General features: G+C 36.0%; 5 protein-coding genes across 5 annotated transcripts; 1 reads left to right on the top strand and 4 right to left on the bottom strand.

The window, feature by feature from the left end:
• Positions 1 to 14,456: 14,456 nt before the first annotated feature.
• On the bottom strand, positions 14,457 to 86,637 carry LOC101896881 (BAI1-associated protein 3). The gene is made up of 10 exons (XM_059127464.1): positions 85,554 to 86,637; positions 80,682 to 80,949; positions 75,561 to 75,804; positions 72,608 to 72,776; positions 63,001 to 63,298; positions 36,524 to 37,045; positions 35,980 to 36,453; positions 25,242 to 26,631; positions 24,900 to 25,146; positions 14,457 to 14,921 (listed from the first exon to the last, which is right to left on the bottom strand). The coding sequence occupies exons 1-10, from the start codon at positions 85,858 to 85,860 to the stop codon at positions 14,830 to 14,832; spliced, it is 4,011 nt and encodes a 1,336-aa protein (XP_058983447.1). The 5' UTR covers positions 85,861 to 86,637; the 3' UTR covers positions 14,457 to 14,829.
• On the bottom strand, positions 18,505 to 19,734 carry LOC101896705 (stress-activated protein kinase JNK-like). Its single transcript, XM_005183349.4, has one exon. The coding sequence runs from the start codon at positions 19,656 to 19,658 to the stop codon at positions 18,543 to 18,545; it is 1,116 nt and encodes a 371-aa protein (XP_005183406.2). The 5' UTR covers positions 19,659 to 19,734; the 3' UTR covers positions 18,505 to 18,542.
• LOC101895163 (uncharacterized) lies at positions 45,858 to 46,703 on the top strand. Its single transcript, XM_005190101.4, has 2 exons — positions 45,858 to 46,171; positions 46,241 to 46,703. The coding sequence occupies exons 1-2, from the start codon at positions 45,946 to 45,948 to the stop codon at positions 46,495 to 46,497; spliced, it is 483 nt and encodes a 160-aa protein (XP_005190158.2). The 5' UTR covers positions 45,858 to 45,945; the 3' UTR covers positions 46,498 to 46,703.
• On the bottom strand, positions 52,970 to 53,609 carry LOC105262347 (uncharacterized). Its single transcript, XM_020039283.2, has 2 exons — positions 53,331 to 53,609; positions 52,970 to 53,265 (listed from the first exon to the last, which is right to left on the bottom strand). The coding sequence occupies exons 1-2, from the start codon at positions 53,569 to 53,571 to the stop codon at positions 53,015 to 53,017; spliced, it is 492 nt and encodes a 163-aa protein (XP_019894842.2). The 5' UTR covers positions 53,572 to 53,609; the 3' UTR covers positions 52,970 to 53,014.
• Positions 77,990 to 78,738, bottom strand: LOC109613927 (uncharacterized). The gene is made up of 2 exons (XM_020039115.2): positions 78,474 to 78,738; positions 77,990 to 78,411 (listed from the first exon to the last, which is right to left on the bottom strand). Exons 1-2 carry the CDS (start codon positions 78,718 to 78,720, stop codon positions 78,134 to 78,136), a joined length of 525 nt encoding a protein of 174 aa, XP_019894674.2. The 5' UTR covers positions 78,721 to 78,738; the 3' UTR covers positions 77,990 to 78,133.
• Positions 86,638 to 129,085: the final 42,448 nt, after the last annotated feature.

Here is a 129,085-nt window from a genome sequence, read left to right as displayed (position 1 = left end):
GTGGTTCCTCGCTTCATTTCCAGGGCACAATGGCGACCAAAACCTCCGGATAACAATCCATTGGACTATTGTGTGGAGTATCACGGAAAGCAAGGTTGGCACTAAAATATACCTTAATGTCGATCACCTTAAGGAAGCGCTTCGCCGGGAATGGGCTAAAATACCGCAGAGCAATATTCGGGCAGCGTGTGACGGTTTCATTGGCCATTTGAAGGCCATAATTCGTGCCAAAGGTGACCAATTCGAACAAATCTAAACTTATTCTAAAATTTGAGGCTATTTCCGACATTTTTTTGCTTTCATTCAATAAAATTAACAAAGGCCGTGTATTTGGGTCTATACGACCACGTGGAGCTGCATACGCAACTTTTGTCATAAGCCTGCAGAGACAATTTTCTGGCATAGGCTGAAGTATCCATTACGAACTTCAAATACCGAATTTGAAACAATTTCGTTAAATAATGACGCTACAAACATCAAAATACCGAATTTTGCGGGGTACCGTTATATGGGGTCATAGGCTGTAGTATTCATTACGAACTTCAAATACTAAATTTGAAATAATTCCGGTAAATAATATCGCTAAAATCATCAAAATACCGTATATCGGGAGGTACCGTTATATGGGGGCTATACGAAGATGTGGACCTACATGGCCCATTTTCAAAACCAAAAGTCCTGCAGACATAATGCACATTTGAGTAAATTTTTATCAACTTACTTCATTTCGTTCGGAAACTAGAGTGATTTCCACAGACGGACTGACGGACGGACAATGTTAAATCGACATAGAATTTTATGCTGATCAAGAATATATATACTTTGTGGCGTCTAAAATGTATATTTCGAGGTATTTCAACGGAATGACAAACTTAATATACCCTCCATATTATGGTGGAGGGTATAAAAGGGTATACCTATTGTATATCAAGAAATGGAATTACAAAACGTCATATCGAGTTTGACACTAGTATTACTATAGAGTCAAATCAGCAGGGACTTGCTGTTAGCTGTAATAATTATACCATGTTCGTACCCTCGGCACAACTCATTCGATCCCAGTATTTAAGTTCCTTTCTTAAACATAGTTTGGGTGCAATATTGGTAGGGACTTATCCACAAAAAGTCCTCAGTACAGTACTTACCATCCATCAGTTTGACTCTCATTTACCATTTTTTTATTTCAAATAAAACTTCGTTGAATTGCATTTTTTTCCATTGAAATTCCTTGTTGTACATTTATTTATTTTAATTTTTATTTTTAATTATAATTTATTATTGTTAATTTAATTATAATAGTTTTGTTTAGTTTAGTATTTTTGTTTCATATATATATAGTTAATTGTGTTGTTAGGTAAATTTGATTTAGTTTCTCTGTTCGTATTGTTTGTTGTATGTAACTCTAGTTGGTATCCTTTGCAATTGTCTCCCAAAGAGAGGCATTTAACTATGTCTCACGGGGGAGGAACGACCACACACACACATACACGTTCGTATGTTAATATTTGTTTGGTTTGTGTTGCAATAAAAATACCATAGTTACATGGTTTTGTCGTTAAGTTTTGTGTTTTGTTTTGTTTTATTTCAATTCATTTTTTTTGTTTTATTTTTTTTTTCAGTTACGGAATGAAATTTTCTGATTGTGGTTTACATTTAAAAGTATGAAACAAATAGGTGAGTTGTAATAATAATAATAACAATATTGTTATAATAAATATTATTGTAGATTTCATAATAATAATAATAATAATCATAATAATTATTCTTAGAATTGTTTTTGTTTTTCTTCTTCTTTGGTTTCGTGTTTTTTGTTTTATTGTTACAATAGTATTTGATAAACACAGACACACATACGTACATATAAACATACATACATGTACGGTAATAATAATAATAATCATAATAACATAATACTATATAATTTATTCTATTTGTTGCAAAGTTTTTCTTTTCTTTCTTATTTTTGTTGTTCCACTTACAGTTGTTGTTGTTGCTTACAATTTTTTATAATAAAACCTGTCACATTTTGTTATTGGTGGTTTAATATGTCAAAAGTTTCTTTTTTAAGCTTGGTTCCGTTACTTTGTAATTAAATTATTTTGATATTTTAGCGGTTTGTGTTTTTTCTTCGGGGCGGGAGGATTTGATTTTCATAGTTTAACGGTGTTTTGTTGTTGTTTTTAGCAAAAAATAAATGCATTATTTTTGTGTTTGCTATTTGTATTTTTTTTTTAAATATTTTTCAAAAAATAAATTTGCATAAAAAATAGACTTATATAAAGAAGTTTTTTTCTGTATATATTGTGTAGTTTTTGTAGTAGGAAAGCATGTATATTATTTAGGTATCTTGTTGTTGTTGTTGTTTGGTAGGATCCGTTTCTGTGTTTTTAAAATCATTTGAGAAAATATTAGGAAAACTTTTTTTGGTTTACTTTACATTTATTTTATATTCATAGTTTTAATAAGATGTAGGAAAAGAAGTAAAATAGTATCCGTCGGTTTTGCCGACAGATATATACCCCCAGCCTTGACTTATAATTATTCAAACTGTCGGCTCTTTATGGGGAAGGTTTCGACGCAGTTAGCCAATATTGACCAATTCGTATCTTACCTAAGAAGCATATACATATTACAACGGGCCAGATTTGGACTATATCGACCATTTCTTGTACTTTATATCAGATATGTGCAAATTTCTGGAAAATGTGGAAATATGCGTGAGGTAACAGATATAACAGACCATTTCCATTTTCCATTTTCATATTTCATCTTATACAGATAAAATCAGGAAAGAAAGTCTTAAAGTCGGGCGGGGCCGACTTTATGATACCCTACACCACTCTGCAAATGTGGTAGGGCTCCACATAACAATAAAAAAAAAATATTTCTGAGCTGTATGTCATATATTTCCTTGATTATCGTTGTTACGGAGTCCATATTACGGCTGTGGGTAACAAATATAACAAATCGGATGAATAATATATATGGGAGCTATAGCTATATCTAAACCGATCTTCACCAAATCTGACATACTAGTTACTAGACTCAATTCGGTCGTAAGTTCCGTAAATTTCATCCCATTTGGGCAAATATTAGACGTTTGGTGCACAATAAAATGTAAATCGGACGAAGTTATGTATGGGAGCTATATCCAAATCTGAACCGATCTCGATAAAATTTAGAAAATGTATTTCTGAGCTATATTTGATATATTTCTCCAAATATTGTTGTTACAGAGTGCATATTACAGCTGCGGAGGGCAAAAATAACAAATCGGATAAGCAATATATATTGGAGCTATAGCTATATCTAAACCGATTTCGAACAAATTTGGCATACTTATTTTCAGGCCTAATTTGGTTGCATGTGCAAAATTCCATACTATTCGCGCTGATTTTACACGTTTGGTGCACAATAAAAGCAAATCGGACGAAGATATATATGGGAGCTATTGTTACTGATTATCTCCAATTTCAATAGGGTTCGTCCTTGGACCAAACAAATGATTTGTGCAAAATTTCATCTGGATCGGGTAATAAATGCGACCTGCACTTTGTTTACAAAAATACATGGACAGACTGATGGACGGACATGCATAAGTCGACTCAGAATGTGATTCTATGCAGATCATCAAAAGGAACTATGGATCTATCTCGTTTCCTTTTGCCTGTTACAAACAAATGCACAAAGACATAATACCCTGACCGCCTTGTGGTATAGGGTATAAATATTGGTATCTGCAAAATTTGAACAAAATCGAACATTTTTATCCAATTTTAGGCGAAAGCATAAATTTCGATAAATTACCTATTCATGTGAGATTTCTGGTAAAGAGAAATATTTAGATATAGCAGGCTGTAAAGAATCGCCGACTTGTTTCGCAAGTTATGACAGAAACGGTATTGAAAGTAATGACTCTTTGTGGGTGAGGTAGCAGAAGGCGTTCGCAGACACATATCATCTTCACAACAGATCTTGTTACAGCAAAAGTGTTTATGTGTATGAAATTTAAAAAGAATTGGATGATTATTCGCTGTCTTTGAGCGTTTTGTGTTTCTTGAACCCTATGTGGGGGAGGTACCAGAAGGAATGGCTTAATCTCCACCATTTTTATAACAGATCTTGTATTGATGGAAATATTGAGATATGCCAAGTCAGAGTGGAATCGGATGTTAATTTCGTGTTTTATGAGCTTCATGAATATTCAAATTGTTGAGCCTTTGTGGGGGAGGTACTAGAAGGAATGGACCGATTTTGCCCATCTTCACACCAGACTTCTTGTGCTAATACAAATATTGTGATGTGTGAAATTTGAAAAGAACCTGATGCTTATTTCGGATCCTCTGATCGTTTTGGGTATTCAAAATGTTAACCCTTTGTGGGGGAGGTACCAGAAGGAATGGTCCGATCTCTACTATCTTTATAACAAATCTTGTATTGATGGAAATATTGAGATTGCCAAGCCAAAGTGGATGCTAATTTCATGTTTTATGAGCTACATGAATATATATATATATATATAATATTTTTGAGCCTTTCTGGGCGAGGTACCACAAAGAGTGGACCGATACATCCCATTGTCACACCAGACCTTGGACTAGTAAAAATTTTGAGATGTGTGTGTAATTTGAAGAAAATCGGGCTTTTAAATCTCATTTTATACGAGTTATAATTATTCCAAATTTTGACCGTTTGTGGAGGAGGTACTTGATGAAGTGGAGCGATATTGTCCATTTTCGCACCTGACCTAGCTCTAATGAAAATATTAGGATGTGCAAAGTTGGAGCAAAATCGGATTATCCTTTCTCTTTCTGTGCAGTGAAATATATTTTTTTTTGAAAATGCCCCCTTTTGTAGGGAAGGTACGAGAAGAAGTGGATCGATAATGTTCATCTCCGAACTCGACGGAGATGGACGTACGGACATCGCTAGATCGGCTCCAAATGTCCTGAAACGAATTTGGTCCAAAGACGTTGGGTCTAAAACCGTTATTTCTATGAGGCACATTTTGGCCGTATCAAATGATTTATACCCTCTGTAGCCATATTGCTGTGGGTATAAAAAGTACGTCACACTGTTCTACAAGGTATTATTTCATTGTGCAACAGAAACGGAATAGATCCATAAGTTCTTTTGATGATCCCAATTAAATCACATTCTGAGTCGATTTATGCATGTCAGTACGTCTGCTCATTCATCAGTCCCTGCATTTTTGTAAACAAAGTACAGACATTTTATTGTCAGCGTTTATTACTTGATGTAGATGAAATCTTTCACGAATCATTTATTCGGCCCAAGTGCAAACCCTGTTCAAACTGTTGATAATCGGTCAAAATTTAGATATAGGCCAACTATATATACCTTCATCCGATTTAATTTTTATTGTGCTCCATATGTGTAATATTCACCCAAATGGGATGGGTTTTTCAAGATCCGACCGAATTCCACCTATACAGGGATGAGATGAAAAAACTGCAACCAACTTCAGACTGCTGTCATTTCTAAGCCACTTGTCGACAGCTGTTTTGATGCTATTTCCGACATTTTTCTATTTGCGACATTTTCAAGTAAATCGTAATATGAAAATTAAAAAAAAAAAAACGGCGACTTTTTCGCTAACCTAAATAGATTAGATTACTTTGCGATTTAAACTTTCAAAACGCCAATACAGATTTCTTCTATTTTTCACTCAACTTTCATAATCTACTGGGATTTTTTCTGGAATTATTAAAATACTTGGATTTTATCGGTCGCCTTACTGTATTTTACTAGGAGTTGAAAGCAGGGTCTCAATTCTTGTTCTATGAAAATGTTACACAAATAACTAAATAAATCTCCAATTGTTCACCATTTTTTTCTTCCATTACATTTTTTACTTCCAATTAAAAGAACCAAAAAAAAAAAAAGTTTTCCATGCGTATTATTTCTCATAATATTTTCCCAAATGATTGATTCTCTCTGACCATAAAATGTAAATAAGAAATTCATCAAAAAATAACTTCTATAAAAATATGTTTGCATTAAAAAGTAGTCTTGTTGTTGTTGTGGTTTTTGTTTCGTGTGTAAATTTGTAACAATCCATATGTCAAGTAGTAAGTTCAGTTGTTGCCTTCATTTGCATTTCCATTTGGAATATGGTTTGAAGTTCAAGTATTGTGTTGAGTTGAGTTCTTTGTTTGAGTTGGAAAAGAATAAAAAAATATGCAAACATTCGCATGTTTAGTTTTCTTTTCTTTTTTTTATATATACAACTATGTATTCACTTTGTAAAACATTAAAAAAACATAACTCAGAAATAATCTCAACAGAATTGCAATATTTTGATTATTTTTTCTGTTAACACAAGGTATGTGTTTGTTGCTGTTATTGTTTTGTAAATTTTTTTTAGGATTTTTTGATTTTGAAATGCCACATACATGCATTCATATGTAACTCTTTTCTATTGATGGTCAGTTATTTTTGAATTTCTGTGGGTTTCAGTTTTTCCTTATATTATAGTGTTGCTTGAAAGGAAAAAAATAAATATTTATTTTATATTTTGCTTTATATTTAAATGTGCCAAAAATTTAAGGAAAATCTTGTTGGACAACAGCAATATTGCAGTGTTGTATAGAAAGGTAATTTTTAAACTCGGTGAATTTCTTTTTGATTACAATGGTTGCACTTGGTAGGTAAGTTATTTAATTGGTAAGAAAAAATAATATAAACAACGATTGTTTGAATATATTTCTATAGTTTGGTTTAAGACGGTATCATCCAAGAAAAATGTTAGAAAATTTGCAGAGGTCATAGTGGTGGTTTAAATATATGAATTTAAATTTTGTAACAAAACAAAAAAAAAAAAAAAAAAAAATCCGCTCATCTTGACTTTTCCTTAACCTCTTCTGAATTTCTTGTCGTTTGGGCTAATTATGTGGAATGCAAAAAAATGTGTGCTATAATATAAAGTCAATTAAAACAAGTAAAAAAGTATCGGTCGGTTTTGACGACAGATGTATACCCTAAGCCAATGTTCTGTTATGAATTTTCAAACTCTTGAGCTTCTATGGAGTGGGTTCTTAAATACCATATTCATCTCAAGATTCCGGTTGAGAGACATTTATTTAGATATAGCAAGTTGTTAAGAATCGCTGAGTTGTTTCGCAATTTATGACAGATAAAACTATTGAAAATTGTGTCCCTTTGTGAGTGAGGTACCAGAAGGGGTTCGCAGATATATAGCATCTTCACAACAGATCTTGTAATGTTTGTATGTGTGAAATTTGAAGAGAGTTGGATTCTTATTTCGCTTTATTTGTGGAGCAGGTAGCAAAAGAAATGGTCCGATCTCTACCATCTTTATAACAGGTGTTGTGTTGATGGAAATATTTTAGATATACCTATCTGGATTGGAATGGGATGTTGATTTCGCTTCGTGGTTACTTAAAGTTTTGAGCGGACCGATAATGTAAATTTTCGCACCAGACATAGCACTGATGCAAACATTAGGATATTCAAAGTTAGAGCAAAATCGGATTACCGTGTTTCTTTCTGTGCAAAAAGTATGTATTTTTTGAAAATTTCGACCATTTGTGGGGAGATACCAGAAGGAGTGAACCGATATATTCCATCTTAACACCAGACTTTGGGTTAATATAAATATTGGGATGTATGCATTTTGAAGACAATCGGACTCTTACATCACATTTTATGAGAGATTCAAAATTTTGACCATTTGTGGGGAGATACTTGATGCAGTGAACCGATATTGTCCATTTTCACACCTGACCTTGCACTAACAAAAATATTAGGATATGAAAAGTTGGAACAAAATCGGATTATCCTTTCTCTTTCTGTGCAAAAAATATATTTTTTGAAAATTTCGACTTTTTGTGGGGGAGGTATCAGAAGGAGTGGACCGATTTTGACCATCTCTGAACTCGATCTAAGTATTATAAAAAAATATTACGATGTACCCAGTTTGGACCAAATTGGATACACCCTTCGAGAGTTATCGTGCGCACCAGCCAGACAGACAGACAGACAGACGGACGGACGGTCATCGCTAGATCGACTCCAAATGTTCTGAAAGTGATTTGGTCCAAAGAGACCTAGGGTCTAAAACCGTTATTTCGACTAGGCACGTTTTGACCGCATCAAATTGTATATACCCTCTGTAGCCATATGGCTGAGGGTATAATAATTTGCAAAGTTTGGTGATTTGCCAAGAGTACTTCCTTCTTAAATCACCGTTTCCATGAAGGTCATATCGGCAATGAAGAAGCTGTCATGTCATCATGACAGCTTCCATGTTAGAGCTGAATCCTTTTCGAACGAACTGCAGAATACGTCTATCGCAATATTTCCAGGCGGCGATAAAAGTTGCAAATACTATCATAAACAAGGTGAGTTCAAATTGAAACATGGCGTACCTAGACTATCGAAAAACTTACTCGAATTCGAATGAAGAGTGAAACTTGCTATAAGTCGAGGGGCAGCACTTCTGAAAGTTGTGACAGCGAAAATTCTTCGTCACAGAGGAGCAGAGGAGATGAAGACATGTAATATTGTTGAGATAACCAAATTTTTGTAAACAAGTTGCCGTTACTCCACCGCGAACACATGGTGGAGTCGGCTATAAAAGGACGAACGACAGCAGAATCGGGTCAGTCAACACTAAACCGATGGAGCAGCAACATCGATCTCGGTAAGTGATGCAACCCTTAATTGAATTATTGGGTATCCGAGAACATCCTTTACCATATTCTGTAGATATCCTTGCATATAATGTAAGGTTTTTTGAAGAATCCTGTGGACGTCCTTCGACATTCTTTATAAATCCTATATTTCTTTTCATTATTCTTGAACAGTCTAGTCTGCTTGAGTACTTATTAAGGTCTCTTGCAACCGTATCCTTGAATATTTCTGTATTTTGCTTGAGTACTTACTAAGATATCTTACAACCGTATCCTTAAATATCCTTGTTCTCTGCTTAAGTACTTATTAAGGTCTTTTGCAACCAGAGCTTTGAATATCCTTGTATTCTGTTGCAGTACTTATTAAGGTCTCTTGCAACCATATTCTTGAATGTCCCTGTAGTTTGCATGAGTACTCACACAGGTCTCTTGCAAACGTATCCTTGAATATTCTTGTAGTCTGCTTGAGTACTTATTAAGGTTTCTTGCAATCGTAGATTTGAATATCCTAGTGCACTGCTGGAGAAGTTATTAAGGTCTCTTGCAACCATATCTTTGAATATCCTTGTATGCTTGAGTACTTATTTAGGCCCCTCGCAACCGTATCCTTGAATATACTTGTTGTCTGCTTAAGTAATTACTAAGGTCTTTTGCAACCAGAGCTTTGAACATCCATGTATTCTTCTACAGTACTTATTAAGGTCTCTTGCAACCATATTCTGGAGTGACGGTAATTTTCGACGATTTTTTTTAAGTTTTTCATGTTCCTTCCAAAAGCTGAAGGGTATTAATAGCTCGGCCCGGCAAACCCTATTTTTTATGTTTTGAGTTGCCGAATGTTCCGGAAAAAGCTAGCTATATGTTCCATCCTGTCATTCTATTTAAATTGGGTCCCATATGTAAAAATATCGATTAAAAATGATTAAAAAAATCAAAAAAAAAAAAGCAGTTGTAAAGGTTCCTTCGCTGAGACACATTTTTGGCCGCAAGGATGAAGGACAGGTTATGAATTAAATCTGTGTCGATTTGAAGTTACCAAAGAAATTGAACCAGTAAAATATTCATATTTTCTCCGTTCCAGAATCTGAAATAATCTATTATTTTTGCTATTTCTTTTTCGATATTATAGAGGAAAAATCGGCTATCGATAAACATTTTTAGATTTTTTGCAGTTCTGGAAAATACCATTTTATTTTTATTATTCTACAAACCTAAATGCAACCATTTTCAATTTCAGTTTTATAGACAAATATGCATTGAATAAAGAATTTCAAATTTGTTCATGTACTTAACCTATAACAATTATATATTTAATATACATAAATATTTTCACATTTTAATAATTAATGAAACATTTTTAGTTTTTTTTCTACATTTATATATGAATAATGTTGTTTTGTTTTTTTTTTTTTTGTTATGTAATAATTTATTATTACAATCAATTATTTAAGTATATAATTTAGCTACAGAATTTATTTTTAATTTCTTATTTTCTTTTATTTATAGATAATTATTATCATTATCGTTCTATAAGTTTCGATAAGTTGTTGTTTTAAAAAAGAATTTCCAGTTAGTTTTTTGCTTTTTTTTGTTTCAGGTATAAAAAAGTCGAATGTCTTAAAAAATAAGTTTTATAGTCTAAATAGAGTTATGGTGAGGGTGGTTGGTGAAGGTGGAGATGGAGATGACAATGATGAGGATTACTGTCAGTAATCATGATCTTCTTGAATATTAATGAATATATTCCATAGTATAGAAGTTATTACACGTTTCATTTAATAGATATTAGGTATAGTACAAAATTTACAACACGAATGTGATTTCTTTTAGTGTTTTAGTTTCCATTTTTTTTTGCAGAAATTGAAGAGATAAGAAAAAAAAAAATATTGATTTGAAAATAAAATAAAAAATTGTTAAAAATTTATCAAGACCTTTAAGGATAGATTTTAGAAATCTATTAATTTCAAAACTTGTTTTATATAAATTCTTTTTTTTTCATATTTTTATGGTTTTAAAATTATAGTAATTTTCCATTTAAACGTCATATAAAATAAGTGCAGTTTTTTTACAAGTATTTAATTTCATTTCTTTTGTTTATTTTTTGTTTTTGTATATAATAAATTGGTGCGGGTTTAGAGTTTTTAATTTTTTTGTTTTCGTCATTTTCCTTTTTTTTGTGGTTGTATAAAAAGTTTGGATTTGAAGTGAAAACTTGAGTTCAGTTAAGAGGATAGTGGGTTAGGGAGCGGGTGCATTCGATAGGATCTTCTATGTATAAAATACTTCTAAAAGGCTAAGCTCTGTCTGGTTTTTTTTTTTTGGTTTTTGTTCACTAAGATTGTTGTAGTTGTTGTAGGTATAGAGTGTATATCACTTTTAATAGAAATACAGTGGGTGTTGTTGTTTACATGTAAACAAATTATTATTATTATGATAATGATTTTTTTTTTTTCATTTAAAGAATTGACAATATATTTTCAAAAAATTTTTTTTTTCTGTATCTTTTTTCAATATTTCATATTTAATTGCGCTTTTTGAAATGAAACCGAAATATTTTTTTAATTGTTGATTAAATACAATGTTATGGACACATAAAGTGAAATTTCATCATTTTTGGAGAGAAAATATATATATGGTTGTTGAGCTTTATTTTTAATAATATGCCACACCCTGTTTTCGGTAATCAAGGCCAGTGTACCAGTAGTAAGGAAAATACCTTTCAAAACTTCCGTTTGCTGTCAGAAAACTTATAAGAGGGTCCATTACACTCAAAAATGGGCAAAAACCAATTTAGAGAATGATGGCCAGATTTGCAAAAACAAAAACAAAAAATCCTAACAAAATAATAATTGTAAAGAGGCTGGAGATATCGATTTTTTCTTAATAAACACTCCCCAATCTGGATTCTTCCCTTATCAACAAACGTTCTTCTATTTCCCAATTCGGCTCCAGGGAAATAAATCATAGTTTCAGATAATTCAAGTGGTTCAGTGAGTTCTTAAATTAATTTCTGATGCTTGAGGTCTTGAGACCAGATATTACCTATCTGGCCTGCGATGATCTTAACATAATAAATTGTAAAACGGAGCAATCATTGTTCCTCCGACTTTACTCATTTAAGTGAAATTCAAATCTGGTTCTTGTTAGGCGCAAAAATATAAAAATAGTTGGGAAATACTTTCTCATTTTGTGTGAGTTACAATTATTCAAGAAATTGACCCTTTGTGGGGAAAGAACTAAAGGGGTGGGCCGATCATCCCATATTCACAATACATGAAAAAACTGCAACCAACTTCATACTGCTGTCATTTGAAAGCCACTCGTCCGACAGCTGTTAAAATTATTCCAGTGACAGCTCATTATATTGTTTACAAGCGTACAAAAGCATTTTGGTGAGAATTTACCAGAAAAAAGTCATTCCTGATGAAATCAAGCGTAATAGTGTGATTTCTTTATATTTGGCTTGAAAACCACAAGTGGCTATCATTAGAGCACTGCAGCATTTAAATGTGAATATAGCGTAGCCCGACGTCAAGGAAGTGGACGGAAGAGAACAGCATCATCAGTAGAAATGGTTCGAAAAGTAGAGAAGCGACTTGATCGAATCCCGCGTCGCAGTGGCCGAAAAATGGCTCGTGAGCTGAGCATATCGCAATATTCCATTCGGAAAATATTGAAAAATGAGCTAGGGGTAAAGCCATTGAAATTCCAAAAAGTGCAAGAAATTACACCGCAACAGAAAGAAAAGAGACTCAAAAGAGTTAAGAGTTACTTCCCTAGGCCGAAAGTGATGAACTGTCGAATTCAGTTTTCTCCGATGAGAAAACATTCATTGTCCAGCACTTTTTAAACAAACAAAGTGATCGTGTTTACTTGCCAAAGAGGTCAGCGGAAAATATGCACCTTCGATTGGCCACCAGAACTCAAATGCCGGCCCTGGAGATGGTGTGGGCTGCCATAATAGCCGATGGTTGCTCATCGCTCGTATTAATCGACCGTGGCATCAGAATAAATGCCGCATATTATCCCGAAAATATTCTGGAGAGTGTATTAAAGCCTTGGGCACGCAGACATTTTGATAGCAGACCTTTTTTACAAGCGGACATTCCAACAGCACTCAGCACGCGCCACCGAAGAATGGTTAGAAAATGAGGTTCCTCGCTTCATTTCTAGCGCACAATGGTCACCATAATCTCCGGATACCAATCCGTTGGTCTGTTGTGTCTGGAGTATTTTGGAAAGCAAGTTTGGCACTAAAAGATACCAAAGTGTCGATAACCTCAAGAAAGCGCTTAGCCGAGAATGGACCAAAATACCAAAGAGCAACATTCGAGCAGCGTGTGACGGTTTCATTGGCCGTTTGAAGGCCATAATTCATGACCAATTCGAACAAATCTAAACTTATTGTAAAATTTGATGCCATTTCCGACATTTTTTGCTTTCATTCAATAAAATTTAAAAAACAAAAATGTAAAAATTATGGCGTTGGATTTGTTTCAGTTTTTTTATCTCACCGTGTACATATCCACATCTTCGGTACCTCCCCATTTTCGACATTTTCCTGATTTTAAGAACACTTTTCACTAGAATTATTTCAGATTAGGTATTTCGAGTTCATAATAGGGATCGTTTTCTTTGACAAATAAAAGGCTATACGTTTTCGTATAGGTCCCATGCAATGGTACCTCCCCATATTCAGTATTTTCATGATTTTACCCACTCTTTCCATCGGAATTGTTTCAAAATTTGGTAATTGGAGTCCGTAATTGTTACTATCTCCTGTGATAGAAAATTTCCTGTACAGACTCACCTCTTTGTATGGCCTCTATATAATTGTACCTCCTGATATTCGGTATTTTCACGATTTTAACCAAAATTTTCCACCGAAAGTGTTTCTAATTTAGAATTTCTAGTTTGTAATAAAGACAAATTATTATGACAGGAAATTATCAATGAAGGTTGATTTTGCCGTACATCTCTCATATAACTGTACCGCCCGAAATTCGGTATTATGATAATTTTAGATTAATTTTTCAACGGATTTTTTTTACATTTTGCAACTATCTTCCAAATTGTGATCGCCAGACCCAATTTTTATATAGGCGTTAAAATCGCATTACTCTTGGCCATAAAACTCAAAATTTATATTTGGTAGTGGGATGCCATGACTGGCCGCCAGGTATTTCTTTCCACTTTTCTAAATTTAATTTTTTTTCAAATTAAATTAATATTGAGGAAACAGGGTGTGGCGTAATATATCGTTTCTTTGAAAATATTAGAAAATTTAATTCTTTTCTCGTATAATAGGAATCAAAGTCAGCATAAGGATGTTTGTTATATATTTTTCAAATGTATATTTTAATAACAAATATTTCTTGCACAAGTGCTCTAATTTACATTTAGTAAAATATATTTTTTTATTTCATATTTTGCTTTTTGTTTTTTTTTATTATTTAAGTATTTAAGGATCGGTTTCGTAAGCATTTGATGACAAAAAAAATTCTTATACAAAAAAGATTCCCTAAGAGTTTGCATTTAATTGGGTTGGTTTTTTGTTCCAAAGTTGTTTTTGTTTTTTTCTTTTTGTTAGTGTATTTTAAGTTTACAAGATTTTTCCTATACCTCCTTTAATCTTGTATCAGTATTTGTTGAAAAAAGGATAATAAATGAGAAAAACAGGATATTTTGTCAATATTTGCCACATTCAGTAGTGTTTTCTATAGTTTTCATAATTTGCTTTCCCTTGAATAGTAGACATTTTTTTTTGTATTTTTTCGCTTAAAAATCTAAACTATAGTGTCTTTTTTTAATGCACCATTCGAATTTGTTGTTTGCCGTCTTAAAGAGTCTTTCTCTGTTCGTTATCCTTTGTTTTTTTCTATGTCCAATTTATTTTATATTTTTTTGTACACCAAGTTATGATGTTATAGTTGTAGAAGTCTTTAAGCTGTTGCATTTGACTCCTCATAGCTCAGTATCTATTTGCTATTGTTCTCATCCTAGGGGTTTCTTGTTTTTCTCTACTTACTCATACAATTTGATTGTAGTTTTTGTTTCATAAAGTGACAACAATTTTGTAGTTCTGCTTCCATTGAAGGACTCAAAGCTAGCTGCTTTCGCTGTCACAATTTTCTTCCGTCGTTTTACACTAAATTTATTGTATTATTCTATCTCGCTGCTTTCGTACAAAATCTTGTGCTTGCTTATCGTTGACACGTAATTCCAAAATTTGAAGTATGGGATGATCTGCAAAGAGAAGGAAATAAATGAGGATGATGTTGGTTATTAGATTAAAGTATCAAATGTCCCGGTTGGGAGAGCAAAACTAACAAAATAAATATTCTAGATTAAAAAAATATATATATTTCTTACAACCGAGCTTAGAAAGTGAGAACACGTGGAACATAACTAAATCAGTTGGAATATGCTCCGTTGCAGAACATGCAAAAATCTACTAGTTTAGCACTTTTTCTCTATCATAAAAGTTCTGAAACATTTTATGATTTCCAACAGACCTAAAATCTGGGTCTACCTTCGTAATGCTGTGCAAAAAAAAAAAAAAAAAAAAAAAAAAAACTGGAAAAAACAACAGATAATGAAAGAAGGGTTAAAAAAGAAGACACGTGTATCGGTGTTTCAATGGTTTACATCACAAAGTGATCTAAATAGCGAGCGGGCAAGTTACCTCCCCCCCTCTTCCATACTTTAGGAAATTTTCGGATTTACGAAATTATTTGAATATTCTACGAATTTATTAAGGTCTAAATGTAAACACATTTTGCAGTTTACGCAAATGTCCTAAAAAGCATAATTTTGGAAGCATGATTTCAGAGACAAAAATATTCTTCATCGAAATCCACTATAAATCACCCAAGAAAAAAAATTCGAGTTTCATTTAATATCAGAACGCCATAATTTTTATATATTTTCCAAATTTTATTGAATGAAAGCAAAAAATGTCGGAAATATCATCAAATTTTAGAATAAGTTTAGATTTAGATTGGTCACCTTTGGCTCGAGTTATGGTCTTCAAACGGCCAATGAAACCATCACACGCTGTCCGAATGTTGATCTGCGGTATTTTGGGCCATTCTCGGCGCAGCACTTGCTTGGGGAGATCGACACTTTGGTATTTTTAAGTGCAAAACCTGCTTTCCAAAATACTCCAGACACAATAATCCAACGGATTCGTATCCGGAGATTTTGGTGGCCATTGTGCGCTGAAAATGAAGCGAAGAACCCCATTTTGTAACCATTCTTGGGTGGCACGTACTAAGTGCGATGGTGCACTCGATAATATTCTGCATTTATTTTGATGCCACGGTCGATTAATACGAGCGGAGAGAGACTATCGGCTGTTATGGCGGCTCACACCATCACTTTGGCCGGCGATTGAGTTCTGGTGGCCAACCGAAGGTGCACATTTTCAGCTGACCTCTTTGGCAAGTAAACAGGATCATTTTGTTTTTTTTTTACAAACTGCTGCACAAGAATGTTTTCTCATCGGAGAAAACCAAATTCGGCAGTTCACCACTTTCGACCAAGCGAAGCAACTCTTTAGCTCTTTTGAGTCTATTTTCTTTCTGTTGGGGGGGGGGGGGGGGGGTTAGGTTCTTGCAATTTTTGGAATTTCAATGGCCTTACCCCTAGCTCATCTTTCACTATTTGCCGAATGGAATATTGCGATATGTTCAGATCACGATTCATTTTTTCGCCACTGTGACGCGGGTTTCGATCAAGTCGTTTCGTTACTTTTTGAACCATTTCTGCTGGTGTTGCTGTTCTCTTCCGTCCACTTCCCTGACGTCAGGCTACGCTACCAGTATCACTGTTACAAACGGTAGATTAAAAAAAGAAAAATTTATTCACATTTCAATGCAGGAGTGCTCTAACGATAGCCACTTGTGGCTTTCCAGCCAAATATAATGAAATCACACCATCACGCTTCAATTTCATCACGAATAATTTTTTTTCTGGAAAATTCTCACCATAATGCTTTTGTACGCTTGTAAACAATATAATGATCTGTCACTGGATTAATTTTAGCAGCTGTCGGACGAGTGGCTTAGAAGTGATAGCAGTCTGAAGTTGGTTGCAGTTTTTTTCATCTCACCTAGTATTACGATGTACCATGTTTGAGCCAAATCGGATAATCCCTTGGAGAGTTACCGTGAGCACCAGCCAGACGGACATCGCTAGATCTACCCCAAATGTCCTGAAATGGATTTTGTCCAAAGAGACCTAGAGTCCAAAACCGTTATTTCGAAGAGACACGTTTGCCCGTATCAAACGATATACACCCTCTCTAGCCATATGGCTGAGTGTATAATAATTCGTAATTTGGCATAGTTTCGATAATATAGACTTTTTCGAAAATGTTAAGGGATATCGAAAAAAATGTTTAAAACTTCCATTTGAAACAAATGCCATTTTTAACAAAAATATAACGATTCTCCAAAAAATACGGTTGGAGATCTTGAGACAAAATTAAAAGACACAAATCCAGTACAGCTTATGTTCTGCTGAGATCCGTATTTTTATACCCTACACCACAAGGTCGTCAGGGTATTATGTCTTTGTGCATTTGTTTGTAACAGGCAAAAGGAAACGAGATAGACCCATAGTTCCTTTTGATGATCTGCATAGAATCACATTCTGAGTCGATTTATGCGTGTCGTCCGCCCGTCTGTCCATGTATTTTTGTAAACAAAGTACAGGTCGCATTAATTGCCCGATCCATATGAAACTTTGCGGAGATCATTTGTTTGGCCCAAGGACCAACCCTATCGAAATTGGAGATAATCGGTCAAAATTTAGATATAGCTCCCATATATATCTTCGTCCGATTTGCTTTTATTGTGCACCAAACGTGTAATATCAGCCCGAATTGTATGGAATTTTGCATATACACCCAAATTAGGCCTGAAATATGTATGCCAAATTTGATCGAAATTGGTTCAGATATAGCTATAGCTCCCATATATATTGTTCATCCGATTTTTTATTTTTGTCCACCGCCGCCGTAATATGCACTCTGTAACAAGAATATTTGGGGAAATATATCAAATGCAGCTCAGAAATACATTTGCTAAATTTTATCGAGATCGGTTCAGATTTGGATATAGCTCCCATGTATAACTTCGTCCGATTTACCTTTTATTGTGCACCAAACGTCTAATATTTGTCCAAATGGGATGAAATTTACGGAACTTACGACCGAATTTAGTCTAGAAGCTAGTATGTCAAATTTGGTGAAGATCGGTTCAGATATACCTATAGCTTCCATATATATTATTCATCCGATTTGTTATATTTGTTACCCACAACCGTAATATGCACTCCGTAACAACGATATTCAGGGAAATATATCAAATACAGCTCAGAAATATCTTTGCCACATTTTATCGTGATCGGTTCAGATTTGGATATAGCTCCCATATATATCTTTATCCGATTTCAAATTAATTGTGCACCAAATGGGCAATACAATTCCGAATTTAAAAGATACAAATGCTTCGGCATATTTAGTCCTTTGAACTTTAAATTATAATTATAATTATAATTATAATCATAGCGTTTATGATTGAATTCTCCCATAAATACTTTTAAATGTTATGTGGAGCTCTACTAAATTAGCAGTCCCGACAATATTTTCAAATTTCGAATAAAAATTCATGACACTCTGGCACAATTAAGTACAACATTCCCTATTTTCACTTTGGGCGTCACAGTTTGTGTAATGTTTCAAAAACATTGCACAAGGTTTTCTGATTTAGCCCAATCTAAGGATCCGACAATACTGTGTAACAACATATACAGAAATTACAACGTCATTCTTTTTTTCAATTTGATGTTTATTTTATGATCTCAGGCATTTTTTATTTCCTCATAAATGATTTTCTTCCACTCCGCAATGCTGTGACCCCTTTCATCGACATCCAGGCTAAAAACTTGTGGTATGGGTGCATCGACCTCCTCCTGTTCGTACCAAACATTAATATATCTATGGTTCAAGGCCTCATCTATTGAAATTCGATGCTTTGGATCAATGGTTAGCATACGAGCCAATAAATCTCGGGCATTATCTGTGTTTCTTTGATATTCATCTTCATCCTCTTCGTCGTCATTTTCCTCATCCACATGGAACAATGCATCGGGAAATAAACGTTCAATGGAATATCCTTCATATTGGTTCAAATTTTCAATATATTGTCGAACATTCGGTACTAAGTCGGCGAAAAAACTTTTATCTGGACTGCCGATTTGTTGGATGATTTTCATCCATTGATCCAAGTGATCGGAGCCTTTGAACAGAACCCCGCCACGTATTAGCTCACCCATGATACAGCCCACCGACCAAATGTCCACATTTTCCTTGTACGGCATACCGAGAATAATTTCCGGAGCTCGATAGTAACGTGTCACCACATATGGAGTCATAAGGAAAGTCGGTTCCGCCGCCGTGCGTGCCAAACCGAAATCGAGAATTTTCAACGAACAATTGGCATTCACACAAATGTTGGAGGGTTTCAAATCCCGATGTATTATCCCAGCCGAGTGGAGATGGCGAATGCCGCATAGTATTTGATATATCAGATACGAGAGACGATTGTGATCCAAACCAATCCCCACAACGGCACTGAGATTTGCATCCATTAGTTCCATTACCAAATACATATCCTGAAATTCTTCCAAACTGTCGCTGGGCGTGAACACATCCAGTAGGCCAATGATATTCTTGTGATTGACCAGTTTCATGAGCTTCAATTCGCGATACGCCCGCTTGGCCTGTACAACATTTTGAAAGGGTTTCGATAGTTTTTTAATGGCCACATTGGTTTTCGTGGTGGCGTCCAAAGCTGAGCACACAATTCCCTGAGCTCCCATGCCAATGGGCGAAATATTTTGATAACGAATTGGCACTGTAAAATTGGTGTCGCCCACTTCCACCGTATAGAAATCCTTGTGGGGTAAGTCGGACATTTTTTTTAATTTTTTCTTATTCTTTACTACTCTTTGATAGGTTATGAGAACTAGAACTGTCGTTGTCAGATAACGAGACAAGTGAACAACAAATGATTTGATTTTATCTGATGGAAATAATTGCATTTGTGGTGTTTTTTTTTCATTCTTTCTTTCAAAACCGCAAAAAATCTGCGGTTAGTTATTTCCAAATAAAAATAAAGGTTGTATTTGTTTTTTTGTTTTTGATATAAAATTGAAACCCTAATTGATAAAAGAACACAATAAAATTGACTTTGGTTAAATTAGCAATTAAATTTTGTAAATGCCAATTACGAACAAATCAGTTGGCATATGCTGAAACTTCTTAAAGCTTCAGTAACTTTTTATTTTACAAAAAATAAATAAATAAATAAAAATCATTTGAACACAACAGATCTTGAATTTGAACAGATTTTTAAAATATAAAAGTTACAGAATAGGCTTGCAGTAGATGGATTTTCAACAATTAATTTTCTTGAAATAAAAAAAAAAAAAAAACAGTAAAGAAAGTCCTAAAGTCGGGCGGGGCCGATTTTATGATACCCTACACCACTTTGCAAATTTAGTTGAGCTCCACTTAATAATTAAAAGTTTTTATGGGAGAATTCAATCATACACGCTATGATTATAATTATAATTTAAAATTCAAAGGACTAAATATGTCGAAGCATTTGTATCTTTTAAATTCGGACTTGTATTGCCCATTTGGTGCGAAATTAATTTGAAATCGGATAAAAATATATACGGGAACTATATCCAAATCTGAACCGATCTCAATAAAATTTGGCAAAGAAATTTCTGAGCTGTATTTGATATATTTCCCTGAATATATATATGGGAGCTATAACTATATCTGAACCGATCTTCACCAAATTTGGCATACTACCTTCTAGACTAAATTCGGTCGTATGTGCCAAATTCCATCCCATTTGGACAAATATTAGACGTTTGGTGCACAATAAATGGTAAATCGGACGAAGTTAAATATGGGAGCTATATCCAAATCTAAACCGATCTCGATAAAATTTAGCAAAGGTATTTCTGAGCTGCATTTGATATATTTCCCCAAATATTGTTGTTACAGAGTGCATACTACGGCTGCGGAGGACAAAAATAACAAACCGGATGAACAATATATATGGGAGCTATAGCTATATCTGAACCGATTTCGATCAAATTTGGCATACTTATTTTCAGGCCTAATTTGGTTGTATGTGCAAAATTCCATACTATTCGCGCTGATATTACACGTTTGGTGCAGAATAAAAGGCAAATCGGACGAAGATATATATGGGAGCTATATCTAAATTTTTACCGATTATCTCCAATTTCAACAGGATTCGTCCTTGGGCCAAACAAATGTTGTTTGCAAAATTTCATCTCAATCGGATAATAAATGCGACCTGCATTTTGTTCACAAGAATACATGGACAGACGGACGGACGGACGGACAGACGGACTGACATGGATAAGTCAACTCAGAAAGTGATTCTATGCAGATCATCAAAAGGAACTATGGGTCTATCTCATTTCTTTTGCCTGTTACAAACAAATGCACAAAGACATAATACCCTGACCACCTTGTGGTGTAGGGTATAAAAATGGCCTGTTCTATTGAAAAGAAGTTAAAAAGCAGTAAGTTCGGCCGGGCCGAACTTTGAATACCCTCCACCATTTAGAACGATTTTATTTCAAAAAGTCATATCCGTTAAAAATTTTGTTAGAATCTTAAAAATACCGAATATAGCCGTTATATTGGGGTCTATACGACGTGGACCTACATAGGCATTGTTTGTCATAAGCCATTACCATATTCTAATTCGAAACTTGAAATTAGAGGTGAATAATGCAGCTAAAATCATCAAAATATCGTATATAGGGAGGTACCGTTATATTGGAGCTATACGAAAACCTGGACCTGCATAGGCAATTTTCTGTCACAGGCTGTAGAATCCTTTACGAACTTCAAATACGACATCTCAAACAATTTCAGTGAGTATTGTATTTAAAATAATCAAAATACCGAATATTGGGATGTACCGTTATATGGGGGCTATAAGAAGACGTGGACCTGCATAAACAATTTTCTGTCTTAGGCTGTAGTATCCATTACGAACTTCAAATACGTAATTTGAAACTACTCCAGTGAATAACGACGCTAAAATCATCAAAATACCGAAAATCGGGAGGTACCGTTATATGGGGTCTATACGAAAACGTGGACTTACATGATCCATTTACGAAATTGACCTGCCTACTGACAAAATAAACATGTGTGAAAAATTTTAGCCTTCTATCTCAATTCGTTCGAAATACAGCGTGATTGCAACGGACATCTCTAAATCGACTCAGAATTTTACGCTGATCAAGAATATCTATAGAGGGTGAGATGAAAATAACTGCAACCAACATCAGACTGCTGTCATTTCTAAGCCACTTGTCCGACAGCTGTTAAAAGTAATTCAGTGACAGTTCATTATATTATCTACAAGCGTACAAAAGCAATTCGGTGAGAATTTTCCAGAAAAAAAGTTATTCGTGATGGAATTCAAGCGTGATAGTGTGATTTCCTTATATTTGGCTCAAAAACCACAAGTGACTATCGTCAGAGCACTCCAGCATTTAAATGTGAATAAGTCTCGTACTATCGCTCGTTACCGTGATATTCGTAGCGTAGCCCGACGTCAGGGAAGTGGACGAAAGAAAACAGCAACATCATCAGAAATGATTCGAAAAGCAAAGAAGCGACTTGATCAAAACCTGCGTCGCAGTGGCCAAAAAATGGCTCGTGGGCTAAACATTTCGCAATATTCCATTCGGCAAATATTAAAAAATGAGCTCGGCGTAAAGCCATTGAAATTCCAAAAAGTGCAAGAACTTATAGAGAAACAGAAGGAAAATAGACTCAAAAGATCTAAAGAGTTGCTTCGCTTGGCCGAAAGTGGTGAACTGCCCAATTTGGTTTTCTCCGTCACCGATGAGAAAACATTTGTTGTCCAGAAGTTTGTAAACAAAACAAATGATCGTGTTTAGAACTCATGCGCCGACCATGGTGATGGTGTGGGCCGCCATGACAGATGGTCGCTCTCCGCTCGTATTAATCGAGCGTGGCATCAGAATAAATGCCGAATATTATCGCGAAAATATTCTGGAGGGTGTATTAAAGCCTTGGGCACGCAAACATTTTGGCCGCACACCTTGGACGTTCCAACAGTACTCAGCACCATCACACTCAGCACGCGCCACCCAAGAATAGTTACAAAATGAGGTTCCTCGCTTCGTTTCCAGCCCACAATGGCCACCAAAATCTCCGGATACCAATCCGTTGGACTATTGTGTTTGCAGTATTTTGGAAAGCAAGGTTGGCACTAAAAAATACCTAGGTGTCGATCACCTCAAGCAAGCGCTTCGCCGGGAATCGAAAAAAATACCGCAGAGCAACATTCGCGTGTGACGGTTTCATTGGTCGTTTGCAGGCCATAATTCGTGCCAAATGTGAGCAATTCGAACAAATCTAAACTTATTCTAAAATTTGATGCTATTTCCGACATTTATTGCTTTCATTCGATGAAATTAAAATTGACTTTGTTGCAGTTTTTTTATCTCACCATGTATTTGCTGAAACTTGTTCGCGAGCGGGATTGCTCGAAGGGTGCCACGTTTATACGGTATCTACTCTTCACTCTTCATTTGGGTGTGGAAGTGCTCCCGATCGCCTTGGTAGATATCTATCAACTTCACAACAGATCTTGTCTTAGCAAAAATGTTTGGATGTGTGAAATTTGAGAAGAATTAAATGCTAACACAGCGTTTTTGTGCGTTTCTTTTGTCACAATTTTGAACCCTTTATGGGGGATCGTTTTTGTTGTTCAAAATTTTGACCCTTTGTGGAGGAAGTACCAGAATGAATGGCCCGATCTCTACTATCTTTATAACAGATCTTATATTGATAGAAATATGGAGATGTGCTAAATTTCGGATCCATTTTATTAGAGTGGGAGTGTTACTTGATGGAGTGGACGATCCCAAATAGACTCCTTCCCTGACTCGCTTGAAGGTTAAATTTTTCAACCAAAATTTTCTTCGTATTTTTATTTGCAATATATCAGCAGACACTATATACCTAAAATGCACAGATTCCGAGGAATCTAAATGTAAAAATGTCCAAAAGTGTGGAAAAGGGATTAACTAGGCCCCTCTACTTTAAGAAGAGGATCTATGGTTTCATTATAAACCAAATAGATATACGGACAATATTAAATCGATTCGGTCTCTGGCGGATATTTCGAGGTGTTCCTAAAAATTACAAAAACAAGTTAAAAATTTTAAGTCGGTTTTGCTGACAGATGTATACCCTCAGCCTACGTTCGGTTTTTTAAAATGTATATTGACTTCTGTTATGATTATTCAGATTATGGAGTAGGTTCCGATGGAATGAACTAATATTATCCATTTCGTATCGGACCGGAATATATATGATATACTATTGCAACGTGCTAGCCTTGGACTACTTTTGTTCCTTCACTTTGAGATGTGATACTTTTTAGAAAATCTTAAAAATATCGACCCTTTGTGGGGGAGCTACCAGAAGGAGTGGACCAATATATTCCATTTTCGCATCAGACCTTTGGTTAATAAAAATATTCGGATGTATGAAATTTGAAGACAATCGTTATTTCAAAATTTTATTCAAAATTTTGACCCGTTGTGCAAAGTTGGAGCAAAATCGGATAATGGCTTCTATTTCTGTGAAGAAAATAGATTTTTTGAAAATTTCGAACTTTTTTGGGTGTGGTACCAGAAGGAGAGGACCAATATATTCCATCTTCACACCAGACATTGGGTTAATAAAAATATTCAGATGTGTGAAATTTAAAAGCAGTCGGACTCTTACTTCACATTTTATGATAGTTGTAATTAATCAAAATTTTGACTCTTTGTGGTGGAGGTACTTGATGGAGTGGACTGATATTGTCCAGTTGGAGCAAAACCAGAAAATATATTTTTTGAAAATGGATGGACGGAAGGGCATCGCTAGATCGACTCCAAATGTCCTGAAACGAATTTAGTCCAAAGAGACCTAGAGTGAAAAACGGGGTTTTGACAGTAGCAAATGATATATACCCTCTCTAGCCATATGGCTGAGGGTATAATTATATACCCTGCACCCTTTTTAGAAAAGATATCCGAAAAAATATTTAATCCACATCAGATACTTACTTTTATCGGTTTGTTGTATTAGTGGCAATTCAATTTGTTTCAATCCATGGAAATTCTCCACACTCGTACTGTAATCGGCCACACCGGGAATGTTACCCAATGCCAAGAAGGCTTCACCTCCAAAATCATTGGCGGTTATGACGTCATGATCCATGACTGTGAAACAGATCATGGCACCTTCAACCAAACACTGGTCCAATGTTACTGAGAACTCAAAGCATTCATCGAAAATGGGATTCAGGGTTTTCTGGAATTGAAAAGAAAAGGATTTCCAATTATTTTCAGTACAAACCAAGTGATTTGATTTAATTTCAATTAAATTAAAAATTGACCTCAACCTACCTTATGCACATTTGTCTGCTGTTCCATGCAATGACTGAAAATACGACGCGGCAACAGCTCAATAATAACAAACGGATCACTGAATCCATTCGGATCCAACGGCACTATATCGCGTCCATGCAGTACCTCAACACACAACGAATCATGATTCAAATAGGCACGCACTGTCAACGAACCATAGGGTCCGGGTAACTGGGTCATATATTGTTCCCGCAAACGACTCAGGTGATACATATCGATGAGACGCCACGTTTCGGTTTTGTGGAACTGCAAACGTTGCTCAATGTGCCAAAAGTCCTCCGAGTGCAAATACTCCAATGCCAATCCCTGGCCCTCGGCATGGAAAAAGTCCACCAAGAGCTGGAGAGCTTCGTACAGACGTTTGTGAAAATTCGAAGGTTTCTCGGAATCATCGCCCGTCTCCATTTGTCGTGACATTTCACCCAACACCGTTTTCCATACAAAACGCAATGCTCGATTGAAATTTTTCGGCAGCAATGCACTGTTCAGTGCCCCCAAATGGGAATCCATGTATTCCAATAGCGGTACTATGGCCTGATTGGCGGGCAAGGAGTCCGGGGACCAAGCCAAATGGAATACAGCCTTTTGCAGAGACATTTGCATCAGGGGTGCCAATTTTGAGAGTATCCGCTCACAACGACTTTCCATGTGGGCCAAACTAGTCTCCAGCAGATTATCGGCTCCCTCTTCCAGGGGATTGTCGTCGGAACGGAAATCGGACAGGGTGAAACGTACATATTCCAAATTGTTGACTGTCACACACATATCATCCGAACAACGAAAAGGCCCCTGGATTTCGTAATAACCGCTGTCTGCCAGAGCGGTGTGTATCAGGTCACAATAATGCATGGCCGTCGAACACACCAGATCGATGAGTTGCGACTCCAACATAATGCCCGTCTCGTCATCCGGCCAACTGATGATCTTCCAAAATTCCTTAATGTTCACCAACGTTGAGGCCGTATCCACCGATGATGAGCTATAGCGTACCACTCGCTCACCCTCACATATGGCATCCAGACGTATAGCTTGACGTATCCTTTGCAATGCCTTGGCCTTACTCACGACCATCCAGTGTTCGAAGGTTGGTATAAACCATTCATGGCATTGTGCCAATGCCAGGGGCTTTTCCGGCGGCTGTGGCTGCACCGAGAGAAAACGTTTTAATTGACAAAATTCCTGCAGGGCCAAGAACAACTCAAACGGTTTGATATCAATCGATTCGTTCTCAGCATCCACAATGGGATAATGGGCATTGTTGAGTATGATTCCGGGTATTTGACCCGCCTCCATGCGATGATAGATCTCTTCGCCGACTAAGGCATCGAATTGTTTGTAAACTATGCTAAAGTATTGAATACCATTGGTGCTGTAAAAAGAGAGAGAGAGAGAGAGTAAGAGAGAGAGAATAACACAATTATGAGAAATGTCTTGAAATAATACAAATTACGAAAAAGTAGGTTCTGAAAATATTTTTATTCTCTTAAATAATAAACCAGCCCGAGATCAAGCGAATATAAATTTCGAACTTTTTAATTACACTGTGCAACACAAAAAATAATTACAAGAAAAATCCAACAGATTATGAAAGCAGAACAGAAAACAGAAGACACCTATAGCGGTGCTTTAAAGGTTTACATCGCTAAGTAACCTCAAATAGAGAGGGCAAGTTCCCCCTTCTTCAACATTTTTAGAAATGTTCGAACTAAGATTCGGTGGAATCCATGGATTTTAGGTATATAGTGTCTTCGGCAATATTGCAGATATTTTCATTGAAAATTGTAACCCTCGAGAAAATAGGACATCTCGGTCCAAATTTTGGAATAGCCCTACGATTTCAACTATTTGTTTTTAGCATTTTGATCTCTGATACGTTTTTTCAAAAAATTATCATCATAGGTCACCCCTTTGGTACAGTCCTTAAATCTGATACAGATATATCTGGGCTGTGCCACTTTCAAGAAGATCAGTTTTGTTGCGTAGTTTAGGAAATGTGTACCAAAGGGTACGAAATATATTAATCTGTACTATAAATTTAATAACTTGTTGGGCAAACGGAATAAGTTCGAAATTTCGAATGTGAGTCACTGATGTAATACAAAATAGATATACCAAAAAATTTTTGCAAATTCGCACCATGAGATTACGGAAAGTACTAAAATGTACTACATTTGCTACCATTTCATATCATGTGAACGGTTAAAGCTACAAACCTGAAATTTGGAATGGGAATCAAGGTTGAGGAGTAGGTAGAGTTGTAAAAAGGTAGTTTTTTAAATGTGTACTCATGTATACAAAAGTACTAAAAGGTACTAAATATAGTACAATTTTAATGTGGAGAATGGATGGAGCTTGAATTTTGAAATTAGCATTACTGTTGGAGCGTAGGATTGGGATATGGAGGAAGTTTTCGAAATTTCTACTTATGTACACGAAAAGTACTAAATGGTACTGAATTGGGAACAATTTAATTTTGGGAGGACAAATTGGAATCCTGAAATTTGGAACAACGATTCCTATTCAACTATATGATGTAGGTAGTTATGAAAATTTGTACTTAAGTGTACAAAATGGTACTAAATTTGGTACAGTTTTGACCGAACACATCGGATATTCTGAAATTTAGAAATAAAATGACTACAACATTGTAGGATTGGGAAATTCGTACTTATGTGTACTAAATGGTACTAAATTTAGTACAATTTAAGTTTTGTTAGAACCGATATATTTAAAATCCTAAAATTTGGAAATGGGATTTCTATTGGACTGTGTAATGTAGGTAGTTATGAAAATTTGTACTTATGTGTACTAAATTTGGTACAATTTCGATTTGGGTGAACCGATAGATCTGGAATTCTTTAATTTAGAAATAAGATAACTTTTGCATTCAACGACTGAGGAATGTAGGCAGTTTTGGAAATTCGTATTTTTATATACTAAATTGTACTAAATTTGGTACAATTTAAATTTTGGGAGAACCAGTAGAGTTGGAATCCTGAAATTTGAAAATAAGATTTCTATAGGACTGTATGATGTAAATTTGTGCTCAATTCTACTAAATGGTATTGAATTTGGTACGATTTGGATTTGGGTGAACCAATAGAGCTGGTATCCTTAAAATTATAAATAAGACTGCTGTCGGAGTGTAGGATTGGTATATGAAGGTAGTTTTTGAAATTCGTACTAAAATGTACTAAATAAAGTATAATTTGTATTTTGTCGAACCAACAGGGGTGGAATCCTAAGATTTGCGATTGAGATTCCTGTCGGAGTGTAGGAGTGGGATATATAGGTAGTTTTGGAAATTCGTATTTACGTGTACTAAATGGTTCTAAACTTTTATACAAATTGGAGTTGTGATGAACCGTTGGAGCTGGAGTTCTACAATTTGGAATGAGAGTCACTGATGGAGTGCAGGATATATGCACAAAAGAATTATTGGAAATTCGACCATTAAATTTGGGAATTGTTCTAAAATGTTACTGAATTTTTGAAATAATACCATTTGGTGTTATGTGAACGGATAGAGCTAAAAATCAAGGTTTGAAAGTAAGTTTGATGCGTGGTGGTTTTGGATAGGTGTACTAATTGTTCAAACTGTACTAAATGGTACTAAATCTGGAGTAGTTTGGTTTAGGGTGAGTTCATAAGCTGAAATTTTGTATTGAGCTTCCTGTTCGTGGTAGGATTGTGATAAAGAGGTGGTTTGGGAAATATGTACTACATAAAGTACTAATGTTACTATATTTAGTACAATTTGTTTATGAGTTGATCAGATAGTGCTTGAAATATGAAAGTTGGTATTAGGGTCGCTGTTCTTGTTTAGCCTCGATATATGGAGGTGGTTACCGAAATGTGTACTGCAATTGTACCAAAAGTTCTGAATGGTACTAAAAATTTGGATTGGGTGAAGGGATAGAAATAAAATTCAGAAATTTGGTGTTTAGATTACTGATGGTATCTGTTTTTTGAGATTTTGTATTTGATATTGAGATGTCTGTTGGTATCTGGAATTGAAATATGGAGCTTGTTTCTGAAATGTGCACTATTATTGTACGAAAAGTACTGAATGGTACTCAATTTGGTATTGGGTGATGAGCTGGAACCCTCAAATTTGATATTGAGGTCTCTGTTGGTACCTAGAATTGAGATATGGTGGTGGTTTTGAAAATGTGTACTGCAAGTGCACGAAAAGTACTAAATAGTACTAGAGTTGCTACAATTTACTATTGGGTGAACAGATAGTGCTTGAAATCTGAGATTTGGTATTAGGGTCGCTGTTCATGTGAGCTATTGATATAGAAAGGTGGTTTTAAAAATACGTACTATAGTTATCGAAAAGTACGAAATGGTACTCATTTTTGATAACTCGAATAATGTGCGAATAATGTATTTCTTAAATCATCAAAATACCGCATATTAGGAGGAACTGTTATATGGGAGTTAAAGAAAGACGTGGACCTGCATACATAACTTTTGTCATTGGATGTAGTATCCATTAACATCTTCCAATACGAAATTTGAAACAATTCCAGTCCATAATGTCGCTAAAATCATCAAAATACTGAATATTGAGAGGTACCGTTATAAGATGCTATACGAAAACGTGGACCGACAAGACCCATATACGAACCTAGCCTGCCTACTAGCAGAGTACAATTGTGTTCAACAATTTAGCCTTCTGCCTGAATTCGTTCGAAAGATAGGGTGATTAGAACAGACAGACGGACGTCGCTAAATCGACTTATAATTTTACACTGATAAAGAATATATACAGTTTGTTGGATCTGAATTGAGTATTTCGAGCAGTTAGAAATGGAATGGCGAATTTAATGTACCCTCCATAATATGGTGGAGGGTATAAAAAAGAACAAAAAATCTCGCTTCGTTGGCACACATTTATATCCTACACCACAAGGAGATCAGGGTATTATGTCTTTGTGCATTTGTTTGTAACAGGCTAAAGGTAACGAGATAGACCTATAGCTCCTTCTGATGATCTACATACAATCACATTCTGAGTCGATTTATGCATGTCCGTCTGTCTATGTATTTTTGGAAACAAAGTACAGTTCGCATTTATTGCCCTATCCAGATGAAATTTGGCACAAATCATTTGTTTGGCCCAAGAACGAACCCTATTGAAATTGGAGATAATCGGTAAAAATTTAGATATAGCTCCAATATATATATTCGTCCGATTTGCCTTTTATTGTGCACCAAACGTTTAATATCAGCCCGAATAGTGTGGAATTTTGCAATTTTACAACCAAATTAGGCCTGAAAATAAGTATGCCAAATTTGTTCGAAATCGGTTTAGATATAGCTATAGCTCCAATATATATTGCTTATCCGATTTGTTATTTTTGCCCTCCGCAGCTGTAATATGCACTCTGTAACAACAATATTTGGAGAAATATATCAAATATAGCTCAGAAATACATTTTCTAAATTTTATCGAGATCGGTTCAGATTTGGATATAGCTCCCATACATAACTTCGTCCGATTTACCTTTTATTGTGCATCAAACGTCTAATATTTGTCCAAATGGGATGGAATTTGGCACTTCCGACTGAATTGAGTCTAGAAGCTAGTATGTCAAATTTGGTGAAGATCGGTTCAGATATAGCTATAGCTCCCATATATACTGTTCATCCGATTTGTTATATTTGTTACCCACAGCCGTAATATGCACTCCGTAACAACGATATTCAGGGAAATATATCAAATACAGCTCAGAAATGTCTTTGCCAAATTTTATCGAGATCGGTTCCGATTTGGTTATAGCTCCCATATATATCTTTATCTGATTTCAAATTAATTGTGCGCCAAATGGGCAATACAAGTCCGGAATTAAAAGATACAAATGCTTCGGCATATTTAGTCCTTTGAACTTTAAATTATAATTATAATTATAATTATAATCATAGCATGTATGATTGAATTCTCCCATAAAAAGTTTTAATTGTTATGCGGAGCTCTGCTAAATTAAAAAGTGGTGTAGGGTATCATAAAATCGGCCCCGCCCGACTTTAAGACTTTCTTTACTGTTTTTATCTGCAATATTGCTGAAGATATTATATACCTAAAATGCACGGATTCCGAGGAATCTTAATCCAAAATCTTCCAAAAGTGGGGAAGAAGTGGCAATTTTGTCCCTCTATTTAGGTTAATTTGCAATGTAAATTTTCAAAACGCATGACTTCTTTTTTGGATCTATTTTTATAATCTGCTGGATTTTTTCTGTTATTATTGTTTGTGTTGCACATTAATGCAGGTACTACTCTAATTTAGTTACGTTTTTGGATTATTGAAACGCTTTTGTAGCTCACAGAAAATCTTCCACATTGGTTGCGATTTTTCGCACGCTACTGTTGTTGGCAATTATACATTTTTTAAGTTGTCCGCCACGGGAATAAACGACTTCCTTTACAATTGTAACAGTAAGATCCTCTACCAGGAAAAATGCCAACAAAATTATGCATAACTTTCCTATTATCCTTTAATAAAAAAAAAATATTTCCTTATTGGGGGTTTCATTGAAATGCGGAAACAAATACCGTTCGTTTGAGAATATCTCGCATTTTCCAATACTATCGCACTATAAATGTCCAAAAAACGTCCGAACTACTACAATTCCATGGAATCTAATGTAAATAGCACTATTTTGAGTGGTAGTAAAATTGCAATAAGGAAATTACTTTACATCCTTATTTAAAACACAAAGACATGCACACACACACACACATAGCTCTTCAGAACAACAAACGAAATTCGTTAGAATCTCTTTCATTCTCGCTCTCACGTTTTGTGTGGTTTGCAGTGTTCTTTGTGTGTGTGTGTTTTTTCTTTGCTAAAATAACCTCGGTTATCCTGTAACATCCCACGCAACAAGGACTCTTGTAAAACATTTGAAAAGTAATCCACAAAACTTTTATTTCACCACCCCCCCCACGAAATGATGACGAAGACAAACAAACAAAACCACGTTCGGGTGATGGCGATAGTTGGTGGATAGTTTAGTTTGTAAAGGCCTTTAAGCCATTTACAAAATATCTCAGGGTTGAAGAGGAAAACCAATGAAAACTTTATTGATTCAAGTCTAAATACCTTTGGGGCAAAACAATATGATAACTTTTAAACAGGACTTATTTATTGTTGTTGTGGAACGAGAGAGAGAGAGAGAGAAGGTGGTGGGGAGGTTTTTGGTTGTTGAATAGTGTGTCTTTGCTCCACTGCAAAACGTTTAAGAAGATTTCTGGGAATTTCTGTTTTGGAGATTACTTGACAATGGAAATAAGTAGGAAATACCATTTTGTCACACAAAAGCATTTCCTCGAAAATAGTTTTGTAAAGCAGTCGATATTTTTCTTAAAGATATCTTTGGTGAAATCTGTAAGACAACATTTGCATTTGTTTCGTCGCAATAGGAACTAAAGGACTTTTTCACATTTTATAAGAGCAATTTTTTTGTACCCTTAGCCATGTGGCTATAGAGGGTAAATATCATTTGATATGGCCAAAACGTGCCTCATCGAAATAACGGTTTTAGACTCTAGGTCTCTTTGGACCAAATCCGTTGCAGGTCATTTGGAGTCGATCTTGCGATGTCTGGCTGGCTGGCAGGTGCGCAGAATAACTCTCGAAGGGAGTATCCGATTTGATCCAAACTTAGTACATCGTAATATTATTGTCATACTTAGAGACAGTTCGGAAATGGGAACGGATAATCTGATTTTGTTCAAACTTTGAAAATAGTGATACTGGCATTACCGCTAGAAGGGGTGCGAGAATGGACAAGATCGGACCACTCCTTCTAGTACCACCCTCACAAAGGGCCAAACATTTGAGTAACCAAAACACGCATAAAATGCGATATAAGCATTCGATTCTTTTCAAACTTCGCACAGCCCAAGATTTCTACTAAAATAAGATCTGATGTGGAGATGGAATATATCAGATCACTCCTTTGAATACCTTCCCCACAAGGGGTCAATATTACGAATATCAAAAACGATCATAAAATACGAAATATCCATCAGATTTTCTTTAAATTTCGCACATCCCAATATTTTATCCATTACAAGATAGGGAGTGAAAATGGGATATGCCCCGCTCACACCTTCTAGTACCTCTTCCACAAAGATCAAAATCAATGGGTATTCCCGACGTATGTAATTTTATATTCGATTATTGAAATATATTTTGACTTCTGTTTTGATTACTCAAATTGTTGACCTCTATGGAGTAGGTTCCGAAGGAATATGTTTATATTGTCCGTTTCGTATCGGTCCTAAATAGATATTGCGACGTGCCAGGTTTGGACTATATTGACTACTTTCTTCACTTTATATGAAATATGTGATAATTTAAAAAAAATGAAATATGTGCGAATTACATGTTTATAGAATTTTTGGGATGCGCCAAGTCTGAATGGAATCGGATGTTAATTTCGCATATTATGAGCTTCATGGACATTCACAATTTTGACCCACTGTGAGAGGTACCAGAAGGAGTGGACCGATATTATTTCCCATCTTCACACCAGACCTTGGATTATTAACAAAAAATTTGGTTTTTATGGTCATTTTTGTTATTCAAAACAAGTAAAAAAACATTAAGTTCGGCCGGGCCAAACTTTTAATACCCTCCACCTTAGGGTAAAGGAAACATTAGAAGAAATTTGGCAAAAACCATTAAAATGCCGAATATCGGGAGGTACCGTTATATGGGGGCTATATCAAATCGTGGACCAACATATGCAATGTTTCGCCAACAGAGCTAGAACCCATTATGACCTACAAATACCAATTTTCAGACAAATGCGTGAAAAAATGTTGCAAAAATCATCAAATTACCGAATATCGGGGGGTACCGCTATATGGGGGCTATACCAAAACGTGGACCTATAATTACAATGACTCGCCACACAAACTGGGACCCATTATGATCTACAACTACCAATTTTTAGAGAAATTCGAGAACGAAATGTGTCAAAAATCATCAAAATACCGAATATTGGGAGGCACCGCTATATGGGGACTATACCAAAACGTGGACCTATACATACAATGTTTCGCTTATCGACTTAGAATTTTATGCTGATTATGAATATATATACTTTATGGGATCTACGACGAATATTTAAGGATGTTACAAACGAAATGACAAAGTTAATATACCCTCCTTTCCAAGGTGGAGGGTATAACTAGTATAATAATTAGGGGAGGTACCAGAAGGAATGGTTCGATCTCTACCATATTTATATCAGATCTTGTGTTGATAGAAACATTGAGATGTGCCAAGTCTGAATGGAGTGGAATGTAAATTTCGTGTTTTATGAACATCATGAATATTCAAATTTTTGTGGGGAAGGTACCAGAAGGAGTGGACCGATACATCCCATCGTCACACCAGACCTTGGACTAGTAAAAATATTATGACGTGTGTAATTTGAAGATAATTGGACTCTTACATCACATTTTATAAGAGTTGTAATTATTCCAAATTTTACCTGCACCACGGTACTTAATGGAGTGAACCGATATTGTCCGTTTTTGCACCTGATGTAGTACTGATGGAAATACTAGAGTTTGCATAGCTAAAGCAAAATCGGATTATCATTTTTATTTCTGTGCAGTGAAATATTTTTTTTTGAAAATTTTAACATTTTGTGGGTGGAGGAGTGGAAGGAGTGGAGAGATATCGCCTATCTCCGAACTCGGTATAAGTTTGATAATAACATTACGAGAACAAATGTGTGTGTGGGTCTAAAACCTTTTTTTCGATGGGGCAAGTTTTTGCCGTATCAAATGATATATATTCTCTCTAGCCATATGGCTGAGGGTACAATTATATTCTGTGAACATTTTAAACTTTTGTGGGTGAGGTACCGGAAGGAGTGGACCGATATTGTCAATTTCCGAACTCGATCTAAGTTTAAGAATAATATTACGATGTTCCAAGTTTGTTCCAAATCGTATACGCCCTTCGGGACTTATCGAGCGCTCCAGCCAGACAGACGGACGGACAAACGAACAACGCTAGATCGACTCCAAATATCATGAAACGGATTTAGTCCAATGAGACCTAGGATCTAAAATTGATGAGACACTAGACTGAATTCGGTTGAATGTTCCAAATGTCCGATCATTTGGACTGAAAACTTTAAAGTCATGTCATTACATTCTCTACCGGAACAAGCTGTTTCTGAGCTTTTTGCCGATATAAAATGCAGGTGCAATCGTAAAACATGGGAGTTGAATTGCATTAAGATTTCATGCCAACGACACTTGGGTCAACTAAGAAGTTCCTCGGCGACCATAAAACATCCTCGAAAAGCAATTTTAAGCCCCATTATCATTCTTTTTGTATTCCCTGGCACAAAAAATTCTTAAATAGAACATAAAAATGAAACATCCTGTATTGCACTCCCAAGGATTGAATGTAACTTATATGAATGTTTTACAATTTTTCTTAGCATTACTTCCCCCCTTCCCCTACTCCCCTTCATCAGTAGTTTCTCTTTGGTTCACTTTTCGTGTCACATAAAACCCATTTTGTGTAATGCACGTGCCAACATTAAAGAATATTTGTCACCCGTTTTTGTTTTTTTTTTTTTTTTTGGTTTCAGTTTTATTGATTTTCATTCGGTATCCATGTGGAGGAGAACCTACCATCCCCCTAACCACGAATGCGAAAAGTTTCTCTACTTACTTGTCAAACAACGAATGATAATAGGATTGTCCAATTTGTATGTCCGCCGTTATGGTTGTCACAAAATGTGCCAAAGGATTTGGCAGGCTTTGTGCATCCTTAAGGACATTTTGGCCCCATGTCACGGAACCCTTACGCAGGGCATTCACAACTTCGCCGCGAACACCTTTATTGAAGGGACACACCGCCCGGAATGCCCGCATGGAGCCCAGCAGGCCTAAACAGCGTAGCAAAAATTCAAGTCTTATCAGAGATGGTGGATTGAGAGCGGGGAAAACTTTGCGATGCTGGCGTATTTGTTGCAAGGATCGTTCCACAAATCCGTTCATGGCCTCAGCCAGCCATTGTTCAAAATCTCGGGTCAAATGGTCTTGGCTGGCGGTGCTCCATTGTTTTTCGACTTCGGTTAGCAGGCGGTGCATGAATTTCGGATCCAGGGGTGTGCCGCGATTTAGTTTGGCCGCAGCCACAAATCTGAAAAAAGGAAAAAACAAATAATTAAAAAATTGGTAAAAATTAGGAATTTGAGAATATCCTTTCTCACCTTGCTGCAGCACAGTGCAGTTCCGCCAAATCGGCCTGCACCGCCAACTGATGCAGTATGGTCAACGCCGGCCCCGGCAATTCACCATTCCACGTCCAGGAGGGCTCATGTGTGGCCACCTCGTGCTGCATGAACACCCTCTGCAACTCCTCCAGATTGTGGACGTCCATGGAGTGATCCCTGTCCATTTGTGAGCCATCACCGGATTGGCCATCACGTGTTGATAGCCATAATTTTAAACGTATGCGACCTTGTACGGTGCTGCGGTGACTACGTGCTTCCAATTTGAACCAACCCTCCATGCCGGTGCTGGGTATATCGGCAATGGGTATATTAACGCAGCCGAGGAAATCATCTTGTGAACCCTGACGTGCCGATTGGCAAACCTGTTTAAAGAAACGTCCCAAGCCCCGGACACCGCGTACCTCATTCAAACGTGACACAGCATCCAGAACACAGCTCTCGTCGTCGTGGTCCCAGATGTCCAAGTGGAATGTGTCTGTGTTCATGTCATCGATGTCGCTGTGTTGTCCATTGTAACGTGGGGGCAAATGGCATTGTTGTCGAATTTGTTATTGTTGTTGTTGTAAGTTTTTGGGGGTTTTATTTTGAGAACATGGAATGATAGAAGAAAATACCCAAGACGTGAATAAAAACGAGGCGAAAATGCTCATAAAATATAATAACCTAAATGTGTTTAAGACTTGGCCAAAATGGTAATGGGCTCAGTTGAGTAGGTGGTTATGAATGTGTGGGCCGATTTTTTCTTCCTGTGATCGAATTTAAATTACTTCGTGACAGTTTGCACATAACAGAGAGGTGAGAGAAAGGGAGCATTCAAGTTTTGCTACAAAGACGCTGTAATGCGATTTACCTGCAAAGGAATGAAAAAAAAGTAGCTGATCCCCCAATCTACGTCAGAAATGAAGTGGCAATGTAATGCAAAAAGGTATCGAAGTCACCACAGACACTGCGGTTATACAGTAGTATCAATCTTTAATCATTTAATTCAATCAATTTATTCTTCCTTTCAAATTGTTGACCCTCTATGTAGTAGGATCAGAAGGAATGGGTCAATATTATCCATTTCCTATCGAACCTAAATAAATATGATATATATACTGCGATATGTGTGTGTACAGGGTGAGATGAAAAAACTGCAACAAACTTAAGACTGATGTCAATTCTAAGCCACTCGTCCGACAGCTGTTAAAATTATTCCAGTGACAGGCCATTATATTGTTTACAAGTGTACAAAAGCATTTTGGTGAGAATTTTCCAGAAAAAAAGTTATTCGTGATGGAATTCAAGCGTGATAGTGTGATTTCTTTATATTTGGCTGGAAAACCACAGGTGGCTATCGTTAGAGCATTCCAGCATTTAAATGTGAAGGTTTGTGTCTCGTACCATTGCTCGTTGCCGTGATACTGGTAGCGTAGCCCGACGTCAAGGAAGTGAATGGAAGAAAACAGCAACATCAGCAGGAATGGTTCGAAAAGTAAAGATGCGACTTAATGGAAACCCGCGTCGCAGTGGCCAAAAAATGGCTCTTGAGCTGAACATATCGCAATATGTCATTCGGCAAATATTGAAAAATGAGCTCGAGGTAAAGCCATTGAAAATCCAAAAAGTGCAAAAACTCATACCGCAACAGATAGAAAATATACACAAAAGAGCTAAAGAGTTGCTTCGCTAGGCCGAAAGTGGTAAACTGCCGAATTTAGTTTTCTCCGTATCCGATGAGAAAACATTTGTTGTCCAGCAGTTTGTAAACAAACAAACTGATCGTGTTTACTTGCCAAAGAGGTCAGCTGAAAATGTGCACTTTTGGTTGGCCACCAGAACTTGATGGCCGGACATGGTGATGGTGTGGGCCATAACAGCCGATGGTCGCTCTCCGCTCGTATTAATCGACATTGGCATCAGAATAAATGCCGAATATTATCGCGAAAATATTTTGGAGGGTGTATTAAAGCCTTTTGCACACAAAGATTTTGGGCGCAGACCTTGGACATTCCAACAAGACTCAGCACCATCGCACTCGCATCATTTCCAGCGCACAATTGCCAACAAAATCTCCAGATACCAATCCGTTGGACTATTGTGTCTGGAGTATTTTGGAAAGCAAGGTTGGCACTAAAAAATACTAAACTGTAGATCATCTCAAGCAAGCGCTTCGCCGGGAATGGGTCAAAATACGGCAGAGCAACATTCGAGCAGCTTGTGGCGGTTTCATTAGCGGTTCGAAGACCATTATTCGTGTCAAATTTGACCAATTCAAACAAAACTAAACTTATTCTAAAATTTGATGCTGTTTCCGACATTTGTTGCTTCCATTCAATAAAATTTTAATAAAAATATGAAAATGATGGCGTTTGACTTTGTTACAGTTTCTTTATCGCACCCTGCATATATAGTGCTGCTAAGGTTTTGTTGGAAAATGTCCTTCGAATTACACCACCTCTATCTTTATCCGTTAGGATAACATGGATTTATATAAAAACAAGAAAAAAAAAACTGTAAGTTCGGCCGGGTCGAACTTTGAATACCCTCCACCATTTGGAAAAGATTTGGCACTTCTCAAAAACAATAAAATCCGTCAAAAATTCTGTTTACATTTACAAATACAGAATGTAGCTGTTATATTTGGGTCTATACGACGACATGGACCTACATAGGTAAATTTTGTCATAAGCATTATAATATTCAAATGCAAAACTAAAAAAATCGGTGAATAATTTAGCTATAACATCAAAATTCCGAATATCGGGAGGTACCGTTATATGGGGGCTATACGAAAACGTGGACTTGCAGAGACAATCGTCTGTCATAGTCTGTAATATCCATTCCGAACTTCAAATACCAATTCCGGTGAATAGTGTCGCTAAAATCCTCAAAATACCGAATATCTGGAGGTACCGTTAAAAAGGGGCCTATACGAAAACGTGGACCTGCACAGACAATTTTCTGTCTTAGGCTGTAATATCCATTTCGAACATTAAATACCAAATTTATAAGAATTCCGGTGAATATTGTCGCTAAAATCATCAAAATACCGAATATCGGGAGGTACCGTTGTATGGGGGCTATACCAAAACGTGGACCTACATGACCACCATTTTCAATAACAAAAGTCCTGCAGATATAATATACATTTGAGTAAATTTTTTTCAATCTATTTCAATTCGTTTGGAAGCTAGAGTGATTTCCACAGACGAATAGACGGACGGACATCACTAAATCGATATAGAATTTTATGTTGATCAAGAATATATATTATTTGTGGGGTCTAAAATGTATATTTCGAGGTGTTACAAACGGAATGACAAACTTAATATACCCTCCATACTATGGTGGAGGGTATAAAAAACCCTTTTGGCTACACTGTGCTGCATATTGATAGCTTAGCAGTATTCTATGGACCTTCAGAGATAAGGACGTTACAACACTGCTAAAAATGAGTTATAGATCAAGATTCGACTCAACGTTAATCGGAATCTTAGCGTGAATCGGAAAAGAACGAATATATGTTCAGTCACCGGTAAAACAAAAGTGTGACCCTTGGAAGAAAAAGATTCCTGAAAAAGACGTTGAGTATATCGAATTATGTTAAATACCAGTCAGTTTTACGTTAGAGAACCTTTTTAAATTTTTTCCCATTATTTTTCGGATCAAAGTGTTTTAAATTCCCCCTCAAGAATTCTAGAAATGCATGAATTGGCTTTTAAAAAAACCGCACCAGAAAATTACATATAATAGCCCATTCAAAGAAGATTTTAAAAATCATAAAATTATTATGGTTTTTGATTTCTTAAACATTATTTTGAAATTCGTATTTTTTTCCAACAGTCACTTGTGGATTCTCATACAATAAACAACAACAAAAAATATAACAAAAAAATGTATACACTGAGTGTCTTAAAATTCTTCGCATTTATTATCGGCTTCATTTCTCAAATACAGTTCAGCCACCCATATGAAGGTCAGTGGTTAGTGGCAAAAAACGAGACCATCATCCCCCACTTGGTATTTGTACTCGGCGAACAGCAGTCGTATTCGAATGTCACAGAGCAATGTTCGGAACTCAATAATGGCAGCGAAAATGCGGTAGAATTTAAAATAATGCTTTTAACATCGGATCATGGTAAATATCAGTTTTGATAAATGATCGAATTTTTTTGTAAGAAGGCGATTTTTCTTCTCTCTCTCCCAGCTCGTCCCAGTCCCAATTATTATGTGCAGCTAATAAATGAGAAATTCGAAAACGGTTTGTATAAATCGGGTCGGGCTTTTGTGTGCTCGGCACCACTCCAGGGTGCCATACTCCTCTATGGCAATGGTACATCTGTCTATTATAATGTAATGGAAACAACATTGCCGCGATGCTGTCACCCCCAGGAGAAATTCAAAGTGGAGTACTTTCGGGAATATAATTATGCGGCATGCATTTTAGTTCGTATGAATAAAGCTGGCTGAATTGATGTATTTAAAAATATACGTAAAAATGACGCGTTTTCGCGTGATGTTAGTAATTAATGGGTTGCTTCAGTGTGGGGTATTTCCTTCTTAGATTAACTTCACAAAACCTTCTATAAGAGAGAGCAATATTTGTTTTGGTCATGGTTACAATGAGTGTGATTCTCATTCACTTGTGAATAAGGAAAACTTATAGAGTTTCTTTTTTCCAAAAGTTGTCATATCAAAACCAGTAAAGAAAGTCCTAATGTCGGGCGGGACCGACTTTATGATACCCTACACCACTTTGCTAATTTAGTTGAGTTCACATCAACAATTAAAAGTTTTTATGGGAGAATTCAATCATACACGCTATGATTATAAGTATCATTTAAAGTTCAAGGGACTAAATATGCCGAATCATTTGTATCTTCGGACTTGTATTGCTCATTATGGCAAAATTAATTTGAAACCAGATAAAGATATATATGGGAGGTACATCCAAATCTGAACCAATCTCGATAAAATTTGGCATAGATATTTCTGAGCTGTATTTGATATATATCCCTGAATATCGTTGTTACGGAGTTCATATTACGGCTGTGGATAACAAATATAACAAATCGGATGAACAATATATATGGGAGCTATAGCTATATCTGAACCGATCTTCGCCAAATTTGGCATACTAGCTTCTAGACTCAATTCGGTCGTATGTGCCAAATTCCATCCCATTTGGGCAAATATTAGACGTTTGGGGCACAATAAAAGGTAAATCGGACAAAGTAATATATGGGAGCTATATCCAAATTTGAACCAATCTCGATAAAATTTAGCAACGGTATTTCTAAGCTGCATTTGATATATTTCCCCAAAAATTTTTGTTAAAGAGTGTATATTACGGCTGCGGAGGACAAAAATAACAGATCTGATGAACAATATATGGGAGCTATAGCTATATCTGAACCGATTTCGATCAAATTTGGCATACATATTTTCAGGCCTAATTTGGTTGTATGTGCAAAATTTTATACTATTCGGGCTGATATTACACGTTTGGTGCACAATAAAAGGCAAATCGGACGAAGATATACAGGGGAGCTATATCTAAATTTTGACCGATTATCTCCAATTTCAAAAGGGTTCGTCCTTGGGCCATACAAATGTTGTTTGGAAAATTTCATCTCAATCGGATAATAAATGCGACCTGCATTTTGTTCACAAGAATACATGGACAGACGGACGGACGGACTGACATGCATAAATCGACTCAGAAAGTGGTTCTATGGAGATCCTCAAAAGTAACTATGGGTCAATCTCGCTTCCTTCTCCATGTTACAAACAAATGCACAAATACATAATACCCTTACCACTATGTGGTGTAGGGTATAAAGATGAAAAAGCCAAATGACCGTACCCCTCGGCGGGATAAAATCATTATATTGCTAGCGATCAGCAAATATTGCAAGTCTGTCATTTTCATTTTGAAAAAATTGCTCACATTAATAGAGAGTAATATGAAGTCAAGCCAATGGGAGAATACTCAAGACTTACGTAATCAACTGATTGAATCATCAAGAATAACAAACTAAATTTAAAGTATTGCGAATTTAGTTGGGTTGGAATATTTTTTTAAAAAAAGTGCATTAATTTTTGGCGTGGTCTACATTGAATTTAAAAAAGTTGTTAGGACCTTCAAAATACCAATAATACTGTGGTACACAAAAAATAATTTCAAGCGAGTGGATCATTGAAGCAAAAATTATTGGACATCTATATGGGCATTATGAAACCTTACATCGGGAGGAAACGAAAATAGAAGAGAGAAAGTTCTGTCCACTTTTACAATTTTGAAAATATTTCAGTTAGGATACATTGGAATCCATTTATTTTAGGTATGTTGTATCATCGGAAAAATTAGTGGCAAAAATCCGGGTAATATTTTTATACCCTCAGGGGCCTACAAAGGGTACATATCATTTAAAAACTCCATAACGTGCCTCATCAAAATAACGTTTTTATACCCTCCACCATACTATGGAGGGTATATTAACTTTGTCATTCCCTTTGTAACTCCTCGAAATACTCATGTCAGACCCAACAAAGTATATATATTCTTGATCAGCGTAAAAATCTAAGTCGATTTAGCCATGTCGGTCTGTCTGTTTGTCCGTCTGTCTGTCTATCTGTTGTAATCACGCTATCTTTCGAACGAATTGAGATAGAAGTAGGGTTTTCCAGTAGGCAGGTTAAGTTCGTAAATGGGCCATGTAGGTCCACGTTTTCATATAGCCCCCATATAACAGTACCTCCCGATATTCGGTATTTTGATGATTTTAGCGACATTATTCACCGGAATTGTTTCAAATTTTGTATTTGAGATTCGTAATGGATACTACAGCCTATGACAGAAAATTGTCTGTGTAGGTCCACGTCTTCGTATAGCCCCCATATAACGATACCTCCCAAAATTCGGTATTTTGATTATTTTAGCGTTATCATTTAACGGAATTGCTTCAAATTACGTATTTAGAGTTCGTAATGGAAACTACAGTCAGTGACAGAAAATTGTCTATGCAGGTACAGGTCTTCGTATAGGCCCCATATATCAGTACATCCCTATATTCGGTAGGTACAATACCCACCGAAATTTTTTGAGATGTCGTATTTCACGTTCGTAATGGATGCTTCAGCCTGTGACAGAAAATTTTCTATGCAGGTCCAGGTCTTCGTATAGGCCCCATATATCAGTACCTCTCAATATTCGGTATTTTGACGACTTTAGGTACAAAACCTATCGAAATTGCTTAAGTTGTCGTATTTAAAGTTCGTAATGGATCCTACAGCCTGTGACTAAAAATTGTCTAAGCTGGTCCAGGTCTTCGCACAGCTCCGATATAACGGTACCTCCCTATATACGATATTTTGATGATTTTAGCTACATTATTCACCGTTTATTTCAAGTTTCGAATTTGAATATGGTAATGGCTTATAACAAACAAGGCCTATGTAGGTCCACGTCGTATAGACCCCAAAATAACGGCTATATTCGGTATTTCTAAAATTTTAACAGATTTTTTTAAGGACTTAATTTTTTGAAAATTTCCAAATTCGTTCCAAATGGTAGAGGGTATTTAAAATTCGGCCCGGTCGAACTTACTGCTTTTTAACTTGTTTAACTCTAGGTATCTTTGGACTAAATCCATTTCAAGACATATGGAGTCGATCTAGGGATATCTGTCGGCCTCTCTGTCTGTCTGGCTGGTGCGATAACCCTCGAAAGGAGTATCTGATTTGGTCCCAGCTTTGTACATCGCAAAATAATTATCAAACGTAGATCGAGTTCGGTCCATTCCTTCTGATACATTAACATTTTCACAGCAAATAATTTACATCGTAATATTATTATCAAACCTAGAACGAGTTCAGAGATGGGTAATATCGGTCAACTCCTTCTGGTACGTCCCCAAAAAAGGTCGACATTTTCAAATAAAATATTATAATAAAAGAGGAAGGATAATCCGATTTGGCCCCAACTTTGCAAATCGTAATATTTTCATCAGTGCTAGGTCAGCTGTGAAAATCGACAATATCGGCCCACTCCATCAAGTACCTTCTCCACAAAGGTTAAATAATTTGAATAATTATATCTCTCATAAAGAGCAAAATTAACATCCTATTCCAATTAATCTTGGTACTTCTCAGTATTTCCATCAACACGAGATTTGTTATACAGGTGGATCGGACTATTTTTTCAGGTACCTCCCTCATAAAGGGTCAAAGTTTCTGAATTTCCAAAACGATTATAGAATCCAAAATGGGCTTTCGGTTGTCTTCATATTTCACGCATCCCATTCTTTCTATTAACACTAGATCTGATGTGAAGATGGGATATAATGGTCCACTCCTTCTGGCACCACCCCCACAACATTTTGAATGTCCGCGAAGCTCATAAAACGCCATTCAGATTTGGTATATCGCAATATTTCTTCCCCCTTCCCCACATAGGGTTCAAGATTTTGTGGTACAAATCGATCTGTTGTGAAGATGATATATATCGGCGAACCTCTTTTGGTACCTCACTCACAAAGAGTCACAATTTTCAATACTTTTTCTGTCATTACAGCTAAAGGAGTTAGCGATTCTTTACAACTTGTTATATCTAAATATTACTCTGAACCAGAAATCTGATATGAATATATGATTTCTCGAAATTTATGATTTCGCATTGGATATAAATGTTCTATCTCCCTTCAAATTTTGCACATTCCAATATTTTTATCTCTTTTAGCTGAAGTATGAAAATGGAATATTTTGATCCGTTATATCTCCTACCTTACGCATATTTCCACATTTGCCAAAAATTTCCATATATCACACATAAAGTGGAGGAAGTAGTCGATATAATCCAAATCTGTTACGTTGTAATGTTTATTTCAGTCTTAGGTCCGATACAAATTGCTCAATATTGGTCTACTGCTTCGGAACCTATTCCATGGAGGGCCAACAATTTGAATAATCATAACACAAGGTTGGGGGTATACATCTTTCGGCAAAACTAACTGATACTATTTTACTTGCTCGATGTATATGCTCGATTTAAGCACCCTGAATCCATCAGATAACATTCGATGGAAATGTTGGTTATAGAAATGTTGGTTGCATATTGAAAAAAATTGCATATGCAACACCTTGCAGCATCATGGTGAAAAATGATTCCGGATTCCGAATTTGAATCGGATCCGTGTTTTTGCTAGGGCTTGGTTTGGCTGTAACCCCAAATATTTGTGGTGAACATTATAAATAACTAGTGAGACCCATAGCTGACTAATGGCTATGAACAATGGTGGTTTCATTCTCGTTAAAACTGTATCGCTAACGCTTCTCTATAGTCGCTGGCAAACTTTCTAACGCCAAACATTCAAAAGAAAACATTTTCAAGCGTTCTTCTTCATCTTCCGATTAAAATGAATATTTTATTAGTTTTTCTTGGTATTTGCTTTTTACACACGACACTGAGTCGTGATTACTCTGGTCCATGGTTGGTGGCAACCGATAAGTTTGGCTTCCACTATGTCGTACAAAACCAGGAGTATTTTCATGAAGTTGCCAAGAATAAATGTTTGGAGCTGAACGGAATGAATCAAAATAACAATCAATTTCTAATAATGGTGCTGAGAACAACATACGATAGTAGATATCTAATTTAAACAAATCTACGTATATCAGAATTAAATTGATTGAATTTATTTTTCCACTTAGGAACCCAAAAAGCCAGGTATAAGGTGGAGGAAATTAGTGATTACATTGATTATGGATTGGCGAAAACATTTGTGTGCTCGACTCGACTTAATAGTGCCATACTTTGGAATAAAAACGGCACAACAACACATACATATGATATTCCAAAGTGCTGCTATCCACAAGAGGACAAAGGGAAATGCTCCGAAATAAATATGGCTGGATGTATTTTGGTATACATGTACAGCGGTGAACCTGAAACCCATCAATTGCTATAACATTATTCATTATCCAACCAAAGTCAAATTTTGGCCAAGATCCTAGCAACATCTAAAATCAGGACATATCCTTATAAATGGGCTATATCGAAAGTTGGACCTATAATAATATTTTTTCGTAAATAACATTACTATTTAAGAACCAGTAAAGAAAGTCTTAAAGTCGGGCGGGGCCGACTTTATGATACCCTACACCACTTTGCTAATTTAGTTGAGCTGCGCATAACAATTAAAAGTTTTTATGGGAGAATTCAATCATACACGCTATGATTATAATTATAATTTAAAGTTCAAGGACTAAATATGACGAAGCATTTGTATCTTTTAAATTCGGACTTGTATTGCCCATTTGGTGCACAATTAATCTGAAATCGGATAAAAAATATATATGGGAGCTATATCCAAATCGGAACCAATCTCGATAAAATTTGGCAAAGATATTTCTGAGCTCTATTAGATATATTTCCCTGAATATCGTTGTTACGGAGTGCATATTACGGCTGTGGGTAACAAATATGACAAATCGGATGAACAGTATATATGGGAGCTATAGCTATATCTGAACCGATCTTCACTAAATTTGACATACTAGCTTCTAGACTCAATTCGGTTGTAAGTGCCAAATTTCATCCAATTTGGGCAAATATTAGACATTTGGTGCACAATCCAATGTAAATCGGACGAAGTTATATGTGGGAGCTATATCCAAATCTGAAGCGATCTCGATGAAATTTAGCAAATGTATTTCTGAGCTGTATTTGATAAATTTCACCAAATATTGTTGTTACAGAGTGCATATTACGGCTGCGGAGGACAAAAATAACAAATCGGATGAACAATATATATGGGAGCTATAGCTATATCTGAACCGATTTCGATGAAATTTGGCATACTTATTTTGAGGTTCAATCTGATCGTACGTGCGAAATTCCATACTGTTCGGACTGATATTACACGTTTGGTGCACAACAAAAGACAAATCGGACGAAGATATATATGGGAGCTATATCTAAATTTTGACCGATTATCTCCAATTTCAATAGGGTTCGTCCTTGGGCCGAACAAATGATTTGTGCAAAATTTCATCTGGATCGGGCAATAAATGCGACCTGTACTTTGTTTACAAAAATACATGGACAGACGGACGGACGGACAGACGGACGGACGGACAGACGGACGGACGGACATGCATAAATCGACTCAGAATGTGATTCTATGCAGATCATCAAAAGGAACTATGGGTCTATCTCGTTTCCTTTCGCCTGTTACAAACAAATGCACAAAGACATAATACCCTGACCACCTTGTGGTGTAGGGTATAAAAATGCTAAAATTTTGCTAAATTGAAGAGAAAACATTGCGAAATTTTTAAAAAACAAGTTTAAAATGAGTAAATTCGGCTGGGCCGAACTTTGAATGCCCTCCACCATTTTGAATGAATTTGGAAAATTTTAAAACATAAAAAAAATAAAATTGTTTGTCGTAAGCCATTACCATATGCAACTTGAAGTAAACGGTGATTAATGTAGCTGTAGCATCCATTACGAACTTCAAATACGATATTTGAGTATTGTACCTAAAATCGTCAAAATACGGAATATGGGGAGGTGCTGATATATGGGGCCTATACGAAGACCTGGACCTGCATAGATAATTTTCTGTCACAGACTGTAGTTCCCATTACAAACTCTAAATACGTAATTTAAAACTACTCCGGTTAAGAATGACGCTAAAATCATCAAAATACCGAGTATTGGGAGGTACCGTTATATGGGGTGCTATACGAAGGCGTGAAACTGCATAGACAATTTTCTGTCATAGGCTGTAGTATCTATTATACATTTTAAATACCAAATTTGAAACTATTCTGGTGAACAATGTCGCTAAAATCATCAAAATACCGAATACAGGGAGGTATATAACGGTACCGGGGCTATACGAAGACGTGGATCTGCACAGACAATTTTCTGTCTTAGGTTGTGGTATATATTTCGAACTTAAAATACCAAATTTGAAACAATTCCGGTGAATAATGTCGCTAAAATCATCAAAATACCGAATATCGGGAGGTACCGGTATATGGGGGCTATATGAAGACGTGGACCTGCACAAACAATTTTCTGACTTAGGCTGTAGTATATATTTCGAACTTCAAATACCAAATAGATACCCGAAGTAATGGTTCGATCTTTACCATCTGTATAACATATCTTGTGTTGATGGCAATATTGAGATGTGCCAAGTCTGGACGGAATCGGATATTGATTTCGCGTTTTATGGGCTTCATGGATATTCACAACTTTGATGCTTTGGGGGAGGTACCAGAATAAGTGGATCGATATATCCCATCTTCACAGTAGACCTTGCATTAGTAGAAATAATGGGATATGTGAAATATCAAGATAGGCGGATGCGTATTTCAGGTTTTTTAATCGTTTTGGTTATTCAAAACTTTGACTCTTTTTGGGGGGTGTGCCAGGAGGAATGTTCCGATCTCTACCATCTTTATGACAGATCTTAGAAATTTTAAGATTTGCCAAGTCTGAATGGAGTTGGATAATAATTTCTCGTTTTATGGGCTTCATGGATATTCGCAACTTTGATCCTTTGTGGGGGAGGTACCAGAAGAAGTGGGCCGATATATCCCATCTTCACAGTAGATCTTGTGTTAGTGGAAATAATGGGATATGTGAAATATCAAGACAGGCGGATGCATATTTCAGGTTTTCTAATCGTTTTGGTTATTCAAAACTTTGACTCTTTTTGGGGGGTGTACCAGAAGAAATAGTCCGATCTCTACCATCTTTATAACAGATCTTGTGTTGAGGGAAATACTGAGATGCACCAAGTCTGGAAGATATCGAATATTAGTTTCGCGTTTTATAACTTCATGGATATTCAAAATTATGATCCTTTGTGGGGGAGGTATCAGGAGGAGTGGACCGGTATATTCTATCTTAACACCAGACCTTAGGTTAATAAAATATTGTGATGTGTGTAACTTGAAGACAATGTGACTCATACATTACATGTTATAAGAGCTATAACTATTTAAAATGTTGACCCTTTGTGGAGGTACTTGATGGAGTGGACCGCTATTGTCCAAAATTTGAAGTAAATTTGCTATATCCAACTCTAAACCGATCTCAATATAATATGGCAGATATATTTCTGAGCTGTATGAGATATCTGAGACCAAATATCATTGTTTTGGAGTGCATATTGCGAAGATAATGGACTTAAACACCAGATCGGTCCAAAACTTATATATATTTTTTAACAATAATTTCGGGGAAAACAAAGTGTGTTATGAAAGTAGAACTACAAAAGATGACATGTGTGTAGCCGTTTTGAAAGTAACCAAAATAGAGGAGGCAAGTCCCCTGCTCTTCTGCACTTTTTGAATTTTTCGGATTAATCTTGCTCGGAATCTGTGCATTTTATGTATGTTGTGTCTTCGCCAATATTGAAGATAAAAACCTGTAAGAAAAAGTCAATAATCGGGCGGGGCCGACTACATGATACCCTACACCCCTAGATTGGATTCAGAGAGAACTAAGATATACAAGGCATATTCAATTCTGAATCGATTTTCAATAAATTTGGTGGAGACATTTTAATATTTTATACAAATAACATTGCTATAGAGTGCATGATATCGCTTCGAGAATGATTATATTAAAAAATATATTAAAAATATGTCGGAGCCGAGTGGAAACGTACATCACGAAATTCAGTCCATTTCCGCTGATATAACCCATTATTCGCACAATAAACCTGAAATCGGATTAAGGATATATAATGGAGCTATATCTTAATCTTATCCGATCTAGATCAAATTTGGCAAAGGTATTTCCGAGCTTTATAAGATATATTGTACCAAATATCATTGTTGTCGAATGCTTATTACGGATTTGAGTGACTTAAAAACCAAATCGGATAAAACATATGAAACGATTTTCTCTAAATTCAATATATTTGCTTCTACACTGAATTCGGTCGGATGTACCAAAATTCAGGACTTTTGGACTGATATTGGCTATTTGGTGCACAATTGAACCAAAGTTAGTTGAAGATACATGTGGGACCTATATCCAAATCTGAAGCGATCTTGATAAAATGTTATACACTTAGATACAGCTGTGAAGTTTCTAATATCTGCTACCAAGGATGATTTTTGTGGAATGCATATTAAGCTCGTGAGTGACTTTAATCCCCAAATCGGATAAAACATAGATATGGTAGCTATATCTGAACCGATTTACTCCATATTTTAAGTAATGGTTTATAGGATGAATTCAGTCGTAATTGTCAAAATTCAGTTCATTTGTTCTGACATTAGCCATTTGGTGCACAATAAACCTGAGATCGGATAAAGATATGTATGTGAGCTTTATCCTAATCTAAACCAATCTCGATTAAATTTGACAGAGGTATTTTCGAGCAGTATCTGATGCTCAGTGCCAAATATTATTCTTGTGGAGTGCATATTACGCATGTGAAAGACTTTAAACCCCTTAATCGGAAAATTTGTGTAAAAATATCCAACACAGCATTATTTTAGAAGGATAGTGTCGAAGACAAAAATGTTCTTCATCAAATTTCATCAAAGAAATTAAATCTCCATTTCTACTGTACACCAACATATTTACAGCAATGTTCCCGAAAAGTACGAAAATATTTCCTAATTATACCCTACAACACTATGTGTTGGGGGTATTATAAGTTTGATTGGGCCAAAAATTATGTAACACCTCGAAATATTGGTTTCCCACATAGGAAAGTATATATGGATCTTCCTATCTCGCCGAGCTGAGTCGATCTAGCTATGTATGTCCGTCTGTCCATGTTAGTTTGTAATCACTCTACAGGTTGCAATTAGGGCCCGATCTTCATGAAATTAGGAATGGAGGTCGGGATAGGGCCAGAATAGAACCCTATTTCTTTTGGAGATGATCGCATAATATCTAGGGGTTGAAATGGACCAAAAACTGAAAAATTTCCTGATTTTGCAGCTGCTCTACAGGTCGCAATTTTAGACCAATCGAAGCGGAAATCGGCATGGTTCTAGAGCTTAGTCAGAAGCATTCCAATTTTGATGGTCATCGGGTAATATTTAGTGGGTGAAATAGGCCATAAAATTTGTGTTAAATAAAAGTCAAATAGACCAATCGAAGCGAAAATTGGCATGGTTCTAGAGCTTAGTCAGAAGCATTCCAATTTTGATGGTCATCGGGTAATATTTAGTGGGTGAAATAGGCCATAAAATTTGTGTTAAATAAAAGTCAAATTTTTCGTTAAACCCCGAATATGTTTAATCCCTGCAAAATCATAAAAAACGAACAGGTCAATCCTGACCGTTACGCAGATGCCGATACTAAAAATATCGGATATATATAGCGAAATATATGCAATACATATATAAAATGCTTATATCTCAAGAATGGCTGGACCGATTTTGACAAATTTTGTCAATTCAGAATGCCCTCTTTGCATAAAAGTATGAAATCTAATGATGATAATATAGATTTCGATTATTTTATGACATTTTTTTATTTTTTCATATTTTTTATCGCATGCGATTTTTTCAATTTGACTTAAAATATTGAAGTGTATATTTTGTAATATTTTTTCACCTTACAACACAGGTTGGGGTGATAATATATACAGATTACAATTATCGTGCGAACCTCACAAAAATTTTCACAAGGGTAGAGTTAGGGTCAGAGGGGCTAGGCCCATTGTTTTCAAAGATGTCCGCAATATATTTTGTTTGGGTTGAAATGGACCAACAACTAAAAATGTTCCTGATTTGCAGCCGTTATAAAGGTCACAAATAGAAACCAAAGGACACGAAATCTCGCAGGAAGTTCGAGTTTAGGGCAGCGGATAGAATGGACGACTGCGTTTGTGTAAAACATACCAGTATTATTTACAGGCGATATCCGAAATATAGGCGGAATAAATCGAACTTCTATCTTTTTTATGCTTATTTTGTTGACGAATATAACCAAATATCATAAACAAGCAAATCATCTAGATAAATCTAAATTTGGTGATTCAGAGGGGCCTCTTGTTTTTGGAGATGATTGCAAAATATTTAGGGGCTCAAATGATACAAAAACAGAAAAAATTCCTGATCACGCAATTGAAGCCAATCGACACACCTGAGAAGAGAGCAAGACGGAGTGCGTTAATATTAGGCAAATGTCTCTGGTCAAAATGCTAAGAGTAATATCTGGACAGTGCTCCGTGATATAATTTTAAAAGCAAAATCTTCCAAAATGGTTTTCAACATAAGGGGGCTTCTCACATATTGTAGTGTTTTATAGTATCATATGCCTGACAATTTTGCAACAACAAAATACTACGGTATCCCGAAAAGACATGCCAACACTATTCTTTGGTAATTCAATTTTTTTTTGCTCCTGTTTTTATTTCAAAGCTAGAGCAAGGAATGAAAATTCGGGGTTTTAATCAAAACAAACTGAGACAAATACTCGCATCTTCTCTGCACTTAAATTGCTATGGGTATTTTATTATAATCGAATCTATGAATTAATATACATCCCGCCAAATCATGCCGTTCCTGTTTCAGCTGTGGATGACACAGTATGGGTATGTCATAGACATCGAAATATTTCGTTGAGCCGTTCCTGTACCACACAATTGCCCCTTGCAGGGGCGATGCGCAGACAAACGTTTGATCTGGCATGTAAACCAGTTTGTTGCCGACCTGCTCCACATAATATCTGTCCGTGGAATATTCTAAAAAGGCAATATATTTTAAATGTAAATAATTTTAAGGTACACACACACACCCTCATACATACCATTGGCTGGTGTCAAGAGCATAATTTCATATTCGGTATTCGTGTTTTTCGTATTTAGCTCGTAGCATGCCAGAATGCATTCGTCATGCTGATAGGAACGATTTAGAACTAAAAATGGATAACCAAAGTGATTTGTAGCCACCAACCATTGATCGGAGGATGGCGACTGATGACTCAAGTTTGGTTTCGAAACACAAACCGCGGTAAAGAGTAATGCCACCGCGAACTGAGAGAAATTCATTGTTCTATCAGGCAACTTGTTTGTCTGTGTTACTCACAAGACACTCTACGATTGACTAGTTTCGATTGTAATTTTTTATGAATTTTTGAATAAAAATTCTAGAGATTCAATTAACCACAGACATTTTTATGCCAAATTGAAGAGACTCTCGTGTGTTTGGAACAATCAAAAAATGCATAGGAAGTTTGTTAAAAGCATTCATCTGCAAAGCATTTACATATGCATATTTGCAACTAAACAAAACAATTTTTCAAAAATTATGGGGAAAATCCAGCAAATTACGAAAGTGGAGATTAAAATAGAGGGGAGATGTTTCCACTTTTCCACACTTTTAGAAAATATTGGATTAAGATTCCTTGGAAACCATTTTTTAGATATATACAGGGTAAGATAAAAAGAACTGCAACAAAGTCAAACGGAAATAGCATCAAATTTTACAATAATTTTAGATTTGTTCGAATTGGTCACCTTGGGCACGAATTAAAACCATCAAACGGCCAATGAAAACATCACACGCTGCCTGAATGTTGCTCTGCGGTATTTTGGCACATTCCCGGCGAAGCGCTTGCTTGAGGTGTTCGACACTTTGGTATTTTTTAGTGCCAACCTTGATTTCCAAAAAACTCCAGACACAATAGTCCAACGGATTGGTATCCGGAGACTTTGGTGGCCATTGTGCGCTGGAAATGAAACGAGGAACCTCATTTTGTAACAATTTTTGGGTGGCGCGTGCTGAGTGCGATGGTGCTGAGTCCTGTTGGAATGTCCAAGGTCTGCGGCCAAAATGTTTGCGTGCCCAAGGCTTTAATACACCCTCTAGAATATTTTCGCGATAATATTCGGGATTTATTCTGATGCCACGGTCGATTAATACGAGCGGAAAGCGACCATCGGCTGTTATGGCGGCCCACACCATCACCATGGCCGGCGCTTGAGTTTTGGTGGCCAAAGGAAGGTGCACATTTTCAGCTGACCTCTTTGGCAAGTAAACACCATCATTTTGTTTGTTTACAAACTGCTGGACAACGAATATTTTCTCATTGGAGCGTAGAAACCCAAATTCGGCATTTCACAACTTTCGGCCAAGCGAAGTAACTCTTTAGCTCTTCTGAGTCTATTTTCTTTCTATTGCGGTGTAAGTCCTTGCACTTTTTGGAATTTCAATGGCTTTAGCCCGAGCTCATTTTTCAATATTTGCCGAATGGAATATTGCGATATGTTCAGCTCACGATCCATTTTTTGGCCATTGCGACGCGGGTTTCGATCAAGTCGCTGCTTTATTTTTCCAACCATTTTGTTTTGCCGTGCACTTCCTTGACCTCGGGCTACGCTACCAGTATCACGGTAACGAACGATGTTACGAGACACAAAAGATTTATTCACATTTAAATGCTGGAGTGGTCTAACGATAGCCACTTGTTGTTTTCCAGCCAAATATAAAGAATTCACACCATCAGCCTTGAATTCCATCACGAATAACTTTTTTTTCTGGAAAATTCTCATCAAAATGCTTTTGTACACTTGTAACCAATATAATGAACTGTCACTGGAATAATTTTAACAGCTGTCGGACGAGTGGCTTAGAAATGACAGCGGTCTGAAGTTGTTTGCAGTTTCTTCATCTCACCGTTTAAAGGGTGTTTTGAACTGTATTAAAAAAATAACCAAAGATACCCCTTTTTTCGACCAATATAGTCCATTGTATTCTTATCTTTCGAGGAATCGTATTCAAATTTTTCAAAAGTGTTGAAGAGGGGAAAACTTGCCCCTTCTGTTTTGGTTTCTTCTCGATGTAGACTTTCAAAAACTCAAATGCTCTATTTTAATAATCTGCTGGATTTTTTTTTAAATATTGTTTTATATTACACAGTGTAGTTGTGAGAGTAGTAGTATTTTATTTTTGTGTAATTAATTTAATTGATAACTTAAATTGCGTTTTACTCAAAACTGAATTGAGTTGAGTTGAGATGTGAGGCACTCTTTGAGTAAATGAGCGATGTGAGTGGGCACAAAACGCACAGCAACAAAAAAAAAAAAAAAAACAAACACTGACAACAATTGTTTCTTCAACAATCACTCATCGGCATCCTCGTAAAACATAAACAACAAAATATGTTCTATATTTCTATCGAAATAAAAAATGTATTAATTTTCCTAATTGTGTGCGTTTTAAAAACCAAGCTGAGTCATCAATACTCAGGTCCATGGTTGGTGGCAACCGATAAATTTGGCTTTCACTATATAGTTAAAAATCAACAGTATTTATATGAAATTGCCAGGCAGAATTGCCTAAAGCTCAGCGAACAAACTGAAAATGTTAAGCAGTTTCAAGTTATGGTATTGGCATATAAAAATGGTGGTAAGTTTTCCATTCACTTCGAGTTACAAAGACATGGATAATGTTTCGAAAAAAAAAATGTTTTCTCTTCTAATATATAGAATACAACAATCCCAATTATGAGGTAAAAGAAATTAAAAATGTTTTCGACTACGGATCGCCAAAGACATTTGTGTGTTCCTCACGGCTAGATGGTGCAATACTTTGGTATCAGAATGGTACAACCACACATACGTATGATATACCAAAATGCTGCTATCCCCAGGAATACAAAAGGGCAGTGAATTGCGTGAAAACGAATATGGCTGGATGTATTCTGATATTCCAGCCTAAATATGCTAATGACAAAATGACTTAATAAAACATTACGAGAATCAATAAAATTCAAATGATTATTGTGATGTCTTGTCTGAAGAATACCTAACATTAGGAGGTTGCTTTAATAAAGGGAATGTTACGATGCGTTGACCCATATTTATAAATTGTTTCTACTTCTCACTCAAAATACCAAGATTTGGTGAAATTGGGTGGAAAATATGTCTAAAGCGTAAAAATACTTGAAATCGAGGTTTACCTTTACCTGTTTTATTCATTGAAGGACTACCACTGTACAATGCAAACAAAACAAGTAACATAGTATCAGCCGGTTTTGCCGACAGATGTATACCCTCAGCCTTGAGTTATGAACGTGACAGATTTGGACTATATCGACTACTTCTTGTACTTTATATGAGATATGTGCACATTTTCGGAAATATGCGTCAGGTAACAGATATAGCGGACCGTAGTATTCCATGTTTATACTTCATCTAATACAGATAAAATAAATTGGTATGTGCAAAATTTGAAGGAAATCGAACATTCGTTTCCAATTTTATGCGAAATCATAAGTTCCGATTCTGGTTAAGAAAAATATTTAGATATAGCAAGTTGTAAAGAATCGCCGACTTGTTTCGCAAGTTATGACAGTTATAAGTTGGCAGATGTATATCATCTTCACAACAGATCTTGTGTTAGAAATAATGTCTGTATGTGGGATATTTGAGGAGATGGATGGATGTCTTTTTTCGAATTCCTTGAGCGTTTTGTTTTTAAAAATCTTGAACCCTATGTGGGGAGGTGCCAGAAAAAATGGACCGATCTCTACCATTTTTTTAACAGATCTTGTGTTGATGAAAATTTTGCGTTTTACGAGCTTCATGGATACTCAAAATTTTGACCCATTGTGGAGGAGGTATGTATTCCATCTTGGTACCGGACCTTGGGGTAATAAAATTATTGGGATATGTGAAATTTGAAGACAATCGGTCTCTTACATCATCCAAGTCTGAATGGAATCTGGTGTTAATTTCGCGTTTTATGAGCTACATGGATATTGAAAATGTTTAACCTTTGTGGAGAAGGTTCCAGAAGGAGTGGACCGATATATTCCATCATCACGCGAAATCCTGGGTTAGTAAAAAAATTGTGATGTGTGTAATTCGAAGGCAATCGGACTCTTATTTCACATGTTGTTAGCTATAATTATTCAAATTGTTGATGCTTTGTGGCGGAGGTAATTCATTGAGTTTACCGATATTGTCCATTTTCTCACCTCACATTGTACTGATGCTAATATTAGGATATGCAAAGTTGGGGCAAAGTCGGATTATCCTATAAAAAAATATTTTCTTTTAAAATGTTGACCTTTTGTGTGGGGGAGGTACCAGAAGGAGTGCACTCGATCTAAGTTTGACAATAATATTCAAGAGTTATCGTGCGCACCAGCCAGCAGACAGGCGGAAGGACGGATATCGCTGTGTCCTAAAGCGGATTTGACCCGTTATTTCGATGATGAACCTTTTGGCAGTATGAAATGATATATACCCTCTGTAGCCATATAGCTGAGGGTATAAAAATCTCGACCTTTTGTTGGGGAGGTACCGGAAGAAGTGGACCGATATTGCCAATCTCCAAACTCACTCTAAATTTTAATAATAACATTACGATTACTCTCCCTGCGATAATTATTGTGCGCACCAGCCAGACAGACAGACAGACAGAGGGACGGACATCGCTAGATTGACTCCAAATGTCCTGAAACAGATTTGGTCCAAAGAGACCTAGGGTCTAAAACCGTTATTTCAATGAGATACGTTTTTGGCCGTATCAAATGATATATACACGCTTAAGCCATATGGCTGAGGGTAAAAACACGACTTAAAGAGCATCGTAGCATGTCAAAATATTCTACATAATTATCTGCAATAAAATTCGGCTATAAGGCGCCAATATTTTAAATCTTAACCGACCGCCGGGAATTCATATATATTAAAAACATATATTATGTTTAAAGCCGTACTTTGTGTGAACAAGTGCAAAAATTGTCAACGAAGCATTATTTTGGAAATATGACGTCAAAGAGAAAAATATTCTTCATCAAACTTCACTATAAATCACCAAAGAAAAGAAATCTCTATTTCCACTGCATATCAAAAAAAAAAAAAAAAAAAAACTATTGCATCGCGGTTCTCGAAAATAAATATTCACTAATTTTTGTTTTAAAAATTTTTTCTCGAACTTTTTTCGAGTGGACGTCTGAAAGTAACGTAAAATCTCATTTTAGCCGCAGATGTCAAAAGATGAAATATTTTAGACACAATTTCAGGATAAATCTCGGAATAAACCATATATCCAGGAACAATAGTTTTTTTTTTTTTGAAAATTCTATTCAAAATTTTTAATCTAAAAGTAAAAATTATGTCTTTGCTTTTTTACTGTTAATATAACACGTTTCGAATCCGAGTCAAAATTTCCCTTATACTTCGTTTTTTGGCAAACGCCCCAATGAAAGAGTTATTCTAGATCAAAAAATTTCATTTCGGACCGTTTAAGTAAGAACTTTTCAAAAATCCCGCCTTATCCCAAAAGTTTATACCCCTTAACTTTAGCTAGAATGAAATGACTTTAATAGTGGCAAACAACTTTGACGGTCTGACAACACGACTTGACTTAATTTCCCTAACCACAGGATAAAATTAAGTTTTTATTTCATTAGAGTGGCATATCTTGTCTCCTCCTATTTCTCTCCCTCTCTGTCTCTCTCTCTCTTTTCTTGTGTGTTCTGTACCAAGCATTGTATCAACAGAGAAAAGAACTAATGAGAAACTTTGAAACAGAAATTAGATTTTCTTTTGTTTATCGAAAAGACTTCCCGTCATCGTACACTTAATCAATTAAATGTATTGTATGTGTATATGTACGTGTGTACAAGTGATAGTGTGAAACGTGTTATATTTGCGATTGGTTGATATAAAACGAATATAAACTGTGCTACATAAAAAATAATTATAGGAAAAACTCATCAGATTATGAAAGTAAAGCCAAATTTAGAAAATACACATATCGGCATTTTGAAGGCTTTAATCGCAAAGTATCGTAAATAATTGGAGAAAGATCCTCCCTCTTCGAAATTTTTTGAAATTTTCGTATAAAGATTCAACGCAATCCTTGCATCTTTGTGTGTACGAGGATTACTTTTGTCGAACATCTTAAGCCTCAAGGAGTGTTTTTGGTCTATTTTTCATGTTTTTATGTAGTTTATATGTATTTGCAAATGGTTTATTTGTAAAGTGTGTGCGTTTCTACGAAATGAGACTTTACCTTTGCGTGTGGTTACGACGAGAGCGCAAAGACAAGTGTAGTTGCAGATGAGCACAATAGCCGACGACCGCAGCATTGGAAAGTGCCACTCTGCATCCGAACTGAGCGAATATGATTTTTAGGAGAAAGTGCAGAAGAGAGCGTAAGCTCTCCCCCACAATCCGAACTAGGCGAATGTGACTCCTAAAAGAGAGGCAAAGAAGCTTTCCCCATTGATCTCGACTGAGAGGCCAATTAATGTAATTAATTGTAATGCTGGAGAAGGGGGGACAACGTATCGAACATATACCTTGGCGTAACCAAAGTATCGAACTTATACAGACAGGATCGTAGCATGTCAAAATGTTCTACAAAATTATTTGTCATAAAATTTTACTACTGGTCTCAGGAGACATCAAAAGTTTAAATATTACTTAACGCTTTTTAGGGATGAATTCCTACTTTATGTGAGTGACTCGCAACATAACCTAGAGTGGGCCAGATCCCCAATCTTCCATACTTTTTTGAAAATTGAAAAAAAAAAACCTTGTAATCCGCTGATTTTAGGTATACAACCAACTTCAGACTGCTGTCATTTCTAAGCCACTCGCCTAATAGCTGTTAAAATTATTCCAGTGACAGTTCATTATATTGTTTACAAGCGTACAAAAGCATCTTGGTAAGAATTTTTCAGAGGAAAAATTATTCGTGATGGAATTCAAGCGTGATAGAGTGATTTTTTATATTTTGCTGGAAAACCACAAGTGGCTATCGTTAGAGCATTCCAGCATTTAAATGTGATCGTTACCGTGATACTGGTAGCGTAACCCGACGTCATGGAAGTGGACGGAAGAAAATAGCAACATCAGCAGAAATGGTTGGAAAATGAAAAAAGGCAACTTGATCGAAACCCACGTCGCAGTGGCCAAAAAATGGCTCGTGAACTGAACATATCACAATATTCCATTCGGCAAATATTGAAAAATGAGTGCGGGGTAGAGCCTTTGAAATTCCAAAAAGTGCGAAAACTTACACCGCAACTGAAAGAAAATAGACTCCAAAGAGCTAAAGAGTTGCATCGCTTGGCCGAAAATGGTGAACTGCGGTATTTGGTTTTCTCCGCTCCGATGAGAAAACATTCGTTGTCCAGCAGTTTGTAAACAAGCAAAATAATTGTGTTCACTTGCCAAGGAGGTCAGCTGACAATGTGCACCTTCCGCCAGAGCTTAAGCGCCGGCCATGGTGATGGTGTGGGCCGCCATAACAGCCAGTGGTCGTTCTCCGCTCGTATTAATGGACCGTGACATCAGAATAAATGCCGAATATTATCGCAAAAATATTCTGGAGGATGTATTAAAACCTTTGGCACGCAAACATTTTTGCCGCAGACCTTGGACATTCCAACAGAACCATCGCACTCAGCACGCGCCACCCAAGAATGGTTACAAAATGATGTTCCTCGCTTCATTTCCAGCGCACAATGGCCACCAAAAACTACGGATACCAAGCCGTTGGACTATTGTGTCTGGAGTATTTTGGAAAGCAAGGTTGGCACTAAAACATACCAATATATAAATCAAGCAAGCTCTTCGCCGGGATGGGGCCAAAATACCGCAGAGCAAAATTCAGGCAGTGTGTGGCGGTTTTATTGGCCGTTTGAAGGCCATAATTCGTGCCAAAGGTGACCAATTCTAACAAATCTAAACTTATTCTAAAATTTGATGCTATTTCCGACGTTGTTCGTTTTCATTCAATTAAAATTAAAAAAAGAAATATAAGAATTATGGCGCGCCATGTCGGTCTACGTTTTCGTTCAGGCCCAATTTTAGCGAATTTGTTTTATATTTCGTTTTTAAAGTTCGAAATCGATACTACAGCCAATGACAAACAATTACTTATGTAATTTTTGTTGTTGTTAATTTTTTAAGTTTTTTCCTAATGGTGGAGGATATTAAAAGGCGGGCTCGGCCGAATTTAGCTCCTGTTTTTCTTGTTATGTATAGATTGTTATCAGTTATATTGCCTTGGACGCTATATATCTAAAATACTGTGATTCAAAAGCGAAATTTTCGAAAGATGTGATTGTTCTCTCCTTTTTTAGGATGTATACTTTCAAAATGCCGATACATCCCTCTGTTATTTCTGACTGTTTTTTTCCTGTAATTATTTCAAACCAGTAAAGAAAGTCTTAAAGTCGGGCGGGGCCGACTTTATAATACCCAACACCGCTTTGCTAATTTAGTAGAGCTCCGCTAATTTAAAGTTCAAAGGACTAAATATGCCGAAGCATTTGTATCTTTTAAATTCGGACTTGTATTGCCATTTGGTGAACAATTAATTTGAAATGGGATAAAGATATATATGGGAGCTAAAGATATATATGGGAGCTAAAAATCGGAACCGATCTCGATAAAATTTGGCAAAGATATTTCTGAGCTGTATTTGATATATTTCCCTAAATATCGTTGTTATAGAGTGCATATTACGGCTGTGGGTAACAAATATAACAAACCGGATGAACAGTATATATGGGAGCTATAACTATATCTGAACCGATCTTCACCAAATTTGATATTCTAGTTTCTAGACTCAATTCGGGCGCAAATGCCCAATTCCATCCCATCTGGACAAATATTAGACGTTTGATGCATAATAAAAGGTAAATCGGACGATGTTATATATGGGAGCTATATCCAAATTTGAACCGATCTCGATAAAATTTAGCAAATGTATTTCTGAGCTGTATTTGATATATTTCCCTAAATATTGTTTTTACAGAGTGCATATTACGGCTGCGGAGGACAAAAATGACAAATCGAATGAACAATATATATGGGATCTATAGCTACATTTGAACCGATTTCGATCAAATTTAGCATACTTATTTTCAGGCCTAATTAGGTTGTATGTGCAAAATTCCATACTATTCGGGCTGATATTACACGTTTGGTGAACAATAAAAGGCAAATCGGACGAAGATATATATGGGAGCTATATCTAAATTTTGACCGATTATCTCCAATTTCAATAGGGTTCGTCCTTGGGCCAAACACATGATTTGTGCAAAATTTCATCTGGATCGGGCAATAAATGCGAACTGTACTTTGTTTACAAAAATACATGGACAGACGGACAGACAGACAGACGGACGGACGGTCGGACGGACATGAATGTGATTCTATGCAGATCTTCAAAAGGAACTATGGGTCTATCTCGTTTTCTTTTACCTGTTACAAACAAATGCACAAAGACATAATACCCTGACCACCTTGTGGTGTAGGGTATAAAAATATGCATAACCCTCAAACAGCTAAGCATAGCTTCGAATTCAAAGAAAAATAAATATAAATTTTAACAATTTTTAAACGCCCAACACTTGCATTTTTTTCTTATTTTGGTTTCTGTGAATTTTTTAATTCTGTGATAAATTCTGTGCTCTTGCGCTGCGGTTTTTTTCTCTTTGTACTTACAATTTGAATTTCTCATTCCATTTGGGCGTCAGCGTGTGCGGTTTTATTGATGTGGCGCATATAAATTTTGCTGGTACCGGACCGCCCAATGAATCACGCTGCTCTCGTCGCGTGCCCTCGCGTCGTTTGAAACTCAAACGAAAGCTGTGCTTACGATGTGGCGGTGAATCGGTGGCATTGTTGTCGAATGCATTCATATCGGCCGAAAGTGCTCGCGGTGTTGGTGGCAGTGGCAATGGTGATACGGGCGGGCCACCATCTGGTTGGATGCCCAGCATGCAGTAGGGATCGGAGAAGCCTGCAAATAAACAAAAAAGGCAGAAGAAAAAAATGGAAAACATTTAAAAACCAATTCAATTGATTAAAATATTTATTTTCTTCTGGGGAGAATATCCCAGACAAAAACAAGGGAACTGATGAGGATTGGTGGCTCTTTCCGAAACCTAGGTATTCCCTGCCTTACCCCCTGGTAAACATTACCATCGTTCTCCACTAATAAACAAACGTTGTTTTTATAAAAACAACAATAAAGGGATAAAGCCAGACCATTTTGCAACAACAAAATACTACGGTATCCCGAACAAACAAGCCACACTGTTCTATTAATAGACAAGGCACGGTCGACGAAGGGGTTTTTGTTGTAACAGACAAAACCAACTTACATGGTTATGCTACTTCGTTCAGGCTGAACGAAAGCATAACAAGTGGAGAAAGATGTAAATGTTTATAAGTGCGGTTGTAAGATTTAGAAGACTTTCCAAGAGAATTTTAGTTTTATTTAATTCTTTGGTTCCTCTTCTATTGAGCTTACGATCTCGTCACTTGGGTAAAAAAATGTTTTTTGTCATAGAAGTTATTTTTAAAATAACTTCTGGGGAGAATATCCCAGACAAAAACAAGGGAACTGATGAGGATTGGTGGCTCTTTCCGAAACCTAGGTATTCCCTGCCTTACCCCCTGGTAAACATTACCATCGTTCTCCACTAATAAACAAACGTTGTTTTTATAAAAACAACAATAAAGGGATAAAGCCAGACCATTTTGCAACAACAAAATACTACGGTATCCCGAACAAACAAGCCACACTGTTCTATTTATTTTAAATTTTTTTTCTTAATTTATAGTTGAGAGGCAATTGGGAAAACTCTCTTCCATAAGGAACAAAGTTTTGAGAAAAAAACAAAGTTATTTTGATATTAATATCATGTCAAAATAACTTTGTTTTCTCAAAAAGTTGTTCCTTATGGAGCACAGTTTTCCCAATTTCAATTTTCCGAATCTTGGTGTATTTTCTCATATCTGTCTTTATTTTTTTATCTCACAAGTAATTAAAACGATTCTCCTGTTTGCTTTGTCAGAGACATGTAATTCAACAATTATTCATTTTAAGCGAGTCCTTTATGTGCATTAATTGAACCTTGTATTGTAAAATGTAATTTTTGCGCACGATTTTATTGTTCTCCGAAAAAAAAAAAAAAACAGAACATCGCATCATTTCATTTTCATGTTTCCACGGAATTTCCAAGAATTCGACACGTAGTCAAGAGCATCGGCATAATAAACACAATGTGGTCAGATGGGAAATGAATGTCATTAATAGTCCTGAACAGAGGTCTAAAGGACAATCGTTATTTGGTTTTATTGTCGTTTATTTCTTTAGCAAGGCTGGGCAGCTAGGAACAACGGTACAATTTTATTCATTATCGAAAGAGAAAATGTAAAACCGGGAATTGCAGGTAAGGATGATGGTGTCATTAGTTTACATGACAGCACATGTCAGTTGACGGAATTGCAAGTCCACACAAAAATAAAAAAATCCAGGATTTTTGCCTATGCAAACCTTTCAATAATTTTGGAATCCTTATTTTTTTTGCACAGTAGGTCCTTAAAAAATTGTGAACGATTTCTTAACAAAATCCTGAAATTCAGGAGGTTTTTTCTGAAAGTCTTTGAAAATATGTTTGAGTCAAACTATCCAATTTTTAGCCTGAATAGCTTTAAGATTTTATTTTTCCTTGAAAAAAAAAATCTTTTCAAAGCCACCTTAAAAATCTAGGATTATTTTCCAGAATGACCTTCTAAAGAAATCCATGTATATATAGACGCTTATAGCTCTGAAAACCATTAAAAATGTTTGGTTTTCAATAAAAAATTTTCAAAATCACGGAACTCTACAAAAAAATCTTTTGTCGGAAATTATATATAAACAAGTAAAAAAAGAAGCTAAGTTCGGCCGGGCTGAACTTTTTATAACCACCACCATTGGCAAGGAACCTAAAAAATGTAAAAAAAAATCTCGAAGAATACGGTTCAAATAAAAACTTTTATATGTGGGCTATACGAAGATGTGGTGCTGGATAAGTAATTTTCTGTCATAGGCTGTAGTAACGATTCTGAATCTCAAATATGAAATTCGAAACAATTCCGATGAATAATGTGTTGAATATCATCAAAATACCGAATAAATGATGTATAAGGCTATACTAAGACGTTGACCTGCATAGGCAATTTTCCGTGAATTACCCATTACGAACTTCAAATACGAAATTTGGCGCAATTCTGGTAAATAATGTTGCAAAAATTCTGGAAATACCGAATATCTCGGGATAGAGTTAAATGGGTGCTAAAACTAAAACATATAGAGTCTATAAAGTCAATTCTCTTCCAGGGGTAAAGTACTCAGAAGAAACTCCTTGTGTGGATTTTAAGCCAATTCCATTGGAAAATGTGGCTAAAATCATCAAAATACCCAATATTGGAGGCAACGATATCGTCGACTTATATAGGCAATTCTTTTTCTGGGGATAAAGTACTTACAGATAACTCCTTGTGTAGAATTTAAGACAATTCCATTAAAAAATGTAGCTAAAATCATCAAAACACCGAATTTCGGGAAGTACAGTTATATGAGGGGTATACGATATCGTAGACCAATAGAGACATTTCCTTTTCAGTGGTTAAAGAAGTCACGAACAACTCCTTGTGTATAATTTTAAGACAATTCCATTAAAAATGTGGTTAAAATCAATAAAATACGCGAATATCGGGGGCTACCTTTGTATGGGGACAATTCGATATAGTGGACCGATATAGCCCATCTTCTAACTTTACCTGACTGCAGGCAAAAGACGGATATGTGCAAAATGTTAGCTTCCTATCTTAATTCGTTTTGATTACAACAAACGGACAGACGGAAGGACAGACAGGGCTAAATCGTGTTAGAATTTTACGCCGATCAAGAAGATATATACTTTGTTGGGTCTAAAATTATTGTTTCGATGAGTTACAATCGGAATGACGAACTTAATATACCCTCCATACTATGTACGGTGGAGGATATGAAAAGAGTAGTGAAATATTTGACTGACTGAGAATCAGTCCAGACCAGAGGGATCAGTTTTGGTGTGTAGGCTTCTGATAAGATTAGGTTTTTGGAAATACGTACTAAAACGGTACAAATTTTACCAAAATGATGAAGCTGGAATTGTGAAATTATGTATTTGGGTACCTGTTGGTGGTAGCCCTGTGATAAAGAGGAGGTTTTGCAAATGTGTGCTACAAGTGCGCGAAAAGTACTTAATAGTACTATATTGGTACCATTTGGTTATTGGGTGAATAGATACGGCTTGAAATCTGAATTTTATATTATAATCGCTTTTCATGTGCACCCTAGGCATATGGAGGTGGTTTCGGAAATGAGTACTACAATTGAACGAAAAGTACTAAATGGTACTAAATTGATATTTGGGTGAAGGGATAGAGATAAAAATCTGAAATTTCATATTTAAATTAGTGATGATACCTGTTTAAAATTTGGCTTTGGTTTGATTTGCGTCCCATATTAGTACGAAAATGACTAAATGGTACTAAATTTGGCATTGGGTGAAAGAAATAGACTGCAATCCTCAAATTTGATATTGAGTCTTGGTATCTGGAATTGAGATATTGAGGTGATTTTGGAAAAGTGTACCATAATTGTACGAAAAGTACTAAATAGTACTTTTTTGGTATTGTGTTACAGGACAGAGATAAAATCCTGGCATTTGATATTTAGTTAGCTAATGGTAACTGTGATGGTATCTGATGCGATTTGGCGGTGATTTGGAAATGTGTTCTATATTAATACGAAAAACACTAAATAGTACTAAATCCTCAAATTTGATATTGAGGTCTGTCTTGGTATCTTGAATTGAGATGTGGAGGTGGTTTTGGGAATGAGTACTATAATTCTACGAAAAGTACTAAATAGTACAAAATTTGGTGTTGGGTGAAGGAATAGGGTTGAAATCTTGAAATTTGATATGTATGCCACTGATGGTGTCTGTGGTTAAGATATGGAGGTGATTTTGGAAATGTGAACTATAAGTGTACAAAATGTACTAAATAGTACAAAATTAAGTGTTGGGTCAAAGAATAGAGCTGAAATCTTGAAATTTGATATGGATGTCACTGTTGGTGTATGTAGTTGAGAGAAAGACCTGGTTCTGGATATGCGTACTGTAATTGCACTAAATAGTACAAAATTTGATATGTGGGGTACATTAAACTGTTGGTGTCGGTAGATGAGAGAAGGAAGTGGCTTTCGACAGTATTTGTATAACTGTTCCAATAGTATGGTAATAAGTTTGGGAGTAAGTCTTAGGATACAGTTGGAAATTAGATATTGGGACAATTGTCGGTATATTGTTTTGAGAGAAGAAGGGGGACTTCGGGCTGCGTACAATGATTTTAAGAAAAGTACTTAATGGAACTAAATTTGTCATTGAGTGAATGGATAGAGCTTGAATCCTGAAATTTGATATGGGTGTCACTGTGGATGAGAGAAAGTGGTGCTTAGGACAGTAGTAGTATACCTGTACAAAAAGTATGGTAATAAGGTTGAAATGGGGCCCTGAAATAGAGGGGGAATTCTGAAATTCGATGTGGAGGCCACTATTGGTTTCTAGGATGTAAATACGGTGGTGGCCATTTTTTTTTTAAACTTTGAAATTGCTTTGGTCAGAAAAAAAGAATTAAAATCCATTGTGCAAGGGTTTAACTAATAAGCTTTGTGTAAACTTCAAAATGCAAGATTTTTAAGACTTTTTAATAGTTTTAATAGTTTTCCTATTATTCTTCGAAAAAGGAAAAACTTGAACAATATATAAAACATTACAAGTCTGAAAATATAGTATGATTAATGAAGTTTTGATTAAAAAAATTTGTCAAACTGAACAAATTGTGCATATTGAGTACTAAAAATGGCTAACACGAATTGAAATGAATCTAAAAATTTAAGGTGGACTTTTCGATGACGAAAACCTACTAGTCATTTGAAAATATTCTTTAAGAAATGTACGTTTTTTGGCAGGAGGTATATTCACTCTGAATCAGTTTCCGCTAAATTCAATTTTGGTAGAAAATGTTTCGCTGTGCAAAATTTGGAGTAAATCGAATTATCCCTTCGAGAGTTGGCCCGATCGATTCCAAATGTTCTGTAACTAATTTCTTTTTTAACGTGATAATTAATATATTCGCTTTCTGGCCAAGGGGCTGAAGGGTATACAAATAAAACATCCTCAGTAGCCCAAAATGAAAAGGATTCAAAATGTTTGTTTAAATTGTAACATCTTCTGCAGACACATATATTGCACTTCAATCATTCCATTCCAATTTTACTCAAATTCGTTTCCATGACATGACCACCCCAAACTTTAACAATAATCCTTTCCTTACATTCTCCAAAAAATTTTACACATTATTTTGCACTTAATTAGCACCAGCACCCGTAATATTTACATTAAACATGACATGGCACATCAATTGGCGGAACACGCGTAATTGGCATTGGTGCAAATGTAATTTTATGCTAAGACCCGCCACCGTAATTCATGAATAACCTGACATCGGGCTATTTATCATTGGCTTTGTTTGGCAAATAGCCAACAACGCAGCGAATTAAACGTTCAATTTTTATGAATGAAAATTTGCAACATGCATACGTTGTTGGCGTTTGGGCTGGCTGACGGGCGGTCGGGCGGTAAGAATCAACAGACACACTTAAATACACGGAGTCATAAAACGGATATTTGTACAAATTGTTGAGCACACACACACACACGTACACACCCACACGCAATAGCCTATTAAGTCGGTGGCTTGAAAAAAAAAAAAAAACACGCAAGTAACAAATGTAAATAATAGCTGTGGCCCAAAGGTGTTGAAAATAAGCATACGTATGTACATAACAATGCTTAAGCAATTAAAGGGAATTGAGAGAGTTGTTCAATGGTACGTATGAGCGATAAATTCTATTAATATTTATCATACGCTGCCAAATCTTTGAAATGGGCCAAATTTTTCAAACATTCCACCATTTGGAAGGATCTTGAAAATTAAAAAAAAAATCCGTCGAAAGGGACCACTTGAATGAGAGCCGTTATATGAGAGCTATACGAAGGCGTAGACCTACATAAGTAAAGTATCAGAAAAGACTGGGTTTTTGAAAATTCGTACGAGAACGCTACGAAAAGTACTAAAATTTCTAAATATGGTGCCCTTTGTATTTGACGAGCCAGTGGAGCTTAAATTTGGAATGAGGGTCACTGATGGAGTGTATGAGAGATGTACCGAAGGGTTTCTGGAAATTCGCACATTTAGTGTTCGAAAAGTGCTAAATTGTCCTACATTTGGTTCCATTTCGTATCATATGGACGGTTATATTTAAACCTCGAAATTTGGAATGGGAATCAAGGTTGAGGAGTAGGGTCGATGTAAGAAGGTACTTTTTGAAGTGGTACTCATGTATACGAAAAGTACTAAACAGTACTAAAGTTGGTACAATTATAACTTGAAGGAACATATGGAGCTGGAATCCGAAAATTTGAAATTAACATTACTGCAAAGTGTAGGATTGGGCTATGCAGGTAGTTTTTGAAATTTGAACTGAAAGTACCAAATGGTACTAAATTTGGTACTATTTCAATTTGGGTGAACCGATAGAGCTGGAAGGCTGAAATTTGGAGATAGGATTATTGTAGCATTGTAGGACAGCGGTATGTAGGTAATTTTGGCAATTGGTATTTATGTGTACTAAATGATACTAAATTTGTGCAATTTCGATGTATTGTCGAAATTTGTAAATTAAATTACTATTGCATTGCAGGACTGCGGTATAGAGGTAGTTTTGGCAATTGGTACGTATGTATACTAAATAGTACTAAAATTGTTACAATTTACATTTTGGGAGAACCGGTAGAATTGGAGTCCTGAAATATGGAATTAAAATGTCCATTGTATTGTACGATGTAGGCAGTTATGGAAATTTGTACTTAAGTGTACTAAATGGTACTACATTTGGTATAATTTGGATTTGGTGACCAATAGAGCTGTTATCCTGAAAATTACGTATGAGATTGCTGTCGTAGTGTAGTATTAGGATATGGAGGTAATTTTGGAAATTTGTACTTATATGTACTACAATGTACTTAATTTGGTACAATTTGGAATTGGGTTAACCAATAAATTTGGAATCCTAAACGTTGAAATTGGGATTGCTGTGGGACTGTAGGATTGGGGTATGTAGGAAGTTTTGGATAATTATGAGCACTAAATGGTACTAAATTTGGCACAATTGGAAATTGGGCGAACCGATAGGGCCGAAATCCATAAATTGGGAAAAATAGATTTCTATTGGATTGTATGATGTAGGTTGTTATGGACATTTGTACTTATGTGTTCTAAAGCATACTAAGTTTGGTACAATATGGATTTTTGGTAAGCCGATAGAGCTGGGATGAAATTTTTAAATGAGCATCACTAATGGAGTACACGATAGATGTATCAAAAGTTTTTTGGAAATTCAAACTTCATGATTGCGCAAAGTTCTAAAATGGTACCATTTGGTATTATGTGAATGGATAGAGTTAAAAACTTCAAATTTGGTATGAGAATCAAGGTTGGAAAGGTAGTTTTATATGTAAAGGTGGTTTTGTGAAACGGCCAAAGGTTTTAGACCCAATGTCCCTTTGCGTCAAATCTGCTTCAGGACATTTCGAGTCGATCTAGGGGTGTCCGTCTGGCTAGTGCGCACGATAACTCTCAAGGGAAGTATGCGATTTAATCCAAACTCGGTACATCGTTATATTTTTATCAAAATTAGATCGAGTTCGGAGATGGTCAATATCGTTCCACTCCTTCAGGTACCTCCGCCACAAAAGGTTAACATTTTCACAGAAAATAATTTACACCATAGAGTAAGAAAGGATCATTCAATTTTTACAAATCATAATATTTTTTATCAGTGCTACATCAGGTGGAAAAATGGACAATATCAGTCCACCCCATCAAGTAAGTCCCCAACAAGGGGTCGAAATGTTGAATACTATCAAAAAATGTGAACTAAGAATCCGATTGTCTTTAAATTTCTCACATCCCAATATATCGACCAACACAAGATCTGGTATAAGGAACGGAGAGAACAGACCACACCTTCTGGTACCTTCCACACAATGGGTCACAATTTTGAATAATCACGAAACTAAAAAATCGAAATGAGAATCCGATTACTTTAAACTCGGGGAATACCAATATTTTTATCAACACAATATCTGCTAGGAAAATTGAATATATCGGGACAGTCCTCCTGGTACCTGCCCCACAAGGGGTCAAACTTTCGAATAATTATAACTCCCATAAAATGTGAAATAAACATCCGAATATCTTCAAATTCCATATATTAATATTTCAATCAACATAAGACCTGCTGTGAAGGTGGAATGTATCGGACTTGTCCTTCTGGTACCTCCCCCACAAAGGGTCATAAAATACAAAATATGCATTTCGATTCTCTTCAAAAAATCTTATATTTCTCATAACTTTCTAAATATTGATATATCAAAATAGTTAGAGTTATAGTTATCAGATGTGAATATGAAATTTATCGGCTCACTCTCGTACCTCTCCCACAAAATTTTAAGAATTCTATTGACAATTATTCGCATAAAATTGTAGATAAATGTTCGACTTTCTTTAAATCTTGCACATCCCAAAATTCTAACAGTATTAGGGGGAGTAAGAAAATGGAATTGTAAATTTCATTTCAACATTTTTGAAAAATCACATCAAGTAGTCGATAGAGTCCAAACGTGGCACTTCATAATATTTTTATCAGACTTAGGTTAGATGTGAAATGGACATTAGTGGCCCACTCTCTGGGTGATTTTCTCTTTAAGGAAGACACTAATTACCTAAAACGGAATCCAAGGTATTTTAATCCGAAAATTAAAAAAATGCGGATAAAGTGTTGGGACTTGTCCCTCTCTATTTAGGTTACTTTGCGACGTAAACATTCAGATTGGCGATATACGTTTCATGTATTTGTAACCCTTGTTTCGTAATCTACTGGGCTTTTCCTGTAACTGTTTGTTGTCCAGTGTAATTGCACTAGCAGCATGATCGAAATTGTTGCAATATCAAATGAAACATCTTGGCCCCAGTTCTTAACCGCGAAGTAATGAACTTCTTTTTTTAGTGAATTGAAATTTGTCGTTTACGCATTATTTTTAATTTTTTTACATATTCATATTTACAATGTTTTTTTTTCTGTCTTCCATTCATTCCCACTTACCATTCGCATCCTTGGCCTCGAGGCCTTCTGCCTCGATTACCACCACAGAGAGAACGATAACTTTTGGTTTATCCTCAGCTGTTGCATGCAACAGTCGATAGTGACGATCTGGACTCATGCCAAATGCCCTCTGGGCTTGTAAATACATTTCATCTTTGTAATGGGTGAACTGTAAATGCAAAAAGGGAAATAAAGTTGTTGAACAATTTGTTAATTTCAGGATGTTTATATGAAAAGGGAAATGAAAGGTTTCTAAAAAATGTGTGTTTTTTATATTTTTTTTATTTTATTTATTTATTCTTTTTATAGATACGAGTATAAGTTCGTGGTATTTAAGTAACATTTAGCCTTTTGAAGTCTTCTATAACCTATAGTAGAAAACCCGTTCAAAGGGTTTTTTTTAACCATATTTAAAGAAAAAGACCGAAAACACCCCTTTGTTGGCTGGCTTGACGGTTAAAATGTTCGACCAAAACAATCCTCGTATAGTTATCAGCAATATTGCCAATGACAATACAGGGTTGCCCATATTCGACGGACCTTTGGGCCCTTTGGGCCCATTCCAATCGACGAGGCGTGTCCGCAGTCAACATTCTTTGCGTCAATTGAATTTTGTACAGGAACAAATGCAAATCAATGCGAATAATCCTTTGTAAAGTGGACCGAGCCATGCCCAACTGCTGAGAACTGCGTTTTTGGGATGTTCTTGGGAACCTCTCAACACTGGCTCGTACGGCAGCGATATTCTCGGCCGATGGCTTTGGTCGACTTTAATATGGCTTCTTCGGATTAGAAAGAGCCTTACCAGTCGAAAATTTCTCGTATGAACGCTTAATGGTGTCCTTAGAAGGCGCACTTCTCACATTTTTTTTTCACAATTGACTTCTTCTGTTGAAAGTAAATTTCAACTATTTCGGAGCGCTCGCGTGGCGTGTATTGGTTCATGGTAAAAATCTGCTTGGACTGACGCTTCAAACGCGGTATGTCATTAAGCGATGTGACATCTCTGTCAAAAGTTATGGCGTTGCCAGATGTGTCCGTCGAATATGGGCAACCCTGTACATAACTAAAATGCATCGATTCCAAAAAAATCTTAATCCGAAAATATCACAAAAAGTGGAAGAGTGGGAAACTTGCCTCTATTTGCTAAAGAATACAAGAGGTCTTCTATTGGCTATAGATGACCTGGAGATCTTCTATTGGCTATAGAAGACCTGCAGATCGTCTATTTGCTATGGAAGACCTAGTGGTCTTCTATTGGCTATACAGCAACCAACAGTCGACAGTCAACAGCAGAAATGGTTTGAAAATTAAATAAGCGGCTTGATAGAAATCCGCGTCGTAGTGGCCGAAAAATGAGGTCGGGGTAAAGCCATTGAAATTCCAAAAAGTGCAAGAACTTACACCGCAACAGAAAGAAAAAAGAGTTAAAGAGTTGCTTCGCTTGGCCGAAAGTGGTGAACTGCCGAATTTGGTTTTCTCCGATGAGAAACGAATGTTTCCTCAGCCAGCAGTCCAGCAGTTTGTAAACAAAAAAAAAAAAAATTCGCATGTACATGCCAAAGAGGTCAGCTGAAAATGCGCACCTTCGATTGGCCACCAGAATTCAAGCGCCGGCCATGGTGATGGTGTGGGCCGCCATAACAGCCGATGGTCATCCTCCGCACGTATTAATTGACCGTGGCATCAGAATAAATGCCGAATATTATCGGCATTATTATATTTTGGAGGGTGTATTAAAGCCTTGGGCAGGCAAACATTTTGGCCATTCAAAGAACATAGACATTCCCAACAGGACGCCACCCATGAGGTTCCTTCATTTTCAGCGCACAATGGCCACCAAAATCTCCGAATAAGAATCCGTTGGACTACTGTGTCTGGAGTATTTTCGAAAGCAAGGTTGGCACTAAAAAATACCAAAGTGTCGATCACCTCAAGCAAGCGCTTCGCCGGGAATAGACCAAAATACCGCAGAGCAACATTCGGGCAGCGTGTGAAGGCCATAATTCGTGCCAGAGATAACCAATTTGAACAAATCTAAATTTATTCTAAAACTTGGTGCTATTTCCGACATTTTTTTCTTTCCGTCAATAAAATTAAAAAAAAAATGTAGAAATTATGGCGTTTGACTTTGTTGCAGTTTTTTATCTCACCCTGTAGATAGATGGCTACATATGGGTGATAGCTAAAATACACCCCTTTTTTGGGTTAGAAGGAAATCCTGGAATTCTGAAAAACCTAACCTATTAACGGGAACTTCTATGGGGATGTGTCACGCCCCATTTAAACATCCGATTGTTCTTTTTTGTTTTAACTAAAGAAATTCAAATCCTTTTGCCGTAATGTGATCTTTAAAGGAAATCTAATTATTGATTTGTCAATATTGCCATACAGATATAGTTTCGTTCTCCCACAATTATATCACCATCATCCTTATCCTCATCATCTTCGACAATGAAATCAATCTTTTGTCCTGGCAATTTAAGTTACATTCCATAATGAAAGCCAAAGCCGAAGGAATGAGAAAGAAACATAATGAAATGTTTATGTAAAAGGGAAGATAATTTTCATTCTGTCATTTCTATTACTACCAACTAACTATAATGTAAGTGGTGCGATGTGCATGAGCCGAGGGAGGGCGAGTGAATCTGCTTCCTTGAAGACAAGAAAAATAAACATATAATAATAATTAGTTTTCGATTTGAAGGTGAAAGGAGATGAAGGTTGCCGCCCAAGGACATGGTATCTACTTCTCCCTGGCATTTACATTACATGTTTGTACAGCAGCGCACAAACACAAACACACGGCCACGAATACTTATGCAACATAACCTCACTGCCACATTGGCATTGATAGGAGCCATAATAACGTTTACTTTTACATTAACTATTCTTTATTAACTTGAAGTTCTTCTTCGTAATTTTCTCTCTTCGACATTTTCTTTGTTCTTACCTGTCCGCCGGGTGCTGGCGCCCCCACTGTATTGGCTATGGTATTTAATACCTCCAGATAGAGTTTCTCTTTCTGTTCTTGACTCTCGATGGAGTCCTCAGCAATTTTTGGTGGCTCGCGTTCTTGTTCGTGCAGTGATTCGGCACGTGCCTCGGCGGCACGTGTTGCCGACATACGGCGATTTTCCCGTTTCCAGCCCAGCGATGTGAAATTTTCAAAGTATGAGCCATCGGTTTCTTGAACGCTACAGGGAATGGGAAGAAAAGAAAAAAGAAGAGAATATAATATTGGATCGACACTTGAAACAGTTTTTAATTAATGGGAAAAATTATGGTTATTACTTTACAAAATAACGGAGAAGACATGACAGGTCTTCCATAACCAGTGAAATAGCTAGTAGAAGATATCCAGTTTTCCATAGGTCTTCCAAAGCCATTGGAAGACCTCTAGCTCTTCTATAGCCAATAAAAGAGCTCCAGGTTTTCCATAACCAAAAAAAGACCTTCAGGTCTTCTAAAGCCTACAGGTCTTCTATTGCCAATATAATACCTCCAGGTCTTCTATAGCCAAAAGAAGACTTCCAGGTCTTGTATAGTTAATAGAAGATCTACAGGTCTTCTCTAACCAATAAAAGACCTTCAGGTTTTTCACAGCCAACAGAAAACCTTCAGATCTTCTATAGCCAACAGAAGTCCTCCAGGTCTGCTAAAGCCAATATAAGACCTCTCGGTCTTCTGTAGTCAATAGAAAACCTCCTGGTCTTCTATAGGCAATAGAAGACTTCCAGGTCTTCTATAGTCAATAAAAAAGCTCCAGGTTTTCCATAGCATTCAGGTCTTCTATAGCCAATATAAGACCTTCAGGTCTTCTATAACCAAAAGAAGACCTTCAGGTCTTCTATAGCCAAAAGAAGACGTGGAAGTCTTCTTGTGGCTGTGAAAATCCTGATGATAGTTTATTGGTCTTCTCTAACCTGTAGGTCTTCTATAATCAAAAGAAGACCTCCACGTCTTCTATGGCCAATAGAAGACCTACAGCTCTCCTATGGCCAATAGAAGACCTACAGCTCTTCTATGGCCAACAGAAGACCTACGGCTATTCTATGGCCAATAGAAGACATACGGCTCTTCTACGGCCTATAGAAAACCTACGGCTTTTCTATGGCCAATAGAAAACCTACGGCTCTTCTATGGCCAATAGAAAACCTACGGCTCTTCTATGGCCAATAGAAAACCTACAGCTCTTCTATGGCCAATAGAAGACCTACGGGTCTTCTATGGCCAATAGAAGACCTACATCTCTTCTATGGCCAATAGAAGACCTACAGCTCTTCTATGGCCAATAGAAGACCTACAGCTCTCCTATGGCCAATAGAAGACCTACATCTCTTCTATGACCAATATAAGACCTCTTCTATGACCAATAGAAGACCTACATCTCTTCTATGGCCAATAGAAGACCTACAGCTCTTCTATGGCCAATAGAAGACCTACAGCTCTTCTATGGCCAATAGAAGACCTACAGCTCTTCTATAGCCAGAAGAAGACCTACAGCTCTTCTATAGCCAGAAGAAGACCTACAGCTCTTCTATAGCCAGAAGAAGACCTACAGCTCTTCTATAGCCAGAAGAAGACCTACAGCTCTTCTATAGCCAGAAGAAGACCTACAGCTCTTCTATAGCTAGAAGAAGACCTACAGCTCTTCTATAGCCAGAAGAAGACCTACAGCTCTTCTATGGCCAATAGAAGACCTACAGCTCTTCTACGGCCAATAGAAGGCCTACAGCTCTTCTATGGCCAATAGAAAACCTACAGCTCTTCTACGGCCAATAGAAGACCTACAGCTCTTCTACGGCCAATAGAAGGCCTACAGCTCTTTTATGGCCAATAGAAGGCCTACAGCTCTTCTATGGCCAATAGAAGACCTACAGCTCTTCTACGGCCAATAGAAGACCTACAGCTCTATGCCTAATTGAAGACCTACAGCTCTTCTATAGCCAGTAGAAGACTTACACGTCTTCTATAGCTAGATCTTCTACTTTTAAAATAAGTCACCAGAGAAGAATTCCCGGTGTTCGACAACGGACCTCTGTGATAGACCCTCAGGTCTTCTATAGCCAATGTATATTATCCGGTTATTCTATAGCCTTCTAAAGCAAATACAAATTATCCAGGCCCTTTATACCCAATATTCAATAGAAGATCTGCCGATCTTCCTTAACCACTAGGCGACATCCTGGTCAGCCACAGCCGATGGAAGACCTTCTTTAGCCAATAGAAGTCCTGAATGTCTTCAACAACCGATAGAGACCCTCCAGGTCCTCTACAGCTGGGAGAAGACCAAACAGTCGAAAGCATATAGCCTATAGAAGACCTCCAGGTCTCCTCCAGCCGATGGACGACCTGCATATCTCCCAAACCCGGTAGAAGACTTCCATGCCATATCCAATTTTTACACGATTTCTGCAAAATTAGTTCACTGCAATTTTTTGGTTAACACTTCTTGACTCTTCTTATTTATTTTGTACTTTCCGAAAATTGTTCTAATTTATTAAAAGCAATGTCCATCAAAACCTAACGATTATTGTCTGAATATATGAGAATACACGCCACTATACGAAGTCCTAACAACTTCTCTTTCGTCAGCTTTGCTTGCGGATAACAGTAGTCCGGCACATAATAATGTTGGGCAGATGTGCCATTATGAAAACTCACATAGGCTCCAACTAATTCGGTAGCACAGACGCATCCAAGCTGTTTCTTACGATTTTCTTGCTCCTTAACTAGCTTCAAACCATTTCTGTAAATTGTCACAAAATCTGCAACAAAAGGTGTCCAGGGGATCCACAGCTCTACAAAAATAAACCAAAGTTGTTTCCGGTTCAATCTTGGGAAAATAGATAATAAATATTACCCTCGTCCATTATGGCTCGGACAAAATTTGTCGTCAGCAAGGGATTGTTTGTCATTTGTAACTTGGCACATCGCTCTTTGGACTCAGTGTAGTTATAGTTCGGTCGCAAATCTACGGAATATAATAAATGTTTGCGAATTCCATTGTTGGACGTGTGGTCATCGACAAAGTAGAAGTGCTGTGAAGCGACAATGCTGAGAGGGAACTGAATGACGAAGGCGACTGTGAATATTAATTGTGATTTCATTTTTATCACAGAGGTCTCTCGCAGCGACTGCCAAGTTAAGACAGAAACTTTTAAGATATCGTTTTTATTTTTGTTGTATCTGACCGCAAGTGTGGTAAAGTGTAATTTTTTGGTTCAATATCAGTTGGTCTCAAAATAAGCGATTCTTTTATTAAACTCGTTAATGGAATCACAACACATTTGTTTCCTGACCAGTTCGGTAGTAGAGTGGTGCGATATAAATTAATTATTTTAAAAGAAATTTACACTTCATGAAGTGAATTCGGAAAGAGATAAAAATATTTTGCTCTTTACCGTCATACCCACAGAAGAATGTTTTTACGTTTATAGAAGACCCGTATGTCTTCAATCGGCTAAAGAAGACCTGGAGACCTTGTAGAGGCTAAAAATATAGGATTTCTATAGGCTAGAACACCGGGAGGCCTTTTATCAGCTATAGAAAATTTGGGGGGTCTTCTTCTATCGGGTATAGATCTAAGGGTCGTAAATCAGCTTTAGAAGACCTAGAGTTCGTCAATTGCATGCCTTCAATCGGCTATGGGAGACCTGGAGGACTTCTATCGACTGCCGATGACTTGGAGGTGTTCTATCCGTTATACGATCTGGAGGTCTTCAATCAGAAGACTTTTGTCGGCTATAAAAGGCCTGGAGCTCTATATTGCCTTTCGAAGACCTGAAGGTCTTTTATCGGATATAAAAGACCTGGAGGATTTCTATCGGCTTGAAGATCTTTTATCATAAAAGAAGACCTGGAGGATAAAGAATTAGAAGACTTCTATACGCTATAGAAGATTTGGAGGTCTTCTATCGGCTATAAAAGATCTGGAGGCCTTTTATCGGCTAGAGGTGTTCTAGCGGCCATAGAATACAAGGAGGTGTACTATCGGCTACAGAAGACCTGGTGGTCTTCTATCGGCTATAAAAGATCTGGAGGCCTTTTATCGGCTAGAGGTGTTCTAGCGGCCATAAAATACATGGAGGTGTTCTATCGGCTACAGAAGACCTGGTGGTCTTCTATCGTCTGTAGAAGACCTGGAGGTTCGTACAAGACATGGAGGTCTTCTATCGGCTATAGAGGTCTTTTATGGTCTATAGAGGACCTTGAGATACTCTATCGGCTATGAAAGACATCGAGGTCATCTATTGTCTATAGAAGACCTGGGGGTCATCTAATGGTTATAGAAGAACTAGAGGTCTGTATCGACTGTAGAAAACCTGGATGTCTCCTATCGGCTATAGAAGGCCTGTAAGTCTTCTATCGGACATAGATGATCCGAAGATCTTCTATCGGCTATAGAAGACGTTAAGGTCATCTACTATTGGCTATAGAAAAAATAGAGGTCATCTATTAGCTATAACGTGGATGTCTCCTATCTGCTATAGAAGACCTGGAGGTCTTCAGTTGGCTATAGAAGACTTGGAAGTGTTCTATCGGCTGTAAATGACATGGCGGTCTTCCGTCGACTATATTACTTGGAGATAGAAGACCTGGAAGTCTTGTATCGGCTATTGCAGAGCTGGAGGTCTTATATCGGCTATTTGCGACCTGCAGCTCTTATATGGACTATAGTGGACCTGAGGATCTTCCATCGGCTATAGAAGATCTGCAGGTTTCCATCGATTGTAGAAGATCTGGAGGTCTTCCATCGGCTATAGAAGACCTGCATGTCTTCCATCGGTTGTAGAAGATCTGGAGGTCTTCTATCGCCTGTAGAAGATCTCGAGGTCTTCTTCTGTTGGCTATAGAAGACCTGGATGACTTCTATTGGCTTTAAAAGGCCTGAAGGTCTTCTAGCGGCTAGAGGTCTTCGGCCTTGAGCTCTTCTATCGGCTATAGTAGACCTGCATCTTCTATCGACTATAAATGATCTGGGGGTGAAGATCTTTCGGGGGTGAAGACCTTTCGTTCGATTTGTTTTTTTTTTTTTTCAGTGCAAGGCAAATCCCTTGGAATGACTTACCCTGAATTTGATCTGGGATCTACTTCCGGCCATGACAGACGTCTCTTGCAAAATGCCAATGGTGGTCGTGGCGATGGTTCGGCCTGTTGAGCTTGTGGATTTCGATGGCGAAATGAACCGGTGCGTGGTGGGGCCATACATTCCAATGCACGTGATTGACGACGTGAGCTAACCGGGGTGTTCGAGGCCGACGATGTAGAGGCAGCCGAAGTTGTACTGGTGCTCATGCCCGTGGTAACACCCGGTGAAGGGACAACTTTTGGATAACCTTAAAAGAGACGAAAATAGAAATCATTAGAATTTAAGCAAAAAAAATAAATGATTTACTTAAGAACTTTTCATCGAGTCTGAGTGGAACATTTAAATTCAGTTTTTAGCCTCTTTTATCTACGCTATTGTCTCCCTGTAATTACACAATGTTATTTTTATTCGCCCCACACAAAAGCCTTTTCATTTGAAAGGCTGTACATTATTTTGCCAAGCATTTGCTTTAAATAAATCTCTAATTTCAATAATTAATTTTTACAAAGGTCTCCTCTTGCACTTAATCTACAAAGAAATCGTTATTTAAATGGACGAATTATTCTCCACAGAGACAATGTTCAAAACGAAGCGAGAAAAAAAAAAATAAAGCAAGGGGTTAATCATGAATTTTTAATTAAAAAACTTTTCAATTTCCGACACTTGGGAATTCTGACAAACAACTGCGCCTTTTTTGTGCCCATTATAAATCTGTAATGTCGGCAGAATATGTTTTCAGTGGCCTTTCAAAGAAAACAAAAAAAATAAAAAAACGACAACGACACAAAAAAATACTAAATCATTTAAGTCAACTCCATCAACTTATTTTAATTGTAACCAGTGAAGGAGATTCAAATCAAAGTAGAAATAAATGCCATTACAAAGGGAATTATGAATTAATCAAGCGATGGATGAAATGGATAGACGATTGAAATATAACTGCAATTATGTTTTTGTACGAATTTGGATAAATGATAGAAATGTGTATTGAAAGGCTTCAAAAATCTACGATTTAGGCTTTCAGAGAACTCCTAAAAAGAGATGGGGGTAAAGGCTTTCAATTCTCTTTTAAAAAAATTAAAAAAACTTTGATTATTTTTTTTTTTTCTGCAAAGCTCAATTCGGTCGGAAGTGCCAAATTTCATCCAATTTGGGCAAATATTAGACGTTTGGTGCACAATAAAAGGTAAATCGGACGAAGTAATATATGGGAGCTATATCCAAATCTGAACCGATCTCGATAAAATTTAGCAAATGTATTTCTGAGCTGTATTTGACATATTTCCCCACATATTGTTGTTATAGAGTGCATATTACGGCTGAGGAGGACAAAAATAACAAATCGGATGAACAATATATATTGGAGCTATAGCTATATCTGAACCGATTTCGATCAAATTTGGCGTACTTATTTTCAGGTCCAATCTGATCGTACGTGCAAAATTCCATACTATTCGAAATGATATTACACGTTTAGTGCACTATAAAAGGCAAATCGGACGAAGATATGTATGGGAGCTATATCTAAATTTTGACCGATTTTCTCCAATTTCAATAGGGTTCGTCCTTAGGCCAAACAAATGATTTGTGCAAAATTTTATCTGAATAGGGCACTAAATGCGAACTGTACTTTGCTTACAAAAATACATGGACAGACGGTCGGACATGCATAAATCGACTCAGAAAGTGATTCTATGCAGATCATCAAAAGGAACTATGGGTCTATCTCGTTTCCTTTTGCCTGTTAGAAACAAATGCACAAAGACATTATACCCTGACCACCTTGTGGTGTAGGGTATAAAAAGCAGATAAGTTCCGGCCGGTCCGAACTTTTTATACCCCCCAATATTTGGAAGAAACTTGATTTTAAAAAAATTCCGCCGAAAAATACCGCTCAAATGAAAATCGTTATCTGGGGGCTATACGAAGACGTGGTTCTGCATAAGCAATTTGTGTCATAGACTGTAGTAACGGTTCCGAACTTTATATTTGAAATTTGAAACAATTCCGGTGAATAATGTCGCAAATACCGAATATTGTAGACCAATTTAGACAATTCTTTTCTAAGGACTAAAGTACTCAGAAGGATCGCCATGTGTGGATTTTAAGACAATTCTTTTGAAAAATTTCGTTGAATATGGGGTCAGTACGATATCGTGGACCTATAAAGACAATTCTCTTCTAGGGAAAAAGAACTCACATGGAACTCCTTGTGACGATTTTCAGACAATTTCGTTGAAAAATGTGGCTAAAATCATCAAAATACCGAATATCGGAAGGAACCATTATGGATTTGAAGACAATTCCATTGAAAATTTTGGCTGAAATCATAAAAATACTGAAAATCGGGGGTAACGTTACATGGGAGCTATACGATATCGCTGATCTATATAGATACTTCTCATCCAGAGGATAAAGTAGTCACAAAGATCTCATTGTGTGAGTTTTCAGACAATTCCATTGAAAAATGTGGTTAAAATCAGCAAAATACCAAATATCAGGGGGTGCCGTTATATAGGTACTCCTTGTGTAGAACTTCAGATAACTCCATTGAAAAATTTGGCTAAAATCATTAAAATACCCAATATCGGGGATACCGTCATATGCGGGCTATACGATATCGTGGACCGATATAGCCCATCTTCGAACTTGACCTGCTTGCAGACAAAAGACATATCTGTGCAAAATTTTAGCTTCCTATCTTAAATCGTTTTTACTGTAGCGTGATTACAACATACAGACAGATGGACGGACGGACAGGGCTAAATCGTCTAAGAATTTTACGCTTATCAAGAAAATAAACACTTTGACCCAAAATTATTATTTCGATGAGTTACAGACGGAATGTCGAACCATACTATGTACTGGGTGAGATGAAAAAACTACAAACAATTTCAGACTGCTGTCATTTCTAAGCCACTTGTCCGGCAGCTGTTAAAATTATTCCAGTGACAGCTCATTGTATTGCTTACAAGCGTCCAAAAGCATTTTGGTGAGAATTTTCCAGAAAAAAGTTATTCGTGATTGTATTCAAGTGTGATGGTGTGATTTACTTATATTTGGATCGAAACCCGCATCGCAGTGACCGAAAAATGGCTTGTTAGTTGAACATATCGCAATATTCTATTCGGCAAATATTGAAAAATGAGCTCGAGGTAAAGCCATTGAAATTCCAAAAAGTGCAAGAACTTACACCGCAACAGAAAGAAAATAGACTCAACAGAGCTAAAGAGTTGCTTGGCTTGTCCGAAAGTGGTGAACTGCCGAATTTGGTTTTCTTCGATGAGAAAACATTCGTTGTCCAGCAGTTTGTAAACATCAGAGTAAATGCCGAATATTATCGCGCAAACATTTTGAACATTCCAACAGAACTCAGCACCACCGCACTCACCACGCGCCACCCACGGATGGTTACAAAATGAGGTTCCTCGTTTCATTTTCACCGCATCACGGCCACCAAAATCTACGGATAACAATCCGTTGGACTATTGTGTCTGGAGTATTTTCGAAAGCAAGGTTGGCTCTAAAAAATACCAAAGTTTCGATTACCTCAAGCAAGCGCTTCGCCGGGAATGGGCCAAAATACCGCAGAGCAACATTCGGGCAGCGTGTGACAGTTTCATTGGCCATTTGAAGGCCATTATTCGTGCCAAAGGTGTCCAATTCGAAATTTTTTCATCTCACCCTGTAGTACCATTTTAGAATTTTTCATAATCTTAAAGTTCAAATTTCGAAAACCCCTTTGGTTCATCTACTCTGCCTTGACTGTCATTCCAAACTTCAGAATTTTAGGTCGTTACGTTTGTCCAAAACAAAGTGTTGCATTTTTAGTACATTTTAGTAATTTCCGTACCTTTTTAGTACATTTTTTTGAAGGATCCGAATTTCCCTATGACTACGCCTACGCTGACCCTCGTGCAAATTTTCAAGATTATGGCTTCAGCTATATTACTTTGAGTGCTTGCGTTTTATTGGGTTCCCTGGTTGGTGGTTTTCGAAATGTGTGCGGAAATTACTAAATGGTACTAAATTTGGTATTGGGTGAAGAAGTTAAATTTTTTTTATAAGATTCATGTGTAGCATAGACATATGTAGGTGGTTTCGGAAATGTGTACTATAATTGTACGAAAAGTACTAAATGTTAAATGTTAAAAGTACTAAATTTGGCCTTGGTAGAGGATATAGATGTAAAGTTCTGAAATTTAATATTTGTATTACTGACGGTATCTGTGTTTGAGGTTTGGCATTGCTTTGAAAATGCATCCTATTTTTTACTAAATGTTACTAACTGTGGTGTAGGGTCAAGGGATAGAGCTGTAATCCTTAAACTTCATTTGGATGTCCGTTTTGGTATCTGGTTTATTTCATACAGGACATTTAGGTTTTTTTCTGAGGACCTAATATAATAGGAATATATCTGAGAGATTTTTGGTCTCTATAGATGAAGCCGTTTCGTCTGGGTGAAGCTTGGATCTTGAAATTTCACACGAGGATCAGTCAAGGTTTTAGAAGTTTAAGTTTTAGGGGTCAGAAAATTTCAGAACAATTCTTTTGAAAAGTCCACCTATATATAGATCTAAAGGCTATCAGAGATATTCCCGAAAGAATTACATTTGGTCCCCTGAAAAATAAATAATTATTCCTCAAAAGGACGTTTAGGATTTTTTCAAAAGGGCCTTACATAATTATTTTGGGATTATCCCTGAAAGCATTTTGGTAAATATAGGTGGAATTTTTAAAGCGCCTTCAAATAAAAAAAGGGATCCTCGAGGACATTTTCTAATAATTTTTTCAAAAAAAAAAAAAAATCCCAAAGGTCTTAAAATTTTTTTTCAGATAATCTTTACTTACCCAATAAAGGATTTGTTGCATTTGGATTGCCAATTACCACGCCCCCGGTGGGATAATTGCCCATGGTACCCTGGCCGGTGCCCGGGCCAACTGTGGGAGCGACCACATTGAATATATTGCTCGCCGTACTTCCCGGCCCCGTTGTCTGCTGTATGTTTGGTGTGGGCAACGGTGTTGTGCCCATTGTTTGATTTTGTGCTTGATTTTCGTTGGCATCCTGTTTGGAGAGGGAAAAGCGACGATTGCCCAGGCCAAGACTACTGATGCCACTGGTGACATATTGTTGCATGGAACTTAAAAAACTCATGTTGTCATTTATTTGGCCAGCTTTGTCTTTTTGTCTTGCGGTCTATGCTTATGGGTTTGGGTGGTCTTTGGGTCCTTATTCCCGTTGTTGGCTGGGAGCAATGGTAGAATGATGATTAATGTTTTTGGTAGTGTACTTCTTCCTCTTTTTACAATGAATTGACATAGATATTTACAGTGCGTGTGTGGGGCAATCAGAGAGGTTAAACGGGTTTTCTTTTTATTTCTCTTCTCTCTCACCCTCTCTTCGATTTCTCTTGAATGGCTGAGTATTATTTCCAGCTGAGCTATTGTTCCAGCGATTGTTCTTTTAGCTCATTTTCGTTTGCTGCTGGATTTGAATAGAATCGGGTTGTGAATAGAGATGCGTCGCACTGGGCTGTTCTTGTAATTAAATTAATTGTATGTTTATCCCTTTTGTTGCTACTTTTTCATTGGCAACGTTGTTTCATTGTTTTTGATCCTTTCTCATGGAAATTGTAAATTATCGCAGAGACTCAAAAAAAAGTATTCGAATGCTGGTGTATTTTAAAATTCCCATTCACATTGTTGCCGAAATGTGAGTTGACTTGTTTGTTTTGTCCTTATTTGTTTTTGTTCCTTTTTTATGAGATGCCTTGTCTTTGGTAGAAGAAGAGACATAAACTCCGCCGTCGTCGATGGTTATATGGGAATATTAAATGTCATAGTAATAACGACTTTTTGAATTGTCATGTATAAGCTCATTTTAGTAAAATTCTATTAAAGGTTTCCTGGTCCAAAGCATAGCAACATAATTGGAGATATTCTGAAAAATATAAAAAAAATCCAAATTAAACATTGTTACATATTATGTATGTCCTGCATATGTTGGTAATTTTAGACAATTAAGCAATGACAATGTAATACCCTACAAATTTATAACACTGTGCAACAACCAATCTGGTGGTGGGGGTTGGAATTACAATTGGAGGTGATTGTATTCGGTTATTACATCTAAATTCCAAAAGGGTTTTTCGGTTTCCGGGCCAAATATAGACCCATTATATAGCCTTAGCCATACACAAAGAGCCTGAAATATTTTGCTCTATTCGTCGCAAAATTTAAGATAAACTTTTTTACATTTGATGCAGGCCTCTGGGTTACATGTAGAATTATATTAGGGTATACCCGGTTTAAAGATTTTTTCACATTTTAGGTATATTTATATACCCTCTAAACTAAATCAAATTTGATATTGAGGCCTATGTTGGTATCTGGAATTGAGATATGGAGGTGGTTTTGGATATGCGTACTATAATTGTACTAAATTCGAAAGATCTGAAATACTGAAATTTAATGTTTAGATTACTGATCGTATCTCGTTGGAGATTTAGCGGTCGTTTGGAAATGCGTCTCATTTGTGTACGAAAAATGCTAAATAGTACTAAATTTTTTTATTGGGTGAAGGAATAGAACTGATATCCTGAATTTTAATATGGATGTCACTATTGGTGTCTGTTGTCTTAGAGATGTGTACTATAATTGTACTAAATGGTACTTAATTTGATAACAGGGAAAAATATAGAGCTGATAGCCTGAAATTTGACGTTAGCGCCATTGTTGGTATGTGTGTTGCAAATTTGACGGTCGCTTGGAAAGGTGTCATATATTTATACGAAAAGTGCTAAGTGGTACTAAATTTGGTATTGGGTGAAAGAATAGGGCTGGTATCCTGAAATTTTATATTTAGGTCTCTATTGGTATATGTTGTTAAGATCTGGTGGTGGTTTTACAAATGCGTACTAAAATTGTACTAAAATGTACTAAATTGTACTATGTTAGGTATTGGATGAAGGGATAGGGCTGAAATTCTGAAATTTGATGCAGATGTCACTGTTGGTATCTGAAAATCAGATATAGAGGTTTTGGTTTTGGAGATGCGACCTATATTAGTAAGAAAAGTACTAAATGGTCTATGTTAGGTATTGGATGAAGGAATAAGGCTGAAATCCTGAAATTTGATATAGATGTCACTGTTGATATCTGGAAATCATATATGGAAGTGGTTTTAGAAATTTTTCCGAAAAGTACTAAATGGTACTCAATTGGATATAGAGTGAAGGTATAGGGCTGGAATGCGAAAATTTGACATGGATGTCACTGTTGGTGTCTTTTGTTGTTGAAGCGACTGGTTTTGTGTATGCGTCCTACAATTATACTAAATGGAACTATATATATCGAGTTCGGGGATTGGCATTATTGATCCACCCCTCCCCCACACAAGGTCGAAATTTTCAAAAAAAAAAAAATTGCACAGAAGGATAAAGGATAATCCAATTTTGTTCTAACCTTGCAAATTCTAATATTTGCATCAGTGCTATGTAAGGTGCGGAAATGGACAATATCGGTCCACTCCATAATATACCTCCCCAAAAATGTGTCAAAATTTCGAATAATTATAAGTCTGAAGATATTTGATGGAAGAGTCCGAATATCTTTAAGTTACACACATCACTGTGCTGTTATTAACCCAAGAATCGGTGTGAATATGGGCAATATCAATCCACTCTTATTGATACATCCTTCACAAAAGGTTCGAAATTTTGAATAGCCACGAAGCTCATATAACGCAATATTAACATCCGATTCCATTCAGACTTGGCACATCTTAATATTTCTATCAGCACTATATCTGTTATAAAGATATTGGAGATCAGACCCTTCCTTATGGTACCTCCCCCACAAAGGGTCAACGTTATGAATAACCAAAAACGGGTATAATATCCGAAATAATCATCCGGTTCTCTTCATGTTTTAAACATCCCATTATTTTTACTAATACAATATCTTCTGAGAAGACGGGATATATCGGTCCACTTCCTCTGATACCTCCTCACAGGGGGTCAAAATTTTGAATATCCATGAAGCTCATAAAACGCGAATTTAACATTCAATTTCATTCAGATTTGGTACATCTCAATATTTCCATCAAACACAAGATCTGTTATAAAGATGTTAGAAATCGGACCATTTCTTCTGGTACCTCCCCCACATTGAGGTCAAGATTTTGAAAAACAAAACGCTCAAAGAAAGCGAAATAAGCATCCAACTCTCTTCAAATTTCACACATACTTTCTTATAATTTTGCCCATACCAGTATTTTTATCGTTATTAGATGAAGTACGACAAGTTAAAAAGCAGCAAATTCGACCGGGCTGAACTTGGAATACCCTTCATCATTTGGAACGAATTTGGTAATTTTCAAAAAATAAAATCCGTTAAAAGTTCTGTTAAAATTTTGAAAATACCGAATATAGCCGTTGTATTGGGGTCTATACGACGTGGACCTACATAGGTATTGTTTGTCCTAAGCCATTACCATATTCAAATTCAACTTGAAATAAACGGTGAATAATTTAGCTAACATCATTAAATCGTATCGTATCGTATATAGGGAGGTACCGTTATATCGGAGCTGTGTGAAGATCTGGATCAACCAGACAATTTTCGGTCAGAGGCTGAAGGATCCATTACGAAGTTTAAATGCGACATCTCAAACAATATCGGTGGGTATTGTACCTAAACTCGTCAAATTACCGAATAGAGGGAGGTACTGATATATGGGGCCATACGAAGACGTGGACCTGCACAGACAATTTTCTGTCATAGGCTGTAGTATCCACTACGAACTTCAAGTACCAAATTTGAAACAATTCGGGTGAATAGTGTCGCTAAAATCATCAAAATACCGAATATCGGGAGGTACCGTTGTATGGGGGATATACGAAGACGTGGAACTGCACCTACACTTTTCTGTCTTAGGCTAAAGTATTCATTACGAACTTCAGATATCAAATTTGAAAAAATTCCGACTAATAATGTCGCTAAAATCATCAAAGTACCGAATATTGGGAGGTACGGTTATATGGGGGCTATACTAAGACGTGGTCCTGCACAGATAATTTTCTGTCATAGGCTGTAGTATCCATTCCGAACTTCAAATACCAAATTTGAAACAATTTCAATGAATAATGTCGCTAAAATAATCAAAGTACCGAATGTCGGGAGGTACCGTTTTAGGGGGCTATACGAAGATGTGGACCTACAGAGCCCTTTTAAGAATGGGAAAAATAAACATGTGTGCAAACTTTTAGCCTTCTATCTCAATTCGTTCGACAGATAGCTTTATTACAACAGACAGACGTACATCGCTAAATCGACTTAGAAATTGTTGGGTCTGACATGAGCATTTCGAGGACTAAAAAATGTAAATGGAATACTTCGAACGACCATATCAGGCACATTACGCACATGTCCACATTTTTTAAAAATTATCACATATTTTATGCACAGTGAAGGAAATGACCAATATAGTCCAAACCTTGCACGTCGCAATATTTTTTTATGTCCGATATCCATAGAGGGTCAACAAGTTGAATAACCATATTAGAAGTGAAAATATATTTAAAAATCGATCATTGGCTGAGGGCATACATCAGTCGGCCAAACCGACCTTTTAACTTGTTTTAACATTAATTCAATCCAAAAAAAAAACACCAAGTTATTCTAAAAATAAATATAATTTCAAGATGAATATGTTGTGCCTTGGCAAGTTGTGTGTAACTTAATATTCGCAGTGAATCAAAACCAAGACACACACACACACCCTTTCGTTCTCAAGGAAAGTAAAAACGTATCATTAACGATGGAAGGGTAAATGATGGGAACTTGTGTCTAATGTTAACATATAATTTACAAGAAAAATCACACACACACGCACACATACTCGAATGGATATTACACAAACACATGTCTATCGATCTTGGAAAGAATAACAATGTAACAAACACACACGCTTAAATTCCCACACATTGATGTAAGTGTGTAAACAAAAAAAAAAACAAACAAATTTATATTCCCGTCCATATGGTACAATATGTTTGCCTTGTACTTTAAGAATTCGTACTAGTGCGTGAGTGTGTTTATCGTAAAAAGATAGACACTTATATGTATGTGTGTAAAGCTGTGTTGGTGTGTGAGTGAATGTCGGGCCACATTTCCAAACAAATTATTAGGGTTGACCATATGGTGCTAAGAACTTTAAGTAAATTAAACTGTCTAAAATATAACAAAGGGTGTCATTATAATCATATTCGATAGCCTTTGCTTAGCTCGCAGGATGCCAAAACATATGGGCACATCCTTAATTTTAATTAGTAAAGTGCGATATTATGTTTTCATATAATAAGGGGATTTTATTTGATTAAGTAAACCATTCACTACGAAGCCAAAAGGCCCGTTATTACACCTCAGGTTTAAAATCCCTATTTCTAAATATCTATATCTATATAAAAGGGAAAAAGTAGTTAAAAAGTATCAGTCGGCTTTGCCGACAGATGTATACCCTCAGCCAATGTTCGATTATTTAAAAATATTTTGATTTATGCTATGATTATTCAAATTGTTGACTTTCTATAAAGTAGGTTCCGATGAAATGAGCCAATTTCTTATATTTCGTATCTGACCTGAAAAATACGATACAAATATTGCGACGTGCCAGGTTTGGACTCTATCTTCTTCCTTCACTTTATATGAGACATGTGATAATTTTTAGAAAATGTATAAATGTGCGTGAGGTACCAGATATAGTCAACTGAGGTATTCCATTTCCATAACTCATCGAATGTAAATAAAAATATTGATATGGGTAAAATTAAAAGAAAATCGAAAACTTATATCCAATTCTATGCGAAATCATAAATTCCATATTCATCTCAGGTTTCTGGTTGAGAGAAATATTTAGATATAGCAAGTTATAAATAAAAGCTAACTTGTTTCGATGATAGATAAAAGTATTGAAATGTATGACCCTTTTTGTGGGTGAGGTACCAGAAAGGGTTCGTAGATACATATCATCAATGTTTGTATGTGTGAAATTTGTAGAGACTTTAAGGCTTATTTCTCTTCTTTGAGCGTTTTCTTTTTCAAATCTTGAACCCTATGTGTGGGAGGTAGCAAAAACAATGGTCCGATCTCTACCATCTTTATAACAGACCTTGTGTTGATGGTAATATTGAGATGTACAAAGTCTGAATAGAATTGGATGTTAATTTCGCATTTTGACCATTTGTGGGGCAGGTACTAGAAGCAGTGAATCGATATATCCCATCTTCACAGAAGATCTTTTGTTGGAGCAAAATAGGATTATCCTTTCTATTTATGTGCAGTAAAACATTTTTTTTTGAAGTTTTCGACCTTTTGTGGGTGATGTACCATAAGGAGTGGACCGATATTGCCCATCTCCAAACTCGATCTAAGCTTGACAATAATAGTTCTATATACCATGTTATCGTGCTCACCAGCTAAATAGAAGGACGGCGGGAAAACCCATGATCGACTCCATATGTCTTAAAACGAACTTGGTTCAAAGAGACCTAGGGTCTAAAACCGTTATTTCGATGAGATAGAAGGCTAAAATTTTGCACACATATTTATTTTGCCAGTAGGCAGGATATGTTGGGTTGTTAAATGGGTCATGTAGGTCCTCGTTTTCATATAGCCCCCATATAACGGTACCTCCCGATATTCGGTATTTTGATGATTTTAGCGGCATTATTTACCGGAATTCTTTCAAATTTGGTATTTGCAGTTCGAAATGGATACTACAGGCTAAGACAGAAAATTGTCTGTGCAGGTCCACGTCTTCGTATAGCCCCCAAATAATGGTATAGCCCCCAATATTTGGGAATTTAATGATTTTAGCGGTATTTTGACGATTTTAGGTACAATACTTACCGAAATTGTTTGAGATGTCGTATTTGAAGTTTGTAATGGATGCTACAGCCTGTGACAGAAAAATGTCTATGCCGGTGCAGGTCTTCGCACAGCTCCGATATAACGGTACCTCCCTATATACGATATTTTAATGATTTTAGCTACATTATTCACCGTTTATTTCAAGTTTCGATTTTGAATGTGGTAATGGCTTATAAAAAACAATATAACGGCTATATTTGGTATTTTTAAGATTTTAACAGAATTGTTTACGGATTTTATTTTTTGAAAATTTTAAAATTCGTTCGAAATGGTGGAGGGTATTCAAAGTTCAGCCCGGCCGAACTTACTGCGTTTTAACTTGTTTAAATGTTTAATAAGGTAAGATTTAGGCTTTTTATGTATCCTATAAAATGAAGTGGAATTTTATAACAAATAATTGTGTAGAATAGTTTGACTTGTTTAAATTGAGTTTTTAACCAAATTAAAAAAAAAAACGGACCAAGCAATTCCATTCATAACTGGATTAAGGTTAAAAAAATTAAACCAAAATATTTCTCATATTTTTTTCTCTAAAAGTGCCCAAGACACTAAGTACCTTAAATGTACGATTTTCGAGGAATCCGAAAATGTCCAAAGCATTGAAGAGGGAGGATCTTGTCCCCTCTACTTTAGATACAATTCGATGTAAACTTTCAAAAGGCCGATACACGTGCTGACTTTGTTAGCTCTACTTTTAAAATCAACGGGTTTTTTCCTTGTGGGAGGTACAAGAAGTTACCGATATTTTCCCTTTGCCCACCTGACCGAGCAATGATAAATATTTTACGATTTGCCAAATTTAAAGAAATTTACATGGCCATTTCCTGTTCTGTGCGGTAAATTGTTTTCTTTAAAAATTTTGACCTCTGGTGGAAGAAGGTATCAGCCAGAGTTGACTGATATTGCCCATCTCCGAACTCAATCTAAGTTTGATAATATTATTACGATGTAACAAGTTTGAACCAAATCGGAAACTTTCTTCGAGAGTTATCATGCACACCAGACAGACAGAAAAACGGGCAGACTCCAAATGTCCCAAACCGTATTTGATCCCAAAAGACCTAAAATCTTGAACTGTTATTTCGATGAGGCCCATTTTGGCCGTATCAAATGATGTATATCCTTTGTAGCCCTACAGCTGAGGGTATAAAAGAATATAGCGGGTACATTATTACATATTTCAATGTTTTCTTTTACTCATGCTAGAGAATATGAAACATTTCGTCCCGCTGAAATTTAAAACGAATTTACTATGAACTTTGGTTGTCATTAGTTTTTGGGTACACCGGTACAGAAAAAAATGACATTGACATTTTTCTTGGCCATGCTCTCAACATGCTATGAGTTTTTCAATATCCTACACCCGAATACGACCGTGTTCCTAGTATTAAAAAAAAAACTTGTGTTTCTGTTTGCATTGTCATAGCCAATGAACGACATTTTATGCAGTTTCTGACACCTTGTTTTGTCATCTAATCTAATGATGACCTTGCAACGACCTGAGGGTGAGTATGTATGCAACACATACTAACTAACCTCTAGGTAGTAGAAGTATATAAAAGATTCCCAAATTTTGAATGGGTTGCAGGGGAATGTTGATAGCTAACGAACGAATTTGCACTGTTCAACATGTTGCACATATATCCCATAAATCACTAAATTTACAATGGACCCCATACACACACATACACGCCGAAAGTTTCTTGTAAACATTGCAACTGTACATTTATGGAAAGTATCATTTGAGTGAGCATTCATAAAAATATGACCACAGTGGGAAGGTTTTCGATATATTTTTTATAGTTTTATTTAATTATTTATTTATTTATTTTGTTGTTAAAAATGAGCTTTTAAAAATTTGTTTGACCATGTGTTAAAGAAAATATTGAAAAATAAAATTATCGGAATTGAATATTCGAAAGAGCGTTCAAAATACCATTTGATGAAGGGTAACGATACCTATGGACTTTATTAAATGTGAATTTACTAAAATAGTTTTCAGCAACAGGGGTTTTATCAATTGTGACTTTTAAACGCTTGAAACAGTTCTTTTAAAAATGTTGCCAAAATCTTCTAAATGCCGGATATCAGGGGGCACCGTTATGAGAGTAGGCTAGAGGAAAACGTGGAGAAATTCAAATATCAAATTTCAAAAAAAAAAATATTGAGAGGTACAGTATATGGACGCTACACTAAAATGTGAGCCGATACACGCCATTTATAGTCCAATAACATAATATGCACATGACCAAAATCTTTGCCATCTAAGTGGATCCCCTTCGAAAGATAGAATTGTATACATAATAGAACAAGCGAATAGACGGACATGTTTATACTGATCCTTAGTACTTTATATACAGGGTACGCCATATAACATATATATTTTTAATACCCTCAGTCATATGGCTACAGAGGGTATAAACGGTGAGATGAAGAAACTGCAACCAATTTCAGACCGCCGTCATTTCTATGCCACTCGTCCGACAGCTGTTAAAAGTATTCCAATGACAGCTTATTATATTGTTTACAAGCGCACAAAAGAATTTTGGTGAGAATTTCAGAAAAAAAAATGATTTGTGATGGAATTCAAGCGTGATAGTGCGATTTCTTTATATTTGGCCGGAAAACCACAAGTGGCTATCGTTAGAGCACTCCAGCATTTAAATGTGAATAATTCTTTTATGTCATGTACCATCGATCGTTACCGTGATACTGGTAGTCAAAGAAGTGGACGGAAGAAAACAACAACATCAGTAGAAATGGTTCGAAAAGTAAAGATGCGACTTGATCGAAACCCGAGTCGCAGTGACAGAAAATGTCTCGTGAGCTGAATATATCATAATATTCCATTCGGCAAATTTTGAAAAATGAGCCCGGTGTAAAGCCATTGAAATTCCAAAAAGTGCAAGATCTTACACCGCAACAGAAAGAAAATAGACTCAAAAGAGCTAAAGAGATGCTTCGCTTGGCCCAAAGTGGTGTACTGCCGAATTTGGTTTTCTCCGCTCCGATGAGAAAACATTCGTTGTCCAGCAGTTTGTAAACGAACAAAATGATCGTGTTTACTTGCCAAAGAGGTCAGCTGAAAATGTGCACGGAGCACCTTCGGTTGGCCACCGGAACTTAAGGGCCGGCCATGGTGATGGTGTGGGCCGCCACAACAGCCGATGGTTGCTCTCCGCTCATATTAATCGACCGTGGCATAAGAATAAATGCCGAAAATTATCGCGAAAATCTTCTGGAGGTTGCATTAAAGCCTTGGACAAGCAAACATTTCGGCCACAGACCTTGGACATTCCAATAGGACTCAGCACCATCTCACTCAGCAGGCGCCATCCAAGAATGGTTACAAAATGATGTCCCTCGCTTCATTTCCAGCGTACAATGGCCACCAAAATCTCCGGATACCAATCCGTTGGACTATTGTGTCTGGAGTATTTTGGAAAGTAAAGGTTGGCACTAAATAAAAATCAAAGTGTTAATAACCTCAAGAAAGCGCTTCACTGGCAATGGGGCAAAATATCGCAGAGCAACATTCAGGCAGCGTGTGACGGTTTCATTGGCCGTTTGGAGGCCATAATTCGTGCCTAAGGTGAACAATTCTAACAAATCTAAAGTTATTCTAAAAAAAAGAAAAATCTAAAAAAATTTGTTATTTCCGACTAGTTTTTGCTTTTATTCAAAGTTCATTTCACCCTGTATATTTCCATGAATTTCTAGATTAATAGTGAAAGTTTGTGCAGAATATTTCTTCCTTTGGCAACTTCTACTGTTACTTTCACGCGTCAACTCGAGAAAAGTTCTTGAAGAATTGATCAAACTTATGAAATATTTTGTTTTTTCTTAACACATTGAACCATTTTTTTTTTGTGATATACAATACGGCTTTAACTATATTTTTTATATTTATGAATTGCTGGCGTATGGGTTAGAGCTAGGCTTTTCTTGTCTTTTAGGATCTATAGCTAAATTTTTAGACACAAAATTTTGTAGAATATTTTAAAGGGAGTTTGTTTAAACATATTTTAATAAAGGACCAAAAAGACCCATTTTTGACTCAATTGAGGGATACAATTTTCCATCAAAATAACCCTCGTGTTTTTTATCTGCAATATTTGCCGAAGGTACTGTACACCTAAAATCAACGGACCCCAAAAAATCCCTATACGAAAATGTCAAGAAATCTGTAGGAAGGGGAATATGCCCCCTCAATTTCGGTTACTTTGCGATGTGAAATTTCTAAACGTCGATACACGTGTATTCTATTTTACGCTTTGTCCCTGTATGTTCCATGTATCATATATGTATGTATTTTGTACACCTCCCCCTCGAATTTAAAATTTTCCCCAACGCTGTTAGCCGTTGAATAACGTCTACTAACCGTAAAATGTTTACTTAACGAGAAATGTCAAGAAAACTCAAACTGTTTGTTGTTGCCATGATGGGCTTCCGTTTACCCGGCTCCTTCCTTCCAGCATCGCATCACATCACCCCCCAGAAAAAAAAAAACATATTTAGGTTAGAAAACTTTAACCTGTGTCAGGATTCACTGTTGATTTTCTTCTTTATAACCAACATTTTTGAGCTGACATAATAAATTATGGATGATTTTGAGCAACAACACTGATGGTGCATTTTATCTGGAGAGCTGTGGTTCAAGTTTTAAAAAATTGTGAGTTTTATTAAAATAATTGTAGGGATTTAATATTGCGTTTAACCGAATGGAAAATTATTCACAACGAAAGCGGAAAATCATTTTAAGATTTGGCTCGGAGATATACATTGAATCAACTTCTGTTCATGTCGGTAGATATTTCAAAAGATCCCGCAAGAAAATATTAAAGAAAAAAAAAAAGAAATAATATCTAGATCATCTGCCACGCCTATTCAAGAGGATGTGTCTACAATTATTTTCCCTTCTAAGGCTCTACTTCAGTATTTCACAAAATAATTGAATTTACTTCATCATCTTTCTAATGCATCAGCCTGAAAACTAAATACCATTGTTGCTCCTCTCTCTCTAATAGTTATATTCATTATCTCATATTTCACAAATTTGGACACATATGAATTAAGGCAGCGCCCACTCCTCTTCACTTGCTCCACATGCGTAGACAAAAATATAAGATAATTATTGTGTCCATATGTCGACTTCCCGACATATGTTTCATATGTGTGTGTGCATGTGTTAGTGGCGCTACATGTGCCATTGCCCCGACATTAATTGAAACAAAAACTTGCGTTTTCATGATTAACAGCATGTTGCTTTGCTAATTATCATTGTCATCATTAATATTATCAGCACTTGCGATTGTTGGGTGCTTCAGTTGTTGTTGCTGTTGTTAACGTCATGGCGACGACATGCAACCAACACACATTACCCAACTTAATTTCTTCACAAAATTACGGCGACACATAAGTTTTGTTTTAAAAAAGTTGTTTTCTCTTTTGTCTCTCAAATGACAATTAAAGTTGGCTAATACAAAGCTAAATGTTTATATGAAATAGAACTAAATTATTTACAGATAAAAAGGTAGTGGGTGGTAATTAAAACCAAGGGAGAGGTCATACCATTCAACATTGGGAGATAATTAATAACGTTTTATTGGTTGGTCAATGGGGCGTATGGTTTATTTTTCATACGCCACCATGAACCATAGTATTTTACACGAACCTATTGGACGTCTATAGAAAAAGGTCTTAGAGAAGACCCCAGAAGTAACACTGGACACCTCAAAAACACAAATCATCTAATCAATGAGAGGACTCGTAGATGAACAGAAGGGAAGAAGAAGAGCATGAGAAGAAGGGCTTCTTCTTCTTCTGTTCTATGACAAGAAGAAGAAGAAGAGCTTCGTCTTCTGTTCTATCACAAGAAGAAGAAGAAGACCTTCTTCTTCTGGTCTATGACAAGAAGAAGGAGAAGAAGATCTTCATCTATCTCGTCTATGACAAGAAGAAGACGATCTTCATCTCGTCTATGACAAGAAGAAGACGACCTTCATCTCGTCTATGACAAGAAGAAGAAGATCTTCATCTATCTCGTCTATGACAAGAAGAAGAAGATCTTCATCTATCTCGTCTATGACAAGAAGAAGACGATCTTCATCTCGTCTATGACAAGAAGAAGAAGACCTACATCTCGTCTATGACAAGAAGAAGAAGATCTTCATCTATCTCGTCTATGACAAGAAGAAGAAGATCTTCATCTATCTCGTCCATGACAAGAAGAAGAAGAAGGGCTTCTTCTTCTGGTCTATGACAAGAAGAAGAAAAGCTTCTTCTTCTGTTCTATGACAAGAAGAAGAAGAATAGCTTCTTCTTCTTCTGTTCTATGACAAGAAGAAGAAGAAGAAAAGCTTCTTCTTCTTCTGTTCTATGACAAGAAGAAGAAGAAGAAGAAGAAGAAAAGCTTCTTCTTCTTCTGTTCTATGACAAGAAGAAGAAGAAGAGCTTCTTCTTCTTCTGATCTATGACAAGAAGAAGAAGAAGAGCTTCTTCTTCTTCTGGTCTATGACAAGAAGAAGAAGGAGAGCTTCTTCTTCTTCTGGTCTATGACAAGAAGAAGAAGAAGAGCTTCTTCTTCTTCTGGTCTATGACAAGAAGAAGAAGAAGAGCTTCTTCTTCTTCTGGTCTATGACAAGAAGAAGAAGAAGGCCTTCTTCTTCTGGTCTATCGCAAGAAGAAGAAGAAGGCCTTCTTCTTCTGGTCTATCACAAGAAGAAGAAGAAGAAGACCTTCTTCTTCTGGTCTATCACAAGAAGAAGAAGAAGACCTTCTTCTTCTGGTCTATCACAAGAAGAAGAAGAAGACCTTCTTCTTCTGGTCTATCACAAGAAGAAGAAGAAGAAGACCTTCTTCTTCTGGTCTATCACAAGAAGAAGAAGAAGACCTTCTTCTTCTGGTCTATGACAAGAAGAAGGAGAAGACCTTCTTCTTCTGGTCTATGACAAGAAGAAGAAGAAGACCTTCTTCTTCTGGTCTATGACAAGAAGAAGGAGAAGACCTTCTTCTTCTGGTCTATGACAAGAAGAAGGAGAAGACCTTCTTCTTCTGGTCTATGACAAGAAGAAGGAGAAGACCTTCTTCTTCTGGTCTATGACAAGAAGAAGGAGAAGACCTTCTTCTTCTGGTCTATGACAAGAAGAAGGAGAAGACCTTCTTCTTCTGGTCTATGACAAGAAGAAGGAGAAGACCTTCTTCTCCTGGCCTACGACAAGAAGAAGACCTTCTTCTCCTGGCCTACGACAAGAAGAAGATCTTCTTCTCCTGGTCTACGACAAGAAGAAGAAGAAGTAGGGATTCTTCTCCTGGTCTACGACAAGAAGAAGAAGTAGGGATTCTTCTTCTGGTCTACGACAAGAAGAAGAAGAAGCCCATCTTCTAGTCTATGACAAGAAGAAGAAGAAAACCTTCTTCTGGACTATGACAAGAAGAAGAAGAATAAGACCTTCTTCTGGACTATGACAAGAAGAAGAAGAATAAGACCTTCTTCTGGTCTATGACAAGAAGAATAAGACCTTCTTCTGGTCTATGACAAGAAGAAGAAGACCTTCTTCTGGTCTATGACAAGAAGAAGAAGACCTTCTTCTGGTCTATGACAAGAAGAAGAGGACCTTCTTCTGGTCTATGACAAGAAGAAGAAGAAGACCTTCTTCTGGTCTATGACAAGAAGAAGAAGAAGAGCTTCTTCTGGTCTATGACAAGAAGAAGAAGAAGACCTTCTTCTGGTCTATGACAAGAAGAAGAAGAAGACCTTCTTCTGGTCTATGACAAGAAGAAGAAGAAGAAGACCTTCTTCTGGTCTATGACAAGAAGAAGAAGAAGACCTTCTTCTGGTCTATGACAAGAAGAAGAAGAAGACCTTCTTCTGGTCTATGACAAGAAGAAGAAGAAGACCTTCTTCTGGTCTATGACAAGAAGAAGAAGAAGACCTTCTTCTGGTCTATGACAAGAAGAAGAAGAAGACCTTCTTCTGGTCTATGACAAGAAGAAGAAGAAGAGTTTCTTCTTCTGGTTTATGACAAGAAGAGGAAGACCTGGTCTACTATAAGAAGAAGGAGAAGTTCTTCTTGTTCTTCTTGTCATGGACCAGAAGAAGAAGCTCTTCTTCCTGTCATAGACCAGAAGAAGAACTTTTTCTTCTCGTCTATGATAAGAAGAGCTTCTTCTTCTCGTGTAGGAAAATAAGTCCTGCTGGTCTTCTATGAGAAGAATACTTGGTCTGTTTTTCTATGAGGAGAAATCCTTGTGGACGAACTTAGCAACAGTTTCGATTGTCTAATTTTTATCAGTATATACACCCAGATACGTGTAAGCACTTCAACTATCTTTTGATAAAACTTGCTAAAGTTTTCCTAACCATCTTCAAACTGGACGAGTTGTGTGTCACAACGTACACCGCAATAAGAAGAAAACAAAAGAGTGACAAATTAAAAGACTCTACTGGACATTATCAGGATAAAAAAACAAAGAAGAGAAGAAGACCCAGCAAAAATAATGTTTTATTAAAACAAAAACACACACACACATAAAATACATAAAAGAAGGTAATAACCTGCACAATAGCTGGCTGCCGGGAAAATTTATGAGTTTTCCGTGAATGGATGGACATTGTGAACGGCGCGCCGTATACAAGCCATAGTAATTAATCTTAATTACATTTATGCTTCCGCTACACTTCCCCTCGCTGTTACAGTTTTATGAAATAGTTTCCATCTTTTCTAATGCGATTACATTTATTTTTCGTTTTGTCATTTCATTCATTCTTTAATTTATCTTCATTTTTGATGGATTTGATGGGGCCCCGCGTAATGGAAATGCTTATCAAATTTTCGTAATTGCTACAGTTTAAGATGCTTGAGGTAATTATCAGGTAATTTTTAATAATTTGCGATAGCAAATGTGTATGGGAGAGTCCTTTTCAATATATCGTTGGAATATATTGATCTGAAGATGAGGTGAAATATGTTTAGTATTAAAAATCACAGAATATTTCTGCAACAACTAATGGGAAATCTTGTAGATTTTAAGAGTGGAGCTGAAAATAAAATACACGTGTATCGAGGTTTTAAAAGTTTACATCGCGAAGTATCTTAATTTAGAGGGAACGAGTTCCTCCTCTTCAATATCTAATCCTTAATCCTATCAGTGGCCCCCATTCCAAATTTCAGAATTCTAGATCTATTTTTTGACCAATAAAAGAGTTTCAATTTTTAGTACCTTTTAGTACATTTAGTACCCTTCTAGTATGAATTTCAAAAAATCAGCTTTATCTCATTCATATGTTTCGCCTGAGCGTTTATGAATCAGTTAATCACTCACTCATAATTTCACGCTTGTATATATAGATTATTGTTCTTATACCATGTACCCAATTTAATACTTTGGTACTTTTCGTTCACATAACCCAAAACACCAATATCGACCATAATTCAAATTCTTGTGACATTTAGTATCTTTCGTACATCTACGGTACGTATTTTCAAAGCCACCTCCATATCTCAAAACTACACACCAACTCTGACCCCACCACCAACATTCAGATATCTAACTCTAACCAAAAATTCCTAAATAATCCGATCCTATTCTCCAACAGTAATATTTATTCCAAAATTCAGGATTACAGCCCCATCGGTTCGTCCTAATCGAAATTACACAAAAATGTAATACCATTTAGTACATATCCCAATCCTGTACTTCAACAATAATCCTAATTCCAAATTTCAGAATTCCAGTTATATCCGTTTACCACAATTCCAATTTGTGTTAAATTTAAATTAATACACTGTAGAACACTTAAATGTGAAGTTCCAAAACTACCTAAATAACCCAATCCTATGCTACAAGAGTAATTTTAATTCAAAATTTCAAGATGACAGCGCTATCGGTTCGTCGTAATCCAAACTACACCAAATTTAGTACCATTTAGTGCGTATAAAAATACTACATTTCAACCGTATACCTAATTCCAAATTATGGAAATCCAGCCCTACTGGTTCACACAAATTCAAATTATCCGAAAATTTAGTACATATACAGGGTGAGATAAAAAAACTTGCAACAAATTTCACACTGCTGTCATTTCTAACCCACTCGCCTAATAGCTGTTAAAATTATTCCAGTGGCATCTCATTATATTATTTATAAGCGTACAAAAGGATTTTGGTGAGAATTTTTCAGAGGAAAAATTATTCGTAATGGAATTCAAGCGTGATGGTGTGATTTCTTTATATTTGGCTGAAAAACCACAAGTGGCTATCGTTTGAGCACTCCAGCATTTAAATGTGAATAAATCTTTTGTGTCTCGTACCATCGCTCGTTACCGTGGTAGCGTAGCCCGACGACAAGGAAGTGGACGGAAGAAAAAAGAACCATCAACAGAAATGATTCGAAAAGTAACAACTTAAAAAGCAGTAAGTTCGGCCGGGACGAACTTTTAATACCCTCCACCATTTGCAACAAATTTGGAAATTTTTAAAAAATAAAATCCTTAAAAAATTCTGTTAACATTTTAAAAATACCGAATATATTGGGGTCTATACGACGTGGACATACATAGGCATTGTTTGTCATAAGCCATTACCATATTCAAATTCGAAACTTGAAATAAACGGTGAATAATGTAGCTAAAATCATCAAAATATCGTATATAAAGAGGTGCCGTTAAATTGGAGCTGTGCGAACACCTGGACCAGCATAGACAATTTTCTGTCACAGGCTGTAGCATCCATTACGAACTTCAAATACCACATCTCAAACAATTTCGGTGGGTATTGTACCTAAAATCGTCAAAATACCGAATATAGGGAGGTACTGATATATGGGGCCTATACGAAGACCTAGACCCGCACAGACAATTTTCTGTCACAGACTGTAGTTCCCATAACGAACTTCAAATACCAATTTTGAAACAATACCGGTGAATAATGTCTCTAAAATCATCAAAATACCGAATATAGGGAGGTACCGTTATATGGGGGCTATATGAAAAAGTGGACCTACATGGCCCATTTAAATCCGCGTCGCAGTGACCGAAAAATGACTCGTGAGCTGAACATATCGCAATATTCCATTCGGCAAATATTGTAAAATGAGCTCGCTGTAAAGCCATTGAAATTCCAAAAAGTGCAAGAACTTACACCGCAACAGAAAGAAAATAGACTCAACAGAGCTTAAGAGTTGCTTCGCTTGGTCGAAAGTGGTGAACTGCCGAATTTGGTTTTCTCCGATGACAAAACATTCGTTGTCCAGCAGTTTGTAAAGAAAATGATCATGTTTATTTGCCAAAGAGGTCGGCTGAAAATGTGTACCTTCGGTTGATGGTGTGGGCCGCCATAACAGCCGATGGTCGCTCTACGTGGTATCTGAATAAATGCCGAATATTACTGCGAAAATATTGTGGAGGGTGTATTAAAGCCTTGGACTCGCAAAGATTTTGGCCGCAGACCTTGAACATTCCAATAGGACTCACCACAATCGCACTCAGCACGCGCCACCTACAAAGTGAGATCCCTCGCTTCATTTCCAGCGCACAATGGCCACCAAAATCTCCGGATACCAATCCGTTGGACTATTGTGTCTGGAGTATTTTGGAAAGCAAGGATGGCACTAAAAAATACCGAGGTGTCGATCACCTCAAGCAAGCGCTTTGCCGAGAATGGGCCAAAATACCGCAGAGTAACATTCGGGCAGCGTGTGACGGTTTCATTGGCCGTTTGAAGGCCATAATTCGTGCCAAATGTGACCAATTCGAACAAATCCAAACTTATTCTAACATTTGATGTAATTTAATTCAAAAAAATTAAAAAAAAAATTAAAAAAAAAAAACAAAAAAAAAAACAGTATAGAAAGTCTTAAAGTCGGTCGGGGCCGACTTTATGATATCCTACATCACTGTGCTAATTTAGTAGAGCTCTGCATAACAATTAAATTATGGGAGAATTCAATCATACACGCTTAATTAATTTTCAACGGAATAAATATTCCGAAGCATTTGTATCTTTTAAATTCGGACTTGTATTGCCCATTTGGTGCACAAACCAAATCGGAAGCAATCTCGATAAAACTTGGCAAAGATATTTCTGAGCTGTATTTGATATATTTCCCTGAATATCGTTGTTACGGAGTGCATATTGCGGCTGTGGGTAACAAATACAAGAAATCGGATGAACATTATATATGGGAGCTATAGCTATATCTGAACCGATCTTCGCCAAATTTGACATACTAACTGCTAAACTCAATTCGGTCGTAAGTGCCAAATTCCATCCCATTTGGACAAATGTTAGTCGTTTGGTACACAATCCAAGGTAAATCGGACGAAGTTATATATGGGAGCTATATCCAAATCTGAACCGATCTCGATAAAATTTAGCAAATGTATTTCTGAGCTGTATTTGATATATTTCCCCAAATATTGTTGTTACAGAGTGCATATTACGGCTGCGGAAGACAAAAGTGACAAATCGGATGAACAATATATAAATTTGGCATACTTATTTTCAGCCCCAAATTTGGTTGTATGTGCAAAATTCCATACTATTCGGGCTGATATTACACGTTTGGTGCACAATAAAAGGCAAATCTGACGAAGATATATATGGGAGGTATATCTAAATTTTGACCGATTATCTCCAATTTCAATAGGGTTCGTCCTTGGGCCAAACTAATGATGTGTGCAAAATTGCATCTGGATAGGGCAATAAATGCGAACTGTACTATGTTCACAAAAATACATGGACAGACGGACGGGCGGACAGTCGGACAGACGGACGTAAATGCATAAATCGACTCAGAATGTGATTCTATGCAGATCATCAAAAGGAACTATGGGTCTATCTCGTTTCCTTTTGCCTGTTACAAACAAATGCACAAAGACATAATACCCTGACCACTTTGTTGTGTAGGGTATACCAATACAATTATGGCGTTTGACTTCGTTGCAGTTTTTTATCTCACCCTGTATATTTTTACTACAAATCATAAATTTTTAAGGGATGATGTTATGTAGTTTATTCTAACATTTTTATTCAAATTTTATGTAGAATATTTATCCTTTTGACACTTTTGGCAAAAATTTATTTCCAGTTATGTTACTTCACTGTATCAATTCAGCCCTGGAAAAATTAAAAAAATCGGAAATATTTTCGTTTTTTTGGAAATATTGATACGAATATTTGTTGGCATTAATTGGAATTAAAGATAAAGACAATATTAAATGGTTCTGTTGGAATTTTTGGAATATTGGGAGTTGCGATCTTTTTAAAGAGTTTTGGCTTGTAATTTTATTCTAAGCTCCAACCAATCCGCAAGCAAGATAAAAGCCTTCATGATTGTCTTTCCAAAATTGACATTTTTAAAGAAAATATGGACAATTTTTTTTTTTTTTTGACTTACCATTTCCACAACAATTGAATCTGCAATAAATGTAAAGAAAAACAATAAATTATTTATTTATTTATTTTTTTTTTCTAAATACATATTTCAAGTCAATGAATTTCAATTATTCTATTTTACTGATGAAATCAAGTCGAAACTTCAAGCAGCCAAAAAATATATCCACGTTTTTCTTTTTGCTAAAGCAAATACAACATACGTTCATTCGTTATTAACTTCAAACCGCAAGGCATGGCAAGGCTAATGGCCCCCAAATGCCAGTTAAGAAAAAAATGTCTGAGTGCCTTAGACTTGGAAATGGATTTTAAGAATTTAGAACGCATAGTTTGTCATTTCGAATGACATCCAGTAGACAAGACAAATGATGGCTTAAATGGAATTTCAAAGAGAGCACACAACACCAGTTATTTTTCGCCTTTGTTGTTTTCATTATGGCCGTTTGATTCATTTCATGTGACTATACGGCAACTCCTGTTGCCGTCATTGTTTGTAGACCCCCATTATTCTCAGTGGTCCCTCTCTTACCATCTCTTTTTTTTTTTTTTGCTACAAACGTAAAATGCTCCATTTTTTTCTTTTGCTCTATTTTTGCTTCTTTTAATGCCTTTTCCTGCCCAGGTGAGGGTGTAGCTTATGAGATCCTTTGGCCACATTACCTTCACGTGTAACTGACGAATACATACACCCATACATACAGAGAGCTCATTGCGATTATTCTATGGCAGAGGTGTGTACAAAACGACTTTCATTGCTTCTCGTTGTTGTTGTTGGTTTTTTAAGGATTCCATCATTGGCCTGATATTTTGTCCTCGGTCTTTTGTCTTATGTCCGTACACATGTGCCAAAGAGTGAAGGTATTTCTGTGTCCTTTTATCTCATCCGTAGTTTGTCCTAGCCCTCATCACCTGTGTCCCTTGGTTACCATTGCCAGGTTCTTTCATAAAAATAACGATGTGAAAGTTGTTTTCAGGTTTGGAGGCTCTGCACAAAAATATGATTGATGATGATGGAGATGGTGCTGGTGATGATTGTATGACAGAAAATCGGAAAATTTTTACGATTTAATTGCCATTGTACGTTAAAATTTTTTTTTGTGCAGGGATGGGAGGCTTTGGGTATGTGTGAACAACGGGCATAGGAGGGCCTCAAAATGCTTGTAATTTTTATGAAAACAAATAATAAAAATGTTGTGTTGCTTCTCCTTCCCCCGAAATGGTTAGGAAAGGCATTTTTATGACGACCTTGGGGTACATGTTTGCAAAAATAGTACACAAGGTCTAGGTTAGGATAGGGCTAGAAAAAAAGGGAATATCTGCGAATTAAACAAGTAAAAAATCAGTTAAGTAGGGACGACCCTACGCCATGTGAATTAACACTTTTGAAAAAATGTCTATAAATACGGAGATCTAGTTTTCGAGTGGTTTATATAGGGTGAGATGGAAAAACTGCAACCAAATTTAGACTGCTGTCATTTCTAAGCCACTCGTCCGATAGCTGTTAAAATTATTCCAGTGACAGCTCACTATATTGTTTATAAGCGTACAAAAGCATTTTGGTAGGAATTTTCCAGGCAAATTGTTACTTGTGATGGAATTCAAGTGATTTCTTTATATTTGGCTAGAAAACCTCACGTGGCTATCGTTAGAGCACTCCAGAATTTAAATGTGAATTGTGTCTCGTACCATCGCTCGTTACCGTGATACTGGTATCGTAGCCCGACGTCGAGAAAGTGGACGAAAGAAAACAACAACATCAGCAGAAATGATTCGAAAAGTAAAGAAGCGACTTGATCGAAACCCGTGTCGCAGTGGCCGGAAAATGGCTCTTGAGCTGAACATATCGCATTGAAAAATGAGCTCGGGGTAAAGCCATTGAAATTCCAAAAAGTGCAGGAACTTACACCGCCACAGAAAGAAAATAGACTCAGAAGAGCTAAAGAGTTTCTTCGCATAGCCGAAAGTGGTGAACTGCCGAATTTGTTTTTCTCCGCTCCGATGAGAAAACATTCGTTGTCCAGCAGTTTGTAAACAAACCAAATGATCGTGTTTACTTGCCAAAGAGGTCAGCTGAAAATGTGCATCTTCGGTTGGCCACCAGAACTTAAGTGCCGGCCATGGTGATGATGTAGGCTGCCATAACAGCCGATGGTCGCTCTCCGCTCGTATTAATCGACAATGGCATCAGAATAAATCCGAATATTATGGCGAAAATATTCTGGAGGGTGTATAAAAGCCTACTGCAAGCAAACATTTTGGCCGCAGACCTTGGACTCAGCACGCGGCATCCAAGATGGTTACAAAATGAAGTTCCTCGCTTCATTTCCAGCGCACAATGGCCACCAAAATCTCTGGATACTAATTCGTCTGAAGTCTGGATACTATTGTGTCTGGAGTATTTTGGAAAGCAAGGTTGGCACTAAAAAATACCAAAGTGTCGATCACCTGAAGCAAGCGCTTCGTCGAGAATGGACCAAAATACCGCAGAGCAACATTCAGGCAGCATGTGACGGTTTCATTGGCCGTTTGAAGGCCATAACTCGTGCCAAAGTTGACCAATTCGAACAAATCTGAACTTATTTGAAAATTTGATTCTATTTCCGACTTTTTTGGCGAAAATGTAAAAAATATGGCGTTTGACTTTGTTGCAGTTTTTTTACCTCACCCTGTATATAGAAAACTCTCAAATCAAACTTTTTAAGCAAAGAGGCTTTTATTTAAGACTTCCATAGCAAGATCTTAGGAAGCTCGTTCACAGAGAAAAGTTCTTCAAGGATTCTTTTTCAGGAGAAATATGCAAAAAATGCATTATGGATTTAATATCTTTCAGAATTCTTGAATGAAGGTTTTCAAAAGAACTTTTATAAAAATAGTCCTTGAAGTGATTGTCTATTTGTGTTTCCTGCCTAGAAGATCATTAAGAGGCTTACAAAACGTCCTCCTTCAATGAATTGAAAACCTAAATGAGATTTTTCAGAGACGAAAGACTTAAAAGACTTGAACAATGAGTATAAGTCCCTTAGTTGTCTCATAGACAGAATGCAAACGACAGGACTTCGACAGGACTTTCAAGAGGATTTACAGAAGACCCTTTTAGGACCTGCATAGACAATTGTCTGTCTTAAACTGTAGTATCCATTACGAACTTCAAATACCAAATTTGAAACAATTCTGGTGAATAAATTCGCTAAAATCATCAAAATACCGACTTCTGCAGGACTTTCAAGAGGTTTTACAGAAGACCTTATAAGGACCTCTTTGAAAAATTGCCTATGGATCATCGAAAATTATTTCATTATCCTATTTCAAATTATCATTGCAAACGGTACAAAAGTTCGGATGAAAAGCTGTTCATTTTTTTTTTTTTTTGTCATCCTCAGTATATTTGTCAATATCAGCTCTTAGTATTTTATCAATGTCAAATCTGAACAAAAGCTCTCGGCGACAAATTAGAAATTTTAAATATTTCATTTAAAATTTTGCCATTCTTTTTCAGATGTAGATGACCTTAGTCGTTCTTTGTGTTGCCTTTGAGAAATGATAATAAATTAGTCATGCAACCAGCCATGCAGAAAAGTCTCCAACAACTTACGTGACTTGTTGATTTTGGTTCCAGTGTCAAATTTGTCTAGACCATGCAAATTTGCCAGGGCCAAAAATACAGACGAGAGCAAAAAATGCTTTGTAATGGGTGCTCAGATGAAATACAATGGCCTCCAAAGGAATTTCAAAACTAATAGGATTTTTAAAGAGTTCTATTTTTGATGGGAGCAATTTATAAATATAGCATTTACATATTACAGTAAAAATCCAGTGGATTACGAAAGTAGATCTGAAACTAGAGGACACGTGTATCAACGTTTTTGAAACTTACTTCGCAAAGAAACGAAAATTGAGGGAGCAATTTTAACCTCTAAGAAGTTCTTAAAGGGGTCTTTTCGCATTTTTTCAAAATATGGTTTAAAATCGTAGCCAAAAAACTTCCAAGCACTATCAAATCCAGATACTACTTCGTTTGTGGATCAAAAACCAAAAAAAAAAAAAAACAGTAAAGAAAGTCCTAAAGTCGGCCAGGGCCGAATTTATGATACCCTACACCACTTTGCTAATTGAGTAGAGCTCCGCATAACAATTAAAAGTTTTTAAGGGAGAATTGCATCATACACGCCATGATTATAATTAAAATTTTAAGTTCAACGACTAAATGTGCCGAAGCATTTGTATCTTTTAAATTCGGACTTGTATTGCCCATTTGGTGCAAAATTAATTTGAAATCGTGTAAAGATATATATATATATATATATATATATATATGTATATATATATATATATATATATATATATATATATATATATATATATATATATATATATATATATATATATATATATATATATATATATATATATATGGGAGCTATATTCAAATCTGAACCGATCTCGATAAAATTTGGCAAAGATATTTCGGAGCTGTATTTGGTATATTTCCCTGAATATCGTTGTTACGGGGTGCATATTACGGCTGTGGGTAACAAATACAACAAATCGGATGAACAATATATATGAGAGCTATAGCTATATTTGAACCGATCTTCACCAAATTTGGCATACTAGCTTCTAGACTCAATACGGTCGTATGTGCCAAATTCCATCCTATTTGGGCAAATATTAGACTTTTGGTGCACAATAAAATATAAATCGGACGAAGTTATACATTGGAGCTATGTCCAAATCTGAACCGATCTCTATAAAATTTTGCAAAGGTATTTCTGAGCTACATTTGATATATTTCCACAAATATTGTTTTTACAAAATGCATATTACGGCTGCGGAGGACAAAAATAACAAATCGGATGAACAACATATATGGGAGCTATTGCTATATCTGAACCGATTTCGATCAAATTTGGCGAACTTATTTTCAGGCCTAATTTGGTTGTATGTGCAAAATTCTATACCATTCGGGCTGATACTACACGTTTGGTGCACAATAAAAGGCAAATCGGACGAAGATATATATGAGAGCAATTTCTAAATTTTTACCGATTATCTCCAATTTCAATAGGATTCGTCCTTGGGCCAATCAAATGTTGTTTGGAAAATTTCATCTCAATCGGATAATAAATGCGACCTGCATTTTGTTCAGACGGACGGACTGAAGGAGTGACATGCATAAATCAACTCAGAAAGAGATCCTATGGAGATCCTCAAAAGTAACTATGGGTCTATCCCGTTTCCTTTTGCCTGTTACAAACAAATGCACAAAGACATAATACCCTGACCACCTTGTGGTGTAGGGTGTAAAAAGCTTTAAGTACGGCCGGGCCGAACTTTGAATACCCTCCACCATTTGGAACGAATTTGGCAATTCCCAAAAACGATAAAATCCGTTAAAAATTCTGTTAAAATCTTGAAAATACCGAATGTAGCTATTATATTAGGGTCCATACGACGACATGGACCTGCCGAACCTGCCGAACCGAATATCGGGAGGTACCGTTATATGGGGGCTCTACGAAGACGAGGAGCTGCATAGACAATTTTCTGTCTTAGGCTGTAGTATCCATTACGAACTTCAAATACCAAATTTGAAGTAATTCCGGTGAATAAATTCGCTAAAATCATTAAAATACCGAATATCGGGAGGTGCCGTTATATGGTGGCTATACCAAAACGTGGACCTACATGGCCCATTTTCAATACCAAAAGTCCTGCAGGCATAACATACATTTGAGTAAAATTTTATCAATCTGCTTCAATTCGTTCGGAAGCTGGAGTGATTTCCACAGACGGATAGACGGACATCGGAGGGACATCGCTAAATCGACATTGAATTTTATGCTGATCAAAAAAATATATATATTTTACAAACGGAATGACAAACTTAATATACCCTCCATACTAGGGTGGAGAGTATAAAAATGAACCATACGTATATCGAAGTTTTGAAAGTTTACAACCCCTTTGGTCCTTGTTGAATGCACACCACGGTCCACATTTCAAATCCCAACCCCCAATTTCCCCCACTCTTTCAACTTTCATTTGTCCGCAGAAAATCCGTATCTTTTATCGCCAGAATTGTCATCATTAACAGGATGCTTTCAATGTCACTCCAGTAGTGTGACAATTGTGGTCCTGGACATTGACATACAGGATCTCCTGATTAAGTCGCTTGTATTCATGAAAACTCATCATGGCCCACAAACGGTGTCATGAAATCGATATCGATTTTTCTTTATCCTCCTTTGAGTCAACTTCTTTTCATTTCCTTGCGTTAATATCTGTGCTCGTCACAATGTCAGCGTGGCAATTGGGGTAGGTAGGGGGTAAAGGAAGCCCAGCCAATGCCATTCAATCAAATGTTAATGATGACTATTTAAGCTTTGATGTGACACCAAAATCTTTAAAGACATGGTTTGTGGCGGCAGATCAAATACACAGTAGACTGACAAAAAGGAAATGTGCAGAATTGCGAAAAAGGGGTGTGCGTTTGTAGGTGTGTGTGTGTATCTTTGTGAAAAAAAGAAACATGACAGTAGATGGCTTCCTCGAATGCATCATGGTCTGAAGTTTAAGGTTTGATGGGGTTTCGATGTCAACGAAGCCAACCAAAGAGATCTGTTGTGTGGATTCCTTAATTAGCTAGTTGGCCAAGTTGTCGATGTGTGAGTGTGTGTGTGCAGCTGGCCAAACACTGAAACTGTGAAGCCGCTATAATGTCATGAAGGTTTAGCTAAAGGGGATTTCTCGGAAAATCTCTCTGGATTCCGTTTAATAATTTAAGCGAATTTCAGGGAATATTACATGAATTTTACAGGGTAAAAGAAGGTACTTAATTGACTAAAATCAGCATATTTTGATCGACTTAAGATGTTGACATTTCATTTTCAAATGTGTAGAATAGGCCACAAAAAGGAGAAGGAGAAAAAATTATTGCCATAAGGTTTTTTTTGTACAATAAAGACATTGTATACACACTAGCAAGTGCCCGCTACTTCGTCAGCGAAAAGTAGATTCGATTACCTTTTGCAGCAAAGGGTCTTCAAAATATTTCATTTTTAAGATTAGCGAGGCGGATATTGGGAAAACCTTTGCAAAATGGACACACATCCAATTTTTCTCTCCAAAAATTTTTCAACGCCTTCATATGTAAACCCTAGAGACCTGTAGTGACCTCTATATAAAATTTCAGCTCTATCCCTACACCCAATACCAAAATGTGAAACATTTAGTACGCATATCCAAAACAATCTACATCTCTCCATCCTAGACACCAACAGTGAGTACTTCTCTCACAAATATAAGACGCATTCTCCAAATTACCTCCACATCCCAACCTCAGACACTATCAGAGATTTAATATTAAATTTCGGGATTTACGCGCTATATCTTCATCCAATACCCATTTTAGTAGCAGTTAGTACTTTTCGGACAACTTCGGTACACATTTCCAAGACCAATTCCATATCTTCAATCCAGTTGCCAACAGAGACCTCACTAACGAATTTCAGGATTCCAGCCCTATTCTTTCATTCTATGTCAAATTTAGTACCATTTGGTACTTTTCGTACAAATATAGAATACATTTCCCAACGCACCTCAATGCCTCAACACCAGATATCACCGGAGACCTCAATATAAAATTTCGGGGTTTTGGCACAATCTCATCACCTAATACCCAATTTAGTACCTATTACTACTTTTCGAACAATTATAGTACATATTTCCAAAGGCACCCCCATACCTAAACCACACAAACCAACAGTGACGTCTATATCAAATTTCAGCTTTCCAGTTTTATCCCTTTACCCAGTACAAAATATAGTACCATTTAGTGCCTTTTGAAGAATTGTAGTACAGATATCCGAAACCACCTTCTCTGGAAAGTCTAGGCTATGCATGAACAGCAACTTTTGTACCAAATTTCCAACTGCAAACACCATCTGTTTATCCAATACCAAATTTAGTACGGCTTGTACCTTTTCGTACATAACAGTACACATTTCCACACCCATTTACATATCTCAAATGCAGAAACCAACGCTCACATACAGGGTGAAATAAAAGAACTGCATCAAAGTCAAATGCCATAATTTTTACATTTTTTTTTTTAATTTTAATTGAATGAAAGCAAAAAATGTCGGAAATAGCATCAAATTTTAGAATAAGTTTACATTTGTTCGAATTGTCCAACTTTGGCACAAACTATGTTCTTCAAACGGCCAATGAAACCGTCACACGCTGCCTGAATGTTGCTCTGCGCTATTTTGGTCTCAATCCCGACGAAGCGCTTGCTTGAGGTGATCGACTTTTTGGTATTGTTTAGTGCCAACATTGCTTTCCAAAATATTCCAGACACAATAGTCTAACGGATTGATATCCGGTTTCCGGAGATTTTGGTGGCCATTGTGCGCTGAAAATGAAGGGAGGAACCTCATTTTAAAACCACTCTTGGGTGGCATGTGCTGAGTGCGATAGTGCTGAGACCTGTTGGAATGTCCAAGGTCTGCTGCCAAAATGTTTGCCTACCCAAGGCTTTAATACACCCTCCAGAATATTTTTGCGATAATATTCAGCATTTATTCTGAAGCCACGGACGATTAATACGAGCGGAGAGCGACCATCGGCTGTTATGGCGGCCCACACCATCACCATGGCCGGCGCTTAAGCACTGGTGGCTAACCCAAAGTGCACATTTTTAGCTGACCTCTTTGGTAAGTAAACACGATCATTTTGTTTGTTTACAAAATGCTGGACAACGAATGTTTTCTCATCGGAGCGGAGAAAACCAAATTCGGTAGTTCACCACTTTCGGCCAAACGAAGAAACTCTTTAGCACTTTTGAGTCTATTTTCTTTCTGTTGAGGTGTAAGTTCTTGCACTTTTTGGAATTTCAATGACTTTACCCCGATCTCATTCTTCAATATTTGCCGAATGGAATATTGCAATATGTTCAGCTCAAGAGCCATTTTTCAGCCACGGCGACACAGGTTTCGTTCAAGTCGCTTCGTTACTTTTCGAACCATTTCTGCTGATGTTGCTGTTTTCAGTCGTCCACTTCCTTGACGTCGGGCTACGCTAACAGTAACGAGCGATGGTACGAGAGAAATATAAAGAAATCACACTATCACGCTTGAATTCCATCACGAATAATTTTTTTCCGGAAAATTCTCACCAAAATGCTTTTGTACCTAGAATAATTTTAACAGCTCTTGGACGAGTCGCTTAGAAATGACAGCAGTCTGAAGTTGGTTGCAGTTTTTTCATTACACCCTGTATTTATCATATGATACGGCCAAAACGAGCGTCATCCTAGTAACAGTTTTAGACCCTAGGTCTCTTTGGACCACATCCGTTTCGGGACATTTGGAGTCGATCTAGCGATGTCCGACCTGTCTGTCTGCCCGGCTGTCTGGTGCGCACGATAACTCTCGAAGGGAGTATCCCATTTGGTCCAAACTTGGTACCTCGTAATATGATTGTCAAACTTAGATCAACTTCGGAGAGCGGTAATATCGGTCCACTTCTTCTTCTACCTCTCCCACAAATTGTCGACCTTTTCAAAGATAATAATTTACTGCACAGAAGCAGAAAGGATAATCCGATTTTGTTCCAACTGCAAATCCTAATATTTGTATTAGTGCTAAGTCATATGCTAAAATGGACAATGTCGATCTATTCTTCTGGTTCCTCCGTCACAAAAAGTCAACAGTTTTAATAATTATAACCCTTATAAATGTTGATTTAAGTGCCGGACTCTCTTCAAATTACACACATCGCAATATTTGTATTAAACCAAGGTATGGTGTGAAGTTGGGTCCACTCCTTCCAACGCAAGATCTGTTTTGAAGATGATATATATCTGCTACCTCACCCACAAAGGGTCACAATTTCCAATACTTAATTCATAACTTCGGAAACAAGTCGGCGATTCTTTACAACTGGCTCTATCTAAAAATTTCTTTCAACCGGAAACCTGAGATGAATATTCGATTTTTTTGTAATTGTGCCCATACCAATATTTTTTCTGTATTAGATGAAGTATGAAAATTGAATGCTTCGGTCCGCTATATCTGTTATCTCTAGCATATTACCAGATTTTTCAAACATTTTCACAAATCTCATATAAAGTATAGGAAGTAGGGTCAAAAAGTTGAATAATCATAATTCAAGGCTGGGGGTATATATCTGTCGGCATAATCGACTGATACTATTTTACTGGTTTTTGTAACAGGATTCTACGATTTGTAAACATTGTTCGTTTGTAAGACGATTCATGGTTGAATCATAGGCCTAACTGAGGATGCTTAACAGTGAAACAAGCCAGTGATACCAAAAAGATTATTTATGTTGGTATGGTAAAATATGCCTATAGCCAAACGTAGATATCAATCAGATCCGGTGTTGCTTAAAATTTGGCGGTCCTGTAAAGACAAAAAAACTGTGGCTGGGGGCATTCTGTAACTCCCCAGTAAGATTTCATTGACGTGGCTAAAAGTCTTCCACTTAAAACGACAACAACTGAATTTGATTCCATTAATACTTTACTTTATTTTTATAAGTACTCCTGACTTACCAAATGACTTTTTAAAGTAAAAGATATGATAAGGCCAAATTTCGCCCTTCCCGAATGCCACATATATTTGACAGGTTCTATCAAACTGGTATCCACTTTCACACCTATCAAACTTTCAACATGTATCCAATTATAACTAAAAAACAAAAGCTATAAAACTAAATATTTTCACAAAATTTCATAAAAATTATCACTGCAACGTCATTGAAAAGAACAAACTAATTATCAGCACTTTCAACCAAAGATTGTCTCTCCACCACCAGTTAGTTATTTTGTTTAACTTTTTCGAAGTGGAAGACAATGACGTTGGCAAACATTAAATGACATCTGAGCACGGCTCATAGTGTTGGTGGGAAAACTAAAAGCACCCTCAAACCATTCACAGTCAAATGCCGAACAAACACTTCAACTGCTAGGAAATTTTAAAAAATGAACAAAAAAAACACAAACTAAGCAACAATTTCGTTCTCATCAACAATAAATTTGCCACTAATTAACAGATTAAATATTTATAAAAAAAAAAGTTTTTAAAAAAATTATCAGCGTTAAATTAACGACATAATGAAGGTCGACGCAGGCGAACGTATAAGCGAGTCAGCTATTTTATAAACTGCATTGCCAGCAAATGCCCCAAATGATAGCTGCAGGAGGAGCAAGAAGTACGAGGAAGGAAGACAAACTCACCACATTCGGTGCGTTCGGTTTGAAGCTATGGATGCATTGTGTGAACATCGACACGTGGCGTTTTATCGAATTCATGGCGAGAAGCGAGCTCATATCATGTTGCCAAGGAATAATATTTAATTAACATGTGAATTGTTAACATTGTGAAATGTGAATTCCGAACAATATAAATTAATTAGTAAATTCTGTTCTCATTAATTAAGGGAAAATTCTTGAATATGTATCGATTAAATGTTGTACGTTAAGGTGTCAACATTGATCGGGTTTTTGGTATTTGGAATTCACATATCTGACAATGCGTTACCATTTTGAAGTTTTTGGGATAGGTTCAGTAGGAGTCAAATTGTCCTAAGGATTTATTGTTTCGAACAATATGGTGGAAATCATCAAAATAAAAATATAAAAATGTGATTTAGGTTGGGTAAGATGAGGTAAGGTACCAAGTAGGAGGTAATAATTCAAGTTTTAGCTTAAAACGGAAGTAAAAACCAAAAAAAAGCAAAGCATATTGGTGGCACAGTCGACAATTTCTTAAAAAATAACTCGATACCTATAGAAACTTCATAGAAACTCAGGGAGTCCTTGGAAAATAAAATAAAAAAGTCCTTGAAAAATAAAATAAATAAATAAAAATATATCCACGCTTCATGGACATGATTTCCTTGGAAAATAATTTTAAAAAATCCATGTTTCATTGATATGAAAAAAATTTTAAAATCCTATTTTTCATGTTTTTCAGTTCATGTCCATTAAGAGAGGATTTTAATTTTTTTTTTCATATCCATGAAACATGGATTTTTTAAAATTATTTTCCAATGACTTCATGTCCATGAAGCGTGGATATTTTTTTATTTATTTATTTTATTTTTCAAGGACTTTTTTATTTTATTTTCCAACGTCGACTGTTCTTGAAAATAGTTTAAAAAAATCATGTTTCATGGATATGAAAAAATGTTAAAATCCTCATGAAGTAAAATCCTCTCTTAATGAACATGAAGTCCTTGAAAAACAATTTTCAAAAAATCCATGAAACATGGATTTTTTAAAATTATTTTTATTATTTTCCAATTTCCTTGAAAAATAATTTTAAAAAGTCCACGCTTCATGGGCAAGATGTTCTGAAAATAATATAAAATATGCACGCTTCATGGACAAGGAGTCCTTGAAAAAATATATATTTTTTTTAATCCACGTTTCATGGACATGAAGTCCTTGAAAATAATTTTTAAAAATCCACGCCAAGACCTTGAAAAATATTTTTTTTTAAATCCAGGCCTTATGGACATGAAGACCTTGAAAATAATTTTAAAAAATCCAGGCCTTATGAACATGAAGTCTTTGAAAAATAATTTTTAAAAATCCACGCTTCATGGACATGAAGTCCTTGAAAGATAATAATTTAAAAAAATCCACGCTTCTTTGACATGAAGTCCTTGAAAAATAATTTTTAAAAATCCACGCTTCATGGACATGAATTCCTTGAAAAACAATAATTTAAAAAAATCCACGCTTCATGGACAAGAAGTCCTTGAAAAATAATTTTTAAAAAATCTACGCTTCAAGGAATTCATGGACAAGAAGGCCTTGAAAAATAATTTTTAAAAAATCCACGCTTCAAGGACTTCATGGCTATTTGAAAAATAATTTTTAAAAATCCACGAACTCCTTAAAAATAATGTTAACAAATCCAGACTTCATAGAATTTGGTTTTCTCCGATGATGACAAAGAGGTCAGCTGAATATGTGCACCTTCGGTTGGCCACTAGAACTCAAGCGCCGACCATGTTGATGGTGTGGGCCGCCATAACAGCCGGTGGTCACTCTCTGCTCGTATTAATCGACCGTGCCGAATATTACCACGAAAATATTCTGGAGGGTGTATTAAAGCCTTGGGCAAGCAAACATTTTGGACCGCAGACCTTGGACATTCCGACAGGACACAGCACCATCGCACTCAGCACGTGCCACCCAAGTATGGTTAGAAAATGAGGTTCCTCGCTTCATTTCTAGCGCACAGTGTCCATCAAAATATCCGGATAGAAATTCGTTGGACTATTGTGTCTCGAGTACTTAAGAAAGAAAGGTTGGCACTATCACCTCAAGCAAGCGCTTCGCCGGGAATGAGCCAAAATACCGCAGAGCAACATTCGAGCAGCGTGTGACGGTTTCATTAATTTGATGATATTTCCGACATTTTTTGTTTCATTCAATAAAATTTAAAAAAGGTAAAATCTATGGCGTTTGGCTTTGTTGCAGTTTTTTTTTATCTCACCCTGTATATATCTCCATTTTAACATTAGCATAACAGTTTCCATCGAAACATTTAATTAGTTGTATAAAACTCTAATTTTATGTAAATAAAAACAATCTCCTTCAAAATAAGCTGCTTCACAGATTTTAAGGTACTTTGCTTGCCACACCATAGTAATCTTGAATAATTAGTGTAAAGCAATTTTAAGTCCACAAGTTCATGGTTCATGGTTTCATATACATTTCTTCGGTATATACGTGTGTGTGTGCGTGTAAGCTCCGCCAAGTACTTGACTTCTCATCATGGCGAAAAGAAAATCGCGAATCATTTATAATATCTAATTAAAAACGACAGTACCGCGAAGTAACCCTAAATCCAAATAAATGTTGACAAGGGAATAACACTCACACATACCTACATAAACAAGGATATAATACCTGTGGCAGAGAAACGAAAGTTTTACACGTGTGGTAGACAAAAATAAGTTTTTTTTTTTTTTCAACAAGAACTTTGGGAAAATTTCCACTACAGCACGTTTTCAGATCGTACAAGGCAGAAACAATGGGAAACACAATTTTTTTCAATTTTATTCAAGGCGAAGGGGAACAATAGACAAAGGAAAAAACTTAACCTACACCTGGTTTTAATTAATTAAAAACTTTAATAATTCAATAGAAGAAGTGTTGAGAGAACAACTTTAGCTGAATGCTGTTCGTGTCGTCGACTATGTGTTGTTATGACAGGCATTATCGTTGCAAATGAAAGAAATATTTTGTGCTAAATTGAAGTAGAGAAAAAAGGCAAGTTTTGCAATAATACGGGATATTTCGAAACTTATGAAAAATTAGAAAAATTTTATTCTTAAGAAAACAGGATGATAATCGGACCTCTATGGTATAGGGTATAACAATGTATTAACTACGAATAAAGGGATTCATTTTTTTCAAGACCAGCAATCGTTGATTTTTTTAAATATTTACTAAAGACGTCTTTAGTAAATATTTAAAAAAATCAACGATTGCTGGTCTTGAAAAAAATGAATCCCTTTATTCGTAGTTAATACATTGTTATACCCTATACCACATAGTGGTAAGAGTATTATGTCTTTGTGCATTTGTTTGCAACATGGAGAAGGAAGCGAGATAGACCCATACTTACTTTTGAGGATCTTGATAGAATCACTTTCTGAGTCGATTTATTCATGTCAGTCCGTTTGTCCGTCCGTCCATGTATTCCTGTGAACAAAATGCAGGTCACATTTCTTATCCGATTGGGATGAAATTTTGTAAACAAACAAATGTTTGGCCCAAGGACGAACCCTATTGAAATTGGATCAGATTTAGATATAGCTCCCAAAAATCTGAAAACGACTTCGGTTCAATTGTGCACCAAATGGCTTTTATGAATCCAAATGACCTGTATTTTGGTACACCCCACCGAATACAGTCTAGAAGTAAGTACGTTACATTTGGAGAAAATCGGCTCAGATATAGCTATAGCTCCCATATATATGTTTCGTCCGATTTGGAGTTTTAAGTCCCTCACATGCGTTATTACATTCCAGATGAGTGATATTTGGTACCGAACATCAGATACTAATCCATAATACCTTTGTCAAATTTTTTTTTCGAGATCGGTTCATATTAGGATATAGCTCCCATAAATATATTTATCCGATATCAGGTTTATTGTGCACCAAATGGCTAATATCAGCCCAAATGGACTGAATTTTGGCCGTTACGACTGAATTCACCCTATAAACCAATACTTAAAATTTTGTGTAAATCGGTTCAGATATAGCTATAGCTCCTATATATATGTTTTATCCGATTTGGGGTTTAAAGTCCCTCACAAGCGTAATACGCATTCTACAACAATTATCTTTGGTATTAGATATCAGATACAGCTCTGAAATAAGTGAATCAAATTTTGTGAAGATCAGTTCAGATTTGGATATAGCTCCCATATATATCCTCAACCTATTACGGGTTAATTGTGCACCAAATAGCTAATATCAGTCCAAATGACCTGAATTTTGGCGTATCCGGCCGAATTTAGTCTAGAAGCAAGTACTTGGAAAAAAACTTGGAAAATATCGAAGTTCGCTCAAAGAAAACGAAATAAGCATCTAAATCTAATCATGATTTTATACCCTCAGCCATATCATTTGATACGGCCAAAACGTGCCTCATCGAAATAACAGTTTTAAACCCCATTTCTCTTTGAACCAAATCCATTCAGGACACTCAGGACTCGATCTAGCGATATCCGTCCGATTGTCTGTCTGGCTGGTGAGCACGATAACTATCTAAGGGAGTATCCGATTTGGTTCAAACTTGGAACATCGTATTATTATTGTCAAGCTTAGATCGAGTTCGAAGTTGGGCAAAATCGGCCCACTCCTTTTGGTACATCCACCACAAGAGCACGAAATTATCAAAAAAAAAAATTCTGCACAGAAAGAGAGCGGATTATGCGATTTTGCTCCAATTTTTCAAACCCTAATATTTACATAAGTGCTAGGTCAGGTGCAAAAATGGTCAATATCGATCAAGTCCATCAAGTACCTCCCCCAAAAAGGGTAACAATTTTGAATAATTATAACTGTTATAAAATGTGATGTAAGAATCCGATGGTCTTACATTTTCACACATCGCAAATTTTTTTTAAACCCAAGTTCTTGTGTTAGGATGGAATATATCGGTCCACTCCTTTTGGTACCTCACACACAAAAGATCGATATTTTGAATATCCATTAAGCTCATAAAACGTGAAAAATCCGATTCCATTTAGACTTGGCACATCATAATATTTCTATCAACACAGGATCTGTTATAAAAACGCTAGAGATCGGACCATTCTAGTACTAGAATACCTCCCCCACAAAGGGTCAAAATTTTGAATAACCAAAACGTTTATAAAATCCGAAATAAGCATCAGGTTCTTCTTATATTTCACACACACCATTATTTCCATTAACAAAATATCTGTTGTATCAGTCCACTCCTTCTGCTAAGCCCACACCCCAACCCAACCCACCCCCCATTAAGGGTCAAAATATTGAATATCTTTGAAGCTCATAAAAAGCGAAATTAACATCCGATTCCATTCAAGACTTGGTACATCTCAATATTTCCATCGGCACAAGATCTGTTATAAAGAAGGAAGAGGTCGGATCATTTGTTCTGGTGTCTCCACACAAAGGGTTAAATTTTTGAATAACCAAAGCGATTTTAAAATCGGAAATAAGTATCAGTTCCCTTAATTTTTTTACACATCCCATTATTTCTACTAACACAAGATCTGCTGTGATGGTGGGATATATCGGCCAATTCCCTCTGGTACCTCACCCACAAAGGGTCAACATTTTGAATATCCATGAAATTAAATTGCGATTCCATTCAGACTTAGTATATCTCAATATTTCCATTCACATAAGGTCTGTTATAAAGATGGCAGAGATCGGAGCATTCCTTCTGCTACCTCCCCCCAAAGAGACAAAGTTTTGAATGACCACAACGAGTATAAAATCCAAAATACGCATCCGGTTCTCTTCATATTTCACACATTTCATTGTTTCTACTAACACAAGATCTGCTGTGAAGAAGGAATGTATCGGTTTCCTTCTGCTGATACCTCTCTAACAAGGGGTCAACATTTTAAATAGCCATGAAGCTCATAAAACGCGAAATTAACATTCGATTAAGTTCAGATCGGGTTGCCCATATTCGACGGACCTTTGGGCCATTTGGGCCCATTCCAATCGACGAGGCTTGTCCGCAGGCAACAATCTTGGCGTCAATTGAATTTTGTACGGGAACAAATGCAAATCAATGCGAATAATCCGTTGTAAAGTGGACCGAGCCATGCCCAACTGCTGAGAACGGCGTTTTTGGGATGTTCTTTGTCGACTTTTATATGGCCTCTTCGGATTAGAAAGGGCCTTACCAGTCGAGAATTTTCCGTATAAACGCTTAATGGTGTTCTTAGAAGGCGCACTTCTCACATTTTTTAATGTTTTAAAAACGCGTTGACTTTTCACAATTGACTTCTTGTAAATTTCAACTATTTCAGAGCGCTCGCGTGGCGTGTAATGGTTCATGGTAAAAATCTGCTTGGACTGACGCTTCAAACGCGGTATGTCATTAAGCGATGTGACATCTCTGTCAAAAGTTATGGCGGTGCAAGATGGGTCCATCGAATATGGGCAACCCTGTATATTCTCATCATCACCACTGATGAACTTCAATGCTGAAGACACTATCAGATTATGTTCTACAAGACAAGGTTAATTAACTACCTTACAACTTTAATCTGGATTTCGTGGAAGTCTTCTGCAGCTGTCTTAATGAGCCAGAATATCTTATTAAAAACTCTGGTCGCAGAGAATGCTTTTGATTTTCAGCCGAAGAACGACAAAGGATTCCATTTTGAGACAATGTTCATTTTCATGGTATCTGAAACCGCCATTAAAACCACCTGTCACTATTGTCTCTTTGTGACTTGGTGTGTGTGTGCCTACATACAAAGGATACAGATATTGAAAAACAATGTGTACAAAAACACACCCACACCTACTTCGTGTGTGTATGGCAATTTGTCAGCGCTGCGACAAGTGTGAAATGCATGAAATTTTTTTAATAAAGTCTTACACGCGAATTAAAAGAAAAAAACAATACTCGCTTATGAATTTATGTATGTATATCGGATAAGACACAAAGGATGTTAAGAACAATGACTCGACACGAAATGTGTGTGTGTGGTTGTATTGAAGTGTTGCGTGGAAAGGTGTTCCATATTGACACCATAACTGAGATTTTGGGAGATGACTTTCAGGATAAAGGAAAACAAAGTTTAATCTCCACAAATTATAGTTTTAATTGGAATTAGTTTTCTGTAGCTCTAAGGACTTATTATTTGTCCTTGAAGCTACGGAAAAATTAAATGAAATATTTTTAAACAATGTAATTTGGACACTGATAAGAAGACTTTATGGTTTTCCATAAAAAGATCTTTTTGTCTTCCATAAAAAGACCTTGTGGCCTTCTATGAGAAGACCTTGTGGTCTATAGGTTGACCTTGGTCTTCTATAAGAACATTTTCTGGTTCTCTATAACGAAATCTTCTGGTCTTCTATAAGAATACCTTCTGGTGTTCTATAAGGTCTTCTATAAAACATCTGGCCTTCTATAAAACGACCTTTAAGGGTCACCATCCTTTCTGTGAAACTAAATCTTTCATATGAAAAAAATTACAATTGAAAAAGCTATTTTTATAATTTTCTTTTGTTTGTGTGTAATAAATCTGTTCGGGATGGATTTTTTTTTTTTTTTGTTATGACAAATTTTCACAACATAATTCATGTTTAACGAGCGAGATTTCGTAGAAATAAAACAAACAACCAAAAGCAAAAAATAATATTTAGGGCCAATTGAAATGCGACCTTTAAATGAGGGCAGCTTTTATAGCTAACATTTTTTTTCTCTAGCAAAGTTATTAACGATGTTTTTAAATATGGTTGAGGAAAAAATATTCTTAAAAATACACATTAATTGATATCTTCCTTTGTGAAAAATGTTCTTAAAAACCCTCCACGTTTATCGGTCTCTTCATTAGTGAAAATATACTCTTCATAGGTCTCTTCGTTTTTGGTCAAATATTAGGCGAAAAAAAATATTTAAAAAAAAACTACTTTTTTGGTCGAATATTAGGCGAAAAAAAATAATTTTTAAAAGTCCTCGTTTATTTGTCGAATATTAGGCAAAAAAAAATTAAAAAAATCTACGTTTATTGGTCGAATATTAGGTGAAAAAAATATTTTTAAAAAATCCACGTTTATTGGTCTCTTTGTTGGTGAAAAAAAAATATTTAAAAAAAATCTACGTTTATTGGTCTCTCTGTTGGTATTATTTTTTTAAGTCCACGTTTGTTGGTTTTTTTTAAATCCACGTTTATTGGTCAAATATTAGGTGAAAAACAAATATTTTAAAAAAATCCACGTTTTTTGGTCGAATATTAGGCGAAAAAAAATAATTTTTAAAAGTACTCGTTTATTTGTCGAATATTAGGCAAAAAAAAAATTAAAAAAATCCACGTTTATTGGTCGAATATTAGGTTAAAAAAATATTTTTAAAAAATCCACGTTTATTGGTCTCTTTATTGGTGAAAAAAAATATTTAAAAAAATCTACGTTTATTGGTCTCTCTGTTGGTAATTTTTTTTAAGTCCACGTTTATTGGTCTCTCTGTTGGTTTTTTTTTTAAAAATCTACGTTTATTGGTCAAATATTAGGTGAAAAACAAATATTTTAAAAAAATCCACGTTTATGGGTCAAATATTAGGTGAAAAACAAATATTTTTTAAAAAATTCACGTTTATTGGTCAAATATTAGGTGAAAAAAAATATTTTTAAAAAATCCACGTTTATTGGTCGAATATTAGGTGAAAAAAATACTTTTAAAAAATCCACGTTTATTGGTCTCTTTGTTGGTGAAAAAAAATATTTAAAAAAAATCTACGTTTATTGGTCTCTCTGTTGGTATTTTTTTTTTTTAAATCCACGTTTATTGGTCAAATATTAGGTAAAAAACAAATATTTTAAAAAAATCCACGTTTATGGGTCAAATATTAGGTGAAAAACAATTATTTTTTAAAAAATTCACGTTTATTGGTCTCTTCGTTGGTGAAAAAAAAAGTATTTTGAAAAAATCCACGTTTATTGGTCTCTTTGTTGGTGAAAAAAACGTATTTTTAAAAAATCAACTTTTATTGGTCGAATATTAGGCGAAAAAAAATATTTTTTTAAAAATCCACGTTTATTGGTAGAATATTAGGCGAAAAAAAAAATATTTTAAAAAAATCCACGTGTATTGGTCTCTTTGTTGGTGAACAATTTTTTTTTAAAAAAATCCACATTTATTGGTCAAAGATTTGGTGAAAAAAATATATTTTTTAAAAAAATCCACGTTTATTGGTCTCTTTGTTGGTAAAAAAAATATTTTTTCAAAAAATCCACGTTTAATGGTCCAATATTAGGTGAAAAAAAAAATACTTAAAAAAAATCACGTTTATTGGTCTCTTCGTTGGTGAAAACAATTCTTCAAAAGTCCATCTTTATTCGTCAAATGATTAGTAAAAAATATTCTTAAAAAATCGACAGTTGTTCATTAGTGAAAATATATTCTTGAAAAGACCACGTTTATAGGTCTCCTCGTTGGTGAAAATATATTTTTTAAAAGTCCACGTTTATTGATGCCTTTATTTTTTTTTTTTTTTTAAATCTACGTTTATTGGTCTCTTTGTTGGTGAAAACAATATATTTTTAAAAATCCAAGTTTAATGGTGAAAATAAAAATTGTTCAATCCACGTTTATTGGTCTCTTTGTTGGTAAAAAAAATTAAAAATCCACGTTTATTGGTCTCTTTGTTGGTGAAAAAAAATATTTTTAAAAAATCCAAGTTTATGGGTATCTTTGTTGGTGAAAAAAATACTTTTAAAAAGCCACGTTTAGTGGCCTCTTCGCTGGTGTAAAGATATTCTTAACAAATTCTCGTTTTTCCATGTTTATTGGTCGCTTAGTTGGAGAAAGAATATTCTTTAAAGTCTACGTTTATTGCTCAGGAAAGTTGTTGAGAAAATATTATTAAAAAATTCATGTTTATTAATCGATTATTATTATTAAAAAAAAAACGGTCGCTTCGTTGGTGAAAAGATATTCTTTAAAAATCCACGATTATTGGTCGAATATTTGGTGAAAAAAATCTTAAAAAATCCTCGTTTATTGTTTTCTTAATCAAAAAAAAATGCTCATAAAAATATAAAATATTCTTAAAAATTAACGTTTATTAGTCGGATGATTGTTAAAGAACAAATTCTTAGAAATCCACATGTATTGGTCTCTTCGTTGGTGAAAACAAATTTTTAAGAAATCTACGTCTATGGTTTAGGACTGTTAAAAAAAAAACTAATTAAAAATCTCAGCTTATTACTCGGATTATTAGTGAAAAAATATTCCGAGAAAATCCAGAAGTGTTGTAGTAGCTGTAATAAGCCCACTTTTGGTCGCATATTTGGTGTAAAAATATTGTAGAAGATTTAACGACAATTGTTCAGAAATGTTGTTGACAAAACCTTTAAAAAATGTCATCCGTCTGAGCAATAATAATAATTTATTATTATTATTATTATTATTATTATTATTATTATTATTATTATTATTATTATTATTATTAATATTATTATTATTATTATTATTATTATTATTATTATTATTATTATTATATTATTATTATTATTATATTATTATTATTATTATTATTATTATTATTATTATTATTATTATTATTATATTATTATTATTATTATTATTATTATTATTATTATTATTATTATTATTATTATTATTATTATTATTACTATTATTATTATTATTATTATTATTATTATTATTATATTATTATATTATTATTATTATTATTATTATTATTATTATTATTATTATATTATTATTATTATTATTATTATTATTATTATTATTATTATTATTATATTATTATTATTATTATTATTATTATTATTATTATTATTATTATTATATTATTATTATTATTATTATTATTATTATTATTATTATATTATTATTATTATTATTATTATTATTATTATTATTATTATTATTATTATTATTATTATTTTATTATTATTATTATTATTTTTTTTTTATGAAAATTCTAGACCTATGAAAATTTTTAAAGATTTGGTTGACTTTGTCTTACAATGTATCCCATAGTTTATTTCTGGAATCTCATCTGTTAAAATTCTCTGGAAAATTATGAGCTTGACGGATAGGGAACCAGAAAAAAAAATAAAATAAAATAAATAAATAAATCTTACCTACACTAATAATTAAATATAAAACGACCACACCTACCTTAAATAAACTATGAAAACCATGCAAAGGGACTTAAAAACTTCAATTACAACAAAAGGAGAAAATATGAAAAAAAAAAAAATACTCCAACCCCTGTATTCCTTAATAACATCAGTCCTGCATGTAAAAAGTGGCTTCTGCAGATTTATACAATTTAAAAAAAACCGTTATTGTGCGAAAAGCCCACAAGAAACAACTCACAATGGCTGCAAGTGTTAATGAATCTAGCTTTCTTTTGGAATAAATTTTCCAGCGACCACACTTTTTTATGACCCATCATAAAAAGGAAGAAAAACGAAAAACAGCTACACAGAAAATGTGAAATGAAGCCCAAATGGATGTATATATGCCATTTAAAGAGGCTGAGGAAAATGTTTTGTTTTCTTTACAGTTGTTAGTTTTTGTTTCATTATTTTCTCCCTCCTTTCGTAAGCATGTATTTTTTAAATGCAATTTATGTCGCAACATTTGTATTTTTTTTGTGTCTTCGTTGTCACCTTATTCTATAGGCCATTTTGGCTTTAGGAGGAAAAAATATAAACTGAATAAATTTCTAAGCCGTAGATTTGTTAAACATTAGTTGACATATTTACACCTGAGAAGTTTACCTTTAT

Source organism: Musca domestica, unplaced genomic scaffold, assembly GCF_030504385.1.
Source record: "Musca domestica strain aabys unplaced genomic scaffold, Musca_domestica.polishedcontigs.V.1.1 45, whole genome shotgun sequence".
Taxonomy (NCBI): domain Eukaryota; kingdom Metazoa; phylum Arthropoda; class Insecta; order Diptera; family Muscidae; genus Musca; species Musca domestica.
This window is presented reverse-complemented; position numbering and strand designations above follow the sequence as displayed.

Coding starts and splice junctions, on each gene's coding strand:
- LOC101896881 (XM_059127464.1), bottom strand. CDS start 85,860: ATGAGTTTTTTAAGTTCCATGCAACAATATGTCACCAGTGGCATCAGT. Junction 75,805..80,681: donor GATCCCAGATCAAATTCAGG/GTAAGTCATTCC, acceptor CATTCCCTGTAG/CGTTCAAGAAACCGATGGCT. Junction 36,454..36,523: donor CTGCACTGTGCTGCAGCAAG/GTGAGAAAGGAT, acceptor TCCTTTTTTCAG/ATTTGTGGCTGCGGCCAAAC.
- LOC101895163 (XM_005190101.4), top strand. CDS start 45,946: ATGAATATTTTATTAGTTTTTCTTGGTATTTGCTTTTTACACACGACA. Junction 46,172..46,240: donor GCTGAGAACAACATACGATA/GTAGATATCTAA, acceptor TTTTCCACTTAG/GAACCCAAAAAGCCAGGTAT.
- LOC105262347 (XM_020039283.2), bottom strand. CDS start 53,571: ATGAATTTCTCTCAGTTCGCGGTGGCATTACTCTTTACCGCGGTTTGT. Junction 53,266..53,330: donor GCTCTTGACACCAGCCAATG/GTATGTATGAGG, acceptor TTGCCTTTTTAG/AATATTCCACGGACAGATAT.
- LOC109613927 (XM_020039115.2), bottom strand. CDS start 78,720: ATGAAATCACAATTAATATTCACAGTCGCCTTCGTCATTCAGTTCCCT. Junction 78,412..78,473: donor CCGAGCCATAATGGACGAGG/GTAATATTTATT, acceptor TTATTTTTGTAG/AGCTGTGGATCCCCTGGACA.
- LOC101896705 (XM_005183349.4), bottom strand. CDS start 19,658: ATGTCCGACTTACCCCACAAGGATTTCTATACGGTGGAAGTGGGCGAC.